This window comes from Podarcis muralis, chromosome 5 (genome assembly GCF_964188315.1).
Source record: "Podarcis muralis chromosome 5, rPodMur119.hap1.1, whole genome shotgun sequence".
NCBI classification, from domain to species: domain Eukaryota; kingdom Metazoa; phylum Chordata; class Lepidosauria; order Squamata; family Lacertidae; genus Podarcis; species Podarcis muralis.
In genome coordinates this window covers 9,319,346-9,463,154 of record NC_135659.1, presented here as the reverse complement: position 1 = coordinate 9,463,154, position 143,809 = coordinate 9,319,346, and the positions used below count along the sequence as shown (strand labels likewise).

General features: G+C 43.9%; 1 protein-coding gene, 1 long non-coding RNA gene and 3 pseudogenes across 5 annotated transcripts; 2 read left to right on the top strand and 3 right to left on the bottom strand.

The window, feature by feature from the left end:
- The first annotated feature begins 68,876 nt into the window (after window positions 1-68,876).
- Window positions 68,877-122,500, top strand: LOC114598594 (sterol O-acyltransferase 1-like). Its single transcript, XM_028732427.2, has 16 exons — window positions 68,877-69,630; window positions 71,304-71,441; window positions 81,739-81,797; window positions 85,294-85,439; window positions 85,515-85,574; window positions 95,018-95,125; window positions 95,716-95,998; window positions 96,575-96,653; window positions 97,211-97,292; window positions 98,503-98,548; window positions 99,671-99,800; window positions 111,250-111,347; window positions 118,759-118,857; window positions 119,437-119,572; window positions 120,570-120,715; window positions 121,658-122,500. Exons 2-16 carry the CDS (start codon window positions 71,321-71,323, stop codon window positions 121,712-121,714), a joined length of 1,650 nt encoding a protein of 549 aa, XP_028588260.2. The 5' UTR covers window positions 68,877-69,630; window positions 71,304-71,320; the 3' UTR covers window positions 121,715-122,500.
- LOC144327707 (NADH-ubiquinone oxidoreductase chain 1-like) lies at window positions 91,021-92,151 on the bottom strand (annotated as a pseudogene).
- LOC144327706 (NADH-ubiquinone oxidoreductase chain 5-like) lies at window positions 92,394-92,893 on the bottom strand (annotated as a pseudogene).
- LOC144327705 (NADH-ubiquinone oxidoreductase chain 4-like) lies at window positions 93,730-94,551 on the bottom strand (annotated as a pseudogene).
- Window positions 122,501-123,542: 1,042 nt separating the features above from the next.
- Window positions 123,543-132,918, top strand: LOC144327751 (uncharacterized). Of its 4 annotated transcripts, none has more exons than XR_013392843.1 (3): window positions 123,543-123,810; window positions 123,982-124,055; window positions 132,816-132,918. It is a non-coding gene; the product is annotated as an uncharacterized LOC144327751 (long non-coding RNA). The 4 variants fall into 4 exon arrangements; XR_013392845.1 differs by having other exon boundaries at window positions 123,982-124,870; XR_013392842.1 differs by lacking the exon at window positions 132,816-132,918 and adding an exon at window positions 124,701-130,946.
- Window positions 132,919-143,809: the final 10,891 nt, after the last annotated feature.

Below are 143,809 nucleotides of genomic sequence, written 5' to 3'. Positions count from 1 at the left end.
TTCCTCTTAAGTTGTCGAGGGCTGATTTCTTTTCCTGTGATAAAAAGCCTTCTGTATCGACCGCCAAAGCTTTCACGGGAACATTTGCAACCGTTTGGCACCATTTTTGAGTGAACTGCCGAAAGTCAGATTTTTTATGAAATTGTGTCCCCGGGCCTTACGGATTTTTTCAAAAAAATCTTTTTCTGCCTCTAAAGTTGTCGAGGGCTAATTTCTTTTCCTGTGATAAAAAGCCATCTGTTTCGACCATCAAAACTTTTAGGGGAGCATTTGCAACCGTTTGGCACCATTTTTGAGTGAATTGCCGAAAGTCAGATTTTTGATGAAATTGTGACCCCGAGGCTTGGGGATTTTTTCAAAAAAATCTTTTTCTGCCTCTTAAGTTGTCGGGGGCTGATTTCTTTTCCTGAGATTAAATGCCTTCTGTTTCGATTGCCAAACCTTTCAGGGGATCATTTGCAACTGTTTGGCCAATTTTTGAGTGAATTGCCGAAAGCCAGATTTTTTATGAAATTGTGACTATCTTTTTCTGCCTCTTAAGTTGTCGGGGGCTGATTTCTTTTCCTGTGATTAAATGCCTTCTGTTTCAATTGCCAAACCTTTCACGGGATCAATTCCAACCGTCTGGCACCATTTTTGAGTGAATTACCGAAAGTAAGCTATTTTATGAAATTGTGACACCGGGGCTTAGGGATTTTTTCCAAAAAATCTTTTTCTTCCTCTTAAGTTGTCGAGGGCTGATTTCTTTTCCTGTGATAAAAAGCCTTCTGTTTCGACCGCCAAACCTTTCAGGGAAGCATTTGCAAAACTTTGGCACCATTTCTGAGTGAATTGCCGAAAGTCAGATTTTTTATGAAATTGTGACCCCGGGGGTTAGGATTTTTTGAAAAAATTCTTTTTCTGCCGGTGAAGTTGTCTAGGGCTGATTTCTTTTCCTGTGATAAAAAGCCTTCTGTTTCGACCGCCAAACCTTTCAGGGGAGCATTTGCAACCGTTTGGACCATTTTTGAGTGAATTGCCGAAAGTCAGATTTTTTATGAAATTGTGACCCCGGGGGTTAGGATTTTTTCAAAAAATTCTTTTTCTACCGTTGAAGTTGTCGAGGGCTGATTTCTTTTCCTGTGATAAAAAGCCTGCTGTTTCGACCGCCAAACCTTTCAGGGGAGCATTTTCAACCGTTTGGCACCATTTTTGAGTGAATTGCCGAAAGTCAGATTTTTTATGAAATTGTGACCCCGGGGCTTAGGATTTTTTCAAAAAAATCTTTTTCTGCCGGTTCAGTTGTCGAGGGCTGATTTCTTTTCCTGTGATTAAAATCCTTCTGTTTTGACTGCGAAACCTTTCACGGGAACATTTGCAACCGTTTGGCACCATTTTTGAGTGAACTGCCGAAAGTCAGATTTTTGATGAAATTGTGTCCCCGGGCCTTACGGATTTTTTCAAAAAAATCTTTTTCTGCCTCTAAAGTTGTCGAGGGCTAATTTCTTTTCCTGTGATAAAAAGCCATCTGTTTCGACCATCAAAACTTTTAGGGGAGCATTTGCAACCGTTTGGCACCATTTTTGAGTGAATTGCCGAAAGTCAGATTTTTGATGAAATTGTGACCCCGAGGCTTAGGGATTTTTTCAAAAAAATCTTTTTCTGCCTCTTAAGTTGTCGGGGGCTGATTTCTTTTCCTGAGATTAAATGCCTTCTGTTTCGATTGCCAAACCTTTCAGGGGATCATTTGCAACTGTTTGGCCAATTTTTGAGTGAATTGCCGAAAGCCAGATTTTTTATGAAATTGTGACTATCTTTTTCTGCCTCTTAAGTTGTCGAGGGCTGATTTCTTTTCCTGTGATAAAAAGCCTTCTGTTTCGACCGCCAAACCTTTCAGGGAAGCATTTGCAAAAGTTTGGCACCATTTTTGAGTGAATTGCCTAAAGTCAGATTTTTTATGAAATTGTGACCCCGGGGGTTAGGATTTTTTCAAAAAATTCTTTTTCTGCCTCTTAAGTTGTCGAGGGCTGATTTCTTTTCCTGTGATAAAAAGCCATCTGTTTCGACCGTCAAACCTTTCAGGGGAGCATTTGCAACCGTTTGGCACCATTTTTGAGTGAATTGCCGAAAGTCAGATTTTTGATGAAATTGTGACCCCGGGGCTTAGGATTTTTTCAAAAAAATCTTTTTCTGCCGGTTCAGTTGTCGAGGGCTGATTTCTTTTCCTGTGATTAAAATCCTTCTGTTTTGACCGCGAAACCTTTCAGGGGATCATTTGCAACCGTTTGGCCCATTTTTGAGTGAATTGCCGAAATCCAGATTTTTTATGAACTTGTGACTATCTTTTTCTTCCTCTTAAGTTGTCGGGGGCTGATTTCTTTTCCTGTAATTAAATGCCTTCTGTTTCAATTGCAAAACCTGTCACGGGATCAATTCCAACCGTCTGGCACCATTTTTGAGTGAATTGCCGAAAGTCAGATATTTTATGAAATTGTGACCCCGGGGCTTAGGGATTTTTTCCAAAAAATCTTTTTCTTCCTCTTAAGTTGTCGAGGGCTGATTTCTTTTCCAGTGATAAAAAGCCTTCTGTTTCGACCGCCAAAGCTTTCACGGGAACATTTGCAACCGTTTGGCACCATTTTTGAGTGAACTGCCGAAAGTCAGATTTTTTATGAAATTGTGTCCCCGGGCCTTACGGAATTTTTCAAAAAAATCTTTTTCTGCCTCTAAAGTTGTCGAGGGCTAATTTCTTTTCCTGTGATAAAAAGCCATCTGTTTCGACCATCAAAACTTTTAGGGGAGCATTTGCAACCGTTTGGCACCATTTTTGAGTGAATTGCCGAAAGTCAGATTTTTGATGAAATTGTGACCCCGAGGCTTAGGGATTTTTTCAAAAAAATCTTTTTCTTCCGGTGAAGTTGTCGGGGGCTGATTTCTTGTCCTGTCATAAAAAGCCATCTGTTTCGACTGCCAAACCTTTCAGGGGAGCATTTGCAACCGTTTTGCACCATTTTTGACCTAATTGCCGAAAGTCAGATTTTTTTATGAAATTGTGACCCCGGGGCTTAGGATTTTTTCAAAAAAATCTTTTTCTGCCAGTTCAGTTGTCGAGGGCTGATTTCTTTTCCTGTGATTAAATGCCTTCTGTTTCAATTGCCAAACCTTTCACGTGATCAATTCCAACCGTCTGGCACCATTTTTGAGTGAATTGCCCAAAGTCAGATATTTTATGAAATTGTGACCCCGGGGCTTAGGATTTTTTTCAAAAAAATCTTTTTCTTCCTCTTAAGTTGTCGAGGGCTGATTTCTTTTCCTGGGATAAAAAGCCTTCTGTTTCGACCGCCAAACCTTTCAGGGAAACATTTGCAAAAGTTTGGCACCATTTTTGAGTGAATTGCCGAAAGTCAGATTTTTTATGAAATTGTGACCCCGGGGCTTAGGATTTTTTCAGAAAAATCTTTTTCTGCCGGTTCAGTTGTCGAGTGCTGATTTGTTGTCCTGTGATAAAAAGCCACCTGTTTTGACCGTGAAACCTTTCAGGGGAGCATGTGCAACCGTTTGGCACCATTTTTGACTGAATTGCCGAAAGTCAGATTTTTGATGAAATTGTGACCCCGAGGCTTAGCATTTTTTCAAAAAAATCTTTTTTCTGCCGGTGAAGTTGTCGGGGGCTGATTTCTTGTCCTGTGATAAAAAGCCATCTGTTTCGACCGCCAAACTTTTCAGGGAAGCATTTGCAACCGTTTGGCACCATTTTTGAGTGAATTGCCGAAAGTCAGATTTTTTATGAAATTGTGACCCCGGGGCTTAGGATTTTTTCAAAAAAATCTTTTTTCTGCCGGTTCAGTTGTCGAGGTCCGATTTCTTTTCCTGTGATTAAAATCCTTCTGTTTCATCCGCCAAACCTCTCAGGGGAGCATTTGCAACCGTTTGGTACCATTTTTGAGTGAATTGCCGAAAGTCAGATTTTTTATGAAATTGTGACCCCGGGCTTACGGATTTTTTCAAAGAAATCTTTTTCTGCCTCTTAAGTTGTCGAGGGCTGATTTCTTTTCCTGTGATAAAAAGCCATCTGTTTCGACCGTCAAACCTTTCAGGGGAGCATTTGCAACCGTTTGGCACCATTTTTGAGTGAATTGCCGAAAGTCAGATTTTTGATGAAATTGTGACCCCGGGGCTTAGGATTTTTTCAAAAAAATCTTTTTCTGCCGGTTCAGTTGTCGAGGGCTGATTTCTTTTCCTGTGATTAAAATCCTTCTGTTTTGACCGCGAAACCTTTCACGGGAGCATTTGCAACCGTTTGGCACCATTTTTGAGTGAATTGCCGAAAGTCAGATTTTTAATGAAATTGTGACCCCGGGGCTTACGGATTTTTTCAAAAAAATCTTTTTCTGCCTCTTAAATTGTAGATGGCTAATTTCTTTTCCTGTGATAAAAAGCCATCTGTTTCGACCGTCAAAACTTTCAGGGGAGCATTTGCAACCATTTGGCACCATTTTTGAGTGAATTGCCGAAAGTCAGATTTTTGATGAAATTGTGACCCCGAGGCTTAGGATTTTTTTTAAAAAAGTCTTTTTTCTGCCGGTGAAGTTGTCGGGGGCTGATTTCTTGTCCTGTGATAAAAAGCCATCTGTTTCGACTGCCAAACCTTTCAGGGGAGCATTTGCAACCGTTTGGCACCATTTTTGAGTGAATTGCCGAAAGTCAGATTTTTTTATGAAATTGTGACCCCGGGGCTTAGGATTTTTTCAAAAAAATCTTTTTCTGCCAGTTCAGTTGTCGAGGGCTGATTTCTTTTCCTGTGATTAAATGCCTTCTGTTTCAATTGCCAAACCTTTCACGGGATTAATTCCAACCGTCTGGCACCATTTCTGAGTGAATTGCCGAAAGTCAGATTTTTGATGAAATTGTGACCCCGGGGCTTAGGATTTTTTCACAAAATTCTTTTTCTGCCGGTTCAGTTGTCGAGGGCTGGTTTCTTTTCCTGTGATTAAAATCCTTCTGTTTCGACCGCCAAACCTTTTAGGGGAGCATTTGCAACCGTTTGGCACCATTTTTGAGTGAATTGCCGAAAGTCAGATTTTTTATGAAATTGTGACCCCGGGGGTTAGGATTTTTTCAAAAAATTCTTTTTTCTGCCGGTTCAGTTGTCGAGGTCCGATTTCTTTTCCTGTGATTAAAATCCTTCTGTTTCGACCGCCAAACCTCTCAGGGGAGCATTTGCAACCGTTTTGTACCATTTTTGAGTGAATTGCCGAAAGTCAGATTTTTGATGAAATTGTGACCCCGGGGGTTAGGATTTTTTCAAAAAAATCTTTTTCTGCCGGTTCAGTTGTCGAGGGCTGATTTCTTTTCCTGTGATTAAAATCCTTCTGTTTTGACCGCGAAACCTTTCACGGGAGCATTTGCAACCGTTTGGCACTATTTTTGAGGGAATTGCCGAAAGTCAGATTTTTTATGAAATTCTGACCCCGGGGCTTACGGATCTTTTCAAAAAAATCTTTTTCTGCCTCTAAAGTTGTCGAGTGCTAATTTCTTTTCCTGTGATAAAAAGCCATCTGTTTCGACCGTCAAACCTTTCAGGGGAGCATTTGCATCTGTTTGGCACCATTTTTGAGTGAATTGCCGAAAGCCAGATTTTTAATGAAATTGTGACTATCTTTTTCTGCCTCTTAAGTTGTCGGGGGCTGATTTCTTTTCCTGTGATTAAATGCCTTATGTTTCAATTGCCAAATCTTTCCAGGGATCAATTCCAACCGTCTGGCTCCATTTTTGAGTGAATTGGCGAAAGTCAGATTTTTGATGAAATTGTGACCCCGGGGCTTAGGATTTTTTTCAAAAAAATCTTTTTCTTCCTCTTAAGTTGTCGAGGGCTGATTTCTTTTCCTGTGATAAAAAGCCTTCTGTTTCGACCGCCAAACCTTTCAGGGAAGCATTTGCAAAAGTTTGGCACCATTTTGGAGTGAATTGCCGAAAGTCAGATTTTTTATGAAATTGTGACCCCGGGGCTTAGGATTTTTTCAAAAAAATCTTTTTCTGCCGGTTCAGTTCTCGAGGGCTGATTTCTTTTCCTGTGATTAAAATCCTTCTGTTTTGACCGCGAAACCTTTCACGGGAGCATTTACAACCGTTGGGCACCATTTTTGAGTGAATTGCCGAAAGTCAGAATTTTTATGAAATTGTGACCCCGGGGCTTAGGGATTTTTTCAAAAAAATCTTTTTCTGCCTCTTAAGTTGTCGAGGGCTGATTTCTTTTCCTGTGATAAAAAGCCATCTGTTTCGACCGTCAAACATTTCAGGGGAGCATTTGCAACCGTTTCGCACCATTTTTGAGTGAATTGCCGAAAGTCAGAATTTTTATGAAATTGTGACCCCGGGGCTTAGGGATTTTTTCAAAAAAATCTTTTTCTGCCGGTTCAGTTGTCGAGGACTGATTTCTTTTCCTGTGATTAAAATCCTTCTGTTTCGACCGCCAAACCTCTCAGGGGAGCATTTGCAACCGTTTGGAACCGTTTTTGAGTGAATTGCCGTTTTTGAGTGAATTAAAATCCTTCTGTTATGACCGCGAAACCTTTCACGGGAGCATTTGCAACCGTTTGGCACCATTTTTGAGTGAAATGCCGAAAGTCAGATTTTTGATGAAATTGTGGCTTAGGATTATTTCAAAAAAATCTTTTTTTGCCTCTTAAGTTTTCGGGGGCTGATTTCTTTTCCTGCGATTAAATGCCTTCTGTTTCAATTGCCAAACCTTTCACGTGATCAATTCCAACCGTCTGGCACCATTTTTGAGTGAATTGCCCAAAGTCAGATATTTTATGAAATTGTGACCCCGGGGCTTAGGATTTTTTTCAAAAAAATCTTTTTCTTCCTCTTAAGTTGTCGGGGGCTGATTTCTTTTCCTGGGATAAAAAGCCTTCTGTTTCGACCGCCAAACCTTTCAGGGAAGCATTTGCAAAAGTTTGGCACCATTTTTGAGTGAATTGCCGAAAGTCAGATTTTTTATGAAATTGTGACCCCGGGGCTTAGGATTTTTTCAGAAAAATCTTTTTCTGCCGGTTCAGTTGTCGAGTGCTGATTTGTTTTCCTGTGATAAAAAGCCACCTGTTTTGACCGTGAAACCTTTCAGGGGAGCATGTGCAACCGTTTGGCACCATTTTTGACTGAATTGCCGAAAGTCAGATTTTTGATGAAATTGTGACCCCGAGGCTTAGCATTTTTTCAAAAAAATCTTTTTTCTGCCTCTTAAGTTGTCCGGGGCTGATTTCTTTTCCTGTGATAAAAAGCCTTCTGTTTCGACCACCAAACCTTTCAGAGAAGCATTTGCAACCGTTTGGCACCATTTTTGAGTCAATTGCCGAAAGTCAGATTTTTTATGAAATTGTGACCCCGGGGCTTCGGATTTTTTCAAAAAAATCTTTTTCTGCCGGTTCAGTTGTCGAGGGCTGATTTCTTGTCCTGTGATAAAAAACCATCTGTTTCGACCTCTAAACCTTTCAGGGGAGCATTTGCAACCGTTTGGCACCATTTTTGAGTGAATTGCCGAAAGTCAGATTTTTTATGAAATTGTGACCCCAGGGTTTAGGATTTTTTCAAAAAAATCTTTTTGTGCCTCTTAAGTTGTCCGGGGCTGATTTCTTTTCCTGTGATAAAAAGCCTTCTGTTTCGACCACCAAACCTTTCAGGGAAGCATTTGCAACCGTTTGGTACCGTTTTTGAGTGAATTGCCGAAAGTCAGATTTTTTATGAAATTGTGACCCCGGGGCTTCGGATTTTTTCAAAAAATCTTTTTCTGCCTCTTAAGTTGTCGAGGGCTGATTAATTTTCCTGTGATAAAAAGCCATCTGTTTCGACCGCCAAACCTTTCAGGGGAGCATTTGGAACCGTTTGGCACCTTTTTTGAGTGAATTGCCGAAAGTCAGATTTTTTATGAAATTGTGACCCTGGGGCTTACGGATTTTTTTAAAAACATCTTTTTCTGCCTCTTAAGTTGTCGAAGGCTGATTAATTTTCCTGTGATAAAAAGCCATCTGTTTCGACCGCCAAACCTTTCAGGGGAGCATTTGGAACCGTTTGGCACCTTTTTTGAGTGAATTGCCGAAAGTCAGATTTTTGATGAAATTGTGACCCCGGGTCTTAGGATGTTTTCAAAAAAATATTTTTCTGCCGGTTCAGTTGTCGAGGGCTGATTTCTTTTCCTGTGATTAAAATCCTTCTGTATCGATTGCCAAACCTCTCAGGGGAGCATTTGCAACCGTTTGGCACCATTTTTGAGTGAATTGCCAAAAGTCAGATTTTTTATGAGATTGTGAGTCCGGGGCTTAGGATTTTTTCAAAAAAAATATTTTTCTGCCGGTTAAGTTGTCGAGGGCTGATTTCTTTTCCTGAGATTAAAATCCTTCTGTTTCGACCGCGAAACCTTTCACGGGAGCATTTGCAACCGTTTGGCACCATTTTTGAGTGAATTGCCGAAAGTCAGATTTTTTATGAAATTGTGACCCCGGGGCGTACGAATTTTTTTAAAAAAATCTTTTTCTGCCTCTTAAGTTGTCGAGGGCTGATTCCTTTTCCTGTGATAAAAAGCCATCTGTTTCGACCGCCAAAACTTTCAGCGGAGCATTTGGAACCGTTTCGCACGATTTTTGAGTGAATTGCCGAAAGTCAGATTTTTGATGAAATTGTGACCCCGGGGCTTAGGATTTTTTCAAAAAAATCTTTTTCTGCCGGTTCAGTTGTCGAGGGCTGATTTCTTTTCCTGTGATTAAAATCCTTCTGTTTCGACCGCCAAACCTCTCAGGGGAGCATTTGCAACCGTTTCGCACCATTTTTTAGTGAATTGCCGAAAGTCAGATTTTTTATGAAATTGTGACTATCTATTTCTGCCTCTTAGATGGGACGCAGGTGGCGCTGTGGGTTAAAGCCTCAGCACCTAGGACTTGCTGATCAAAAGGTTGGCAGTTCGAATCCCTGCGGCGGGGTGCGCTCCTGTCGTTCGGTCCCAGCGCCTGCCAACCTAGCAGTTCGAAAGCACCCCCGGGTGCAAGTAGATAAATAGGGACCGCTTACTAGCGGGAAGGTAAACGGTGTTTCCGTGTGCGGCTCTGGCTCGCCAGAGCAGCTATGTCACGCTGGCCACGTGACCCGGAAGTGTCTCCGGACAGCGCTGGCTCCCGGCCTATAGAGTGAGATGAGCGCACAACCCTAGAGTCTGGCAAGACTGGCCCGTACGGGCAGGGGTACCTTTACCTTTACCTTATTTCTGCCTCTTAAGTTGTCGGGGGCTGATTTCTTTTCCTGTGATTAAAATCCTTCTGTTTCGACCGCGAAACCTTTCACGGGAGCATTTGCTAGCGTTTGGCACCATTTTTGAGTGAATTGCCGAAAGTCAGATTTTTTATGAAATTGTGACCCCGGGGCTTAGGATTTTTTCAAAAAAATCTTTTTCTGCCGGTTCAGTTGTCGAGGGCTGATTTCTTTTCCTGTGATTAAAATCCTTCTGTTAAGACCACCAAACCTCTCAGGGGAGCATTTGCAACCGTTTGGCACCATTTTTGAGTGAATTGCCAAAAGTCAGATTTTTTATGAAATTGTGACCCCGGGGTTTAGGATTTTTTCAAAAAAATCTTTTTGTGCCTCTTAAGTTGTCCGGGGCTGATTTCTTTTCCTGTGATAAAAAGCCTTCTGTTTCGACCACCAAACCTTTCAGGGAAGCATTTGCAACCGTTTGGCACCATTTTTGAGTGAATTGCCGAAAGTCAGATTTTTTATGAAATTGTGACCCCGGGGCTTAGGATTTTTTCAAAAAAATCTTTTTGTGCCTCTTAAGTTGTCCGGGGCTGATTTCTTTTCCTGTGATAAAAAGCCTTCTGTTTCGACCACCAAACCTTTCAGGGAAGCATTTGCAACCGTTTGGTACCGTTTTTGAGTGAATTGCCGAAAGTCAGATTTTTTATGAAATTGTGACCCCGGGGCTTCGGATTTTTTCAAAAAAATCTTTTTCTGCCGGTTAAGTTGTCGAGGTCTGATTTCTTTTCCTGTGATTAAAATCCTTCGTTTTCAACCGCCAAACCTCTCAGGGAAGCATTTGCAACCGTTTGCTACCATTTTTGAGTGAATTGCCGAAAGTCAGAGTTTTTATGAAATTTTGACCCCGGGGCTTACGGATTTTTTTAAAAAAATTCTTTCCTGCCGGTTTAGTTGTCGAGGGCTGATTTCTTTTCCTGTAATAAACAGCCTTCTGTTTCGACCGCCAAACCTTTCAGGGGAGCATTTGCAACCGTTTGGCACCATTTTTGAGTGAATTGCCGAAAGTCAGATTTTTTATGAAATTGTGACCCCGGGGCTTAGGATTTTTTCAAAAAATCTTTTTCTGCCTCTTAAGTTGTCGAGGGCTGATTAATTTTCCTGTGATAAAAAGCCATCTGTTTCGACCGCCAAACCTTTCAGGGGAGCATTTGCAACCGTTTGGCACCTTTTTTGAGTGAATTGCCGAAAGTCAGATTTTTTATGAAATTGTGACCCTGGGGCTTACGGATTTTTTTAAAAACATCTTTTTCTGCATCTTAAGTTGTCGAAGGCTGATTAATTTTCCTGTGATAAAAAGCCATCTGTTTCGACCGCCAAACCTTTCAGGGGAGCATTTGGAACCGTTTGGCACCTTTTTTGAGTGAATTGCCGAAAGTCAGATTTTTGATGAAATTGTGACCCCGGGTCTTAGGATTTTTTCAAAAAAATATTTTTCTGCCGGTTCAGTTGTCGAGGGCTGATTTCTTTTCCTGTGATTAAAATCCTTCTGTTAAGACCACCAAACCTCTCAGGGGAGCATTTGCAACCGTTTGGCACCATTTTTGAGTGAATTGCCAAAAGCCAGATTTTTTATGAAATTGTGACCCCGGGGTTTAGGATTTTTTCAAAAAAATCTTTTTCTGCCTGTTCAGTTGTCGATGGCTGATTTCTTTTCCTGTGATAAAAAGCCTTCTGTTTCGACCGCCAACCCTTTCAGGGAAACATTTGCAAAATTTTGGCACCATTTTTGAGTGAATTGCCGAAAGTCAGATTTTTGATGAAATTGTTTCCCCGAGGCTTAGGATTTTTTCAAAAAATTCTTTTTCTGCCGGTTCAGTTGTCGAGGGCTGATTTCTTTTCCTGTGATTAAAATCCTTCTGTTTCGACCGCCAAACCTCTCAGGGGAGCATTTGCAACCGTTTCGCACCATTTTTGAGTGAATTGCCGAAACTCAGATTTTTGATGAAATTGTGACCCCGGGGCTTAGGATTTTTTCAAAAAAAATCTTTTTCTGCCGGTTAAGTTGTCGAGGGCTGATTTCTTTTCCTGTGATTAAAATCCTTCTGTTTCGACCGCAAAACCTCTCAGGGGAGCATTTGCAACCGTTTGGCACCATTTTTGAGTGAATTGCCGAAAGTCAGATTTTTTTATGAATTTATGACCCCGGGGCTTAGGATTTTTTCAAAAAAATTCTTTTCTGCCGGTTAAGTTGTCGAGGGCTGATTTCTTTTCCTGTAATAAAAAGCCTTCTGTTTCGACCGCCAAACCTTTCAGGGGAGCATTTGCTACCGTTTGGCTCCATTTTTGAGTGAATTGCCGAAAGTCAGATTTTTTATGAAATTGTGACCCCGGGGTTTAGGATTTTTTTTAAAAAAATTTTTCTGCCGGTTAAGTTGTCGAGGGCTGATTTCTTTTCCTGTGATTAAAATACTTCTGTTTTGACTTCGAAACCTTTCACGGGAGCATTTGCAACCGTTTGGCACCATTTTTGAGTGAATTGCCGAAAGTCAGATTTTTTATGAAATTGTGACCCCGGGGCTTACGGATTTTTTCAAAAAAATGTTTTTCGGCCTCTTAAGTTGTCGAGGGCTGATTTCTTGTCCTGTGATAAAAAGCCTTCTGTTTCGACCTCGAAACCTTTGAGGGGAGCATCTGTAAAAGTTTGGCACCATTTTTGAGTGAATTGCCGAAAGTCAGATTTTTTATGAAATTTTGACCCCGGGGCTTAGGATTTTTTCAAAAAAATCTTTTTCTGCCGGTTCAGTTGTCGAGGGCTGATTTCTTTTCCTGTGATTAAAATCCTTCTGTTTCGACCGCCAAACCTCTCAGGGGAGCATTTGCAACTGTTAAGCACCATTTTTGAGTGAATTGCCGAAAGTCAGATTTTTTATGAAATTGTGACACCGGGGCTTACGGATTTTTTTAAAAAAATATTTTCCTGCCTCTTAAGTTGTCGAGGGCTGATTAATTTTCCTGTGATAAAAAGCCATCTGTTTCGACCGCCAAACCTTTCAGGGGAGTATTTGTAACCGTTTGGCACCTTTTTTGAGTGAATTGCCGAAAGTCAGATTTTTGATGAAATTGTGACCCCGGGGCTTAGGATTTTTTCAAAAAAATATTTTTCTGCCGGTTCAGTTGTCGAGGGCTGATTTCTTTTCCTGAGATTAAAATCCTTCTGTTTCGACCGCGAAACCTTTCACGGGAGCATTTGCAACCGTTTGGTACCATTTTTGAGTGAATTGCCGAAAGTCAGATTTTTTATGAAATTGTGACCCCGGGGCTTAGGATTTTTTCAAAAAATCTTTTTCGGCCTCTTAAGTTGTCGAGGGCTGATTTCTTGTCCTGTGATAAAAAGCCTTTTTTGAGTGAATTGCCGAAAGTCAGATTTTTTATGAAATTTTGACCCCGGGGCTTAGGATTTTTTCAAAAAAACCTTTTTCTGCCGGTTAAGTTGTCGAGGGCTGATTTCTTTTCCTGTGATAAAAAGCCTTCTGTTTCGACTACCAAACCTTTCAGGGGAGCATTTGCTACCGTTTGGCACCATTTTTGAGTGAATTGCCGAAAGTCAGATTTTTTATGAAATTGTGACCCCGGTGCTTCGGATTTTTCAAAAAAATCTTTTTCTGCCGGTTAAGTTGTCGAGGGCTGATTTCTTGTCCTGTGATAAAAAGCCTTCTGTTTAGACCTCGAAACCTTTGAGTGGAGCATTTGTAAAAGTTTGGCACCATTTTTGAGTGAATTGCCGAAAGTCAGATTTTTTATGAAATTTTGACCCCGGGGCTTAGGATTTTTTCAAAAAAATCTTTTTCTGCCGGTTCAGTTGTCAAGGGCTGATTTCTTTTCCTGTGATTAAAATCCTTCTGTTTCGACCGCCAAACCTCTCAGGGGAGCATTTGCAACCGTTTCGCACCATTTTTGAGTGAATTGCCGAAAGTCAGATTTTTGATGAAATTGTGACCCCGGGGTTTAGGATTTTTTCAAAAAAATCTTTTTCTGCCGGTTAAGTTGTCGAGGGCTGATTTCTTTTCCTGTGATTAAAATCCTTCTGTTTCAACCGCCAAACCTCTCAGGGGAGCATTTGCAACCGTTTTGCACCATTTTTGAGTGAATTGCCGAAAGCCAGATTTTTAATGAAATTGTGACTATCTATTTCTGCCTCTTAAGTTGTCGGGGGCTGATTTCTTTTCCTGTGATTAAAATCCTTCTGTTTCGACCGCGAAACCTTTCACGGGAGCATTTGCAACCGTATGGCACCATTCTTGAGTGAATTGCCAAAAGTCAGATTTTTGATGAAATTGTGACCCCGGGGCTTAGGATTTTTTCAAAAATATCTTTTTCTGCCGGTTAACTTGTCGAGAGCTAATTTCTTTTCCTGTGATTAAAATCCTTCTGTTTCAAGCGCGAAACCTTTCACGGGAGCATTTGCAACCGTTTGGCACCATTTTTGAGTGAATTGCCGAAAGTCAGATTTATTATGAAATTGTGACCCCGGGGCTTAAGGATTTTTTTAAAAAAATCTTTTTCTGCCTCTTAAGTTGTCGAGGGCTGATTAATTTTCCTGTGATAAAAAGCCATCTGTTTCGACCGCCAAACCTTTCAGGGGAGCATTTGGAACCGTTTGGCACCTTTTTTGAGTGAATTGCCGAAAGTCAGATTTTTGATGAAATTGTGACCCCGGGTCTTAGGATTTTTTCAAAAAAATATTTTTCTGCCCGTTCAGTTGTCGAGGGCTGATTTCTTTTCCTGTGATTAAAATCCTTCTGTTTCGACCGCCAAACCTCTCAGGGGAGCATTTGCAACTGTTTCGCACCATTTTTGAGTGAATTGCCAAAAGCCAGATTTTTTATGAAATTGTGACTATCTATTTCTGCCTCTTAATTTGTCGGGGGCTGATTTCTTTTCCTGTGATTAAAATCCTTCTGTTTCGATTGCCAAACCTCTCAGGGGAGCATTTGCAACCGTTTGGCACCATTTTTGAGTGAATTACCAAAAGTCAGATTTTTTATGAAATTGTGACCCCGGGGCTTAGGATTTTTTCAAAAAAATCTGTTTCTGCCGGTTCAGTTGTCGAGGGCTGATTTCTTTTCCTGAGATTAAAATCCTTCTATTTCGACCGCGAAACCTTTCACGGGAGCATTTGCAAGCGTTTGGCACCATTTTTGAGTGAATTGCCGAAAGTCAGATTTTTTTATGAAATTGTGACCCCGGGGCTTACGCATTTTTTAAAAAAAATCTTTTTCTGCCTCTTAAGTTGTCGAGGGCTGATTTCTTTTCCTGTGATAAAAAGCCATCTGTTTCAACCGCCAAAACTTTCAGCGGAGCATTTGGAACCGTTTCGCACGATTTTTGAGTGAATTGCCGAAAGTCAGATTTTTGATGAAATTGTGACCCCGGGGCTTAGGATTTTTTCAAAAAAATCTTTTTCTGCCAGTTCAGTTGTCGAGGGCTGATTTCTTTTCCTGTGATTAAAATCCTTCTGTTTCGACCGCCAAACCTCTCAGGGGAGCATTTGCAACCGTTTCGCACCATTTTTGAGTGAATTGCCGAAAGCCAGATTTTTAATGAAATTGTGACTATCTATTTCTCCCTCTTAAGTTGTCGGGGGCTGATTTCTTTTCCTGTGATTAAAATCCTTCTGTTTCGATTTCCAAACCTCTCAGGGGAGCATTTGCAACCGTTTGGCACCGTTTTTGAGTGAATTGCCGAAAGTCAGATTTTTTATGAAATTGTGACCCCGGAGCTTAGGATTTTTTCAAAAAAATTCTTTTCTGCCGGTTAAGTTGTCGAGGGCTGATTTCTTTTCCTGTAATAAAAAGCCTTCTGTTTCGACCGCCAAACCTTTCAGGGGAGCATTTGCAACCGTTTGGCACCATTTTTGAGTGAATTGCCGAAAGTCAGATTTTTTATGAAATTGTGACCCCGGGGCTTCGGATTTTTTCAAAAAAATCTTTTTCTGCCGGTTAAGTTGTCCAGGTCTGATTTCTTTTCCTGTGATTAAAATCCTTCGTTTTCAACCGCCAAACCTTTCAGGGGAGCATTTGCAACCGTTTGGCACCATTTTTGAGTGAATTGCCGAAAGTCAGATTTTTTATGAACTTTTGACCCCGGGGCTTACGGATTTTTTAAAAAAAATTCTTTTCTGCCGGTTAAGTTGTCGAGGGCTGATTTCTTTTCTTGTAATAAAAAGCCTTCTGTTTCGACCGCCAAAGCTTTCAGGGGAACATTTGCTACCGTTTGGCTCCATTTTTGAGTGAATTGCCGAAAGTCAGATTTTTTATGAAATTGTGACCCCGGGGTTTAGGATTTTTTCAAAAAAAAAATTTCTGCCGGTTAAGTTGTCGAGGGCTGATTTCTTTTCCTGTGATTAAAATACTTCTGTTTTGACTTCTAAACCTTTCACGGGAGCATTTGCACCCGTTTGGCACCATTTTTGAGTGAATTGCCGAAAGTCAGATTTCTTATGAAATTGTGTCCCCGGGGCTTACGGATTTTTTCAAAAAAATCTTTTTCGGCCTCTTAAGTTGTCGAGGGTTGATTTCTTGTCCTGTGATAAAAAGCCTTCTGTTTCGACCTCGAAACCTTTGAGGGGAGCATTTGTAAAAGTTTGGCACCATTTTTGAATGAATTGCCGAAAGTCAGATTTTTGATGAAATTTTGACCCCGGAGCTTACGGATTTTTTTAAAAAAATTCTTTTCTGCCGGTTAAGTTGTCGAGGGCTGATTCCTTTTCCTGTGATAAAAAGCCATTTGTTTCGACCGCCAAAACTTTCAGCGGAGCATTTGGAACCGTTTCGCACGATTTTTGAGTGAATTGCCGAAAGTCAGATTTTTGATGAAATTCTTTCCCCGAGGCTTAGGATTTTTTCAAAAAAATCTTTTTCTTCCGGTTCAGTTGTCGAGGGCTGATTTCTTTTCCTGTGATTAAAATCCTTCTGTTTCGACCGCCAAACCTCTCAGGGGAGCATTTGCAACCGTTTCGCACCATTTTTGAGTGAATTGCCAAAAGCCAGATTTTTTATGAAATTGTGACTATCTATTTCTGCCTCTTAAGTTGTCGGGGGCTGATTTCTTTTCCTGTGATTAAAATCCTTCTGTTTCGACCGCGAAACCTTTCACGGGAGCATTTGCAAGCGTTTCGCACCATTTTTGAGTGAATTGCCGAAAGTCAGATTTTTTATGAAATTGTGACCCCGGGGGTTAGGATTTTTTCAAAAAAATCTTTTTCTGCCGGTTCAGTTGTCGAGGGCTGATTTCTTTTCCTGTGATTAAAATCCTCCTGTTTCGACCGCCAAACCTCTCAGGGGAGCATTTGCAACCGTTTTGCACCATTTTTGAGTGAATTGCCGAAAGTCAGATTTTTGATGAAATTGTGACCCCGGGGCTTAGGATTTTTTCAAAAAAATCTTTTTCTGCCGGTTAAGTTGTCGAGGGCTGATTTCTTTTCCTGTGATTAAAATCCTTCTGTTTCGACCGCAAAACCTCTCAGGGGAGCATTTGCAACCGTTTGGCACCATTTTTGAGTGAATTGCCGAAAGTCAGATTTTTGATGAAATTGTGACCCCGGGGCTTAGGATTTTTTCAAAAAATCTTTTTGTGCCTATTAAGTTGTCCGGGGCTGATTTCTTTTCCTGTGATAAAAAGCCTTCTGTTTCGACTACCAAACCTTTCAGGGGAGCATTTGCAACCGTTTGGCACCATTTTTGAGTGAATTGCCGAAAGTCAGATTTTTTATGAAATTGTGACCCCGGGGCTTCGGATTTTTTCAAAAAAATCTTTTTCTACCGGTTAAGTTGTCGAGGTCTGATTTCTTTTCCTGTGATTAAAATCCTTCGTTTTTAACCGCCAAACCTCTCAGGGGAGCATTTGCAACCGTTTCGCACCATTTTTGAGTGAATTGCCGAAAGCCAGATTTTTAATGAAATTGTGACTATCTATTTCTGCCTCTTAAGTTATCAGGGGCTGATTTCTTTTCCTGTGATTAAAATCCTTCTGTTTCGACCGCCAAACCTCTCAGGGGAGCATTTGCAACCGTTTCGCACCATTTTTGAGTGAATTGCCGAAAGTCAGATTTTTGATGAAATTGTGACCCCGGGGCTTAGGATTTTTTCAAAAAAATCTTTTTCTGCCGGTTAAGTTGTCGAGGGCTGATTTCTTTTCCTGTGATTAAAATCCTTCTGTTTCGACCGCCAAACCTCTCAGGGGAGCATTTGCAACCGTTTCACACCATTTTTGAGTGAATTGCCGAAAGTCAGATTTTTGATGAAATTGTGAACCCGGGGCTTAGGATTTTTTCAAAAATATCTTTTTCTGCCGGATAACTTGTCGAGGGCTAATTTCTTTTCCTGTGATTAAAATCCATCTGTTTCAAGCGCGAAACCTTTCACGGGAGCATTTGCAACCGTTAAGCACCATTTTTGAGTGAATTGCCGAAAGTCAGATTTTTTATGAAATTGTGACCCCGGGGCTTACGGATTTTTTTAAAAAAATCTTTTTCTGCCTCTTAAGTTGTCGAGGGCTGATTTCTTTTCCTGTGATAAAAAGCCATCTGTTTCGACCGCCAAAACTTTCAGCGGAGCATTTGGAACCGTTTCGCAGGATTCTTGAGTGAATTGCCGAAAGTCAGATTTTTGATGAAATTGTGACCCCGGGGCTTAGGATTTTTTCAAAAAAATCTTTTTCTGCCTGTTCAGTTGTCGAGGGCTGATTTCTTTTCCTGTGATTAAAATCCTTCGTTTTTAACCGCCAAACCTCTCAGGGGATCATTTGCAACCGTTTCGCACCATTTTTGAGTGAATTGCCGAAAGCCAGATTTTTTATGAAATTGTGACAATCTATTTCTGCCTCTTAAGTTGTCGGGGGCTGATTTCTTTTCCTGTGATTAAAATCCTTCTGTTTCGACCGCCAAACCTCTCAGGGGAGCATTTGCAACCGTTTCGCACCATTTTTGAGTGAATTGCCGAAAGTCAGATTTTTGATTAAATTGTGACCCCGGGGCTTAGGATTTTTTCAAAAAAATCTTTTTCTGCCGGTTAAGTTGTCGAGGGCTGATTTCTTTTCCTGTGATTAAAATCCTTCTGTTTCGACCACCAAACCTCTCAGGGGAGCATTTGCAACCGTTTCGCACCATTTTTGAGTGAATTGCCGAAAGTCAGATTTTTGATGAAATTGTGAACCCGGGGCTTAGGATTTTTTCAAAAATATCTTTTTCTGCCGGTTAAGTTGTCGAGGGCTGATTTCTTTTCCTGTGATTAAAATCCTTCTGTTTCGACCACCAAACCTCTCAGGGGAGCATTTGCAACCGTTTCGCACCATTTTTGAGTGAATTGCTGAAAGTCAGATTTTTTATGAAATTGTGACCCCGGGGCTTACGGATTTTTTTAAAAAAATCTTTTTCTGCCTCTTAAGTTGTCGAGGGCTGATTTCTTTTCCTGTGATAAAAAGCCATCTGTTTCGACCGCCAAAACTTTCAGCGGAGCATTTGGAACCGTTTCGCAGGATTCTTGAGTGAATTGCCGAAAGTCGGATTTTTGATGAAATTGTGACCCCGGGGCTTAGGATTTTTTCAAAAAAATCTTTTTCTGCCGGTTAAGTTGTCGAGGTCTGATTTCTTTTCCTGTGATTAAAATCCTTCGTTTTCAACCGCCAAACCTTTCAGGGGAGCATTTGCAACCGTTTGGCACCATTTTTGAGTGAATTGCCGAAAGCCAGATTTTTTAATGAAATTGTGACTATCTATTTCTGCCTCTTAAGTTGTCGGGGGCTGATTTCTTTTCCTGAGATTAAAATCCTTCTGTTTCGACCGCGAAACCTTTCACGGGAGCATTTGCAACCGTTTGGTACCATTTTTGAGTGAATTGCCGAAAGTCAGATTTTTTATGAAATTGTGACTTCGGGGCTTAGGATTTTTTCAAAAAAATATTTTTCGGCCGGTTCAGTTGTCGAGGGCTGATTTCTTTTCCTGTGATTAAAATCCTTCCGTTTCGACCTCCAAACCTCTCAGGGGAGCATTTGCAACCGTTTCGCACCATTTTTGAGTGAGTTACCGAAAGCCAGATTTTTTATGAAATTGTGACTATCTATTTCTGCCTCTTAAGTTGTCAGGGGCTGATTTCTTTTCCTGTGATTAAAATCCTTCTGTTTCGACCGCCAAACCTCTCAGGGGAGCATTTGCAACCGTTTCGCACCATTTTTGAGTGAGTTGCCGAAAGCCAGATTTTTTATGAAATTGTGACTATCTATTTCTGCCTCTTAAGTTGTCGGGGGCTGATTTCTTTTCCTGTGATTAAAATCCTTCTGTTAAGACCACCAAACCTCTCAGGGGAGCATTTGCAACCGTTTGGCACCATTTTTGAGTGAATTGCTGAAAGTCAGATTTTTTATGAAATTGTGACCCCGGGGCTTACGGATTTTTTTTAAAAAATCTTTTTCTGCCTCTTAAGTTGTCGAGGGCTGATTAATTTTCCTGTGATAAAAAGCCATCTGTTTCGACCGCCAAAACTTCCAGGGGAGCATTTGGAACCGTTTGGCACCATTTTTGAGTGAATTGCTGAAAGTCGGATTTTTTATGAAATTGTGACCCCGGGGCTTACGGATTTTTTCAAAAAAATATTTTTCTGCCTCTGAAGTTGTCGAGGGCTGATTTCTTTTCCTGTGATAAAAAGCCATTTGTTTCGACTGCCACACCTTTCAGGGGAGCATTTGGAACCGTTTGGCACCATTTTTGAGTGAATTGCCGAAAGTCAGATTTTTGATGAAATTGTGACCCCGGGTTTTAGGATTTTTTCAAAAAAATATTTTTCTGCCGGTTCAGTTGTCGAGGGCTGATTTCTTTTCCTGTGATTAAAATCCTTCTGTTTCCACCGCCAAACCTCTCAGGGGAGCATTTGCAACGGTTTCGCACCATTTTTGAGTGAATTGCCAAAAGCCAGTTTTTTTATGAAATTGTGACTATCTATTTCTGCCTCTTAAGTTGTCGTGGGCTGATTTCTTTTCCTGTGATTAAAATCCTTCTGTTTCAATTGCCAAACCTCTCAGGGGAGCATTTGCAACCGTTTGGCACCATTTTTGAGTGAATTGCCGAAAGTCAGATTTTTTATGAAATTGTGACCCCGGGGCTTAGGGTTTTTTTCAAAAAAATCTTTTTCTTCTTCTTAAGTTGTCGAGGGCTCATTTCTTTTCCTGTGATAAAAAGGCTTTTGTATCGACCGCCAACCCACTCAGGGGAGCATTTGCAAAAGTTTGGCACCATTTTTGAGTGAATTGCCGAAAGTCAGATTTTTGATGAAATTGTGACCCCGGGGTTTAGGATTTTTTCAAAAAAATCTTTTTCTGCCGGTTCAGTTGTCGAGGGCTGATTTCTTTTCCTGTGATTAAAATCCTTCTGTTAAGACCGCCAAACCTCTCAGGGGAGCATTTCTAACCGTTTGGCACCATTTTTGAGTGAATTGCTGAAAGTCAGATTTTTTATGAAATTGTGACCCCGGGGCTTACGGATTTTTTTAAAAAAATCTTTTTCTGCCGGTTAAGTTGTCGAGGGCTGATTTCTATTCCTGTGATTAAAATCCTTCTGTTTCAACCGCGAAACCTTTCACGGGAGCATTTGGAACCGTTTGGCACCATTTTTGAGTGAATTGCCGAAAGTCAGATTTTTTATGAAATTGTGACCCCGGGGGTTAGGATTTTTTCAAAAATTTCTTTTTCTGCCGGTTCAGTTGTCGAGGGCTGATTTCTTTTCCTGTGAATGAAAAGCCTTCTGTTTCGACCGCCAAACCTTTCAGGCGAGCATTTGCCACCGTTTGGCACCATTTTTGAGTGAATTGCCGAAAGTCAGATTTTTTTATGAAATTGAGACTTCCGGGTTGGCGCCATCGCCGAATGGTGGACTCCCTCCGAGCTCCGGAGGGAGCCTGCTCGGCAGGGGCTGGGTCTTACCGCGCCGGCGACGCGGGGACCCTTAAAACCCACGGCCACGGAGGCCGTGGACATGGAGACTCGGCTGGCACCGCCAGCGCCCTCCTGACTCGTGAAGGAGCCTTTTTAAAGGCTACGGATCGGGTGCCGGGGAGAGGCGCGGTGCTTTGAGTCCTCTGCTAGCCCTGCCGAGCGAAGCCGCATGCCATCCGGTGGAGAGCGCTGACTTCTTCCATTGAGAATTCGGACTTTTAACAGCAACCCGTGAGTAATTTGGAAAACCGGGTTTAAAAGGAGAAAAAAAGGAATTTTTTTCGGATTTGGTACGAGCGGGGGGGGGGGATCCAAAAAGGAAGTCAATCCCCCTCCCTACTATAAACATTCTAAAACAAGGACCGGGCAACCGGTCACGAAAGAACTGTATTTTTGATAAAAACCAAGAATTTCACGATGGGAAACTACAAGAAACTGTGCTGGAGGAGAAGAGTGGAGGGAGAAGGAAAGCGACCCCCCCCCCTGGGAACCGGGGCGATTGGAGAGAGAGCTTGGTGAAAAGAGACGGAGACTTTGACAGCTGTCAAAGTAGCTGTCAAAGCCGGAAAAATTTAAAGAGGACTCTGTTTTGAGGACTTTGCTGGTTAAATTTGTTACAAATTGCTAAGATTCGGATACAAAATGGCGAAAATACTGAACAACAACCAGACTTTTGGACTAGAGGATACAAAGTTAAAACAATCCCCCTAGAGGAGTTTCGGGACATTACAAAGATGGTCGTAAGTGGAAAAATACCTTCGGAATTTTACAGGACTGGTTATCTTCTGGGAAAGCTGCAAAACTGAAATAGTATTATGTCTACAGGGGTGTTTACATTAAAGGAGACAATAGAATACTCTATTGAAGAAAGGAAAGGACTGAACGCAAGTTTTTGTTCCTGAATAACAAAATCCCCTGTAGAGCTACTAAATTTCTGAATTAGAACGCTTTAGCAGCGGAAAAAGATGAAACTGGACTACAACATGGAAAGAACAATGGGGGGAGCCTTAAAGACTAAAGATTGGAGATTTGAAGTTAAATACTATAAAAATAACTTTAAACTTAAAAAAAAAAAGACTGGCAAGGGACTGGGGGGAAAATCTGATTATGGATTTAAGAATTCCAGGCAGACAATATAGATTGGTGGACAGGGGGAAGTCAAACCGGGGAAGGGGGGGGGAGAACTAGAATCCAAAGGCTTGCAACTACTTTTGAATTCTTTTTTCTATATACTTTTTATCTTTTTATATCTTTATATTGTTTTTCTTTATATTTTGCTGGGTGTTTTTATTAAAAAAAAAGGGAATTCGTGGAAGGAAATTGGGGGGGACCTTGGGGACAGATTTTTTGTTTTTTATCAAGGGTAATGATGAGGACTGTATAAGCTTAAATTCGAATATTGGGCTAAACAAATTAAGTTTAAATTAGGAGGGAGAACTTGTTGAGCTAACGATATGAAAGGGGAATATGGCAGGGATGGGGGAGGGGGGGAGTCCCAGAAAGTGGATAATGAAAATAAGGTTTTAAATGCATTCTGTTTTTGTCTTATCTTTACTTTCTGTTTTCTGAAAATTTTCAATAAATATGATTTTAAAAAAAAAGATTTTTTTATGAAATTGTGACCCCGGGGCTTAGGATTTTTTAAAAAAAATATTTTTCGACCGGTTCAGTTGTCGAGGGCTGATTTCTTTTCCTGTGATTAAAATCCTTCTGTTTCGACCGCCAAACCACTCAGGGGAGCATTTGCAACAGTTTGGCACCATTTTTGAGTGAATTGCCGAAACTCAGATTTTTTATGAAATTGTGACCCCGCGGGCTTAGGATTTTTTTAAAAAAATCTTTTTCTGCCGGTTAAGTTGTCGAGGGCTGATTTCTATTCCTGTGATTAAAATCCTTCTGTTTCAACCGCGAAACCTTTCACGGGAGCATTTGGAACCGTTTGGCACCATTTTTGAGTGAATTGCCGAAAGTCAGATTTTTTATGAAATTGTGACCCCGGGGCTTACGGATTTTTTTAATAAAATCTTTTTCTGCCTCTTAAGTTGTCGAGGGCTGATTTCTTTTCCTGTGATTAAAATCCTTCTGTTTCGACCGCAAAACCTTTCACGGGAGCATTTACAACCGTTTGGCACCATTTTTGAGTGAATTGCCGAAAGTCAGATTTTTTATGAAATTGTGACCCCGGGGGTTAGGATTTTTTCAAAAAAATATTTTTCTGCCGGTTCAGTTGTCGAGGGCTGATTTCTTTTCCTGTGATTAAAATCCTTCTGTTAAGACCGCCAAACCTCTCAGGGGAGCATTTCTAACCGTTTGGCACCATTTTTGAGTGAATTGCTGAAAGTCAGATTTTTTATGAAATTGTGACCCCGGGGCTTACGGATTTTTTTAAAAAAATCTTTTTCTGCCGGTTAAGTTGTCGAGGGCTGATTTCTATTCCTGTGATTAAAATCCTTCTGTTTCAACCGCGAAACCTTTCACGGGAGCATTTGGAACCGTTTGGCACCATTTTTGAGTGAATTGCCGAAAGTCAGATTTTTTATGAAATTGTGACTTAGGGGCTTAGGATTTTTTCAAAAAATCTTTTTCTGCCGGTTCAGTTGTCGAGGGCTGATTTCTTGTCCTGTGATAAAAAGCCTTTTTTGAGTGAATTGCCGAAAGTCAGATTTTTTATGAAATTGTGACCCCGGGGCTTAGGATTTTTTCAAAAAAATATTTTTCGGCCGGTTCAGTTGTCGAGGGCTGATTTCTTTTCCTGTGATTAAAATCCTTCCGTTTCGACCTCCAAACCTCTCAGGGGAGCATTTGCAACCGTTTCGCACCATTTTTGAGTGAGTTACCGAAAGCCAGATTTTTTATGAAATTGTGACTATCTATTTCTGCCTCTTAAGTTGTCAGGGGCTGATTTCTTTTCCTGTGATTAAAATCCTTCTGTTTCGACCGCCAAACCTCTCAGGGGAGCATTTGCAACCGTTTCGCACCATTTTTGAGTGAGTTGCCGAAAGCCAGATTTTTTATGAAATTGTGACTATCTATTTCTGCCTCTTAAGTTGTCGGGGGCTGATTTCTTTTCCTGTGATTAAAATCCTTCTGTTAAGACCACCAAACCTCTCAGGGGAGCATTTGCAACCGTTTGGCACCATTTTTGAGTGAATTGCTGAAAGTCAGATTTTTTATGAAATTGTGACCCCGGGGCTTACGGATTTTTTTTAAAAAATCTTTTTCTGCCTCTTAAGTTGTCGAGGGCTGATTAATTTTCCTGTGATAAAAAGCCATCTGTTTCGACCGCCAAAACTTCCAGGGGAGCATTTGGAACCGTTTGGCACCATTTTTGAGTGAATTGCTGAAAGTCAGATTTTTTATGAAATTGTGACCCCGGGGCTTACGGATTTTTTCAAAAAAATATTTTTCTGCCTCTGAAGTTGTCGAGGGCTGATTTCTTTTCCTGTGATAAAAAGCCATTTGTTTCGACTGCCACACCTTTCAGGGGAGCATTTGGAACCGTTTGGCACCATTTTTGAGTGAATTGCCGAAAGTCAGATTTTTGATGAAATTGTGACCCCGGGTTTTAGGATTTTTTCAAAAAAATATTTTTCTGCCGGTTCAGTTGTCGAGGGCTGATTTCTTTTCCTGTGATTAAAATCCTTCTGTTTCCACCGCCAAACCTCTCAGGGGAGCATTTGCAACGGTTTCGCACCATTTTTGAGTGAATTGCCAAAAGCCAGTTTTTTTATGAAATTGTGACTATCTATTTCTGCCTCTTAAGTTGTCGTGGGCTGATTTCTTTTCCTGTGATTAAAATCCTTCTGTTTCAATTGCCAAACCTCTCAGGGGAGCATTTGCAACCGTTTGGCACCATTTTTGAGTGAATTGCCGAAAGTCAGATTTTTTATGAAATTGTGACCCCGGGGCTTAGGGTTTTTTTCAAAAAAATCTTTTTCTTCTTCTTAAGTTGTCGAGGGCTCATTTCTTTTCCTGTGATAAAAAGGCTTTTGTATCGACCGCCAAACCACTCAGGGGAGCATTTGCAAAAGTTTGGCACCATTTTTGAGTGAATTGCCGAAAGTCAGATTTTTGATGAAATTGTGACCCCGGGGCTTAGGATTTTTTCAAAAAAATCTTTTTCTGCCGGTTCAGTTGTCGAGGGCTGATTTCTTTTCCTGTGATTAAAATCCTTCTGTTAAGACCGCCAAACCTCTCAGGGGAGCATTTCTAACCGTTTGGCACCATTTTTGAGTGAATTGCTGAAAGTCAGATTTTTTATGAAATTGTGACCCCGGGGCTTACGGATTTTTTTAAAAAAATCTTTTTCTGCCGGTTAAGTTGTCGAGGGCTGATTTCTATTCCTGTGATTAAAATCCTTCTGTTTCAACCGCGAAACCTTTCACGGGAGCATTTGGAACCGTTTGGCACCATTTTTGAGTGAATTGCCGAAAGTCAGATTTTTTATGAAATTGTGACCCCGGGGCTTACGGATTTTTTTAATAAAATCTTTTTCTGCCTCTTAAGTTGTCGAGGGCTGATTTCTTTTCCTGTGATTAAAATCCTTCTGTTTCGACCGCAAAACCTTTCACGGGAGCATTTGCAACCGTTTGGCACCATTTTTGAGTGAATTGCCGAAAGTCAGATTTTTTATGAAATTGTGACCCCGGGGGTTAGGATTTTTTCAAAAAAATATTTTTCTGCCGGTTCAGTTGTCGAGGGCTGATTTCTTTTCCTGTGATTAAAATCCTTCTGTTTCGACCGCCAAACCTCTCAGGGGAGCATTTGCAACCGTTTCGCACCATTTTTGAGTGAATTGCCGAAAGCCAGATTTTTTATGAAATTGTGACTATCTATTTCTGCCTCTTAAGTTGTCGGGGGCTGATTTCTTTTCCTGTGATTAAAATCCTTCTGTTTCGATTTCCAAACCTCTCAGGGGAGCATTTGCAACCGTTTGGCACCATTTTTGAGTGAATTGCCGAAAGTCAGATTTTTTATGAAATTGCGACCCCGGGGCTCAGGATTTTTTCAAAAAAATCTTTTTCTACCGGTTAAGTTGTCGAGGGCTGATTTCTTTTCCTGAGATTAAAATCCTTCTGTTTCGACCGCGAAACCTTTCACGGGAGCATTTGCAACCGTTTGGCACCATTTTTGAGTGAATTGCCGAAAGTCAGATTTTTTATGAAATTGTGACACCGGGGCTTAGGGTTTTTTTCAAAAAAATCTTTTTCTTCTTCTTCAGAAGACATCTGAAGGCAGCCCTGTTCTGGGAAGCTTTGAATGTTTGACAGACTATTTTCTTTTAATATTTTGTTGGAAGCCGCCCAGAGTGGCTGGGTATAAATAATAAATTATTATTATTATTATTATTATTATTATTATTATTATTATTATTATTATTATTATTATTATATCATGATGATGACTGTGAGGTGTTACAAGTCATTAACTTCAAGGCACACTGCCATGCCTTTGAAGACACAAACCATCCCAGCTTTTCAGAGCTGGCTATCATGGCTTCTTTAATCTTTGTGTATTGCTCCACCATGTGGCTGAATCATATAAAGCACTGACTTTTACATATCTCTTGACCTCTAATCGCAAGAAGATCTCGTTAACTTGGATTATAATCTTTATAAATTGGAGTTGTGGAGCAGGTCCTCGAGAGTGGGGGGGGGGCTCCCACCATTCCTCCTCAGTCCAGCCCCTGACAACCTTCTGGGTTACGGCGTCGAGGGCTCATTTTGTGGGGCGATGTGAAACGTAGTGTTTTCACCCCCCAAACTTGCAGGGGGCATTGTCTGGGTGTTTGGCGCCGCTTTGGAGTGAATTGGACAACGTCTGACTTTTGGAGAAATTGGGATCCCGTGAGTTGGGGCGCCAAAGGCTCATTTTTGGGGTTGCCATGAAATGTGGGGTTTTCACTGCCAAACATTTCAGGTGGTCTTTAGCAGGTGTTTGCCGTTGCTTTGTTGTGAATCCTAAGACATCGGGTTTTCAGCGAAATCGTGGCCACCATATCTATCCTGACAGATGATTTGGCCTGTCACCCTTGTGTGGAAGTAAAGGATGAGATTCCCCTACTACTCCGCCTGGGGTCTCCAATGTGGTGCACCCAGCCTCCACTCACACTATTCCTATGCTGGGGAATTTGGGGGTGGTTTGTGGGGATGTTATGTACTGAGTTGAATAGGATCCAAAATGCTACAGTCTGATTGGTCCTAGAACAATAGGATCCAACATGCAGCAGTCTGATTGGTCCTAGAACAATGCAGCAGTCTGATTGGTCCGCAGGAGCCACCCAATCCAGCTCCAGGTGGAAGTGAATCCACAACCTGATTGGGCTACAGGAGAATCCCAGAATTAGCCAATCACGTGCAGCCCATTGTGTAAATAATGTATATAAAGCAGATATTGTGGGGGAACTTTCATTCCTCGCTACTATGAGCTGAATATAGAGCATGAAATCCACTCTCGACTCCGAGTATATTTCAGGGGAAGAGCTGTTTGGGATATTTCCTGCTTGTGAATTATTATTTGTGTGTGTTTGTGTGTGTAAAACACATGCCTAAAGCTTTAAATCTGGGATGGGCATGGAAGTTCCGAGGTGGGCCACCAGGTGGCACTGCAGGCCATGCTCCAGCTGCTGCTGCTGCTGCTACAGGTGCCAGTAAGTCTCGCATTTTCAACCTCTTCCTCCTCCATTGCACTGGCTAAATGATTCCTTGCTGGACTCCCATCGCTGAGGCCAAATGTACCTTTACCGAGCAAAATATCCTTTCGAATTATACACCCAGCACATGGAACCTGACAAAGGGGCAATACAAGCGGACTCTCTGTGCCCTTACCACAGCAAAAAGACTGATACTGGTGAGCTGGAAAAATAAAAATGCGTCTCCCTTCTATGATTGGATTGAAGACTTCTACAAACTCACCACATCTGAACAACCTGCAGATAAACGCAGACTTGCCATGGACAAATTCAATGATACAGTGGTACCTCGGGTTAACATACACTTCAGGTTACAGACTCTGCTTGTAGCCTTTTTAGCCTCGGGTGAGAAGAGCGACACTCAAGGAATAGTTTCAGAGAAAAGCTTTATTCTGCCATCCGGGGTGGCAGAAGGAGCAAGTGTGATAGATTCACAAAACAAGCATGAGTTCACAGCCATTTGCACAGAGCATATATTCCCCTTCCAGTTCCCTCCCCTTTCTCCTCCTCCTCAAGAGTCCTGCCCCATTGTGATGAAATTCCAGTGCCTGTCTTCGGAGAACTTCCTGACATTAGTGATGAAGATGCCTCCAGTGCTGAAGGACATGAAGAAGAAGTGGTTCTTGAAGATGATGCTCCACATCCATTTTCCCAAAAGGAGTTGAATGATCTAGTTCGCGACCTCAGCTTGTCAAAGGACAAAATTGGTTATGGTCAGCATAAATGGTTTATTTGTGTTGACCTGAAGATGGTGAACTTTTTGGTGGGACAACAGTCTGGCTTCAACAAGTACCCATGTTTTCTGTGCATGTGGGATAGTAGGGACCGTGCTCAGCATTACACGAAGAAGGATTGGCCTGTGCGGGAGGAATTGGTGCCTTGCAAAGAAAGGAACGTCATCAACGACCCTCTGGTGGACAGAGACAGAATACTCTTCCCACCGCTGCACATCAAGCTCGGCTTAATCAAGCAGTTCATCAAAGGCTCTGGACAAGGATGGTGACTGCTTCACTTGTGCCAGGATTGACCATGGAGAAGTTGAAAGCTGGCATCTTTGACGGTCCTCAGATCCGTCAGCTCATCAGAGATCCAGAGGTCAGAAACTCAATGAAGGAAATGGAACTGGAAGCGTGGAAGGCATTTGTTCTGGTAGTGAAGAACTTTCTAAGAAACCTGGGCTGCAACATGAGCGTCAAGATGCACTACCTATTTTCACATATGGACCGGTTTCCTGAGAACCTGGGTTCAATGAGTGACGAGCAGGGGGAGAGATTCCATCAGGACATGAAAGAGATGGAGACCAGGTATCAGGGTCGCTGGGACGCAGTCATGATGGCTGACTACTGTTGGACTCTGAAGAGAGACCTCCCTGCCGCTGAGCATTCCAGGAGTTCCAAGAAACGGAAGTTCAAGCCCTGAAGTTTGAAAAATGGTGAAGCAACATGCAATTTATGTGTACTTACCTTTATCAATGCCCACCATTCAGTTTACAGTAATCGATGTTTCTATCAGGTAATCAATATATGTTGTTGGAAAAACATTATTTTCTCTTAAAAACATATTTAGGATGATATGTGTTGACAAAAATCAGCTGATAATGCCACAAAATGTAATCAATTTTGTCACAAGATCTGATTTTTTACAAATCAAAATAGCACAACAACCTGACCTGATGGAGAGAAACGGATGCCATTTCCTGATTCAGCAGTGCAAAAAGACCCTAAATCAATTGTAGAAATCTAGACAACATTCAAAAGGTAAAAAATTGTTGCCCAGTGTATAATTTGACATCTTTTTATATATATATATATAAATTTTTATTAAAGTTTCCGAAATTTTATAACAACAAAAAACAAAACAATACAGTAAAAATAACATACAAAAAACATATAAAAAACAAATATAATTTCAGCCCTTCTTTTCTTATACCTTACTTCCCCGACTTCCTCTTACCTCCCCTTCCTGTATTCCAATTTCTAAATTATTCTTCAGCAAATCCTTCCCTTATTTTTCACTTAAATTTTAACCTTTCTTTTTCTTTTAAGCTTATCCATTGCCGCTAATAACCACATATTTTCTAATCCAGCGTCATTCTAACATTCATTGATTTTACAATATTTCTTTAGATAGTCCTTAAAATCTTTCCAATCTTCCTCCGCTGTTTCCCTTCCCTGGTTTCGGATTCTGCTCGTCATCTCTGCCAGTCCCATGTAGTCTATCACCTTCATCTGCCATTCTTCCAAGGTGGGTAGATCTTGTGTCTTCCAGTACTTTGCAATAAGTATTCTTGCCGCAGTTGTAGCATACATAAAAAATGTTCTGTCCTTCTTTGACACCCCTTGGCCGACAATACCCAAGAGAAAGGCCTCTGGTTTCTTCAGGAAAGTATATTTAAATACCTTTTTCAATTCATTATAAATCATTTCCCAGAACGCCTTAATCTTTGGGCACCTCCACCAGAGGTGGAAAAATGTACCTTCCTTTTCTCCACATTTCCAGCATTTGTTATCAGGCAAATGATAAATTTTCGCAAGCTTGACTGGGGTCATGTACCACCTATAAATCATTTTCATAATGTTTTCTCTGAGGGCATTACATGCCGTAAATTTCATCCCGGTGGTCCACAACTTTTCCCAGTCAGCAAACATAATGTTATGACCAATATCCTGTGCCCACTTAATCATTGCTGATTTAACCGTTTCATCTTGTGTATTCCATTTCAACAGCAAGTTATACATTTTTGACAAATTTTTAGTACCGGATTCTAACAATTCTGTCTCTAGTTTTGATTTTTCCACCTGGAAGCCAATTTTCCTGTCCATCTTAAAAACCTCCATTATTTGATCGTAATGGAGCCAATCTCTCACTTTATCTTTTAATTTCACAAAACTCTGCAGTTTCCATCTATCCCCTTCTTGTTCCAAAATTTCCCAATATCTCGGCCATTTGGACTCCATATTAAGCTTTTTAACAGCTTTTGCCTCCATTGGGGACAACCACCGTGGAGTTTTGTTTTCCAACAAATCTTTATATCTAGTCCAGACATTATATAGTGCTTTCCTGGCAATATGATTTTTAAAACCTTTATGAGCTTTAACCTTGTCATACCACAAATATGCATGCCACCCAAAGATGTTGTTAAAACCTTCTAGATCCAAGATATCTGTGTTCTCAAGAAGTAGCCAATCTTTCAACCAGCAGAAAGCTGCCGATTCATAATACAGTTTGAGATCTGGCAGGGCAAATCCCCCCCTTTCTTTTGCATCAGTTAAAGTCTTAAATTTAATTCTGGGTTTCTTGCCCTGCCAGACAAATTTTGAAATATCTTTCTGCCACTTCTTGAAACAATCCATCTTGTCCACTATTTGCAATGTTTGACACAAAAACAACATTCTAGGCAATACATTCATCTTTATAACCGCAATTCGACCCAACAAGGAAAGCTTCAAGTTTGACCAAATTTCTAGATCTTTTTTCACTTCTGTCCAAGATTTCTCATAATTGTCTTTAAATAAGTTCACATTTTTAGCTGTCATATTTATCCCCAGATATTTCACTTTCTTAACCACAGTTAATCCTGTCTCATTCTGAAACCTCTCTTTTTCCAAAAGTGTTAAATTTTTCTCCAATACCTTAGTTTTTGACTTATTCAATTTAAACCCTGCCACTTGACCAAATTCTTGAATTAATTCTAATACTCTTTTCGTACTAGACTCAGGCTCTTGTAATGTAAGTACCAAATCATCTGCAAATGCTCTCAATTTGTACTGTTTAGCTCCGACCTGCACTCCTTTAACCAACTGGTCCCTTCTAATCATATTCAGCAAAACCTCCAGGACTGATATAAAAAGTAATGGAGAGATTGGGCATCCCTGTCGTGTCCCTTTTTCTATCTTGAATTCTTCCGTAACCACATTATTTACAATCAACTTTGCTTTTTGTTCAGAATATATTGCACCTATACCATTTTCAAACCCTTGGCCTACCCCCATCCCCCGGAGGTTCTTCATCATGAAACTCCAAGAAATATTGTCAAAGGCTTTCTCGGCGTCCACAAATATCAAAACTGCTTTCGTATTTATGTTCACTTCCAACTTTTCCAAAATGTCAATTATGTTCCTTACATTATCCGACAAATGTCTTCTCGGGAGAAAGCCCGCTTGATCTCTATGAATCTCCTCCATCAAAACTATTTTCAATCTCTTTGCTAAAATGTCAGCAAAAATTTTGTAATCCACATTTAATAGTGAAATGGGGCGGTAGTTCTTAAGTTGAGTCTTTTCAGTCTCTGTCTTCGGAATAAGTGTAATATAAGCCTCTTTCCACGTTTCTGGTGCCCTTTTCCCCTCCAAAATTTCATTACAAACTTCCTTCAAAGGTTGTAATAACCACTCCTTCAAAACTTTATAATATCTGGAAGTCAGTCCATCAGGTCCTGGGGATTTGCCCAATGCCAAATTTTGAATAGCACCTTCTATTTCTTGTTCTGATATTTCCTGGTTCAATATTATTTTACTTTCTTGTGAAATCTTTTTCAGTCCGTTTTTTCCAAGAAATTGCTCTATGTCCATATCTTTCTGCGGCCCTTGTGAATAAAGTTGTCTAAAGTATCTCTGGAAGCAGTTCCTAATCTCCGTAGGGTTATAAATGTTCTTTCCATCCACTTCTAAATTTGTTACCGTATTCAGCTTTTGTCTTTTCTTTATTTGCCAAGCCAACAATTTACCACATTTATCTGCTGATTCAAAAGTCTTTTGTCTCATTTGTTTAATTTTCCATTCTATTTCTTGATTAATCAATTCCATATATTGTGTTTGATATAACTTAATTTCTCTCAAAATCTCATGCGATTTTGGTTTTGATCTTAGTTTCCTTTCCCCATCTTTTATCTTCTCCAAAATTTTATCTTTCTTTTCATTTTGGCTTCTCTTCTTTATTGAATTTTGTTGAATCAAGAATCCTCTCATAACAGCTTTACTTGCATCCCAGATTACTCTTTTTTCTACGTCAGTCTTCATATTAATTTCAAAGTAGTCTTTCAAGGTTTTTTGGGCCTTTTTACAAATTTCCTCATCTCCAAATAAGGGGTCATTCCTCCTCCATCTGAAGGTGCCAGCTGTTGTTTGCTTCATCACCATCTTTACAGCATTGTGGTCGGAGCAAGTTTTTGCATCTTTTGGGGGGCAATTCCAAACCTGTTATTCCAAGAAGAAAGGCCTCTGGTTTCTTTATAAATGTATATTTCAACATTTTTTTCAATTCATTATAAATCTTTTCCCAGAAGTCTTTCACCTTGGGGCAGGACCACCACATATGATAGAAAGTACCTTCGTTTTCTTTACATTTCCAGCAATGGTTATCACAGTTATGATAAATCTTTGCTAATTTAACTGGGGTCGGATACCATCTATACACCATTTTCATTATGTTTTCCTTTAGTACAGTACATGCAGTGAACTTGACCCCTTTCTTCCACAATCTTTCCCAATCCTCAAACATTATGTTATGTCCTACATGTCTTGCCCAATCTATCATCACTGATTTAACTTGTTCATCCGGCTCAGAAATGGAAGCAAGAGGAGCTGCCTACACTACACGAATGGAGAATGAAGATGATGGACTATGCAGAACTTGATAGATTGACGGAAAGGATCCGAGACCGGCAAGACCAAAGATTTATAGAAGATTGGGAAAAATTTAAAGAATATATGCATAAATTAAGTGACAATCAAATAACGCTTGTAAGCTTAAATGAAGCTCTGTAAAAAGAAATGTTAGAATTGGAGTAAAGCAAGGCTTTAGTTTTAAGAATAATTGAAGTAAGACCTTAGAAATGTGTATGAAACTTAAAGTGGAAGGAGTATCAGGCAGGATGAGGGAAGTCCAAAAAGGGAGTGGATATTATAAAAAAAGATGTATGATTTGTATAATTTTGTATTGGAAAAATTGAATAAAAATGATTTATATATATAAAAAAAAGATTTAACTTGTTCATCCTTCGTATGCCACTCTAACAATGGGAAATGTAGTGTTTTCAAAGCCCCCCCCCCCCAATGTTGCAGGGGGCATTCTCTGGGTGTTTGGTGCTGCTTTGGAGTGAATCAGATGACATTGGACAGTTGGAGAAATCGTGACCCTGTGGGTTAGGGCACTGAAGCCTCATTTTGGGGGGGGGGTGCGCCATAAAACGTGGGGTTTTCACTGCCATGGATCACAAAACGGCTGCTGTTTTGTGCAAAGCTGGTAGACTGAGAAACTAGTGTTTTATTTTTATTTTTAAGAAGATAAACTAAAGGTGTGTGCTTACAGGTAAACAGATACCAGTGTGCATGCCCATTATGACCTCAGGCAAGAATCAAGAAAATACAAGTGGTCCCTCTTAACTGACATTCTGAACTGAACAGAACTGAAGAGAGGGGCTGGTTCTGGAGCAAAGCTGTTTAGATTGGGTTTGGGTGGATGCGAAGAGGATGCCTCAAACTTCTTGGGCTTTGCTTCTCAACTTATTCTGCCTTCTGGGACCCCCCAGCCCAAGACCAACCACCTCTTGGATAGGTGAGCATGCAGATATTTTGGGTTGTGTGAGTGTGGGGCAGGATGACCGCGTATGAAAGCTCATTTGAGCACAAGTGCTGGCCCCCCTTTTCTCTCCCATGGAGGCCCTGAACTGGCCAGCTCCTGGTTCAGGGCCTCCAAGGGAGAGAAAAGGGAACCTAAGTTACTCTTTGCCTTCTGAGGACAATGTCTCCCTCCCAGAGCCCCAAGACTTACGGCTGCTGCTCTAACAGCCTCAGGACATCCAAGGGATCATGAGCAAAGCACACAAGCCCTGCCCGCCAGATGTGAAGCACTGTACGGAGAGAATTTGGGTTTTTTAACTGGCTGAACAGAGTTTCAGCCCTTGGGAAATTTCATTTCTTAAACATACACCTTCCCCTTCCTTGTGTCCCTGGGGAGAAAAGCCAATCCTGCTTTCTTCCTTTGGTAATTTAATCAGAGGAAATAACTCTTTCAATGGTCTAATAGATTTGCTGAATCATGAATTCTGTACATGCACAGAGGCTATACCTCTTGAAACCCCAAAGATGGGCAAGATGGGGCATTTCTCTCCACCTGGCTCCACCGGATATTGCTGATGGCCAATGAAAGCCCAAGTAGGGATTCCTAGTGGGGGATGTTGCTGTGGTATAGTGGAGGAGCAGGGCCAGGAGGCTAACTTGGACACCTGAGAACACAAAAAAGCAGCAGCAAAACAACTACATGTTTCCTTTTAAATGGGCCTTCCTGCTGAGTGTAAAGCATAGATCCTCATTTTTAAAGGGAAAAGGGAGAGAAGGCTTCTCCCAAAGTGTTAGAAGGCCACAAATAATGTAACAATAGAACAAAACAAATGTGCCGTTTCATGTGATACAGAATCCTATGTGCAAATCTGTTAGATTGAGAAATTTGTACTAAATAAGGGGGAAAAAAATTAAAGGGGTGTGCTTGCAGGTAAACAGATTGGAGATTTTCTGCAAGATCTTGTGAGATCTCATTGAAGTCTTGCAAGATGTGTAGGAGAGCAAAATATGTATTGAGATTTGGGAGAGATCTTGCATGCTCTTTCAGGGACCAAAGCCAGCACTGCTGCAGCACCAAAGGCAGGTGGCTAAGGGGTGGTGAGTGTCCCACGGGGCGAAATGGGATGTACCCCCCCTCAAGCTCAGGATTCCAGAACTAACAACTGTCAGTTGGGAGGGACGGAAGGCAAGGACCCACAGCCCAGGTGGGGCTCGCTAGCTTGGGGAGGAGGTGTGTGATTCCTCAGCTGGAGTAGATGCAGGACAGTTGAGGCTCACATGCCTCATCACCGCAGAAGCTATAACTGGAAAGCTGTCCTGGCCAGGCCTGTGTCCTTTGGCTCCAGTTGGGAGTGAGACGGATGACGTCTGATTTTTGGCGAAATATTTTTTTAAAAAAAAATTATGATTTTCAAGTTTATACATTTCAATAATTTTGCAGTCATTTTAACATTTCAAAACTTGACTTCCTTCCCCCTCTCTCTGCAGTTCTTTAAATTGATTCTTCATATCTTATACATATCCAAATTACCTCAATTTCTGCATTTATGCATCTGCTTTAAATATATAATCTTATTCAACTGCAGGTTATTCCAATAATCCTGCCAATGTTCTTATCTGTTTACAGTTTGTAACTATTCATTAAACCATTTCCATTCTTTAATAAAAAGTTTGTTCTCTTGCTCCTAGAAACGGTCAGCATGTGACAGAGGCCACATCCTGGGAACGGTTTGACTGGCCACCTAAACCAGGTGAGAGCAGCCAAGGAGTCGCAAATGCTCAGGAACTTCCCCTGTGTGCAAAGACAGGCTCCAGCAGATTGAGCGGACAAGACCAAGCGTGGGCCCAGTGGTCAAGAAGGTGGTTTCTGCAATGCTGTGGAGGGAAGTGAGGGGCAGATGGGGCTCATCCACCTATAAAGATAGCCCATCGAAGAGAAGGAAAGCTCTGATCCTAATTTGCCTTGTGGGATATCTTTGGGAGCTGAAAAGGCTAAGGAGTAAAGCCTACACAAATCTGGAGTGGAGTCCCTCAGGCGGTTGGATGGCGCCATTTACAACCCCTTCTGACAACTCCTGCAGCCCAACTGGTGCCTAACTCTGCTTTCCTTGGAGACACATCTGCAAAGCCAAGAGAGGGAGTCTTGTCATCTGGGAAGCCCAGGACCTCCAGACACACTGCCCAGTCTTGCTCCCTGGAGAGGTCACTTTGGGACTGCTGACACCGTTGCTTGACTTTTGACCTCACCCCCGGAGGTGCACTCCATTGCTTCTCAAGACAGACAAATGCCAACATTAGAAAACTATTTGAAAGAATTTTATTTCATTCACAAAAGACAAACTGGCATGTGATTAGGACAGTGGTTTTCAGACAACAGGTGACACATTTATTGATCCAGTTTGGAAGCCTCTGTCTTGTCTTCGCACATGCGCAGTTCCATCTAGGAGCAACAACAAGGGAAGGAGCCAAACTGTTGACTCCTGCAGCGAGACTCAGGATTTCCACTCATGCTCACAAACGTAGGAAAAAGCACCGCCTAGGATAAAAGGATGATCACAGAATACCATGTTTGTAAAGGAACTTGATTAGAATAATAATGATGATGATGATTTTTTTTTTATTTTTCTATTTGGGTTTGTGGGGAAGGGGGGGACTGGGTCTTGGTGGGGAGGGAGATCTGTGCTGGAGTTGCTGGCCTCACTGCTGTCGCTGCCCGGAAGAGAGAAGAAGAGAAAATATTTTTAATCTTTCCATTTCTTATTATGTTGACAACCCATCTTTCCTTCAAGGATCTCCAGGTGGCTTACGCTATTCTACCTTTCTTTAATTATATTTACTTCCTCATTCCGTTTCTCTTCCAATATCTCTTCCTCCTCCTCCTCGGAGACCAGGGGGTGGATTTTAGGGGCACGACAGCAGGAGGCCAGCAGCTCGCACAGCCTGCCACACTGGCCATTCACTCTTTCAACAGCCTTGGAGGACAACTGAGTAGGCATCTAGAGCGTCAACTGAACAGGCATGTGGATCAGCTAGTCACTGGGCACAGTCTATTCTTTTGGAGGGGGCTTTCCCCAGTTTCCATTTATAAGAAGTTTGAAAGGTTGCCTCTTTATAAAGTATGTTTCCTTGTGACGAGAGACCACACTGGAGACTCAGTGTTTTTGAAATATATCAAGGTAAAGGGACTCCTGACCATTAGGTCCAGTCGTGGCTGACTCTGGGGTTGCAGCGCTCATCTTGCTTTATTGGCGGACCGGTCATGAACAGCTTCCGGGTCATGTGGCCAGCATGACTAAGCTGCTTCTGAACCAGAGCAGCACACGGAAACGCCCTTTACCTTCCCGCCGGAGCATTACCTATTTATCTACTTGCCCTTTGACGTGCTTTCGAACTGCTAGGTTGGCAGGAGCAGGGACCGAGCAACGGGAGTTCACTCCGTCGTGGGGATTCGAACCGCCGACCTTCTGATAGGCAAGTCCTAGGCTCTGTGGTTTAACCCACAGCGCCACCCGCATCCCTATTATTTATTTATTTAGATACTTGGGTTTGGGGCGAAGGGAGAACTGGGTCTTGGAGCGGGGTAGAGCTGTACTGGAGCTGCTGGCCTCACTGCTATCACTGCCTGAAGAGAAATGAAGAGAAAAGATTCTTAATTTTTTCATTAATTATTACATTGATGACCCATCTTTCCTGCAAGGATCTCCAGGTGGCTTGCGTTATTCTCCCTTCCTCCCTTCCTCATCCCATCCCTGAACTCTTCTTGAATGAGGGAGCTGCCTCCCCCCACCCTCAGTGATCCAGATTCTCTCTGGCCTCCCTGTTCCTCCTGAACAAAGATCAACACTCACCATTGGTAGTAGCATCTGTGGTATCCATCCTCTGGTCCCTTGGCCTTACGTAGATTGTTCTCACCTTTACCCTTCTTTCCTTTCCATCCTTCATTACACTCACTGTGTCCTCCTCCTCACAGACCAGGGGATGGATTTTTGTGGCACGACAGCAGGAGACCAGCAGCTCACCCAGCCTTCTCAGACTGCAGAATCTAGGGAAGAAGAGGGAAAATAGTCAGGAAATGGGTTCTAGATGCTTCCTTGATACTCTTTATCTGGCAGATAAACCTACTTTCAGAAACCTCTCATGGCGATTGCAGCAAGCAGCTGAAACCAGAGAGGAGGGCATCTTGTCAAGAGACCCTCCAGAACTGGGAGATCCCTTTCTTGTGGTGATGCCCGCAAGGGAGAAGGCAAGCCATTTCCCTCAAAGGATCTAAGAGGGTCCTGAGGTCAATCTTTAAAAATTAATCTAACCATGATATGGTTCCTTATATATCTGAATCTTGAGGGATAGCAAATGAAGCAAAATGCAGGAAGAATAAGAGATCCTACGTATACACGAGATGAATAAATTTCCATTTTTCAGAAAACACAATTCACACCAACAACCTATTTTCTTTGAACTATCCTCAAATAGTTGCTCTTCCCAAAGTTGTCAGCCAAGTCAGTCAGCCGGAGAACGTGTCACAATGGAGTCCAGAACACCGTCACTTTAGCTACCTGGCTTTACAAGGGACATGGCTCCCTTTAATATTCATTTTTAAAAATATATATTTTAGTGGGTTAAGCAGTTTTGTTTTGTTTATTTTAAAAAGTTCAATACCTCTTCCTTTTCATGTAGCACAGTGATTTAGGCATTCTACTTACGCTTTAGATGAAGAAAGTCAATTCGTTGCGCTAAAAAACATGTTTGCTTCCTCAAAATCTTCCTCCTCTCGTCTGAACTATCCTCAAATAGTTTCTCATCCCAAAGTCCTCATCCCATCCCTGAATTCTTCTTGAATGAGGGAGCTGCCTCCCTGCTCCCCAGCGAGCGGGATTTTCTCTGGCCTCCCTGTTCCTGATGAACAAAGATCAACATTCACCATCTAAATTGGTATCAGTGGCATCCATCCCCTGGTCGCTTGGTCTTACATAAATTATTTTCACCTTCACTAAAGATTCCTTCTGATCTTCATAACCATCACTTCATCCTCCCATTTCTCTTCCAATATCTCTTCTTCCTCCTCCTCCTCCTCACAGACCAGGGGATGGATCTTTGGCACGTGACAGCAGGAGACCAGCAGCTCACGCAGCCAATCTTTATAAACTAATCGAACCATGACATGGTTCCCTACGTTTCTGAATCTTGAGGGATAGTAAAAGAAACAGAATGCAGAAGGAATTAGGAATCCTACTTATACTTTAGATGAAGATAGTCTCTTCGTTACACCAGAAAACGTATTTCCTTTCTCACAAACCACCTCCTCCTTCTCCTAGACCACGCTACGCCATCTTTGCCATCTTTATAGGTTAGTGTTTAATATAAGTTCAATATTAAAAGTGTTGCCTTCTCTTTTACCTTTGTTTTCCAGTAACTTCCACTCTTTTACCACAAACAGCGCTGACATTCCAAGTCTTTTAACTCAGTCTCTTTCGCTGGGCTCACGCCACTTCAAAGTAAAAAAGTTAAGTCCTTGAATTCCACTTCTTTTAATGGGCTACTACTGCTGCTGCAGAGTGAAATTTGAATCTGTCTTCCTTTTCTTACTGGTACTTGTTAGAGAAATCTTTGCTTATGGTTACGTATAATGAGAAAGATTTCCAATATGTTTAAGATAAAATCTCCCGTTCTTTACTCTTTATGTGCTAGCCTTTCGGGTCTGTTTCTGAGCAGTTCAGTTTGTATAAATAAGTCTCACAGACCCTCTTCTCCTCAAGCTCTCCTTGTTAGCTGCCGTTCTTACCGTTTGGGACTTTGAGGCTTGCTGCTGAGGATTGCTCGTGTCCTTGCGTCTAGGTACTCTCTGTCGACTCACCTCCTGTTTAGGACGTGGGCTTCGAAGGGTTCCTTTTTTGACGCTGCCGGACAATGCCAGCCCTGGGCCACGCCCAGAGCCTTTTTGGGGGTCGTGTAGCCTCCGCGTTGCCCCCCCCCAAGTTCCCTCTAACAGCTGCTAGGCACGGAGAACCCGCGAAGCACATCCACAACGGAGGGCGGAAAAACCGGAAGCCCTTACATACCAGGTTTGGGAGGGGGATTTGGTCTGCAATAGGCTTTTTCCGTAGGGACACGGGTGGCCACAGAGCCTAGGGCTTGCTGATCCGAAGGTCGGCAGTTCGAATCCCTGCGACGGGGTGAGCTCCCGCTGCTCGGTCCCAGCACCTGCCAACCTAGAAGTTCGAAAGCACAAAGTGGAAGTAGATAAATACCGTATTTTTCTCTCTATAAGACACAATTTCCCCCCTCCAAAAATTAAGGGGAAATGATCAAATCAGCAGAAATAAGAGATGATTGGATCCCGTTAAGAGCTCGAAGCATGGGTACCCCCAACCAAAATTTAAAATTCGGTTTTGTAATTTGGAACTATTGTGATTTGATTGGTTTGCTAATAAAAAATATTTTAAAAAACAAACAAAAATTAAGGAAAATTTGTGTGCGCCCTATGGAGGGAATGCAGGCTGCGCAGCTAAGCCCAAAGCCAGAACAGGGAGAAGGAGTGCTGCGTAGCGCTCCGTCTCGCTGTTCTATCTTGGGGTTAGCTGCACAAAGCCTCCGCAGGGCAGCGGGGTGAAGGCCCCCTGCTGCCCTGCGAAGGCTTCAAAGGCCATCCCCGAAGCCAGAACACTGAGGCGGAGCGCTGCGCGGCGCTCCGTCTCACTGTTCTAGCTTGGGGGTGGCTGCGCAAAGCCTCCGCAGGACAGCGGGGTGCCTTCACCCCGCTGCTCTGCAGAGGCTTCAAAGGCTGCACTCCGTTGGCTTCAGGCAGCTATCCGCAAGCTTTCGGAGCGCAGCAGGAGTTCCCGCTGTACTTCGAAGGCTTGCGGATAGCCGCCTGAAGTCACCTAGCAGTTTGAAAGTGGAAGTAGATAAATACCGTATTTTTCACTCTATAGGACGCACTTTTCCCCCTCCAAAAATTAAGGGGAAATGATCAAAGCAGCAGAAATAAGAGATGATTGGATCCCTTTCTGAGCTCGAAGCATGGGTACCCCCAACCAAAATTTAAAATTCGGTTTTGTAATTTGGAACTAATGTGATTTGATTGGTTTGCTAATAAAAATTATTTTATTTTAAAAAAAATCAATTAAGGGGAAATGTGTGTGCGTCCTATGGAGTGAATGCAGGCTGCGCAGCTAAGCCCAAAGCCAGAGCAGGGAGAAGGAGCGCTGCGCAGCGCTCCGTCTCACTGTTCTAGCTTGGGGTTAGCTGCGCAAAGCCTCTGCAGGGCAGTGGGGTGAAGGCACCCTGCCGCCCTGCGGAGGCTTCAAAGGCCATCCCCGAAGCCAGAACAGTGAGGCGGAGCACTGCGCGGCGCTCCGTCTCACTGTTCTAGCTTGGGGATGGCTGCACAAAGCCTCCGCAGGGCAGCGGGGTGCCTTCACCCCGCTGCTCTGTGGAGGCTACAAAGGCTGCGCTCTGGGGGCTTCAGGCAGCTATCCGCAAGCCTTCCAAGCGCAGCAGGAGTTCCCGCTGCACTCAGAAGGCTTGCGGATAGCCGCCTGAAGCCTGGAGAGCGAGAGGGGTCGGTGCACACCGATCCCTCTTGCTCTCCAGGCTACGCTTCGCTGGAGAGGCGCTGCACAGTTTTCCCTCTCTGCGCAGCGCCCCTTCAGCGAAGCGGGAGGAGAAATGGAAGGGGCTCCATTTCTCCTGCCGCTTCGCTGAAGGGACACTGAGCAGAGAGGGAGAGAATTCCCCCCCCCCGTTCTCCCCCTCCTATGATCCGGTGCGTCCTATAGAGCGAAAAATACGGTAGGTGCCGTTCTGTCGGGAAGGTAAACAGCCTTTCCGTGCACTGCTCTGCTTTTGCCAGAAGCGGCTTCGTCATCCTGGCCACATGACCCGGAAGCTATACGCCGGCTCCCTCAGCCTATAGAGCGAGATGAGCGCGCAACCCTAGAGTCGTCCGCGACTGGACCTAACGGTCAGGGGTACCTGTACCTTTACCTAGGCTTTTTCCAGATCTGCCTTACTGCCCTATGTTTCTAAATCTTGAGGGAGAGCAAAAGAAGCAGAATGCAGAAAGAATTAGACATCCTACTTACACTCAAGAAGAAGAAATACTTTATTTTGCCGGAAAACATCATTACTTCTCACAAACCACCTCCTTTCTCCTGAACTATCCTCAAATAGTTGCTCTTCCCAAAGTCCTCAGCCAAGTCACTCAGCAGGGGGACGTGTCACAATGGAGGCCCTGACCCTGTTGCTTTAGCTACCTTGCTTAACAATGTGAATTGTTCCCCTTAACATTAACTTTTTCAAATATATCTTCCAGTGGGTTTTTATTTTATTTATTTAGGAAGGATCTAGAGCTGGCTTCATCCAGCACGGTGCATTTCTGGACAGGACAGGAAACACCTTGCAAACACACACTTTTCAACATGGCGGTGTCACCAAGGAAAAACACTCCTGGCCTAGACTATGGCTGCTGTTTCTCAATTAATAGTAAAAAATGACCCTTCTCAACATCCTGTAATAATCTGTCCAGTATTAGGATGGACAGGAGCAGGACTTCCCCCTTAGACCCCCTCATCCCCCTGTTTCTGTTTCTGCCCAGTGTCTTCGGCCAATCAACAGCTTTCCTTAGCTTGCAAGGAAGTGAAATGTTATGAGTTACTTGGTGCCAGACTCCCCTTTGCCATGAGTTTCTGGGTGCCAGGCACTGAACCCCTGGACACTGAACATCGGGGGAATTGATCTAAGCTGTACCCCAAGCACTACATTTGATTGTTGGTTATTAAAAACTGATTGAAAACATTTTATTTCATTCACAAAAGAAATTTTGACATGTGATTATGATAACAATTTATATAATAAAGGTGACACGTTTATTGATCCTTTTTGTAAGTTATTATTTGTATACTTTAATGTATTTTTTATATATATTAATCAGTAAGGGGGTGGGGTGGGAAGCAGTTTTGCATATGAAACTGGTGGATGGCTGTCATTAATCCAGATCAATTTCATAGAATCATAGAAACTTATAGCTGGAAGGGACACCAAGGGTCATCTAGTCCAACCCCCTGTGATGCAGCAATCTCAGCAAAAGCATCCATGGCAGACGGCCACCCAACCTCTGCTTAGTAACCTCCAAGGAAGGAGAGTCCACCACCTCTCGTGGGAATCTGTTCCAATGCCAAACAGCCCTTACTGTCAGAAAGTTTTTATGAATGTTTAGTTGGAATCTCCTTTCTTATAACTTGAATCCATGGGTTCGAGTCCTACCATCTAGAGCAGGAGAAAACAAGCTTGTTCCCTCTTCCATGTGACAGCCCTTAAGATATTGGAAGATGGCTGTCAGATCTCCTCTCAGTTTCCTCTTTTCCAGGCCAAACCTACCCAGCTCCTTCCAGTGTTTCTCTTCAATCTTAGTTTCCAGACCCTTGGTTGTCTTGGTTGCCCTCCTCTGCACACATTCCAGCTTGTCAACATCCTTCTTAAATGATGGTGCCCAGAACTGGACACAGGACTCCAGGTGTGGCCTGACCAAGGTAGGAGAGAGTAGGACTTGGACTTCGTTTCATCAGGACCCTGGACTTCCATAGATGCAATCTAGAACAGCGTTACCATTTTCTGCTGCTGCACATTCCTTGTGGCTGAGGCTCAGGGTAACGCCCCCGGGACCTTTCAGTTCATGGTGTCCATGGAGGCGCAGGTCAATTCTGTGTCCAGGGCAGCTGTTGACCAGCTTCATCTAGTACGCAGGCTGAGACCCTATCTGCCTGCGGATTGCCTCGCCAGAGGGGTGCATGCTCTGGTTATCTCCCGCTTGGACTACTGCAATGCGCTCTACGTGGGGCTACCTTTGAAGGTGACCCAGAAACTACAACTAATCCAGAATGCGGCAGCTAGACTGGTGACTGGGAGTGGCCCCCAAGACCTACATTGGCTCTCAGTATGTTTCCGGGCACAATTCAAAGTGTTGGTGCTGACCTTTAAAGCCCTAAACGGCCTCAAAGGCCCAGTATACCTGAAGGAGCGCCTCCACCCCCATCATTCTGCCTGGACACTGAGGTCCAGCGCTGAGGGCCTTTTGGCGGTTCCCTCCCAACGAGAAGCCAAGTTACAGGGTAGTGGTGCCTGCCCTGTGGAACCCCCTCCCACCAGATGTCAAAGAGAGAAACAGCTACCTGACATTTAGAAGACATCTGAAGGCAGCCCTGTTCTGGGAAGCTTTGAATGTTTGACAGACTATTTTATTTTAATATTTTGTTGGAAGCCGCCCAGAGTGGCTGGGTATAAAAAATAAATTATTATTATTATTATTATTATTATTATTATTATTATTATTATTATTAATTATGACGATGACTGTGAGGTGTTACACGTCATTAACTTCAAGCCACACTGCCATGCCTTTGAAGACACAAACCATCCCAGCTTTTCAGAGCTGGCTATCATGGCTTCTTTAATCTTTGTGTATTGCTCCACCATGTGGCTGAATCATATAAAGCACTGACTTTTACATATCTCTTGACCTCTAATTGCAAGAAGATCTCGTTAACTTGGATTATAATCTTTATAAATTGGAGTTGTGGAGCAGGTCCTCGAGAGGGGGGGGGGCTCCCACCATTCCTCCTCAGTCCAGCCCCTGACAACCATGTGGGTTACGGCGTCGAGGGCTCATTTTGTGGGGCGATGTGAAACGTAGTGTGTTCACCCCCAAACCTTGCAGGGGGCATTGTCTGGGTGTTTGGCGCCACTTTGGAGTGAATTGGACAACGTCTGACTTTAGGAGAAATTGGGATCCCGTGAGTTAGGGCGCCAAAGGCTCATTTTTTGGGGTGCCATGAAATGTGGGGTTTTCACTGCCAAACATTTCAGGGGGTCTTTAGCAAGTGTTTGCCGTTGCTTTGTTGTGAATCCTAAGACTTCGGGTTTTCAGCGAAATCGTGGCCACCATATCTATCCTGACAGATGATTTGGCCTGTCACCCTTGTGTGGAAGTAAAGGATGAGATTCCCCTACTACTCCGCCTGGGGTCTCCAATGTGGTGCACCCAGCCTCCACTCACACTATTCCTATGCTGGGGAATTTGGGGGTGGTTTGTGGGGATGTTATGTACTGAGTTGAATAGGATCCAAAATGCTAGGAAAGCAGTGTTTAATGTCTGGACAAGATATAAAGATTTATTGGAAAATAAGACCCCAAGGTGGTTGTCACCAATGGAAGCTAAGGCTCAGAAAAGACTTAATATGGAGGCCGAATGGCCAAAATATTGGGAGATACTAGAGAATGATGGAGACTCTTGGAGAATGCAGAGTTTTGAGAGGTTAAAAGACAAAGTGCGAGATTGGTTACATTATCGTCACATTAGGGAGGTCTTTAATGAGGACAAAAAAATAGGGTTCCAGGTGGATAAATCGAAATTAGAAACTGAATTGTTAGAACCAAAAGTCAAGGTATTGTCAAGAATGTATAACTTGCTGTTAAAATGGAACACTCAAGATGAAACGGTTAAATCAGCTATGATAAAGTGGGCTCAAGACATTGGTTATAATACTATGTTTGCTGACTGGGAAAGGTTATGGACCACTGGAGTAAGGTTCACGGCATGTAATGCCTTGAAAGAAAATATTATGAAAATGATATATAGGTGGTACATGACCCCAGTCAAGCTTGCAAAAATATACCATTTGCCAGATAATAAGTGTTGGAATTGTAAAGAAACTGAGGGAACTTTTTTTCACCTTTGGTGGACATGCCCCAGGGTTAAGGCTTTCTGGGAAATGATCTATAATGAACTGAAAAAGGTATTTAAATATACCTTCCCTAAGAAACCAGAGGCCTTTCTTTTGGGCATTGTTGGCCAAATGGTGTTAAAGAAGGATAGAACTTTTTTTATGTATGCAACAACAGCAGCAAGAATACTTATCGCAAAGCACTGGAAGACTCAAGATTTACCCACCTTGGAAGAATGGCAAATGCAACTGATAGACTATATGGAATTGGCAGAAATGACTGGCAGAATCCGAGACCTGGGAGAAGAGCTGGTGGAAGAGGACTGGAAGAAATTTAAAGAATATTTGCAAAAGCATTGTAAATTGTATGAATGTTAGAATGATGCGGGAGAGGAAGATAACATGGTATTAGTGGTATAGTTGAAAGGTGTATGTAAAAATGGTTGATAGAACAAATGTGAAGTCAGAACAATATTATGTCAAGTTTTGTTTTTTTTAAAAAAAGGAAATAACGGGAAATAATTGGAGACATAATATAGGAAACGTATATCTTGAAGTAAGATCTAAAAGAAGGTGAGGTATTGCTGAATAAGATTTTGTAAAAAGGAACGCAGAAAAGGGAGATGTGAGGGAGTCAGGAGAGAGGGTTATGAGAACAACATATGAGACATTGGTTCTTTCTTCTTTCTTTTTATTGCTTGTTTAGGTAACTTTTCTTGTTGTTATTGATGGGTTTTTTCACTGTGTTATTCACTGTGTTTTTCTTTTGAGTCTGAATGGGGTTTTTTCTTTCTTTCTTTTCTTTCTTTTTCTTTCTTTCTTTCTTTTTTTTTTTTTTTGTATGGTGAAGTGTGTTTTACTTGTGAAACTTTAATAAATATCTTTTAAAAAATAATAATGCTACAGTCTGATTGGTCCTAGAACAATAGGATCCAACATGCAGCAGTCTGATTGGTCCGCAGGAGCCACCCAATCCAGCTCCAGGTGGAAGTGAATCCACAACCTGATTAGCCTACAGGAGAATCCCAGAATTAGCCAATCACGTGCAGCCCATTGTGTAAATAATGTATATAAAGCAGATATTGTGGGGGAACTTTCATTCCTCACTGCTATGAGCTGAATATAGAGCATGAAATCCACTCTCGACTCCGAGTATATTTCAGGGGAAGAGCTGTTTGGGATATTTCCTGCTTGTGAATTATTATTTGTTTGTGTGTGTGTGTGTGTGTGTGTGTGTAAAACACATGCCTAAAGGTTTAAATCTGGGATGGGCATGGACGTTCCTAGGTGGGCCACCAGGTGGCACTGCAGGCCATGCTCCAGCTGCTGCTGCTGCTGCTACAGGTGCCAGTAAGTCTCGCATTTTCAACCTCTTCCTCCTCCATTGCACTAGCTAAATGATTCCTTGCTGGACTCCCATCGCTGAGGCCAAATGTACCTTTACCGAGCAAAATATCCTTTCGAATTCTACACCCAGCACATGGAACCTGACAAAGGGGCAATACAAGCGGACTCTCTGTGCCCTTACCACAGTAAAAAGACTGATACTGGTGAGCTGGAAAAATAAAAATGCGTCTCCCTTCTATGATTGGATTGAAGACTTCTACAAACTCACCACATATGAACAACCTGCAGATAAACGCAGACTTGCCATGGACAAATTCAATGATACAGTGGTACCTTGGGTTAACATACACTTCAGGTTACAGACTCTGCTTGTAGCCTTTTTAGCCTCGGGTGAGAAGAGCTTTGCGCCCGGGATGGGGAAATGGGAGTCAACAGACACTCAAGGAATAGTTTCAGAGAAAAGCTTTATTCTGCCATCCGGGGTGGCAGAAGGAGCAAGTGTGATAGATTCACAAAACAAGCATGAGTTCACAGCCATTTGCACAGAGCATATATTCCCCTTCCAGTTCCCTCCCCTTTCTCCTCCTCCTCAAGAGTCCTGCCCCATTGTGATGAAATTCCAGTGCCTGTCTTCGGAGAACTTCCTGACATTAGTGACGAAGATACCTCCAGTGCTGAAGGACATGAAGAAGAAGTGGTTCTTGAAGATGATGCTCCACATCCATTTTCCCAAAAGGAGTTGAATGATCTAGTTCGTGACCTCAGCTTGTCAAAGGACTCTGCCGAACTGTTGGCATCCAGATTGAAGGGGAAAAAACTCCTCTCTGACATCAGCTTCTTCCGCAACAGGCATCAAGAGTACCTCCGTTTTTTCTCAGAAGAGAAGGACTTGGTGTACTGTGCAGATATTGCACAGCTTCTGCTCAAGCTTGGAGTGCCACAGTACGAACCCAAAGATTGGAGACTGTTCATTGACAGCAGCAAGCGATCACTGAAATGTGTTCTGCTACACAACGGCAACCAGTTTGCCTCTATACCCCTGGCTCACTCGACTACACTGAAGGAGAACTATGAAGCAGTGAAGTAGGTGCTGGAGAAAATTGGTTATGCTCAGCATAAGTGGTTTATTTGTGTTGACCTGAAGATGGTGAACTTTTTGGTGGGACAACAGTCTGGCTTCAACAAGTACCCATGTTTTCTGTGCATGTGGGATAGTAGGGACCGTGCTCAGCATTACACGAAGAAGGGCTGGCCTGTGCGGGAGGAATTGGTGCCTTGCAAAGAAAGGAACGTCATCAACGACCCTCTGGTGGACAGAGACGCAGTCATGATGGCTGACTACTGTTGGACTCTGAAGAGAGACCTCCCTGCCGCTGAGCATTCCAGGAGTTCCAAGAAACAGAAGTTCAAGCCCTGAAGTTTGAAAAATGGTGAAGCAACGTGCAATTTATGTGTACTTACCTTTATCAATGCCCACCATTCAGTTTACAGTAATCGATGTTTCTATCAGGTAATCAATATATGTTCTTGGAAAAACATTATTTTCTCTTAAAAACATATTTAGGATGATATGTGTTGACAAAAATCAGCTGATAATGCCACAAAATGTAATCGATTTTGTCACAAGATCTGATTTTTTACAAATCAACATAGCACAACAACCTGACCTGATGGAGAGAAACGGATGCCATTTCCTGATTCAGCAGTGCAAAAATACCCTAAATCAATTGTAGAAATTCTAGACAACATTCAAAAGGTAAAAAATTGTTGCCCAGTGTATAATTTAACATCTTTTGGGGGCAATTCCAAACCTGTTATTCCAAGAAGAAAGGCCTCTGGTTTCTTTATAAATGTATATTTCAACATTTTTTTTTCAATTCATTATAAATCTTTTCCCAGAAGTCTTTCACCTTGGGGCAGGTCCACCACATATGATAGAAAGTACCTTCGTTTTCTTTACATTTCCAGCAATGGTTATCACAGTTATGATAAATCTTTGCTAATTTAACAGGGGTCAGATACCATCTATACATCATTTTCATTATGTTTTCCTTTAGTACAGTACATGCAGTGAACTTGACCCCTTTCTTCCACAATCTTTCCCAATCCTCAAACATTAGTTATGTCCTACATGTCTTGCCCAATCTATCATCACTGATTTAACTTGTTCATCTGGCTCAGAAATGGAAGCAAGAGGAGCTGCCTACACTACACGAATGGAGAATGAAGATGATGGACTATGCAGAACTTGATAGATTGACGGAAAGGATCCGAGACCGGCAAGACCAAAGATTTATAGAAGATTGGGAAAAATTTAAAGAATATATGCATAAATTAAGTGACAATCAAATAACGCTTGTAAGCTTAAATGAAGCTCTGTAAAAAGAAATGTTAGAATTGGAGTAAAGCAAGGCTTTAGTTTTAAGAATAATTGAAGTAAGACCTTAGAAATGTGTATGAAACTTAAAGTGGAAGGAGTATCAGGCAGGATGAGGGAAGTCCAAAAAGAGAGAGGATATTATAAAAAAAGATGTATGATTTGTATAATTTTGTATTGGAAAAATTGAATAAAAATGATTTATAAAAAAAAAAAGATTTAACTTGTTCATCCTTCGTATGCCACTCTAACAATGGGAAATGTAGTGTTTTCAAAGCCCCCCCCCCCAATGTTGCAGGGGGCATTCTCTGGGTTTTTGGTGCTGCTTTGGAGTGAATCAGATGACATTGGACCTTTGGAGAAATCGTGACCCTGTGGGTTAGGGCATTGAAGCCTCATTTGGGGGGGGGGCATAAAACGTGGGGTTTTCACTGCCATGGATCACAAAACGGCTGCTGTTTTGTGCAAAGCTGGTAGACTGAGAAACTAGTATTTTATTTTTATTTTTAAGAAGATAAACTAAAGGTGTGTGCTTACAGGTAAACAGATACCAGTGTGCATGCCCATTATGACCTCAGGCAAGAATCAAGAAAATACAAGTGGTCCCTCTTAACTGACATTCTGAACTGAACAGAACTGAAGGGAGGGGCTGGTTCTCGAGCAAAGCTGTTTAGATTGGGTTTGGGTGGATGCGAAGAGGATGCCTCCAACTTCTTGGGCTTTGCTTCTCAACTTATTCTGCCTTCTGGGACCCCCCAGCCCAAGACCAACCACCTCTTGGATAGGTGAGCATGCAGATATTTTGGAATGTGAGTGTGGGGCAGGATGACCGCGTATGAAAGCTCATTTGAGCACAAGTGCTGGCCCCCCTTTTCTCTCCTATGGAGGCCCTGAACTGGCCAGCTCCTGGTTCAGGGCCTCCAAGGGAGAGAAAAGGGAACCTCAGTTACTCTTTGCCTTCTGAGGACAATGTCTCACTCCCAGAGCCCCAAGACTTACGGCTGCTGCTCTAACAGCCTCAGGACATCCAAGGGATCATGAGCAAAGCACACAAGCCCTGCCCGCCAGATGTGAAGCACTGTACGGAGAGAATTTGGGTTTTTTAACTGGCTGAACAGAGTTTCAGCCCTTGGGAAATTTCATTTCTTAAACATACACCTTCCCCTTCCTTGTGTCCCTGGGGAGAAAAGCCAATCCTGCTTTCTTCCTTTGGTAATTTAATCAGAGGAAATAACTCTTTCAGTGGTCTAATAGATTTGCTGAATCATGAATTCTGTACATGCACAGAGGCTATACCTCTTGAAACCCCAAAGATGGGCAAGATGGGGCATTTCTCTCCACCTGGCTCCACCGGATATTGCTGATGGCCAATGAAAGCCCAAGTAGGGATTCCTAGTGGGGGATGTTGCTGTGGTATAGTGGAGGAGCAGGGCCAGGAGGCTAACTTGGACACCTGAGAACACAAAAAAGCAGCAGCAACACAACGACATGTTTCCTTTTAAATGGGCCTTCCTGCTGAGTGTAAAGCATAGATCCTCATTTTTAAAGGGAAAAGGGAGAGAAGGCTTCTCCCAAAGTGTTAGAAGGCCACAAATAAAGTAACAATAGAACAAAACAAATGTGCTGTTTCATGTGATACAGAATCCTATGTGCAAATCTGTTAGATTGAGAAATTTGTACTAAATAAGAAAAAAAAATTAAAGGTGTGTGCTTGCAGGTAAACAGATTGGAGATTTTCTGCAAGATCTTATGAGATCTCATTGAAGTCTTGCAAGATGTGTAGGAGAGCAAAATATGTATTGAGATTTGGGAGAGATCTTGCATGCTCTTTTCAAGTTTATACATTTCAATAATTTTGCAGTCATTTTAACATTTCAAAACTTGACTTCCTTCCCCCTCTTTCTGCAGTTCTTTAAATTGATTCTTCATATCTTATGCATATCCAAATTACCTCAATTTCTTCATTTATGCATCTGCTTTAAATATATAATCTTATTCAACTGCAGGTTATTCCAATAATCCTGCCAATGTTCTTATCTGTTTACAGTTTGTAACTATTCATTAAACCATTTCCATTCTTTAATAAAAAGTTTGTCCTCTTGCTCCTAGAAACGGTCAGCATGTGACAGAGGCCACATCCTGGGAACGGTTTGACTGGCCACCTAAACCAGGTGAGAGCAGCCAAGGAGTCTCAAATGCTCAGGAACTTCCCCTGTGTGCAAAGACGGGCTCCAGCAGATTGAGCGGACAAGACCAAGCGTGGGCCCAGTGGTCAAGAAGGTGGTTTTTGCAATGCTGTGGAGGGAAGTGAGGGGCAGATGGGGCTCATCCACCTATAAAGATAGCCCATCGAAGAGAAGGAAAACTCTGATCCTAATTTGCCTTGTGGGATATCTTTGGGAGCTGAAAAGGCTAAGGAGTAAACCCTACACAAATCTGGAGTGGAGTCCCTCAGGCGGTTGGATGGCGCCATTTACAACCCCTTCTGACAACTCCTGCAGCCCAACTGGTGCCTAACTCTGCTTTCCTTGGAGACACATCTGCAAAGCCAAGAGAGGGAGTCTTGTCATCTGGGAAGCCCAGGACCTCCAGACACACTGCCCAGTCTTGCTCCCTGGAGAGGTCACTTTGGGACTGCTGACACCGTTGCTTGACTTTTGACCTCACCCCCGGAGGCGCACTCCATTGCTTCTCAAGACAGACAAATGACAACATTAAAAAACTATTTGAAAGAATTTTATTTCATTCACAAAAGACAATCTGGCATGTGATTAGGACAGTGGTTTTCAGACAACGGGTGACACGTTTATTGATCCAGTTTGGAAGGCTCTGTCTTGTCTTCGCACATGCGCAGTTCCATCTAGGAGCACCAACAAGGGAAGGAGCCAAACTGTTGACTCCTGCAGCGAGACTCAGGATTTCCACTCATGCTCACAAACGTAGGAAAAAGCACCGCCTAGGATAAAAGGATGATCACAGAATAGCATGTTTGTAAAGGAACTTGATTAGAATAATAATGTTGATGATGATTTTTTTTTTTTTTTCTATTTGGGTTTGTGGGGAAGGGGGGGACTGGGTCTTGGTGGGGAGGGAGATCTGTGCTGGAGTTGCTGGCCTCACTGCTGTCGCTGCCCGGAAGAGAGAAGAAGAGAAAATATTTTTAATCTTTCCATTGATTATTCTGTTGACAACCCATCTTTCCTTCAAGGATCTCCAGGTGGCTTACGCTATTCTACCTTTCTTTAATTATATTTACTTCCTCATTCCGTTTCTCTTCCAATATCTCTTCCTCCTCCTCCTCGGAGACCAGGGGGTGGATTTTAGGGGCACGACAGCAGGAGGCCAGCAGCTCGCACAGCCTGCCACACTGGCCATTCTCTCTTTCAACAGCCTTGGAGAACAACTGAGTAGGCATCTAGAGCGTCAACTGAACAGGCATGTGGATCAGCTAGTCACTGGGCACAGTCTATTCTTTTGGAGGGGGCTTTCCCCAGTTTCCATTTATAAGAAGTTTGAAAGGTTGCCTCTTTATAAAGTCTGTTTCCTTGTGACGAGAGACCACACTGGAGACTCAGTGTTTTTGAAATATATCAAGGTAAAGGGACTCCTGACCATTAGGTCCAGTCGTGGCCGACTCTGGGGTTGCAGCGCTCATCTCGCTTTATTGGCGGACCGGTCATGAACAGCTTCCGGGTCATGTGGCCAGCATGACTAAGCTGCTTCTGAACCAGAGCAGCGCACGGAAACGCCCTTTACCTTCCCGCCGTAGCGGTACCTATTTATCTACTTGCCCTTTGACGTGCTTTCGAACTGCTAGGTTGGCAGGAGCAGGGACCGAGCAACGGGAGTTCACTCCGTCGTGGGGATTCGAACCGCCGACCTTCTGATAGGCAAGTCCTAGGCTCTGTGGTTTAACCCACAGCGCCACCCGCATCCCTATTATTTATTCATTTAGATACTTGGGTTTGGGGCGAAGGGAGAACTGGGTCTTGGAGCGGGGTAGAGCTGTACTGGAGCTGCTGGCCTCACTGCTATCACTGCCTGAAGAGAAATGAAGAGAAAAGATTCTTAATTTTTTCATTAATTATTACATTGATGACCCATCTTTCCTGCAAGGATCTCCAGGTGGCTTGCGTTATTCTCCCTTCCTCCCTTCCTCATCCCATCCCTGAACTCTTCTTGAATGAGGGAGCTGCCTCCCCCCACCCTCAGTGATCCAGATTCTCTCTGGCCTCCCTGTTCCTCCTGAACAAAGATCAACACTCACCATTGGTAGTAGCATCTGTGGTATCCATCCTCTGGTCCCTTGGCCTTACGTAGATCGTTCTCACCTTTACCCTTCTTTCCTTTCCATCCTTCATTACACTCACTGTGTCCTCCTCCTCACAGACCAGGGGATGGATTTTTGTGGCACGACAGCAGGAGACCAGCAGCTCACCCAGCCTTCTCAGACTGCAGAATCTAGGGAAGAAGAGGGAAAATAGTCAGGAAATGGGTTCTGGATGCTTCCTTGATACTCTTTATCTGGCAGATAAACCTACTTTCAGAAACCTCTCATGGCGATTGCAGCAAGCAGCTGAAACCAGAGAGGAGGGCATCTTGTCAAGAGACCCTCCAGAACTGGGAGATCCCTTTCTTGTGGTGATGCCCGCAAGGGAGAAGGCAAGACATTTCCCTCAAAGGATATAAGAGGGTCCTGAGGTCAATCTTTAAAAATTAATCTAACCATGATATGGTTCCTTATATATCTGAATCTTGAGGGATAGCAAATGAAGCAAAATGCAGGAAGAATAAGAGATCCTACGTATACACGAGATGAATAAATTTTCATTTTTCAGAAAACACAATTCACACCAACAACCTATTTTCTTTGAACTATCCTCAAATAGTTGCTCTTCCCAAAGTTGTCAGCCAAGTCAGTCAGCCGGAGAACGTGTCACAATGGAGGACATGACACCGTCACTTTAGCTACCTGGCTTTACAAGGGACATGGCTCCCTTTAATATTCATTTTTAAAAATATATATTTTAGTGGGTTAAGCAGTTTTGTTTTGTTTATTTTAAAAAGTTCGATACCTCTTCCTTTTCATGTAGCACAGTGATTTAGGCATTCTACTTACGCTTTAGATGAAGAAAGTCAATTCGTTGCGCTAAAAAACATGTTTGCTTCCTCAAAATCTTCCTCCTCTCGTCTGAACTATCCTCAAATAGTTTCTCATCCCAAAGTCCTCATCCCATCCCTGAATTCTTCTTGAATGAGGGAGCTGCCTCCCCGCTCCCCAGCGAGCGGGATTTTCTCTGGCCTCCCTGTTCCTGATGAACAAAGATCAACACTCCCCATCTATATATCGGTGGCATCCATCCCCTGGTCGCTTGGTCTTACAGAAATTATTTTCACCTTCACTAAAGATTCCTTCTGATCTTCATAACCATCACTTCATCCTCCCATTTCTCTTCCAATATCTCTTCTTCCTCCTCCTCCTCCTCACAGACCAGGGGATGGATCTTTGGCACGTGACAGCAGGAGACCAGCAGCTCACACAGCCAATCTTTATAAACTAATTTAACCATGACATGGTTCCCTACTTTTCTGAGTCTTGTGGGATAGTAAAAGAAACAGAATGCAGAAGGAATTAGGAATCCTACTTATACTTTAGATGAAGAAAGTCTCTTCATTACACCAGAAAACGTATTTCCTTTCTCACAAACCACCTCCTCCTTCTCCTAGACCACGCTATGCCATCTTTGCCATCTTTATAGGTTAGTGTTTAATATAAGTTCAATATTAAAAGTGTTGCCTTCTCTTTTACCTTTGTTTTCCAGTAACTTCCACTCTTTTACCACAAACAGCGCTGACAATCCAAGTCTTTTAACTCAGTCTCTTTCGCTGGGCTCACACCACTTCAAAGTAAAAAACAAGTTAAGTCCTTGAATTCCGCTTCTTTTAATGGGCTACTACTGCTGCTGCAGAGTGAAATTTGAATCTGTCTTCCTTTTCTTACTGGTACTTGTTAGAGAAATCTTTGCTTATGGTTACGTATAATGAGAAAGATTTCCAATATGTTTAAGATAAAATCTCCCGTTCTTTACTCTTTATGTGCTAGCCTTTCGGGTCTGTTTCTGAGCAGTTCAGTTTGTATAAATAAGTCTCACAGACCCTCTTCTCCTCAAGCTCTCCTTGTTAGCTGCCGTTCTTACCGTTTGGGACTTTCAGGCTTGCTGCTGAGGATTGCTCGTGTCCTTGCGTCTAGGTACTCTCTGTCGACTCACCTCCTGCTTAGGACGTGGGCTTCGAAGGGTTCCTTTTTTGACGCTGCCGGACAATGTCAGCCCTGGGCCACGCCCAGAGCCTTTTTGAGGGTCGTGTAGCCTCCGCGTTGCCCCCCAAAGTTCCCTCTAACAGCTGCTAGGCACGGAGAACCCGCAAAGCACATCCACAACGGAGGGCGGAAAAACCGGAAGCCCTTACATACCAGGTTTGGGAGGGGGATTTGGTCTGCGATAGGCTTTTTCCGTAGGGACACGGGTGGCCACAGAGCCTAGGGCTTGCTGATCAGAAGGTCGGCAGTTCGAATCCCCGCGACGGGGTGAGCTCCCGCTGCTCGGTCCCAGCACCTGCCAACCTAGCAGTTCGAAAGCACAAAGTGGAAGTAGATAAATACCGTATTTTTCGCTCTATAGGAAACAATTTCCCCCCTCCAAAAATTAAGGGGAAATGATCAAAGCAGCAGAAATAAGAGATGATTGGATCCCTTTAAGAGCTCGAAGCATGGGTACCCCCAACCAAAATTTAAAATTCGGTTTTGTAATTTGGAACTAATGTGATTTGATTGGTTTGCTAATAAAAAATATTTTATTTAAAAAAAAATCAATTAAGGGGAAATGTGTGTGCGTCCTATGGAGTGAATGCAGGCTGCGCAGCTAAGCCCAAAGCCAGAGCAGGGAGAAGGAGCGCTGCGCATCGCTCCGTCTCGCTGTTCTAGCTTGGGGTTAGCTGCGCAAAGCCTCCGCAGGGCAGCGGGGTGAAGGCACCCTGCCGCCCTGCGGAGGCTTCAAAGGCCGTCCCCAAAGCCAGAACAGTGAGGCGGAGCGCTGCGCGGCGCTCCGTCTCACTGTTCTAGCTTGGGAACGGCTGCACAAAGCCTCCGCAGGGCAGCACGGTGCCTTCACCCCGCTGCTCTGCAGAGGCTTCAAAGGCTGCACTCCGTTGGCTTCAGGCAGCTATCTGCAAGCTTTCGGAGCGCAGTAGGAGTTCCCGCTGTACTTCGAAGGCTTGCGGATGGCCGCCTGAAGTCACCTAGCAGTTCGAAAGTGGAAGTAGATAAATACCGTATTTTTCACTCTATAGGACACACTTTCCCCCCTCCAAAAATTAAGGGGAAATGATCAAAGCAGCAGAAATAAGAGATGATTGGATCCCTTTCTGAGCTCGAAGCATGGGTACCCCCAACCAAAATTTAAAATTCGGTTTTGTAATTTGGAACTAATGTGATTTGATTGGTTTGCTAATAAAAAATATTTTATTTTAAAAAAATCAATTAAGGGGAAATGTGTGTGCGTCCTATGGAGTGAATGCATGCTGCGCAGCTAAGCCCAAAGCCAGAGCAGGGAGAAGGAGCGCTGCGCAGCGCTCCGGCTCTCTGTTCTAGCTTGGGGTTAGCTGCGCAAAGCCTCCGCAGGGCAGCGGGGTGAAGGCACCCTGCCGCCCTGCGGAGGCTTCAAAGGCCGTCCCCGAAGCCAGAACAGTGAGGCGGAGCACTGCGCGGCACTCCGTCTCACTGTTCTAGCTTGGGGATGGCTGCACAAAGCCTCCGCAGGGCAGCGGGGTGCCTTCACCCCGCTGCTCTGTGGAGGCTTCAAAGGCTGCGCTCTGGGGGCTTCAGGCAGCTATCCGCAAGCCTTCCAAGCGCAGCAGGAGTTCCCGCTGCACTCAGAAGGCTTGCGGATAGCCGCCTGAAGCCTGGAGAGCGAGAGGGGTCGGTGCACACCGATCCCTCTTGCTCTCCAGGCTACGCTTCGCTGGAGAGGCGCTGCACAGTTTTCCCTCTCTGCGCAGCGCCCCTTCAGCGAAGCGGGAGGAGAAATGGAAGGGGCTCCGTTTCTCCTGCCGCTTCGCTGAAGGGACACTGAGCAGAGAGGGAGAGAATTCCCCCCCCCCCCGTTCTCCCCCTCCTATGATCCGGTGCGTCCTATAGAGCGAAAAATACGGTAGGTGCCGTTCTGTCGGGAAGGTAAACAGCCTTTCCGTGCACTGCTCTGCTTTTGCCAGAAGCAGCTTCGTCATCCTGGCCACATGACCCGGAAGCTGTACACCGGCTCCCTCAGCCTATAGAGCGAGATGAGCGCGCAACCCTAGAGTCGTCCGCGACTGGACCTAACGGTCAGGGGTACCTGTACCTTTACCTAGGCTTTTTCCAGATTTGCCTTACTGCCCTATGTTTCTAAATCTTGAGGGAGAGCAAAAGAAGCAGAATGCAGAAAGAATTAGACATCCTACTTACAATCAAGAAGAAGAAATCTTTATTTTGCCGGAAAACATCATTACTTCTCACAAACCACCTCCTTTCTCCTGAACTATCCTCAAATAGTTGCTCTTCCCAAAGTCCTCAGTCAAGTCACTCAGCAGGGGGACGTGTCACAATGGAGGCCCTGACCCTGTTGCTTTAGCTACCTTGCTTAACAATATGAATTGTTCCCCTTAACATTAATTTTTCAAATATATCTTCCCGTGGGTTTTTATTTTATTTATTTAGGAAGGATCTAGAGCTGGCTTCATCCAGCACGGTGCATTTCTGGACAGGACAGGAAACACCTTGCAAACACACACTTTTCAACATGGCGGTGTCACCAAGGAAAAACACTCCTGGCCTAGACTATGGCTGCTGTTTCTCAATTAATAGTAAAAAATGACCCTTCTCAACATCCTGTAATAATCTGTCCAGTATTAGGATGGACAGGAGCAGGACTTCACCCTTAGACCCCCTCATCCCCCTGTTTCTTTCTGTTTCTGCCCAGTGTCTTCTGCCAATCAACAGCTTTCCTTAGCTTGCAAGGAAGTGAAATGTTATGAGTTACTTGGTGCCAGACTCCCCTTTGCCATGAGTTTCTGGGTGCCAGGCACTGAACCCCTGGACACTGAACATCGGGGGAATTGATCTAAGCTGTACCCCAAGCACTACATTTGATTGTTGGTTATTAAAAACTGATTGAAACCATTTTATTTCATTCACAAAAGAAATTTTGACATGTGATTATGATAACAGTTTATATAATAAAGGTGACACGTTTATTGATCCTTTTTGTAAGTTATTATTTGTCTACTTTAATGTATTTTTTATATATATTAATCAGTAAGGGGGTGGGGTGAGAAGCAGTTTTGCATATGAAACTGGTGGATGGCTGTCATTAATCCAGATCAATTTCATAGAATCATAGAAACTTATAGCTGGAAGGGACACCAAGGGTCATCTAGTCCAACCCCCTGGGATGCAGCAATCTCAGCAAAAGCATCCATGGCAGACGGCCATCCAACCTCTGCTTAGTAACCTCCAAGGAAGGAGAGTCCACCACCTCTCATGGGAATCTGTTCCAATGCCAAACAGCCCTTACTGTCAGAAAGTTTTTATGAATGTTTAGTTGGAATCTCCTTTCTTATAACTTGAATCCATGGGTTCGAGTCCTACCATCTAGAGCAGGAGAAAAGAAGCTTGTTCCCTCTTCCATGTGACAGCCCTTAAGATATTGGAAGATGGCTGTCAGATCTCCTCTCAGTTTCCTCTTTTCCAGGCCAAACCTACCCAGCTCCTTCAAGTGTTTCTCTTCAATCTTAGTTTCCAGACCCTTGGTTGTCTTGGTTGCCCTCCTCTGCACACATTCCAGCTTGTCAACATCCTTCTTCAATGATGGTGCCCAGAACTGGACACTGGACTCCAGGTGTGGCCTGACCAAGGTAGGAGAGAGTAGGACTTGGACTTTGTTTCATCAGGACCCTGGACTTCCATAGATGCAATCTAGAACAGCGTTACCATTTTCTGCTGCTGCACATTCCTTGTGGCTGAGGCTCAGGGTAACGCCCCCGGGACCTTTCAGTTCATGGTGTCCATGGAGGCGCAGGTCAGTTCTGTGTCCACGGCAGCTGTTGACCAGCTTCATCTAGTACGCAGGCTGAGACCCTATCTGCCTGCGGATTGCCTCGCCAGAGGGGTGCATGCTCTGGTTATCTCCCGCTTGGACTACTGCAATGCGCTCTACGTGGGGCTACCTTTGAAGGTGACCTGGAAACTACAACTAATCCAGAATGCGGCAGCTAGACTGGTGACTGGGAGTGGCCCCCAAGACCTACATTGGCTCTCAGTATGTTTCCGGGCACAATTCAAAGTGTTGGTGCTGACCTTTAAAGCCCTAAACGGCCTCAAAGGCCCAGTATACTGAAGGAGCGCCTCCACCCCCATCATTCTGCCTGGACACTGAGGTCCAGCGCTGAGGGCCTTTTGGCGGTTCCCTCCCTACGAGAAGCCAAGTTACAGGGTAGTGGTGCCTGCCCTGTGGAACCCCCTCCCACCAGATGTCAAAGAGATAAACAGCTACCTGACATTTAGAAGACATCTGAAGGCAGCCCTGTTCTGGGAAGCTTTGAATGTTTGACAGACTATTTTATTTTAATATTTTGTTGGAAGCCGCCCAGAGTGGCTGGGTATAAATAATAAATTATTATTATTATTATTATTATTATTATTATTATTATTATTATTATTATTATTATATCATGATGATGACTGTGAGGTGTTACAAGTCATTAACTTCAAGGCACACTGCCATGCCTTTGAAGACACAAACAATCCCAGCTTTTCAGAGCTGGCTATCATGGCTTCTTTAATCTTTGTGTATTGCTCCACCATGTGGCTGAATCATATAAAGCACTGACTTTTACATATCTCTTGACCTCTAATTGCAAGAAGATCTCGTTAAATTGGATTATAATCTTTATAAATTGGAGCTGTGGAGCAGGTCCTCGAGAGTGGGGGGGGGCCTCCCACCATTCCTCCTCAGTCCAGCCCCTGACAACCATGTGGGTTACAGCGTCGAGGGCTCATTTTGTGGGGCGATGTGAAACGTAGTGTTTTCACCCCCAAACCTTGCAGGGGGCATTCTCTGGGTGTTTGGCGCCGCTTTGGAGTGAATCGGACAACGTCTGACTTTTGGAGAAATTGGGATCCCGTGAGTTGGGGCGCCAAAGGCTCATTTTTGGGGGTGCCATGAAATGTGGGGTTTTCCCTGCCAAACATTTCAGGGGGTCTTTAGCAGGTGTTTGCCGTTGCTTTGTTGCGAATCCTAAGACATCGGGTTTTCAGCGAAATCATGGCCACCATAGCTATCCTGACAGATGATTTGGCCTGTCACCCTTGTGTGGAAGTAAAGGATGGGATTCCCTTACTACTCCGCCTGGGGTCTCCAATGTGGTGCACCCAGCCTCCACTCACACTATCCCTATGTTGGGAAATTTGGGGGTGGTTTGTGGGGATGTTATGTACTGAGTTGAATAGGATCCAAAATGCAACAGTCTGATTGGTCCTAGAACAATAGGATCCAACATGCAGCAGTCTGATTGGTCCTAGAACAATGCAGCAGTCTGATTGGTCCGCAGGAGCCACCCAATCCAGCTCCAGGTGGAAGTGAATCCACAACCTGATTGGCCTACAGGAGAATCCCAGAATTAGCCAATCACGTGCAGCCCATTGTGTAAATAATGTATATAAAGCAGATATTGTGGGGGAACTTTCATTCCCCGCTACTATGAGCTGAATATAGAGCAAGAAATCCACTCTCGACTCCGAGTATATTTCAGGGGAAGAGCTGTTTGGGATATTTCCTGCTTGTGAATTATGTGTATGTGTGTGTGTTTGTGTGTGTGTGTGTGTGTGTGTGTGTGTTTGTGACACATGCCTAAAGCTTTAAATCTGGGATGGGCATGGAAGTTCCGAGGTCAGCCACCAGGTGGCACTGCAGGCCACGCTCCAGCTGCTGCTGCTGCTGCTACAGGTGCCAGTAAGTCTCGCATTTTCAACCTCTTCCTCCTCCATTGCACTGGCTAAATGATTCATTGCTGGACTCCCATCGCTGAGGCCAAATGTACCTTTACAGAGCAAAATGTCCTTTTGAATTATACACCCAGCACATGGATCCTGACAAAGGGGCAATACAAGCGGACTCTCTGTGCCCTTACCACAGCAAAAAGACGGATACTGGTGAGCTGGAAAAATAAAAATGCGTCTCCCTTCTATGATTGGATTGAAGACTTCTACAAACTCACCACATCTGAACAACCTGCAGACAAACGCAGACTTGCCATGGACAAATTCAATGATACAGTGGTACCTCGGGTTAACATACTTGCACTATGACGTGTTTTTGAACTGCTAGGTTGGCAGGAGCAGGGACCGAGCAACGGGAACTCACCCCGTCGCGGGGATTCGAACCGCTGACCTTCTGAACAGCAAGCCCAAGCAGCACAGTGGTTTAACCCACAGCGCCACCCGCATCCCTACAGCACCACCTGCGTACTAGTTAGTACTAGTACAGTGGTACCTCGGGTTACATACACTTCAGGTTACAGATGCTTCAGGTTACAGACTCTGCTAACCCAGAAATAATACCTCGGGTTAAGACATTGCTTCAGGATGAGAACAGAAATCGTGCTCTGGCGGCACGGCGGCAGTGGGAGGCCCCATTTGCTAAAGTGGTGCTTCAGGTTAAGAACAGTTTCAGGTTAAGAACAGACCTCCAGAACGAATTCAGTTCTTAACCTGAGGTACCACTGTATATGGAATCCATTCTTTCAAATACTGTTCTTCTTTGGTGATCATTTGGAGCCGAGTAATACTGTCTTCCGCGAACCCGGTCTCAACAGTGAGTCCGTAAGTGACTGTGGAGGCCAATTCTGGATCCACACGTCCTTCCACAGTGGGGACATTGGATTCCGGGCGGGAGTTGATCACTGTGAGGCTTGATTTTGAAATGATTTTGAAAAGCTTTGAGAAGCTTTGAGCCTGCTTTGGGGGGGGGGTGACTTCATGCCTAGGTGGGGTCACCTGTCCTCCCCTCCTTCACTGAGGTACTCCAAATAGTGCTGCAGAGCCAGGGGATCTCCCCACACCATCCCTTCACTGCTTTGAGAGTCGTCTCTTTCTAGAAGATCTCTCCCCTCCTGACTCGAACTCAGCTCCTCCACTTCACTCCTGTCTGAATACTCTCCCTAGACACTCAGTCTAGAGACTCCTTTCTCTAGCTGTAGATATTTCCCTCAGGGTGCATGTGAAACACACTTTTCCTAACTCTACCTCACGGTTTCTCTTAAACCACCTCCCTATCGCTATCTAGATCTATCTGGCATGAGCGCAGCCGTGTGTGTGTGTGTGTGTGTGTGTGTGTGTGTGTGTGGCAGAGAGGGACAGCTGCCCCCCTTCAAATAATTCAATTAAATCAATACAAACTGAGGTTCTGCCCCCCCCCCAACATACATTCTGGCTTTGCCCATGCTAGCTGGACATTCCCTCAGAAACGGTTCCTTTGATTTTCCCTCCAAAAGTGCTGCTCCCCCTCCCCCAACTGGATGCCTTGGTAGCCAATCAGAAAGAGGCTACAGCCGTCTGGTGGGATTTCTGAGGCACTGCATCACCAGACAATCTTCTCTGGCTCTGCTGTCTGTCACACCAGGCAAACCTCCTGGCCGGGTGGTGGGGGGGAGGAGGATGGTCTGAAGTCCGGGGGCCACGACTGAGAAAGCCCTGCTCCAGTAGTCACTACCTGCTGCGAGGGAGAGGGCTTTTCAGGAAGGCCTCTGAAGATGACCGTAAGGTTTGAGCAGGCTCGTGTGGGAAAGACCCTGTTCCTTATAGATTAAAGGTAATGGGGCCCCTGACCATTAGGTCCCATCGTGACCGACTCTGGGGTTGCAGCACTCATCTTTCTTTATTGGCCGAGGGAGCCGGCGTATAGCTTCCGGGTCATGTGGCCAGCATGACTAAGCCGCTTCTGGCGAACCAGAGCAGCGCACGGAAACGCCGTTTACCTTCCTGCCGGAGCAGTACCTATTTATCGACTTGCACTTTGACGTGCTTTCGAACTGCTAGGTGGGCAGGAGCATATCGATGTATGTAATTTTTATTTCTTAATTATATTTAGTGGTAGTATGGCTGTATTGTTTTTTGTAACATAAAACCATTCAATAAAAATTATTTTTTTTAAAAAAAAAGGTGGGCAGGAGCTGGGACCAAGCAACGGGAGCTCACCCCGTCATGGGGATTCGAACCGCCGACCTTCTGATTGGCAAGTCCTAGGCTCTGTGGTTTAACCCACAGCGCCACCCGCGTCCCATCTATAATCCTTAAGGATTACTATAAGTAATCCTTATAGATTACTCTGTGTTTTATTATGTTTCAAAAACAGTGTTTCTGGTGGTGTGAACCGCCCTGAGCAACATTTGGTGGAAAGGTGGGCTATGTGGGCAAGAAATAATAGAAATAAGATTGATAAAGCTGCCTTTCTATCAGGGCACTAAGAGAATTTTAAAAAAAGAAACATTAAAAAGATAATGAGAGAAACAGAGCTGAAATATTGCCTGGGGGACAACAGGATCCTGGAGACACGAGTTCAGCGAAACCATTCCAGCTTGAAAGCACTTTGAACAAAGTTCTCCATCCAGCAATGTATTTCGAGCAATTTTGTTGGCAGAGTTTGGTTTCATCAAATCCGCAGCAATGTGTGTGGAGAGGCTAAGCCGCCTTCCCGATGTCAGTGGCTCTGCTGCTGCTTATCTGAATAGGGAAGCGGTGAGGTCGAGGCTGTGCAGCTGCACCAGTGGAACTGCCACCTGCAATTCCGCACTCCTGTGCATCCTCCAACCTCACTGTCACCTGGCCGTCCAGGTAAACCGCAGAATTGCTTTGGAATGCAACAGGCATGTGTTCAGACAGAAGGCTAACTAGATTCTTGTCTTTGACAAGCTAGTCTGTCTGGCAAGGTGTAGATGAGTGTCAGGGAACTGCCATCAGTGCCGGAGGGAGAGAGCAAGCTCCAAAGGGATCCCGAGAGCGTCCCGGGAGTGGGAGAGGCAGCCCATCTTCTGGGGAAGGGAATCAGCGTAGCTCCAGTGGAGAAGGGGGGCAGATGGGGGAATCGGCGAGGCGGTCACATGATTCCTTGCCGGGGACCAGCGGGGAGAGGAAGGGTCCTCCGCTGCCTACGCCCTCCTTGCGCAGAAGGCTTCCGCGCAGGGAGAGTAGGAGGAGACTGGGCGTCAAGGAGCTTCTTTGCTGGAAGAAGTTTAAGAAACGCCCACTGACGGATTCTGCCAGCGATTTAGGCAGCCACCGGTGAGTGGCTGTCCGGACAGGAAAGGTTCACTCAGGCAACCCAGCCAGGTGTTGGCACCGGCTTACGCACGTGCAACCCCTAGAACCGTCACAATGAGCTTATGCAACGAGAGATGTGGTGATGATGTCTGACGTGTTCATCTTCCTCTGCTGAGTTTTAGGATCAGCACTGGGCATAGCAGAATCGTAGAACTGTAGAGTTGGGTCATCTAGTCCAACCCCCTGCAGTGCAGGAATCTCTGCTGAATGTGGGTCTCGAACCCTCAACCCTGAGATTAAGAGTCTCGTGCTCTACAGACAGAGCTGGACAGTGGTTTTGGTATCTTTCAGAAAGACTTTGGGGCAGATTTGTGGAAGGTAAGTCTATGAACAACTTTCAACCATAAGAGGAAATGGAACCTCCATGTTCAGAGGCAATGTACCCCTGAGTGCCGGATGCCTGGGACCTTTATTCTGCTGATACCCTGCTGCTTGTGAACTTATGGAGGAACCTGACTGGCCATCTTTGTGTTGAGCTAATACACCAGTGTGAGTAGATAAATAGGTACCACTCTGGCGGGAAGGTAAATGGCGTTTCCGTGCGTTGCTCTGGTTCACCAGAAGCTGCTTAGTCATGCTGCCCACATGACCTGGAAGCTGTCTGCGGACAAACGCCGGCTCCCTCGGCCTATAGGAGCTGGGGGCACTGTCATACAGTGGTTCCACTCCTTTCTCCTGGGCCGTGTTTAGAAAGTGGTGGTGGGGGGTGAGTGTCCAGACCCTTTGGCCCTCACTTGTGGGGTACTTCAGGGTTCCGTCCTCTCCCCCATGCTTTTTAACATCTATATGAAGCCGCTGGGAGAGATCATCAGGGGATTTGGACTGGGTGTCCATCAATATGCAGATGATACCCAGCTCTACCTCTCTTTCAAATCAGAACCAGTGAAGGCAGTGAAGGTCCTGTGTGAGTGCCTGGAGGTGGTTGGAGGATGGATGGTGGCTAATGGATTGAGGTTGAATCCTGACAAGACAGAAGTACAAGACAGGAGACAGGCTGGTGTGTACAAGTACAAGACAGGAGACAGGCTGGTGTGGAGGATTCCCTGGTCCTGAATGGGGTAACTGTGCCCCTGAAGGACCAGGTGCGCAGCCTGGGAGTTATTTTGGACTCACAGCTGTCCATGGAGGCGCAGGTCAATTCTGTATCCAGGGCAGCTTTCTACCAGCTCCACCTGGTACGCAGGCTGAGACCCTACCTGCCCGCGGACTGTCTTGCCAGAGTGGTGCATGCTCTGGTTATCTCCCGCTTGGACTACTGCAATGCGCTCTACGTGGGGCTACCTTTGAAGGTGACCCGGAAACTACAACTAATCCAGAATGTGGCAGCTAGACTGGTGACTGGTGGCGGCCACCGAGACCACATAGCACTGGTCTTGAAAGACCTACATTGGCTCCCAGTACGTTTCCGAGCACAATTCAAAGTGTTGGTGCTGACCTTTAAAGCCCTAAATGGCCTTGGTTCAGTATACCTGAAGGAGCATCTTCACCCCCATTGTTCTGCCCAGACACTGAGGTCCAGCGCCGAGGGCCTTCTGGCGGTTCCCTCATTGCAAAAAGCAAAGCTTCAGGGAACAGGCAGAGGGCCTTCTCGGTAGTGGCGCCCGCCCTGTGGAACGCCCTCCCATCAGATAAACAACTACCTGACATTCAGAAGACAGGGAATGTTCAGGGAAGTTTTTAATGTGTGACATCTTAGTGTATTTTTGGTCTTTGTGGAAGCCGCCCAGAGTGGCTGGGGAAACCCAGCCAGATGGGTGGGACACAAATAATAAATTATTATTATTATTATTATTATTATTATTATTATTATTATTATTACTACTATAGAGCGAGATGAGTGCCGCAACCCCAGAGTCCTCCGCAACTGGACCTCAGGGGTACCTTTACCTTTACCTAATCCACCCGCACTTATGTTTCAGTCAAATACCGCTACCTAATGGCACCTTGCAGAAACCGATATGTATACTTGGGAGATAATGATACATGTGGCCAATGAGCAACCAGTGCAGATGTTTTAACAGGGGTGTCCTAGGCTGTTGGCTACCTAGGTGCTTCATTCTTTGCTCTTCTGCAGGCTTTGTTACTCTAATGCAACAGCAGTGCAAGGAGATTGGGGCAAGAATGCCCTAGTTCAGATGTTTTCATCTATGGCAACAGGTGGCAAGCCAATATATGAGGGTTCCCCCCCCCCACTAAACCCCCTCTTTGTTTCTGCCAAATGCTTTGGGAAGACAAATTTGTAGTGGTGGTATGAGATCATTTGGCCTGGGGTGGAGGCAAGCTTTGTGAAAGAGCTCCACTGCCCCCTTCTTGAGATATGTAGGGTTGCCATCTACTTGTTCTTTTCTTTTCCTTTTTTTTACTGCTATGATTCCTCTTGCTACCAACCTATCATGCAATTGCAGAGCAATGTGGAAAGCTTCTTATGCTTAATTCCTACATGCCATGTTACAGTTAAAGGAATAGGAACCAAAACCGGGGGGGGGGGGGGCCTTTGTCAACCTGTGGGTCTACCAAAGACTCTGTGCTGACAAGGTACAAAACAAGCCTAGAAAATTGTGTTTTGGTTTAAAGAGACACAATATGTGCAGGCATACACTGTATATGCAAAATGGCTTGTGCTTGGCCTGTCATATGGGCACCAATCTGAACTTATTCTGTGGTTTATTTCTGTAGACTGTGGCATCATTAGAGTTGGCATAAGTTTTAGTATTGTTGTGGCTTTAAAATTCAGCTCTCTTCTACTGAGTATTATGCAAGATTTTCCTCATCCTGATGCCACCCATTTTTGGCTGAAGCAGGCTTCACTCTGCAGCTTTTTTCCTATACGTGGGTTGTATACGCGGGACGCGGGTGGCGCTGTGGGTTAAACCACAGAGCCTAGGACTTGCTGATCAGAAGGTCAGCAGTTCAAATCCCCGCGACGGGGTGAGCTCCCGTTGCTCGGTCCCTGCTCCTGCCAACCTAGCAGTTCGAAAGCACGTCAAAGTGCAAGTAGATAAATAGGTACCACTCCAGCAGGAAGGTTAATGGCGTTCCCGTGCGCTGCTCTGGTTCACCAGAAGCGGCTTAGTCATGCTGGTCACATGACCCGGAAGCTGTACACCGGCTCCCTCGGCCAATAAAGCGAGATGAGCGCCGCAACCCCAGAGTCGGCCACGACTGGACCTAACAGTCAGGGGTCCCTTTACCTTTATACTTCCTGAAGGAAGGCGATGTGGAGTTTCATGGTGTTTACAAAGTTAGCATAACTTGATATGTAATGTATTCCCCAATGAACTCTGTTGACCCTGGTGCTAGTCTTTATCTTAAATGTGACCTGGAAAGCATGCATCACATTCCTGACTTCTTAAGACCTAAAGCACAGGGCTTTTGTGTTACCAGCAAACTTTAATTATCACCTCCTGTAAAAAGAATGGCTTCCATGTATGCAATAGCATATTCCACGGAAGGCAGGATTCAGGAGACATACAAGATAACCAGTTAAGTCATTTCCCACATATGGTGTGTGTGGAGCCTGTATTTACTATTTAAAACACTTTGTCCAGTAGATTCCAGGGTGGTTTACAATATGCATATATCTTAATCGAAAATAGAAATAAAAACAGCTTGCACAAGTTAGTGCCCTTGTCCCCATGTTACAGACTAGCAATGGGTCTGCTGTTTTCTACCATTAAAACTGCCTTCTTTGGCTGCCCCGTGTGACAAGGTGCTTGCCATATCCTGGTTCCAAAATGGGGTTGCCATATTCTAGTTCCACAAAAAATCTCATGAGGTTGGCTGCCATACTATGAACACGTCCCTTGGCACAAGCTGTATTAAACGCCGTAGGACAGTTTCCCGCGTCAGCTTGCCTTGAATCATTACCGTTATCTCCCAACTGTATAGTTTTCTGCAAGGCGCCTTTAGGTGGCACTGTTCGACTGAAACATAAGCACTGCTGGATTAGCTAACTAGCCCAGGTGTGCTGAACCATAGTCCCTCCAGATGTTGCTGAACAACCTCCCATCCTCAAAGCTCCCAACCTCCCATCAAAGCTCCCAACCTCCCATCAGCTCTAGCAAGCATAGCCAATGTCCAAGGATGCTGGGAGTTGTCCTTTGGCAACATCTGGAGGACTAAAGGATCCCCCTGCGTGATTTAGTCCACCATTCTGTTTCCAAAAGGGGCAGCGACGTATCTTGTTCCCATCTCCTCCTCCGGCTTCTCCTCCTCTTTCGCCTACATGCCCTGACGAAGGCAGAGGTGGAGCCAAGCCATATAGCGCTCCCCTCCGCTTGCGGAGCTGCAAAAGACGCAAGGAGGAGAGAGACACGGAGACTCAGGTGGGCGCTCCGGGGACGGTGGTGATGGGACTCGGACTGGGGCGAAGGGCGAGGGGCGGTCAAGGGCTGGAGAGGGAGCGCAGGTACCCCTCCTGAATCTCCCGGTCGCCGTCGAGAGGGAGCGATGGCATGCGGAGAGGGGGAGAAGGTGCGAAGGAAGCCTGCTGGTCCCCTCTTCCTCCTCTCCTTTCCGTGCGTAAAGGCTGAGCCCACCGGGTTCCAAGCTGGGACGTGTGAACCATAGTTTTCTAACTTGGATGAAATGGAAAACTATGGTTATTTGTACGATTTCTGGTTTATTTACAGCTTGGGGAAAGGGCTGTGTTGTTGGGCAAAAGGCTTGTTAATGTCTTTGCTTATTAAGCAAGGATCATCAGAACTGGCGGCCAAAAAGTGCTGTGTATGTGTGATTTATCCCTCTAAACTGAGATGTCACCTTAAACACAAGGGCTGCAAGTGGCGAAATCTTATCCTTATGGAAGATTTTAAAGGAACAAAGATCGGGTCAGATAACATTTCCTGCAACTTTAACTTCCATTAATAATCAACCAAAACAAATCTTTTGAAAGATACACGTTTAAGGCAGATTATATATATATATATATATATATATATATATATATATATATATATATATGAGATATTTATTAGAATTTTCAAGAATTTTATGACATAAAAACAAAAAATACAAAAATACATGCAAAAAACATACAATCACAAGTATAACTTCATTCCCTTATATTCATAAAACTTACTTTCCCGACCTCCTCATACCTCCCCTTTCTGCATTCCAGTCTCTAATCAATTCTCTTCAGCAAATCCTTCCCCTAATTTCTATTTAAATTTTAACCTTTCTTTTCTTATTTGCATAATCATTACAGCTAACAACCACTTAATTTCTAAATCAACATCGTTTTAACATTCAGCAATTTTACAATATTTCTTAAGATAGTCCTTAAATTTCTTCCAATCTTCTTCCGCCGTCTCTTTTCCCTGGTCTCGGATTCTGCCAGTCATCTCTGCCAGTCCCATATAATCTATAACTTTCATCTGCCATTCTTCCACGGTGGGTAGTTCTTCTGTCTTCCAGTACTTTGCGATGAGTATTCTTGCTGCTGTTGTAGCATACATAAAAAATGTTCTATCCTTCTTTGGCACCAATTGGCCGACCATACCCAGGAGAAAGGCCTCTGGTTTCTTCAGAAAGGTATATTTAAATACCTTTTTCATTTCATTATAAATCATTTCCCAGAAAGCCTTAATCCTTGGGCACGTTTAAGGCAGCTTTTTAACCATACATCCTGAGATGTATACAAGTCCCATCATTCCTAGCTAGGAAGACCTGTGGTCAAAGATGATGGGAGTTGTAGTTCAACAACATCTGGGGACCCAACCAAGATTGAGAGAGGCTGGTTCAGAGAGTGAAGGGAACAGTTTGTGGTTTTGAACAAACCCTATCCTCTACTTTCACAACTTTCATCAGTCTGAAGTGGTGTATTTAGAAATGTTTTCTGGCAGCCAGGACGCCTAGGGACTTGTTTTGTAAAAGAAAGATTGAGAGAGCACTGAGGTTCTTAGAATGATTATAATTATACATCATATAATAAAGAACGATAAGTGCATGGTCATAAAAAGCTGAGGTACTTCATAAGAGTAAGTTTTCTCCTCTACAGTGTGTTAGCCTGACACCATGGCGGGTGAAGAAAATATCTCCGTAAGGAATCGCCAATCAACTTATGAGACGGCAGAAGAGAAAGAAGACTTATCAAAGAGGCATGAAGCAGACTGGTCTTTCCCACAATCAAGCAATGGTGAGATTTCTTCATCAGTAACTGCAGAGACCTTATCTGATTTAGCAGATGAAATGATAAGCAGTGACATGATTTTAAATCTGCATGTGAACAAAAGATCTGAAGTAAATATGAATCCAATTGTTTCCAGTGTTCACCATGTTCAGTGGGTTTACTCTGAATCAAACTTTGTTGACTACAACCATGTAGTCATGTATCTTTGGTGGTGTAGTTCAACGTGGTACTCAGCCAGTTCTGAGCATGTTTGCCTTGTGCTAATAACTTGACCTTAGCACTGTATTTGTTCCCTGACTAGTTTTCTTTTAGCTGTGTGCCAAATTTGTGAAGCCAGCGGAGGGGATTCTTCTAGAGAACCAGTATGACCTGACTAGGAAATGTATCTATACCTAAATTATCCGTGTTGTGGTTTTTGTTTCAACAGCTACCAGATATTTGCCTCAAGATGTGAATACTGGCATTCATTGCTAAGCTTGTTTACTCAAATTCAAGCTGGGTGTGAAACTGCCTTCTACTGAGTTGGACCAGCAGTTCATCTCACCCAGTACTGCTTACTCAGACAGGCAGTAGCTCTTCAGACCACGTTATTGTGGTCGGGTGGGATTCCACCAAGTCTTTGTGTGCACAGAATGAGGTCCACTCGCCCAACCAGCCTTTCCCTGCCCTTAGGTTCCCAATCCCTGTGTAGATGCAATTATGAGATTTCTTTATTAGTAACTGCAGAAATTTTATGTGAATAAATATAAGAATTTATCAGTGGATTTATTTTGAATCTGCAAATGAACAAAAGTTCTGAAGTACAGTAAATAGGAATTCTTCCTCAGATCTTAAATAATGGATTGTTTCCAATGTTCACAATGTCCAATGGGTCTACTATGAGTAAAACTTTGTTACAACCCAATACATGTATTTTGGCTTTCCAATCTTTCTGGACCTGTTGGCTCATATGTAAAGTGGATTGATTGTTGTGTTGCTACACACACCCTACGACAAAGCACATCTTGTAAACTATTTTATCATTTGTGATAGGGAAAAATGCTGCTTTCAAGCCAAGTTTTGGTGTGTGGGTTGTGGGTGTGTAATATTGTGGGTGCCTGGGATGGCCTCTGCTGAGTCGTGCACTTAGGGTTGTCATATCGATGACCACTGGATTCTAACCATAGCTGAGAACTCAAATGAGAAATTGAGTTATGATGAATTTGCGTAGCTGGCAAATTGTGTTTTCAAGCTGCTCCTGTTTTCTAGCCTCACAGCACTCAACATTGTAAGCTCAGTCCTGTTTGAAAGCTCAGACCCTGTCTCCAGGGAGCAGGACCTTTGGGAGGCTGAGCGATGGCCCTGATTGTGGTCTGTCAATTTGAAAATAAAACACATTTCAGAGGGGTATAGGATGTTGATTCTCATCCCAGGCTTCCCCAGCTGACTCCTCTGCATCTCCATACTTCATTCTCTGGACTGCTTTTGCTCCTACAAATTTCTGTGCTGCATGTGAAGCCTGCGCAGTGTCCTACTTCTGGTGGGCTATGTGTACAGATGTGCATTGTTGCACTATGACAGCCTTCACTAACCTTGTGCCTTCCAGGTGCTTGGATGGGGGATTGTGGTCCAAAACTTGTCATGGTACCAGGTTGGCAAAGGCTGTAGCATCAGAAGGAAATGTTGCCAGCGATGGGATGCTGAAACCACAGAAGGAAGAAACATGTGCCTACTCCACAATTTAACCAGTGCCCTGCATACATCTCATACAGTTCATTCCCATCTTCAATCACAGATATGATTTCTTACATCTTTTATCATCTCCCCAGCATCATGTCCCACCAACTTTGTGTCAAAGACTGGTCAGAGGAGGATGTTGGAGACTGCCTCCCTAGCTTGACCCTTCTGGGGAGGAGGAAGACAGTATAGATTTACAACAGGGGTTTGAAGGAGGTCACAGCTCAGAGGCAGATGAGGGGGAAAGCTGGGAAATCATGGGGGAGCTGGAACAACACTCAGCTGACAGGTTGTTATTAGAAAGCATCCCAGACCTTCCATCTCCCAGAACCCGGTGAGCCTTAAAAGTAGGAGAGCAAAGAGCTCAAAGACAGTGGGCACATAGCAGCACCTGTAGGAGAGATGATGAGAATGGCGAATGAGGAAGTGGCAGAGACGATGGGTGGGGTGGAGATTCACTTGGGACAATGCCATTATCCAAGAGGCTGGGTTCTATAGCCTCTCTCTGTAAATACTGAATAAAAAGCGGACAGTAAGAAACATTCCCTTGTCTTTATACATTCCTGGGCAAGCAGCTGGAAGTCGCTGGCAGCCGCTTGACACCTTGCTCAGAAAACTGATATCATTCCTCATAGACTTTTCTCTTAAGTCCTCCTTTGTATCATTACTACTTCACTTACAAATTCCTTGACTTGATGTCCTAAACAAAATAGACTTGAAAGACTCCACGTTAGGTCTTGAAGGGCAGTGTAAAGGGAGGCAGGGAATACCCATCAATGCAAATTCCAAAATAATTGTTTATGGAATCCCATTTTGGGACATATTGAGTTTGTCATGCATAATGAATCTTCTTATCTCCGTGTATCTTATATCCAGTTATAAAGATCGTTAGGAGAGGTGCTTCTTGAGGTTCCACAGCCAGGAGCAGCGCATTGTGTAGTAACAGTGGGACACATATAGTCCTTTCCTTTTGGTGCCAACTTAAAATTGTTTCCCCTGGCATTTACATGATGTAAATTCTGGAACTGCCCACATTTTAAAAGGTTTTTCATATCTCCTCTCAGTCTCCTCTTCTCCAGGCTAAACATACTCAGCTCCCTCAACCGTTCCTCATAAAGCTTGGTTTCCAGACCCTAAATCATCTTGGTTTCCCTCCTCTGTACGCCTGGATAAACTCAGGATTAAATTGATAAAAAGCAACCAGTGCATTCCATCAGTATTTCTTGTTGGTTAGGAAGTTTAAAAAACTTTAGCAATGTTATTAACTCAGGTCACATGGCCACTCTTTTCTTTTCTTGAGTTAAAAAAAGCCTTTGTGCCTTTGATGTGAATATACCCGTTTAAGTGTTCACACCAGCAGCAACCACCCTCAAGCTTCCCTCCGTGGGTGGGAAAGCAATTAACCACCTGCCCCCACCCCCATGTTGCTGTTGCAATCTGTTTAATAGTCCCCTGCCTGGTTTTCCTAACATTCCTCCCCACAAGAGTCTGGAGGGTTGTCATGCACTTCTGCCTCCTTCTCTGCCTTCTCCTCAGTTGGTAACGCACGAGACTCTTAATCTCAGGGTTGTGGGTTTGAGCCCCACGCTGAGCAAAAGATTCCTGCCTGCATTGTAGGAGGCTGGACTAGATCAGTGTTTCCCAACCAGTGTTCCGCGGCACACTAGTGTGCTGCGAGACGTTGCCTGGTGTGCCGCGGGAAAAATTAAAAAATTCGAAAGATATCCGGAGAGGCGGCCTTCAGGCGAGTTTTAATTTTAATTTTCCTTCTCCCACTTAATGCCCCACGCTCGCCCGAGAAGCTTGCAGTCCTCGGTAACCACGGCGACCCGAGGGAGGGGAGGGAACAGGGAAGTCGAGGGCGGCGGCGAGCCGCGATGACGTCAGTGGGCCGCGCCGCCTCGCCCTGGCACGGTGTGAGAGCCCCGGCTAGTGGCGCGAGCTTCAGAATAAGTGGGATCCACGTGCGCGAGACTGAGATCGCGGGTAAGGAGCTCAGCCCTGGGCAGGAGGAAGCGGGGCCGCGCGTGCGGGCCACATCCCCACAGAGAGCGAGCCTCCCCCGGCCCACCACTCCGGGCAGGTCCACTCGCATGAGGGGGCGGCGATGGCGACGGCCGGCAGCTTGCCTGCAATGCCATCCCTCGAGCAGGCGAGGAGCCCGGAGGCTACCAGATGCGAGTCCTCTTTCCCACCCTGCTTGGGAGTCCAGAGCACTTGGTCGCATTCAGGATCTAGAGTGGGGAAGCGGGGCTTGTGTCTGGGCTGGACACATTGGGCTGCCTGTGCCGCTCGACCTGCGGGGAGAAATCAGGGTGGGAGTCACGACCGTGAGGCAGGGCTGCCAAGTGTGGCAGAAGAGGACACGGCCGTCGCACCTGTCCTTAGGTAGGAGCTTCTTCCGTGTCGACCTGCTGCCCTAAAGTCTTGGCTTTTTTCTTGGCTTTTTGGCAGTTGGCACAGAAGGAAGGCAAGGGGGAGGGGAAAAAATTGAAACTTACACTTTCGTGCGTCCCTCCCGGCGTGACGCTGCGCGCTGACGTCACGGGGCTGTAATGGTGGTGTGCCTCGAGATTTTTTTCATGAAACAAGTGTGCCTTTGCCCAAAAAAGGTTGGGAAACACTGGACTAGATGACCCTCGTGGTCCCTTCCAACTCTGCAATTCTATGATTCCCCTGTAATTTTAGCACTGTATAGCAACAATAGGCTACATTGCAGGGCGGTGGTAGCCCATGCTTCCTCAGGCACAATACTCCCTCTGCAACATGGATATTGCTTGTGTGATAAATATCTTTCCAGCACTTGCCAGTTACAGCTCTGACTTCACTCATTGGCTAAAATCACCAGTGTGGTGTAGAGGTTAAGAGCAGTAGATTCATAATCTGGGGAACCGGGTTCAATTCCCCGCTCCTCCACATGCAGCTGCTGGGTGACCTTGGGCCAGTCACACTTCTCTGAAGTCTCTCAGCCCCACTCACCTCACAGAGTGTTTGTTGTGGGGGAGGAAGGGAAAGGAGAATGTTAGCCGCTTTGAGACTCCTTAAGGTAGTGATAAAGCGGGATATCAAATCCAAACTCTTCTTCTTCTTCTAAAATGTAGGAGCAGGCTCAAATCTCACAAAACAATTTCTTTGAATGGTGTCTGTGTGCTTTGCTTTAAAGCTTTCATTCCACAAGGCCTAAAGGGCTTGCAGAGTGGGGTGTGTGTGTGTGTGTGTGTGTGTGTGTGCTGATGTCTCTGCATGATACCTTCCAACTGGGTAATTAGCTGTTGGAGAGGGGAAGCCCTTGCTGGCAGTGCCTGCCCAAAGGTTCTTGCCAAGGTACGTGACTTTTTAGATCCTTCTGTCACAGAAGGATGACGTGTAGTTGCTCCCATCTTGTTTGTATGGATTAAAACCACTGCAGAGGGCTCCGAGGGCGAGAGGCATAGCTGGCAGGGATGCAGAACCACTTGTCCTCATATTGTTGGACTCCCAACTCCCAGGATGGCTAGTGGTCAGGGAGCTGGATACCATCTTAACAGAGATGCCTAAGAAAGATAACATCCTCCTCCTGGGTGATTTTAATGCAAGAGTTGGGTGAGATTTTGATCTGTGGCCTGGAAATATTGGGAAAGAAGGAATTGGCAACAGCATCCTGAACGGAATCCTACTTTTCACTCTTAAGACCGTATTCATGGAAGACGCCTCTCAAAAGTAGGTGATGATACAAAAAGATATAAGATGCATCTAGGTACAGTGGTACCTCTGGTTACAAACTTAATTTGTTCCAGAGATCCGTTCTTAACTTGAAACCATTCTTAACCTGAGGTACCACTTTTACTAATGGGCTAAAACCGCTGCCGTACGATTTCTGTTCTCATCCTGGGGCAGAGTTCTTAACCCGAGGTACTACTTCCGGGTTAGCAGAGTCTGTAACCCGAAGTGTTTGTAACCTGAGGTACCACTGTATTCCATGCCTACAGCAAGGAGAAATTGCACTTGCATCATCGTTCCAGGTGAGTGTCCCTGCTGCAGCCCTCTTGAGCTTGGAAATAAAGAAGGATATGTAGAAATGATCTTTCATAGGCGTATGGTGCTTGGAGTGTCTTGTATGCACAGTGGAACATAAACAAGCAGCCTCTTTCCTCCTGCCTCTATGCCCATCAGAAACTGTTGAAGAGGGAGGCATCATGCGCGCACATTTCTGACACTTCTTCCCTGTTACAAGTGTGTTAACAGTGGCTACCCATCCTGTTTGCACATGTCTGCAGAGCTTGTTGCAACAATTAATTAATATTTGTTGCAGTAATTAAGACCTACCTTTGGCAATGTATGTGATGTAGCAATAAATGATGTTCAAAGATGTTTGTCACAGTGCCAATGATACAGTATGTTTTGTGGAGGACTTGGAACTAATTGCTGAGGCCACTGCATTTCTGACTGTTGTGAAAGACAACCTTCAATGCCCAGAGAAGAGTTTGAATTTGATATCCCGCTTTATCACTACCCTAAAGAGTCTCAAAGCGGCTAACACTCTCCTTTCCCTTCCTCCCCCACAACAAACACTCTGTGAGGTGAGTGGGGCTGAGAGACTTCAGAGAAGTGTGACTAGCCCAAGGTCACCCAGCAGCTGCATGTGGAGGAGCGGGGAAGCGAACCCAGTTCACCAGATTACAAGTCCACCACTCTTAACCACTAAAGAGGAAGATGAGGAAAGAACAGCAAAGAAAACTAAAATTGAGATTTACACTCTTATATAAAACGGCACAAAAAACAAGTGCTAAACTTGGTGCTATTTTAACTATCACTCTGTATAAAGAAAAGTATAATTCAAATGCTTTTCACCAACTAAAGTTTTTAATTTTAGGAGGGGAAAAACACCTTTTGCCTTACAGGGTATGTGGGGGTGGTGAACCTCAAAGACATATCATCCTAATTTTCCCCCTAATTTCCCCTCCCCAGGAAAAACCCACCCTCCCACCCCCGCCCGGACTTCCCTCAGCTCCTCTCTCTGGTTTTTCAGCACATGTTATTCTCTGGATATTATAAAATTGTAAAGATCCTTAACTTATCTGTCTATATGTAACGAATAAAAAATTGGTGTTTGTTTGTTCAAAACCTGCCAAGGAGTCCAGTTCATTTTGTTGTTTCTTTAAGTACTTTGTAAAAGGTTCCCATTCTTCTTTAAAGTCACATTTGTCCTTATCATGTAGTTTGTGCGTCAATTTCGCCAGTTCCACACAGTCCATCAATTTCCCTTGCCACAGTTCTTTTGTCAGGATTTCTTCATTCTTCCATCCTTGTGTTATTAAGACTCTTGCCGCCATTGTCGCATACATGAATATGTTCTTCAATTTCCTTGGCAGGTCTTTTTCTACAATCCCTAACAAAAATGCTTCAGGCTTTTTTACAAATGTTAATTGGAACATTTTCTTCAATTCATTGTGTATCATTGCCCAGAATTTTTTAATTTCGCTACAACCCCACCACATATGATAAAAAGTCCCTTGTTTTTTCTTACATTTCCAACATATATTTGAGCCAGTTTTGTACATTCTTGCTATCTGTACTGGTGTTATATACCATCTATACATCATTTTCATATACAGTGGTATCTCAGGTTAAGTACCTAATTCATACCGGAGGACTGTTCTTAACTTGAAACTGTTCTTAACCTGAAGCACCACTTTAGCTAATGGGGCCTCCTGCTGCTGCTGCGCCGCCGGAGCACACTTTCTGTTCTCATCCTGAAGCAAAGTTCTTAACCTGATGTACTATTTCTGGGTTAGCGGAGTCTGTAACCTGAAGCGTATGTAACCTGAAGCGTATGTAACCCGAGGTACCACTGTAGCTTTCTTTCAGTAAAGAACAGTCTGTAAATTTTAAATCAATTTTCCACAATCTTTCCCAATCTTCAAACATTATGTTATGGCCTATATCTTGTGCCCATTTAATCATGACTGATTTCACCTCCTCATCTTTTGTTTCCCATTCTAGCAGAATCCTATATGCGCCTTTCAGCAACTTTACTTTCCCTTCCACAACTTCCTTCTGAAATCTAGATGTCATATAACTGAATCCTTTCTTGTTATCTTCTCTGTATATCTCGTGTAGTTGCCAATAATGTAACCAACTCTGAAAATGATCTCTTAATTTCCATTTTCCTTCTTGATCCTTTAACAAGTCAGCATACGTAAGCCACTTTCCTTTCTTTCCAAGTAGTTTAAGCTGTAAAGCTTCATGTGGTGAAAGCCAACAAGGAGTCTTCTGTTCTAATAAATCTTTATATCTCTCCCATACTCTCATTAGTGATTTCCTAATTATGTGCTTGTAAAAACTTTTATGTACTTTCCCTTTCCCATACCATAGATATGCGTGCCAACCAGATCTATTGTCATGTCCTTCCAGTTCTAATGCTTCTTGCTTTTCCAACTTCATCCAGTCCCTAATCCATACCAAACATGCAGCTTCATAATATAATTTAAAGTCTGGGAGGGCAAAGCCGCCTCTATCTTTTCAGCCTGTAGAATAAGCTTTGCCTATTAGGGGTCCAATGTGGCTTGCAAGGCCATTTCTGGATTCAGGAAAGGCTTTGCATGAAAACTCCCTGCTTTGTTTTAGCAAGGGATTCCAATGCAAACCCCTTCCTGATTTAGGAGATGGTTGGCATTGGAATCTTACTGAAAGGAAGGGCATTCAAACAACTCAGTGCTACCCTTTGAACCTCCAGAATCTGGAAGTTTTTGAAAGAAATGAAACAGTTTTCAAAGTGGTTCTGAAATCACTTTTTGAAAGCAAAGCATCACCTGATATGATCTCAATGATAGGTGGTGAGCGTTAGGTGTAATGAGCAGTAACCAAGCCCATCTTTTCATCTTAAGCGATCTGTATTTAATGAATCTTGTGATGCCATAACCAGGGATTTAACAACCGGTAAGTACAGTATGCTCCAGGGATTGTGTTTTTGATTTTTCAAAAAGGCATGCTATCGGAGGACTCAGTTAGACTGATAGAGAAAAAGCAATTTATATGTGTTGTATGTGCAATGTAACATTTTGCCACCAGATGACAACGTGGAGTCCTGTTTTTCTCTACCTGTTTTAAATTTACAATGCTTTAAACTAAAACGCTTCTTTGATGTGTCTACATCCAGCCAGAGTTTAGTGATCTAGTGTATTTTTATTGTTTACTTGATATTTACTGTTTGATGATTGGGGTCCCACACTTGGAGGAGGAAACAGTTTATTGTGGGGTGCAAGAAACTCAGACCACACCCAAACATGTGAAAGGAAACAGTTATTGCTTCACAGAACACAGAAAGATTCAACACCTCCAATTATAGCATTCCACCTATCATGTCAACTCCTGAGGAATGCACATTGTGATCAACATGCTCTTGCGTGATCAACATGTAGGCAGCTGCACTTTGATACTCCTTATTTTGTCATACATTGCTTAAGCAAGCATTGCCCAAGTTATCATCCTAGTTTCCAGTGATATAGCAAGCTCAATAGTTCACATAGCAAGTTCTTCACTTATCAAGCTGGTGGTTTAAGCAGAACCTCAGGCATTCCTGGCACATTCCTACAGGCTTACTTAGAGCTCAGCAAAACCAAGCTAAAGGGGATTTCATCAATAAAAAGCATTTTTATTTTTCATTGATTAATATGAATGTTCCCTTCCCTAGTTTGGATGGAACTTTGTTCAAGATGTGCCCAAATACAATTGCTGAATGCTTGTTTAATGAGAGGAATTTCAAGAAGAACCATCTAACTGCAATTCTGCAGAAACAAATTTGGTTTTGTTTTCAGAAAACTTATTTCTATGCATTGTACACTCGTGTTGTCGCAGTTGAATGTCTTGTGTGCACCGTCTCTGCCATCTTGCTCTCACTTGGCTAGTGAACTGGTGCCTGGGCTTACCACTTGAGGGTGCAGGGGGCAAGCGGTGCATGGACGGTTGAATCATACAGATGTCCGGCAGGTGGCCAAGCTAGAATCCTTCTCCCTAGCACCTCCTTTTTTTAGTATTTGGGTAAAGGGCCCATTTGGTCCATTAGGTACAATCGTGGCCGACTCTGGGGTTGCGGCGCTCATCTCGCTTTATTGGCCGAGGGAGCCGGCGTACAGCTTCCGGGTCCTGTGGCCAGCATGACTAAGCCGCTTCTGGCAAACCAGAGCAGCGCACGGAAACGCCGTTTACTTTCCCGCCGGAGCGGTACCTATTTATCTACTTGCACTTTGACTGCTTTCAAACTGCTAGGTTGGCAGGAAGTATTTGGGTAGATAAGTTTAAATGATCTGCCCCAATTAACTATGGTTTTAATGCACTCTAGGAAGCGAAGCCTTGGAAATTGGAATAGGTTGTTTTTCCTTTTGGTCAGTAGTGGACAACTAATACAGGTACATCTGGGCAGGGGAATAAGTGAAATGTTGAGGGCTAGTAACATTTGTGGACTTATTTGTAGCACTGATATTAAAATACTTTAAATTTCCAGTTTGCATGCTTTTCCTGTTTTGCCTTTCATACTTGCGGACAACTTATATTTATTTATTGTATTTATCATTGAAAATACAGCAACGGTTTGTTTTTCCCCTCTTAGGTCATGATGACGTTGACCATTCGGTCACTCGAAAGATGCAGCTTTTGGTGGAGGCTGAGGTAAACTTACCTGAATTGTAGTTAATATGAGTTGACAAGGAGGAATCCCTAGACAGCAAAAGAAACCTCCCATCTGTGATGGAATCTATGCATAGTATGGGCCTGTTAGAAATCCTAAATCCTGTAAATTGGGAGTCACTGAAACTGGGGCTGCTGAAAGATTTCCTCAGATGCAGAAATCGTAAACAATGCTCACTTTCCTGTGAGCTCTTTTAAACTATCTAATCATGCTTCCTGAGAATATCAAAACTAGGGCTTCTGACATTTTATTTTATTTGAACCATTACAGTCCTTTGTACTTTTATTATCCCCAACCCTTCAAATGTTCATGCTTTTCTCTGATGCCGTAGAAATCTTCAGCTGCTGTTGTAGGGCACAGGAGGCGGCTGGGCAGCTTTCCTCCTCTAGTCTGTTAGCAAGTGGGATGCTTAAGGAATTCATTCTTTGTGAATTCCAGTATGAATAACCTGATTTGGTTTGATCCCCGGAGGCACACTCCATTGTCTCTTGAGACAGATGGATGCCAACAATAACAACCTGATCTGCACCTCCTGGCCAGATTGAAACTTAAACCGTTCACCCACTTCCACCTTTCTCAAATATTCCAGCTCTTCGCTAAGAAAGCATATCAAAATGCATTTAGAAATATTGAGAGAGAAATGTGTGTTTAATTGCATTAAAAGAAAAGGCAGGACAAAAGAGAATTGTGAGTGCATGAGAAAGCAGATAAGTTCTCAGATATTTGCTGTTGTATGTGAAAAATAAAATTCTTTTATCTTAAGAAGACTGGCTATCCATCTCACAGACTGGCTATCCATCACTAGCCAAAGCACTGCTGCTCATATTTAGTGCAGCTAGAGCCAAAAGAGCTGCATATCCATGTTTTTGTAAACTGGGACTGGAAGGCTGTGGGATTAGGCTGTTCCGGCATGCTACTGCTTTGGACTGTAGGGAGGGTTCACAGGTGGCTCTGAAACTATTGCTGGTACCCTTTTGAGTCTTTGAACTTATCAGGAATTAAATAGTGGGAAGATGGTGGAGAAGCTTCCCTGGGAATCGGCTTATCCACCTACCGGCTTTTCCCTAGTAGTGAGCAGATAGAGGAGAACAGGATACATCTTCCTAGTTTCAGGTGGGGCAGCAGTGAAGCCCAACAGGTCTTGCCAGCATGTCAACTGCCTCAAGGAAAAGGAGCCACAAAGTGCACACAATCCTTTCCTTTTGGGGCTGTGTCTGCAATATGTGAATGGATAACAGCAGGTGACCTCTTTCCCCATGCAAATTCCCAGGGCTACATGGAAAGCAAGAACTCTGTTGTTGCTCAGGTGCTGTTTGCCCTGTGCAGCAGAAACCCTGTAGCTTGCTTTCCCTTCCCTTGGTTCTTTCTCTTTGTTTATTTTTCACTCTCTCTTGGCATCATTCTTCGTTGACTGTGCGGAGCGGCAATGGCAGATCAATCAGCCCTTTAATTTGTAAACAAACAAACAAAACACCCTGTGCTTTGTGAACACCCTGCGCTGAGAAAAGCAAAGCACCCCAGAAACTTCCTATCACACTTGTTTGCTCTTCTTGCTTAATGTTAGCCATCACAGCTTCTGTTTTTTAATAACTCTGGAAGTACAAGAGTATTCCTCTCTGCTGTTGCTGCCCTTGCCCCTGCCACCCAAATAAAATGCCACATCAAAGCAATCTTAGTGCTAAACTTCTAAAAATGCATGGGAAATCCTAAGTGAAATGTGTTTCCCTGTTTAATTTCTTTAGACATTCATCCCGCCAATGGGAATAGTTGTGAGAGACCTTTTTTGGGGTTCTGCTAGCCAGGGCGCCACCTCTGAAGCAACTTCATTAGACTGTTAGCTGTTCATTTTTAAAAGAATCTTTGTGTGTATGGTGGGGAGTTAACCAGAACTGAGCATTTTGTGGGTGATCATGGTGCCGTCTTATATCCTGTTCTTGGACTTGTCAGCTTTCCTTAAATTTAATGGACTAATAGAACGTGTTTTGCATACGGCTGGTATTTGACTAGTATAACAAAAACAAAACAAAAAGCCCCTGCAGAACAAGTCAGTTTTCTGGTCAGATTTCTGTCAGATATGTTGAGTGAGTTTATTTGTAAGCAAGATGGGAGGCAGCTAGGCTAACTATGATTTTCTTTTTCTTTTCTTTTTCAAAGATATTTATTCAAATTTTACAAAAAAGAAAACACAAGTTTACAAAATAGAGAAAATTATAACAGCAATTAACAAACTAAAATTTTAACAACAATTAACAAACTAAAAAAACACACATAGAGAAAAGAATAAAAAGGGTACAAAATACCAAAAAAAAAAAAAGCAGGCAGCTGAAAAAGAAATTTAAAAAGAGAGAAAAAAATCCATTTTTCAATATCTTTGGACTCATTTACTTATTTCCTTGACCTCCTCTCACCTCCCCTTTTTGTATTCCCATTCACAAAGACATTTCAGCAAATCCTTACCCTCTTTCAACCATCTTTACTCTATATCTTAACCTATTATAACTATATATTTCCATCCATTATCAATCCATATTTGCATATTCTTGTTAATCTTAATACCAATACCACTTATTTTCAATCCAACATCATTTTAGCATTCATTAATTTTACAGTATTTCTGCAAATAGTCTTTAAATTTCTTCCAATCTTCTTCCACCAACTCTTCTCCCTGGTCTCGGATTCTGCCAGTCATTTCTGCCAATTTCATATACTCGATCACCTTCGTCTGCCACTCTTCCAGTGTGGGTAAATCTTGTGTCTTCCAATACTTTGCAATCAGTATTCTTGCTGCTGTTGTTGCAAACATAAAGAAAGTTCTATCCTTCTTTGGCACCAATTGGCCGACTATGCCCAAGAGAAAGGCCTCTGGTTTCTTCGGGAATAACTATGGTTTTCTTAGAAAGGCTCTGCAGTTGGCGACTTTGCTTCCACATTCTTGGGGAGCTGCTGATAGGTGGTTTAAACCAGGAATGGGGAACCAGATGTTGCTGGACTAGGAAGTCCTATCAGCGCTGACCATTGTCCCCACTGGCCGTGACTTTGACTGGGGTCCAAGAATATGTCGTCAGTTATCAGGAAATGAGACACGTTCATGATTCGTTGTTAGCATGGTGTTAGGAAGTCAGCCTTGCATTTGAAGGTAAAGAGTAACATGCCATTTTAGCAGGCAAATTCCAGACAATACTTAACAATTACAGGTGGTACCTCAGGTTAAGTACTTAATTCATTCCGGAGGTCTGTTCTTAACCTGAAACTGTTCTTAACCTGAGGCACCACTTTAGCTAATGGGGCCTCCTGCTGCTGCTGCTGCGCCGCTGGAGCCCGATTTCTGTTCTTATCCTGAAGCAAAGTTCTTAACCTGAAGCACTATTTCTGGGTTAGCGGAGTGTGTAACCTGAAGCGTATGTAACCCGAGGTACCACTGTATACTTAAGGTGTTCTCTTTTTTATTCCTTCCTTCCTTCCTCCAAACTTTATCAGCAAATGAAGCCAGCTTTCATGCAGCGGATCGACAGCCACTTTACAGAATTCGTGAATGGCTTGATTGCAAAGTCTGTGCAGCTTGAGACTTCATCCCCTGCCTTCTCAGCCGTGTGCTCAGAGAAAGACGGTGGCTTCAAAAGCAAGTAAGTTGGTTCTTGGCTGAGCCTGAAGCAGAGTTGATATGTTGATTTGTTGCTGAATATTTGTTCTTTTCACAGGGAATCAAGAGCACCTCCAGAACACGGAAAAGTTTTTGTTGCTAGAAAGTCTGTCTTGGAGTGAGTATATTTGTCAGGGGCTCAGGAGCAGAGGCGCAGGGGAGAGAGGAAATGGAGAGCGAAGGGGAGGAATCTGAGGGCAGCGGAGAGCAGAATGACAGTGACCCGAGAGATTCCATGAGCCTCTCCAGTGAATCAGAAGATTCCCAGAAGGGGGCGCCGATGGCCAGGGCAAGGGGGGTCCCAGGGGGGACGCACCAGAAGCAGGGGGCCAGCGGAGACTCCCAGAGCAGTAGCTGGAAATCAGGACCAGCTTCCCCACCGGAGCGTAGTGGGGGGGAAGAGTCCCATAGGTCAGGGCCAGCGTCTCCTCCGGCAAGCAGGGAGGAGGAGTCAAGCCCAGTTGGCGTTCCCGAAGAGGGGAGCAGTGACAGGAGCAGTGTAACGGTCAGAAGGAAGGTGGCAGGCTGGGCGCGCGCGCCAAGTTCAAATGTACAGGCGAGCGGGACAGCAGGAAGCCCGGATTGGGAACCAGGTCCTAAAGCCCGCCGGAGGGAGGGGGAGGACTCGGGAGAGTCAGCGTCAGAAGAGTCTAGAAAGGGGAAAGCCCCGACGGACAGGCGGACCCAGAGGAAAAGGGAGCAGAGAAAGAGGTGGAGCAAGGCTAGGGTCTTAAACTGGTGTCTGGGGGGAGGAGATTCAGACGGAGCTTCGGCGGTCTAGGTTTAAGACTTAGAGCTGCGCGCCGTGGCTGTAAATGAGAAACTGAACTTCAATAAAGACTATTTTATATAACAACGGACTGGAGTTGGTCCTCTGTGAGCTGGGACCTGAGGCAGCCCTGACAATATTAATTAGATTTTAAATTTTACTAGAGCCCTTGCTAAAGTTAAAGTTGCCTTGATCCAGTGGGTGGCTTATCTGCACATCTCGCTTCTCCCTCCCAGTAGATCCCATTCATTTTTATTCTGTGTAGACTGAAAGTAGATATTCCTAACCTTTATAAATGTTCTAGCCAATTGGCTATTGCACATCCCAAATTCTAACATGGATGTGGCTGGATTCTGGATTTACATAGCATGGAGTGGGGATTACAAAAGGCTTAGTTGGTGCAAAATGGGAGAATGCCCAAGTGAAATGTGGTCTACAGCAGCTCTGTGGAGTTTCTGGCCTGTTCCGGCATCCTAATTTGACCCGCAAGGTCACCTTCCTCAAACTGGGTGCACCTGTGGGACATGTAAAGATGCAGTTCCCTACTGAAAGCAGGTTTGCTGACACCACCAATCAGCTGATTGGCAGTGCCAACGAAGTCCTCTGCCTTTGCTTACGTGGTTTGATTTCAAACCACGCAGGCACAGGAAACTGGGTTTGCAGGCACAGTTGACCATTGGTGCCTGCAAAGCCTTGTTCCAGTTTTGATTTCAAACTGCATGGGCAAAGGACTTGCCCTGATGTCATTATTACAGCAATAAGGGTTGCTGAGGCTAGCATGAAAATTAGGAATCAGGGGGTCTGGGTTAAGTTGAGGCATGTCACTAAGGGAAGCAGATTTCCCTCTCTAGCTTAAAAGGCTAGTGCTGTAAGTTAGCTTCTTAGTGATGAGGAGATTATTATTTTAGATCATGCTTCGAAGTATTTGAGGGGTGTTGATTCTACTACAATAGGTATAAAGCTGTGGTTTGATCTGCAAATTTCTGAACATTGGCCATAAAATAGGCCCGGGTGAGATGTAATTAAGGTTGTTTGATTTAATTGACCTGGGACTGCATCTGTTTTAATGCCGAGTGCTAGAATTGCCCATGAGTGCAGGATATCTTCTGCTGAGATTAAAACTCAGATGGGGGATTCTCTTGGGACTACAACTCGATGATCAACTTCTAGTAGGCGGAAATTTCCGGGATGTAGGGACTATGTAGGAGTCAAATAGCAGATTTTCATAGTCTGTATAGTCTTAGCTTCAGTATCACTTGTGGCCAATGGCTTTAATAGTTAAATGAGAGATGTTAATTTCATCTATTAAATAAAGGATCTGGAGGGAGGGGAGTGCAATTAGGATTAAAATTATTGCGGGGAGGATAATTCAGATTATTTCCACTTCTTGGGCATCTATAGTATTAGTGTGAGTTTTGTTGATAATATAAGACTAATAATATATAGTACTAGGGCACTGATTAAAAAAACAATTATTATGCATGGTCATGGAAGTGAAGAAGTTCTTATATAATGGGGGAGGCTGCATTTTCGAAGCCTAGTTGTGCTGGGATGGAGGGCACAAGGAGAAGGGGGCGACAGAGGATGAGATGGTTGGATAGTGTTTTCGAGGTTACCAGCATGAGTTTGACCAAACTGCGGGAAGTAGTGGAGGACAGAGGTGCCTGGCGTGCTCTGGTCCATGGGGTCACGAAGAGTCGGACACGACTAAACGACTAAACAACAACAACAAGTTGTGCTGGGTGTGCCACATAGGCTTGATTGACCTATAATTTAGCGCTGACAGAGCTATGTAATTTATTTACTAGGACCTCATAAGGAGAGAAACTTAAGAGGCTGTGTGACTGGCTTGAAAGTGGTTGGAGGTGTTTCAAGTCCCCCCTCCCTTGAGGTTTGTACATAGGTAGGTAAGATATGGAGGCGGGCAGCCGAGAAGTCGTTCCTTGTTTGTGTTTGTTAATTCGAGGGTAAGAGCTTCTCAGATAATAAATATTATTATAATTACTGCTGTCAGTGAAATTAAGGAGCCAACTGATGAAAGGGTATTGCAGAGGGTGTATGCATCTGGATAGTCGGAGTAACGTTGGGGCATGCCCGCTAATCCGAGGAAATGTTGTGGAAAGAATGTTATGTTGAGTTTGGTAAATATTACACCAAACTGAATTTTTGTTCATGAGGAATGCAGTGTTATGTACTGAAGTTCTCACCCTGGGCCAGCAGGGGGATACTGTAGATAGTTATGCAAATGAAGGATCGAAAGTGACGTTCAGTGATTAGATAGTTTTAGAAAGTTGCTACAGTAAAGTTGTACTGGGGCTCTATATAAGCAGGCTGACTGAGCCCTTCAGTTCAGTTCTGTTGTGGCCTCTGAATAAAGAAGAGCTGTTTGAAGAATCGCTGTGTCGTCTGATATGTTCACCCACAACTTAACACAAAGTATAACCTGTAAAGAGCAGAAATCAGTGGACAAATCCACCTATAATTGCAAATACAGCTCCTGTTGATAAGGACACAGTGGAAATGGGCAACTACATAGTAGGTATCATGAAGAATAATATATAATGAGGAGTTGGCTAAAATAATACCTGTAAGGCCGCCTACCGTAAATAAAAAAAATGAATCCCAGGGCCCAAAGTATAGCGGCATCCCATTTAATTGTTCAGCCTTGAAGGGTTGCGAGTCAACTAAAAACTTTTACTTCAGTAGGAATGGCAGTAATTACTGTGGCTGAGGTAAAATAGGCTCAGGTGTCAATGTCCATACCTACGGTAAATATGTGGTGGGCCCATACAATGAAGCCTAGAAAGCCAATTGATAGTATGGCTCACACTATACCTATGTAGCTGAATGGTTCTTTTTTTCCTGCATAGTAAGTGGCGATATGGGAAATTAAGCCAAAGCCAGGGAGAATGAGGATGTATACTTCGTGATGACCAAAAAATCAAAATAGGTGTTGGTAGATGTTAAGTTGTGGGTGAACATATCAGATGACACAGTGATTCTTCAAACAGCTCTTGTTTATTCATAGGCCAGAACAGAACTGAACTGAAGGGTTCAGCCAGCCTGCTTATATAGAGCTCAACTAGCACACAATAGTAACCATTTTCTATAACTATCCAATCACTGAACGTCACTTTCGATCCCTTATTTGCATATGTGGACCTGAACTATCTACAGTATCCCCCTGCTGGCCCAGGGTGAGAACTTCAGTACATAACAGTAGAGAATTGGGTATCCTCCTCCTGCTGGGTCAAAAAATGATGTGTTTAGGTTTCGATCTGTTAGTAGCATTGTAATTCCTGTGGCCAAGACGGGAAGCTTAGTATAAGTTAAGCGCATGTAAAATATTAGGCTTAGTAAAGTGGTTAAGGCGAGGGCAGTTGCTAGAGGGATTAAGTGGTTGGTAGTTAATTTTTCTAGAATTAATCATTTAGGTAAGAAGCCAGTTAATGGGGGGAGTCCCCCTAATGCTATAAGGGTAATTATTGTGATGGTGGAGAGTGTTGGAGAGATTACTCATATTGTTCCTAAATCTTTGGCGGTTTTTGCAGTTGAAGTGATGAAAATTAGGAACATGGAGGTAGTTATTAATGGATAAATTATTAAGGTTAGAAGAAGAAGTTTCTGGCAGATAGGGGAGATGGCAGCTATTCAGCCTAGGGGTCCGATTGACGAAAATGCTATGATTTTTCATAGTTGGGTTTGATTTAGTCCAGATCATCCTCCAGTTAAGGTAGAGGAAATAGCTAGTAGTAATAAAATTGTTGTTGGGAGTTGATTAGAAGTTATATATAGTAGAGATATTGGTGGCAATTTTTGTAATGTTGCAATAATTAGAGCAGTTGTTATGCCTCGTATGACTTTTGGGTGTCAGAAGTGAACCAGGCCCAATTTTATGGCTAGGGCAATTGTTAGTATGGTGGGGGTTGTTTGCGTGGTGAGTTGAGTAATATCTCAAATTCCAGTGTGTCGCATTAAGAATGCTTGGGGAAAAAATGATGGATGAGGCCATTGCTTGAATGATAAAATATTTTGTTGCGGCTTCAGTGGCTCGTGGATGATGTTGTTTGGCCAGGATTGGGTTAATGACTAGGGTGTTTAATTCTAGTCCAACTCAGGCTAGAAATCAATGGTAACTCCGAGGGCCAAGCTGGAAATTAAAATGGATAAGATGTAGGGGCTCATTAGTAAAGGAAGGGTGAAGGAGGTGATGACAGGTGACCCCACCTAGGCCCGAAGTCACCCCCCCAACCAGGCCTCAAAACTGTCCAAAATTCATTTCTGTCTTCTAAAAAATCCACAGCTAAAGTTTTCCTCTGTTTTCTCACAAGATGCATAGGGGAAATGTTATTCTTTTTATCAGTACAAGAAGGTTTCAAAAGGCTAATGAATAGGCTCTGTTATTGCCAAGAATACCCAAGCCTGAGAACTGACTTTTATCTCATTCAGTTGCAACATCTTGAACACTCTGAAACCCCTTGGCTTCTCACACACACACACCCTTTCCTGGGAAGAGTCCCAAGACAGGGGCTTTCTGTTCATGCTCAGGCGAACTCATGGGGCAGGACTCCTGAAGAGGAGGAGAAAGGGGAGGGAACTGGAAGGGAAATATATACTCTGTGCAAATGGCTGTGAACTCGTGCTTGTTTGTGAACTATCACACTTGCTCCTTCTACCAGTTCATGGATGGTAGAAATAAAGCTTTTTCTCCGAAACTATTCCTTGAGTGTCTGTTTGACTCCCACTCCCTCTCCCGGGCGCAATATTTTTTCCCACCCGAGGGCAAAGCCTCATAAGGCTACAAGGGTTTAACCAACATTTTTGGGATATGGGCCCAAGAGCTTTATTAGCTGACTTTACGAGAAGGTAGTATAGTGGGAGCAGAGGGTCTTGGAGTCTCAGGTGTGGGTTCGAATCCCATTCTTCTAGAGGAGGTGAGGGATTATAAATCCCTGTGATTTACTCTATCAAAGTATTCCCTAATTTCTCGGGCACACATCTTGGTAATAGTTATTAATTTAGTGGCGGGAACCCTGATAGTGAGATTGGAAGTGAGATATACCACAAGTATAGTGCTAGTGTGGCAGGGAGAAATTGTTTTCATAGGAGGTGTATTAATTGATCATAACGAAATCGTGGGTAAGAGGCTCGAGCCCATAAGAATCCAGTGGTAGTTTTTGCTGTTAGGTTAATTGTAAATAATTCTGTTTGTGTGGTTATGGTAGGCCTAAAGAATAAAATATGCGAGAGTGTATTTATCATCAAAATGTTTATGTATTCGGCTAGGAAGAAAAGTGCAAACGGACCTGCTGCATATTCGACATTAAACCCTGAGACAAGTTCAGATTCCCCCTCAGTTAAATCAAATGGTGCGCGATTTGTTTCTGCTAGGGTTGATAAGAATAATATTATTGCGAGGGGTCAAGTGGGTAGGATTAGTCAAATGTGTTCTTGAGTAATGATAAGGGTGTGTAGTGTGAAGGTGCCAGTCAGTCTAATAATTGAAAGTGGAATAATGGCCAGGGTAACTTCATATGAGATTGTTTGTGCAATGGCTCATAGGGCCCCTATTGGGGCGTATTTTGAGTTAGATGCTCATCTGGACCATAAGATTGTGTAGGCAAGAAGAAATAGAAGGCCTAAGTTTATGTCTGCTAGGGAGTGTGGTATTGGTACTGGAGTTCATATTATGAGGGCTAGTAAAAGGGCTAAAGTTGGTGCCAGGATAAATAATATAGGGGATGTATATGTTGGGTGAATGGGCTCTTTAATAAATAGTTTTACTCCATCAGCAATTGGTTGTAAAATGCGAAAGGCCTACTATGTTTGGACCTGTTCAGAGTTGCATAGAGCCTAAAATTTTGCGTTCAAGTAGCATTAGAAATGCTACAGCAATGAGAATGGGAATGATGTATGTAACAGGATTAATTATGTCTTATTTATAATAATAATAATAATAATTTTTATTTATACCCCGCCCTCCCCAGCCAAGGCCGGGCTCAGAGCGGCTTACAAGCAATAATAAAAACAAGTTGAATGATTACAACTTAAAAACACACTTAAACACAACTTAAAAATACAACATTAAAATATTGAAACATTAAAATATTAAAATGCAGCCTCATCGCAGGAGGAGAAGGAAAGGAAAAAAGAAAGACAGGGAGGGAATCAAATTTTTGTATGCCCCTCTATTTTTCGGATGTCTTGTTCATTATTTAAGTTGTGAATAATTGTGCCGGAGCTTAAGAATAGTATAGCCTTGAAGAAGGCATGGGTTGAGATGTGAAGGAAGGCGAGTTGAGGTTGGTTTAGGCCAATAGTTTTTCGTTTGAATGGTTATTTCTTGAATATTTCAAGTTGCTAGGTGTGTTGCAAGTCAGGCGAGGGCTAATATAAGTCCAATATCTCCTACGTGGTTGACGATAATAGCCTAAAGGGCTGCTGTATTAGCATCAGGGCGGGCAAATCATAATTCCCACACTTTCTCAGCCAACGGAAAGTTGAAATATATTATTGGCTGTGACAAGCATTGATATGGCTAGTAAAAATACTAAGAGGTATTTGAAGAATCAGGACATGTGGGGGTCTGGTGATATATATCAGTTAGTGAATTCAAGGATAGATCATGTAACAAATAAACTAATTGGGATAAATGTGAGGGGGTACATGTGTAAGACAAGGTTAATATTAATATCTCTATCGGCAATGTTAGTTCATGTAAAATTGGTTGTTGAGGCTTCTGTGCCATAGTTTATGAAAATAGCTAGGGGGATTAGGCTGACTTTGAATGCCAATTGTACAGTGGTTTTTGCGTAAAGCATGCCTCATCCTATTATGAAAGGAACTGGGTTTATATTTGTGAGAACAGAGTGTGTTAGGATAAATAGGACTGTTAGCATGGTTGAGTGTAGGAGGAGGTCGTGCATTTTTACTTTTACTTGGAGTTGCACCAAGATTTTTGGTAACTAAAACCAATGGATTACTACTTTCCTAAAGAAGTAAGAGGTCTAAGGATTTCATCCTTAGTTATTTGAGTTGGCAGCTCTAATTGTTTATACAGCTCTTGGTAAACAAGAAGGTAGAACCTTCTATCTCAGTCACAGTCTAGTGTTTTTGGTAAACTATATTTACAAGTGAATAATCCTGAAATTTGGGACACGGGTGGTGCTGTGGGTTAAACCACAGAGCCTAGGGCTTGCCGATCAGAAGGTCGGCGGTTCGAATCCCCGTGACGGGGTGAGCTCCCGTTGCTCGGTCCCAGCTCCTGCCAACCTAGCAGTTCGAAAGTACATCAAGTGCAAGCAGATAAATAGGTACCGCTCCGGCGGGAAGGTAAAAGGCATTTCCGTGTGCTGCTCTGGTTTGCCAGAAGCGGCTTAGTCATGCTGGCCACATGACCCAGAAGCTGTACGCCGGCTCCCTCGGCCAATAAAGCGAGATGAGCGACGCAACCCCAGAGTCGGTCATGACTGGACCTAATGGTCAGGGGTCCCTTTACCTTTTTTTATCCTGAAATTAGGGTGGGTTTTAGAATTAGAAGTCCTAGGGGTAGCAAATGTAGGATAAGGATAAGATGTTCTCGAGCATGGGTGGGAGGGAGAAGGCGAAATTGATTTGAAATGGCTCCTCGTTGGGTTATTCAGAATATGTATGGGGAATAAGTGGCAGTAATGAGGGTTTCAACCCCGGTGATGACGATGGTGGAGGATGATCAGTTAAATAGGGCAGTAATAATTCATAACTCACCAAGTAGGTTGGTTGAGGGGGGCATGGCTGTATTGGTTAAGTTAATGAATAATCATCAAGTTGATATTAATGGGAAGGCAAGTTGCAGGCCTTGTACAAGAAGTAAAGTTTGGGTGTGTGCGCACACATAATTAGTGTTTGCTAGAGCAAAGAGGGCTGAGGAAGTTAGGCCATCTGCAATTATTAGGGTTATGGCTCTGGTCAAGCCTCATGGTGTTTGTATAATAATAGCAGAGGTTACTAGGCCCATATGACTTAGGGATGAGTAGGCGATGAGAGCCTTCAGGTCTGCTTGTCGTAGGCAGATTGAGCTAGTTATTACAATACCTCATAGGGCTAAAATTATGATCGGGAATATGAGGGTAGGTGGGTAGGGGTTTAATATGGATGAAATACGAATCAGGCCGTATCCTCCTAATTTTAATAAAATTGTGGCTAATACTATAGAACCAGCGATTGGGGCCTCTACGTGGGCTTTTGGAAGTCAAAGATGTAAACCATATACGGGTAATTTGACTAAAAGGCAGAGCGATCCCAGTGGGGTGCCATCGTGGCTGCGCCCCCACAAACGGTGTGCCATGCCCCCAGGACATGCACCACGCCCCTGTGGGCAGCGCGTCACACCCCTGGGATGCGTGCCACGCCCCCCAGGACACACTCCAGCTACGCCCCCACCTGCTCTCCGCCCCCCGGTGCATGAAGCTCCGCCACTGCCTGCTGGTTGGAAACAGTTCGGGAATCTCTTTCTCTTGTACAGCGGCACTTCTTCCCATACTACCCCCTCTAAAAAGTGGTGAAGGTCTTATATTTGTTGACAGATGAATTTTGCAGAACATATGCAGAGAAATTGCACTGAGAAAGAGTGATTGCATGTTACATTTGAAGGGGAAAACGCAAATGGCCCAGGGAAGCCATGGCCATATCCTCCGAATCTTCTGACCATATTCCTGTTGCTTTCAGCTCTTAAGTTTAATCACTGGAAGTCCTGGAGTTTGTCCCCACCCCCTGAAATGTTCTAATGTACTTCTTATAATTATTTTCCTCAGTGAGCTATTTGAAATGAAAGACATCCGGACCATACATCATGTGTTCATTGCTTTCTTCATCATGATCATTCTCTGCACCCTCATAGTAGACTCCATTGATGAAGGAAGGTAGGAAAATATTGAAGGGATCAGCTGGAGGTTTGTTTGCTTCTGTTTTGTTTTAGTGTTGGACTTGAGTCATTTCATACCTGAACCAATGAAAATGTATCTGCATGCAAATTCTTGGAAGATGTGGAGCCCTCCCAGTACTAACTGAAAGGCTGCAGGCTATGCCACAATAACTACAAGCTTTCCCACATGCGTGTGCTTATCCAAGGGGTCCTGGATCTCTGTAGGGGTTGTATCAGTCTGTATCTCTGTCTGTATCTGTGTTTGCTTTCTTGCTTTAGAGTGTTCTGTGCAGTATAAAACCTTAGGGTGTATACTTAAGTTCAGTATTTGTTTCATAAGATTTATACACTGCTTGATTCTAAAAGGAACCTCAAAGCGGTTTATGAAATGATAAAACAATAAAAGCATTAAAAAAAAATCACAACCATACTCTAAAACATGCAAAACTTAGAATACTAAAACAGATTAAAATTACCTCAACTTTCATTGTAGAATTCCTTAGCTGTTACTGATTTAACCTGATGGAATATATATTTTAACCCAAGTATATGATTTTAACTTTCTGTGTTTTTTAATCTCTTTTGAAGGTTGGTGGTGAAGTTTGATCTCCTGGTCTACGTTTTTGGCAAATCCTCTGTCGTTGCTTCCACTTGGCTTTACATGTTCCTGTCCACCCTGACTGTGCCCTATGGGCTCTTCCTGCTGTGGGCCCAGGGCTACCATGGTTCCTCCCACAAGACAATCCGCTCCGCTTTCTTTGGGGGTCTCCTCATGATCTTCCAGATATTTGGGCTTGGAGTGGGACCAGCTTACATAGCCGTCGCCTACAATTTACCACCAGCCTCTGCTTTCATAGTGATACTTGAGCAGGTGAGTTTCATGTGGAGAGCTAGTTTCTTCTGGATGTAGCTCAAGGTCATTTCACAAAGCTTGAATTAGCAAAATGCTGCTTTATGCCAGGATTTGAGTCCTTAGCTAACCTGTAATTATGTGTACACATTCTACTTTTGCTTCTGACTGACTTGGGGTAATATTAATGGTGACAAGTTTTCATTTTTTCCAAGAGATTGAACCTAAGGGTGTTAGAAATGGTCAGATGCAAAAAGAAACGCACCATAATTCTTAAGGTCTAGTAGGTACTTCTGTTTTCAGATACGCTGATGGTTTAAACCACTAATAACTTGCTGCAAACACCCTCTTTTTGAGCACGATGAAGGAGAGAGCAATGCCAGTACAACTGGAAGCATTCTTGGAGGATACTGATCCTCTCGACCTCTTGCATTCTGGGTGCAGACCTGGCTTGAGACTGAATCTGCTTTGGTCTCACCTTCATCAAAAGAGGGGCAGAGGAGCTTTTGATGCTATTGACCATGGTATCCTTCTGGACCATCTCTCACTTAATTGCAAGATGTCAAATACATTTTATCTGTTACTCCACTCCTTTAGGTGCGCCTGCTGATGAAAGGCTACTCTTTCATTAGGGAGAATACTTCTCGAATACTTTCCTTTACGCCACAGAAGACAAGTGAGTGACTGTTTCCTACAATAATTGTACAGCTGTGGGGATGAAGGCACCCTCCCTTCTTCCTGTTCTGAGGGTTGGGTTCTGTGACATGGAGACAATTCAAAGACCTGTTCTAGTTCAGAAGAATGTGTGTATGGGCCTCCCCATGTTTTGCAAGATTACCAATACCATGCAGCTTGTCAGTCTTCTAATGCTTATTGGAATAGGAGTACACATCTTGCAAAGGATATAAGAGAATCCTGGGTTTAGTGGAACAGGGGAAAGTGCTCTGACAATAGGGGGGTTATTTGGGGTGGGAGGGCGTTAAACCTGGGGTGGACTAGAGGTAAGGGACTTGTCACAGACTTACCTTAATCATTGAGGGGGGGGAAGTAGAATAAGAATGGCATACAAACCATCTCATTGGACTGAGAAATTGTATAAATGTATTACTGCTAAACTCAAGCATTAATGAACAGTTTGAGACCCATAGAAAATAGGATGGAACCCTGTGGATTTATTTTTTAGTGTGTGGCATTATCTGGTACTAAACGACTCTCTCCCTTCTGCTTTTTCAGACACCGTCCAAGTTCCTAAAGTTTCCCAGTACCTGTATTTCCTCTTTGCTCCCACCCTTATTTACAGAGATGCCTATCCCCGGTAATGTCAATGTAGTTGCTCCATTGTGACTTGGCAATTCTTATAGCCATTGTGATGGTGAGGTTGGACTGGATGCATGCTTCATAACGGAGGGCATAACACACAGGTTGGGGACCTCAGGCCCAGGGGGCAGGTGCAGTCCTCTGCAGTGGCATGGCATGGTGGGGTCACAGGCACAGTTGCCCTGAGCGCAAAATTGTTATGGATGCAAAAGTTTAGCACTCGGGGCAGCCTCAATATAACTGCACATTCTGTCGCTGGGGTCCATTGAAAACAGCTTCTCCATGCGAACCAGAGTGATTTCTCCAGACCATAGAACGACTCTTCTTATGTCTCCTGGGCGATGCGGATAGTATTAGGCAGTTGAATGTGTTTCCCTCCCTCCCACCCAACCTCTCCGCACGGCCCCAGGCAACCCACGCTACACCACTGGCCTCTGAGCCTCTCTATCTATTGCACTACCCACTTTTGCCTCTGACCCTACCCACTGCTGGGTCTCAAACTTAACTCATGGTCCTGAATTTCAGTGGGTCTTCTCTGAGTAAAGGTTAGTTGAAGACAACCATTTGTTTCTCTGAATTTTCCCGGAGCAGGCCTAGTAGGATCCAAAATGCATTGGTTCAATGCATATCTCTTTTGAGCACATACATCAGAGCTTTTTGTTTCTGGTTCCAGTAACAAGTGCTGAGTCTGACCATTTTGGCTTTAAGATATTCTACACTTCATGGGTTTTGATGGGGTTTTTTATATATAAGGTTCTAGAGTTCCTTTGTATAAGTTGCTGTGTTATACAGCGTTGTCTTTCTATTTTTCATGGTATTCCACATTCTGCAGTCTGTATCCTATTGCCCTCAACTACTCCTCTCCTTCTTTATGCAAAATAATGAACTGTTAAAAAAAATAATAGTGCAGCTGCACATTTAGTAAAACATGCCATTTGAGCAAAGCCATAACTAGCAAACAGACTTTCTTACTTTAAATATTTGCTGTTCTGGAATAGAAATTGGACTGTGTTTACTGCAGACTACATCAGCTCTGCTATTATTCTTTCTTTTGCACTTATTAGTTGCTTTTATTATGGAAAGTAACTCAAAGTGATTTGCTGTCTAGCAGTTGTTTGTAAAATTCTCACAAATTAGGTTTCAGTTGATGCCAAGCAAGCTCTTGTCTTGATTTAGGTGTAATGACTGTGATTTCCTTTTCTTTTCAGAAATCCTACAATAAGATGGAGCTATGTAGCTACCATGTTTGCACAGGTTAGATATTTCTATTCCTTTGGGGATTTCTGTGTTTCTGCAGATAATTATACAGCCTTGAAAGCTGATAAGAGTTACTGGTTCATAAAAATATGTACTAGTCTACCGGACTGCACAAGCCTGTATTAGTTATTTTTATTTTGGCATTAAAAAAATAGACACAATGCTTTCTGAAGCTTCCATGCCTGTTCACCTGGAATTGCATCCTATTCCCTTAGATTTGGATCACTGAATGAATAATTACCCCTAAACTAATGACAAACACACCTTCCCATTGTAAGATAAATAAAACAGTTTCACGTCTCAGGATACAATAGTACTAAATGACAAGCCTTCCTAAACCGACTTATAACCGATGCCTGTGTGCTAGTCCTCTTATCATCTGTAAACATTTTCCAGAGTTTAGGAAATTATGAACAGTGCAGCAATCAGTATAGTGTATTTTTATTTTGCCGAGTGGAGCAGATCAGCTAATTTCAAGCACGGTCGTATTTCTCAAATGGAGACGTAGTCCTTCCCTGGGCTGGGCTAGCCGTGCAGTGTCACATATCCTAAAAGTTCAAAGGACAATCTTGGATAAAAAGATAGTCTGTTAATCAGTCTCTGCTCATGGGACCTGCTCCTTGCAGGACAATGAAACCGCTACCACGGCAGCTGCTGTCGGTAAAGCAGGTGTTCCACCTGGGCCCCTCCACATATACACATGCCAGCAGCGCACCTACCCAGGCCTCCCAACTGCTGGCATGGTAATTCTGCACATGGTGGAGCCCACGTGGAATGCCGTTTATCTGAAAGACGCACGGACTATCGTAGTAGCACTGAAACCTTTGGTCAGCTGTTGCCTACGGCTGCATACACACCAGACATTCAAAGCACCTGGCTCCTCCCACAAAGAATCTTGGGAACTGCAGTTTATTAAGGGTGCTGGGAATTAGAGCTCGGGGGGGGGGGAGGTTAAAGTGCATGTCTAAGGATTCTTTGGGGAATGTCATGTGCGTTAAATGTATGATCTTTACTCAGCTTAGATCTGTGCATATTGGTAACTGGGATCAGCTTTCTCTCTTACGGATTCCTCCTGTGCTACTTTTATAATCAGGGGCTTTTGTTTTTACTCCTCTCTAGGCCCTTGCGTCACTCTTCTATGTGCACTATTTAAGTGAAATATACACCTATCCTGCATTTCGGAAATATGGCGGAGAGCACTTTAATGTACGAGGGCTGGTCCTTTGCATCTTGCACACCATGCTTCCAAGTGAGTGCTTTTGCGTATCACCCTGGCCCCTTTTAATTCTGGAATATTTCTAAGCAACAAATAAATAATCAGATACAGTGGTGATATAGGCAACAACTGGCAGTGTATGGTCTGTTGGATATGTGATCTTAGCTTTGTGGTTCCCTGACTTGTAGGGTTCATGAAAACCTGTTACTGGGGCAATAGCTTAGGCTGAGCGTGAATCTCACTGTTCTGAGAGAGAACATGGGAAGTTGCCTTACACCGATCAGACCACTGGCCCATCTAGCTCAGGGTCATCCACACTGACCAGGAGTGGATCTCCAGGGTTTCCAGACAAGGAACATTTCCTGGCTCTACCTGGAGATGCTGCAGATTGACCTTTTGCATGCCTTCACTCCCACTGAGCTACTGCTCTTCTCTCTGAACAGCTTTTGCAGTATGTTCCTTAATAACAGCAGTCCTGGTAGACTGGAGAAGGTGCGATCCTGCTTCATCCAACTCTGCTTTTTAGTCTTGTGTTGGGGATGCAAGCAGTTGTTAGTTTCTGGACTCAGTTCAAAGTGCTGGTTTTGACCTATAAATCCTCATGCGGCTCAGGACCCCAACACCAGAAGGGCTTCCTCTCTGCTGGTGAACCAGCCTGGTCACTGCATAAGGAGGAGTGGAGGGTGGAACATGGAAAGGGACCCTTTCAGTGGTGGCTCCCTGCTTGTAGAATGCGGTCCCCAGGGAAGAGTGCCTGGCTCCATCATGGTCTGTTTTAGATGCCAGTCAAAAAACAGACAATGGTTCCTAATGGGAGGGTAATCAGTTATTTACATGGTCATTGTCAAGCGAGGGGCCAAAATCACTCCCCAGGTTCGTCCCATTAAATAAGAAATTCAACCAAGGATTCCAGCAAGACAGTACCCGTTTATTAACTTTACTGCAGTCAAGGACAGTCCCCTAAAATGGTGGGTACTGTACTGATCCTGTACTGTACTGGTTTCAAGACACTTTTATATTCTTTCACATACAGTTTACATCATGCTAAATATATAACGAGTTCTACGTTGTCCATTATGCATTAGCGATGACATGACATCCTCATGCTCTGGTCATGTTACCTCCATGCTCTGGTCAAGACCCCCTTACAAGTCATCACTTAGTACAACAGACTAACCTCAGACTAGAACAGCCAAGTCAAACAATAAACAGATGACACAAAAGTAAATCTTTAACTCAAACAGCAGATTCTTTATCCTTGGTTCTAGTCTATATAGTCTGATATTGGTAAAGGACTTTATATACCTTCTATTTATATATGCAGGTATATAAAGGTTCAAGCTAACTAATACTTTACCAAGTATGACTAAAGCAACAGAATTATCTAAAACATTAACAATTTTTAAAATAATACTTTTATTAAATTTCTGAACATTTTACACATAGCATTCCAATGCATTTTTTAAAAGGGGTCTCTTTTCTGTTCCTGACTTCTCAACCCATTTTCTGTGGTGTTTTCCTTATCCCCCCCCCCTTTGCTGCAGCCTATTGTCACTCATTTATCATAATCATAACACAATAGTCTCTAATTTTTTCTGTTGCTCTTAGCTGAAAACCTAGTTGTGGGTTCTTCATGTTGTAGTGTTTCTTCAAAAAATCCAAAAAGGGCTTCCATTCTTCAAAAAAGTAATCATCATTAAATTCTCTTATTATAGCTGTTAGCTTTGCTAATTCTACATAGGCCCATTACATTATACTGGGCAACAATTTTTTACTTTTTGAATGTTGTCTAGACTGATTTAGGGTATTTTTGCACTGTTGAATCAGGAAATGGCATCCGTTTCTCTCCATCAGGTCAGGTTTACTGTAAACTGAATGGTGGGCATTGATAAAGGTAAATACACGTAAAGTGCATGTTGCTTCACCATTTTTCAAACTTCAGGGCTTGAACTTCCATTTCTTGGAACTCCTGGAATGCTCAGCGGCAGGGAGGTCTCTCTTCAGAGTCCAACAGTAGTCAGCCATCATGACTGCATCCCAGCGACCCTGATACCTGGTCTCCATCTCTTTCATGTCCTGATGGAATCTCTCCCCCTGCTCGTCACTCATTGAACCCAGGTTCTCAGGAAACTGGTCCATATGTGAAAATAGGTAGTGCATCTTGACGCTCATGTTGCAGCCCAGGTTTCTGAAAGCAGTCAGCATGTTGTTGACAAGTTCTGCGTAGTTTCTGGCCTTATTGTTGCCAAGAAAGTTCTTCACTACCAGAACAAATGCCTTCCACGCTTCCAGTTCCACTTTGTTCATTGAGTTTCCGAACTCTGGATCTCTGATGAGCTGACGGATCTGAGGACCGTCAAAGATGCCAGCTTTCAACTTCTCCATGGTCAATCCTGGAAAAGCCTGGCACAAGTAAGTGAAGCAGTCACCATCCTTGTCCAGAGCCTTGGTGAACTGCTTGATTAAGCCGAGCTTGATGTGCAGCGGTGGGAAGAGTATTCTGTCTCTGTCCACCAGAGGGTCGTTGATAATGTTCCTTTCTTTGCAAGGCACCAATTCCTCCCGCACAGGCCAGTCCTTCTTCGTGTAATGCTGAGCACGGTCCCTACTATCCCACATGCACAGAAAACATGGGTACTTGGTGAAGCCAGACTGTTGTCCCAACAAAAAGTTCACCATCTTCAGGTCAACACAAATAAACTACTTATGCTGATCATAACCAATTTTCTCCAGCACATACTTCACTGCTTCATAGTTCTCATTCAGTGTACTCGAGTGAGCCAGGGGTATAGAGGCAAACTGGTTGCCGTTGTGTAGCAGAACACATTTCAGTGATCGCTTGCTGCTGTCAATGAACAGTCTCCAATCTTTGGGTTCGTACTGTGGCACTCCAAGCTTGAGCAGAAGCTGCGCAATATCTGTACAGTACACCAAGTCCTTCTCTTCCGAGAAAAAACGGAGGTACTCTTGATGCCTGTTGCGGAAGAAGCTGATGCGAGCACTGTCAGAGAGGAGGTTTTTTTCCTTCAATCTGGATGCCAACAGTTCGGCAGAGTCCTTTGACAAGCTGAGGTCGCGAACTAGATCATTCAACTCCTTTTGGGAAAATGGATGTGGAGCATCATCTTCAAGAACCACTTCTTCTTCATGTCCTTCAACACTGGAGGCATCTTCGTCACTAATGTCAGGAAGTTCTCCGAAGATAGGCACTGGAATTTCATCACAATGAGCTACAGGACGATGTGCTGATTGAAGATCACGATTAACTTAGTTTTGATCCCCCAACTTTAAGCTTTGCCGCACCAATTTATGGAAGATTTCGAGGTTTTATGACTTCAAACTGATCCCTTTCGACATAATCACCCAGAACTATCGGACCTGAATACTTCTTGTCATTAAAATAATCATTTCCAATCAAAACAATTATTCGACATGGCATTTTACCCCCACCAACTTCTTCTAAAATGCTCCACACAAGCATACATGTGAACAAAAACGTAAAAAAACGACATGTGGCCATAGCTCAAAAACTTGACCTGATTGAGCAAAACCAATGTGATTTTTGGATTCAGCGCATCAGATTCGTCCTATTTTTTTTAAAATGATATTTATTAAAGTTTCAAACAAAATTACAATAATAAAAAAGAGATAAGAAAAAAGAAAATACAAAAAGCAGAAAAATAAAGAACAATTAAAAACAAATCAGTCTTTCCATATCTTGTCTTTCATTTACTTGTTTCCCTGACCTCCTCACACCTCCCTTTTTTGCATTCCAGTTCAATTAGTTAATTCAGCAAATCCTTTCCCTCTTTGTTTTTATCTTAAACCTTTGTCTTGATATATTATAACTTTAGATTCACATCTATTAGCAATCCATTTTTACATACACCTTTGTAACCTTGCTGCTAAAACCACTTAACTTCATTCCAACATCATTCTAACATTCATTAATTTTACAATGTTTCTGTAAATAGCCTGTAAATTTCTTCCAATCTTCCTCCACCGACTCTTCTCCCTGATCTCGGATTCTGCCAGTCATTTCCGCCAGTTCCATATAGTCTATCACCTTCATCTGCAATTCTTCCAAGGTGGGTAGTTCTTGTGTCTTCCAATACTTTGCGATAAGTATTCTTGCTGCTGTCGTGGCATACATAAAGAAAGTTCTATCCTTCTTTGGCACCAATTGGCCCACGATGCCCAGGAGAAAGGCCTCTGGTTTCTTCAAGAAGGTATATTTAAATACCTTTTTCATTTCATTATAGATCATCTCCCAGAAAGCCTTAATCCTTGGGCACGTCCACCAAAGGTGAAAGAATGTACCTTCAGTTTCTTTACATTTCCAACATTTATTATTGGGCAAATGATAGATTTTTGCAAGTTTGACTGGTGTCATGTGCCACCTGTATATCATTTTCATAATATTCTCTCTTAAGGCATTACATGCCGTAAACTTCATACCTGTGGTCCATAACTGTTCCCAGTCAACCATCATAATGTTATGTCCAGCATCTTGTGCCCATTTAATCATTGCAGATTTCACTGTTTCATCTTGAGTATTCCATTTCAACAGCAAGTTATACATTCTTGACAAATTCTTAACTTTAGGATCTAACAGTTCTGTTTCCAATTTTGATTTTTCCACCTGAAAGCCAATTTTCTTGTCCGAATTGTATGCCTCCATTATTTGATAATAATGAAGCCAATCTCACACTTTATTTTTTAGTTTTTCAAAGCTCTGCAATTTCAATTTATCTCCCTCTTGTTCCAAGATTTCCCAATATTTCGGCCATTTGGCCTCCATGTTGAGCTTTTTCTGAGCCTTCGCTTCCATCGGTGACAACCACCTTGGGGTTTTATTTTCAAGTAAATCCTTATATCTTGTCCAGACATTAAACAATGCTTTCCTGACAATATGGTTTTTAAATGCTTTATGCGCTTTGACCTTATCATACCACAGATATGCATGCCACCCAAATACATTATTAAAACCTTCTATGTCCAAAATGTCTGTGTTTTCAAGAAGCAGCCATTCTCTCAGCCAGCAAAATGCGGCTGATTCATAGTAAAGTTTGAGGTCTGGCAGGGCAAATCCACCTCTTTCTTTTGCATCCGTTAGTATTTTAAATTTTATTCTAGGCTTCTTGCCCTGCCAGACAAATCTAGAAATATCTCTCTGCCACTTCTTGAAACAGTCCATTTTATCCAAAATTTGCAGTGTTTGAAACAAAAACAACATTCTTGGCAATACATTCATTTTTATCACAGCGATACGGCCTAGCAGTGAAAGCTTCAAATTTGACCATATTTCTAAATCTTTTTTCACTTCCGTCCAGCATTTTTCATAGTTATCTTTAAATAAATTCACATTTTTGGCTGTCATATTAACCCCCAGGTATTTCACTTTCTTAACCAATGTTAAACCTGTCTCCTTCTGAAACCTCTCTCTCTCAATCTCTGTTAGATTTTTCTCTAAAACCTTGGTTTTTAATTTATTCAACTTAAATCCTGCGACCTGACCAAATTCTTGAATCAGTTCCAATATTCTTTTAGTACTAGATTCTGGCTCCTGTAATGTCAGTACTAAGTCATCTGCAAATGCTCTCAATTTGTACTGTTTAGCTCTGACTTGTATGCCCTTGACCAATTGGCCCCTTCTAATCATATTTAAAAGGACCTCCAGGACCGATATAAAAAGCAATGGGGAAATTGGGCAACCTTGTTGTGTCCCTTTCTCTATCTTAAATTCCTCCGTCACCACATTATTAACAATTGGTTTGGCCTTTTGTTCAGAATATATTGCACTTATACCATTTCCGAAACCTTGACCAACCCCCATCCCCTGTAGGTTCTTCTTCATAAAACTCCAGGAAATATTGTCAAAAGCTTTCTCCGTGTCCACAAATATCAGAACTGCCTTGGTATTAATATTCACTTGTAATTATTATTATCAGACAAGTGTCTACCCAGGAGAAAGCCTGCTTGATCTTTATGAATCTCTTCCACTAGTACTTTTTTTAATCTTTTAGCCAAAATGTCTGCAAAAATTTTATAATCCACATTAAGGAGTGATATGGGGCGGTAGTTCTTGAACTGCGTCTTTTCAGTCTCTGTTTTCGGTATAAGTGTGATGTACGCTTCCTTCCACGACTCTGGTGCCCTTTTCCCTTCCAGTATTTCATTACAGACTTCCTTTAAAGGTTGTATTAACCATTCTTTCAAAGATCTGTAATATCTAGAAGTCAGTCCATCCGGTCCTGGAGATTTACCTAATTGCATACTCTGAATGGCACCTTCTACCTCCTGTTCAGTTATTTTATAATTCAACATTAGTTTATTTTCTTGAGAGATTTTTTGTAATCCATTTATTTTCAAAAATCGATCTATATCAATTTCTTTCTGTGGCCCTTGTGTATATAATTGTTTAAAGTACCTCTGGAAACAATTTCTAATCTCCACTGGGTTCTGTATATTCTTTCCTTCCACTTCTAAATTTGTAATAGTGTTAAGTTTTTGTCTTTTTTTCATTTGCCAGGCCAGCAATTTCCCACATTTATTAGCCGACTCAAATGTCTTTTGTCTCATCTGTTTAATTTTCCATTCTATTTCCTGATTCATCATTTTCATATATTGTACTTGATGTAACTTTATTTCTCTCAAGATCTCTTGCGACTTTGGTTTTGCTCTCAATTTCTTCTCACTTTCCTTTATTTTCTCCAAAATTTTATCTTTCTTCTCATTTTGGGTTCTCTTCTTTATTGCATTCTGTTGTATCAGAAACCCTCTCATAACCGCTTTACTTGTGTCCCAGATTACTCTTTTTTCAACAGTAGTATTCATATTTATCTCGAAATAATCTCTCAAGGTTTTTTGGGCCTTCTTAGTCACTTCTTCATCCCTAAACAAGGTGTCATTCATCCTCCATCTGAAAGAGCCAATTGGTGTTAGTTTCATCTCCATCTTCACAGCATTATGGTCGGAGCAGGTTTTTGGGCAAATTTCCACTTTTCTTGTCGTTGGAGCCAGTACTCTAGTTACCCATATTTGGTCAATTCTTGTCCATGTCATTTTGGCTTCAGAGAAGAAAGTTCCCTCTCTTCCCAAAGGGTTCTTTGTTCTCCAGATGTCAACTAAATCCAAATTGTCAGTCATCTCGAAAAAGGTTTTCGGTAGTCTGCCGTCCTTAGTCTCTGTGCCTTGTCCATATTTGTGGATACCACTCCATTCATATCCCCCATCATAATCACATTGTAATCCAAATAGTCCATCAGGGTCTCATGCAACTTTTTAAAAAAATCTTACTTTTCCTCATTTGGTGCATAAACTCCTACTATCAAGAATTTCTCTCATTGTATTTGAATTTCAATTGCCACAAATCTTCCTTGGTCATCTTTAAATATAAATTTCGGTGATAAGCTCTCCTTTGCATAGATCTCTACTCCTCTTTTTTTAACTTTGTCCGATGAGATAAACTCTTGACCCAATCTTTTGTTAATCAATACTTTTCTATGTGGGACGCGGGTGGCGCTGTGGGTAAAAGCCTCAGCGCCTAGGGCTTGCTGATCGAAAGGTTGGCGGTTCGAATCCCCGCAGCGGGGTGCGCTCCCGTTGTTCAGTCCCAGCGCCTGCCAACCTAGCAGTTCGAAAGCACCCCCGGGTGCAAGTAGATAAATAGGGACCGCTTACTAGCGGGAAGGTAAACGGCGTTTCCGTGTGCTGCGCTGGCTCGCCAGAGCAGCGATGTCACGCTGGCCACGTGACCCGGAAGTGTCTTCGGACAGCGCTGGCCCCCGGCCTCTTGAGTGAGATGGGCGCACAACCCTAGAGTCTGTCAAGACTGGCCCGTATGGGCAGGGGTACCTTTACCTTTACCTTACTTTTCTATGTAGCCTTATCACATGTGTTTCCTGTAAACAAATCAAGTCCAATTGTTCCTTTTTTAATAAATGAAAGACTCTTTTCCTTTTTTGAGGGGAGTTAAGACCATTAGTATTCCAGCTTAATAGTTGTAGAGCCATGATGTAGTTACTCTGCTTTTCCTCCAACTGCACCAAGTGTTTGTTCTTGTTCTGTCGGTGGTGTTATTGTCACTTTCTCTGAGCAGTCCAATCCAAAGGGTAATGTTGCTATGTCTAGTATTCCTCTTTTTAGTAGTCCTTTGTCCAATGCTTTTTGTTTTGGTCCTCTGTCTGTCAGTTCTCTGTCCAATGCTCTTGGCTCTTCTCCAGATTCTTTCTGCAGATCTTCTCCGTGATCTTTCAAAAATCTTTCTTTGTCGTCCACTGATCATATTTTTATCTTTCTTCCTTTGAAGCTAAAAGATAGGCCTTGGGGAAATTCCCACCTAAAAATAATTCTGTTACTTCTCAACAGGGCAACCAAATCTCCGTAGTTGGACCTAAGGTCCAAAAGATGTTTCGGGATGTCTTTAAATATCTCCACTCTTGACTGATGTATTTCCAAGGTCTTCTGAAAGTGCAGACTCAAAATCTTGTCTCTCTCCTCTTTTGTTCAGAGGGTAATCAAACAGTCTCTCACCCTGTTCTTCCCCCCTCTTCCAAGCCTGAAGGCACTCACTATCTTAAATTCTTCCTTCTCCAAATCTAAATCCCAAAAGTCTGCAAATTCCTGCATAAGAAAGTCAGTCAGACTATCCTTCTCTAGTTTAGGCACAGCCCTGATCCTCAAGTTTGTTTGTTTCTCCTTCAATTCGATCATAGATAGCATCAACCTGTGGTCCTCAAGTTGCCTGTGTATAGGTGGTATCTTCTCCTCTACAGCAGCTCCTTTTTCCTTAGCTTCTTCAGCTGTCTGTCGGGTCAAAGTAGATTCCTGTAGCAATTTCTCAATAGTTTCTGTATTAGTATTCACCTTCTGTCCCAAATTATTAATGCTTATAGTGTTTTGATCAATTTTAGTTGATGCTTCAACCACTTGTTTACTTAACTTTTCCAGCGATTCATTTATCTTACCTAATGCAAGTGCTAAAACATCTTCAGTTGCCATACCTTTTGACTCAGATTGTACAGATACAGCCGCTGATGGTGCAGAAGGGCCAGATGCTGATGCCCTTCGCTGCCAAGATTTCCCAGACCTCGTTGTTTTGTCTTGAAGCAACTCTACTTTTTCTTTTCCATCTGCCATAACACTTTAGCTGGAAACCAAGGTCAATCCCACGGCCACAATTTGTTTTGAAGTGGAAAATTCCCCTGGCCCAATTGTTGTAACAATTTCAAAGACTTCCTCTAGGGGGACACAGTAACAGTCAGTACTAGTTACATTACAAAGTAGCACTTTTTTTAAGCCCCCATTTCATAAGGTAAAAGACGATTTCAATTTCAATTACTTTCCAGTTACTTCTAAGATCAGGAGGAGACAGCCAAAAACAATGTATCTCCCTTGCAGAGCTAGCTGTCAAAAAGTACTCTATTCACAAACAGTGCGTTTCACAGTGCGGCAGTCTTATTGTCCGTTTGCAGCCCGTTCCCAGGTTTTGAGCAGTAGATTTTAATTTCCTTCCCTCTCTCTTGCAGGCAAATATAGTTCAAACTTCTCCCCCCTCTTCTCCTGCAACCAAGGGAGGAGTTCACTTATTTTAATGTTGGAATTTTAGTCCTTCCCAGTCAACTTCCAAAGCTTTAGCTTGCAGCTTCTTTGCTTTAGTCTATTTACAAGAAACGGAAGGCGGACTTCCTGTTTATGCCTCCCCGCTTCAGTGCCGAATTAAGCCTTTTTTTGCTTCAATTTTTCAATTTATCCTACTCACGGGTAGTTGCTTTTGTGGTCGAATGTCACAGGAAAAAGTCAGCGCTCTCCGGTAACGGCTGTGCGGCTTCGCTCCGCGGAAGAAGCAGTCGACTCACAGCACCGCGCCACTCGCCCCGCTTCGCTCCGGAGCCCGTGATCGGGTTTCCTTACGAGTTGGGGGGGCGCAAAGGGTGCCATGCTCACAGGCTTCACCCGCCTGTGATTTTTAGAGGGTCCCCGCTTCGCCGTAGCGGAACAGACCCAATTCCCGCAGAGCTAGTCCCTCCAAGTCAGAGGGAGTCCGCCATTACCGATGGCGCCAACCCGGACCAGATTCGTCCTAAATCAACTGAAAAAACGCAGACAACAAATTTGTTGTTGACCAGTGATATCCATTCCTCTTTAGTAAGGACTTATTTATCTTTCCATTTCTGAGCACAAAGAATCCTAGCTGCTGTAGTTACATACATAAACAACTTAACCATCCTTTTTTGGGATTTCTAACCATATAATCCCTAGCAGAAAGGCTCCAGTGTTTGTTTGCTTGTTTGTTTTTGGTAAACTCATTTTTTATCTTTTAAATTCCTCATGGAGTCCCCCCCCCCCCCCGAGAGATGGGAAAGTCTGCTTGCTCAGTTCTTGGCCTGAAAACAGAAGCACAACATTATACGTCTTCTATTTATATACCGTATTTTTTGCTCTATAAGACTCACTTTTTCCATCCTAAAAAGTAAGGAGAAATGTGTGTGCGTCTTATGGAGCGAATGCAGGCTGCGCAGCTATCCCAGAAGCCAGAACAGCAAGAGGGATTGCTGCTTTCACTGCGCAGCAATCCCTCTTGCTGTTCTGGCTTCTGAGATTCAGAATATATTTTTTCTTGTTTTCCTCCTCCAAAAACTAGGTGCGTTTTGTGGTCTGGTGCGTCTTATAGAGCGAAAAATATGGTATATAAAGGTTCAAGCTAACTAATACCTTAGCAAATATGACCAAAGCAACTAAAATACATAGCTTTACATTTACACATTAACAATCTTTAATGATCTTTATTGCTAAGCCCATTTCTTATCCTTGCTAGCTTATTTGCTGCCATTTGCCCCTCACAGAGCTTTTGCAGTACAGTATATGTGGCATATACGCGGGTGGCGCTGTGGGTAAAACCTCAGTGCCTAGGACTTGCTGATCGTAAGATCGGCGGTTCGAATCCCCACGGCCGGGTGAGCTCCCGTCGTTCGGTCCCAGCTCCTGCCAACCTAGCAGTTCGAAAGCACCCCTAAGTGCAAGTAGATAAATAGGTACCGCTTTATAGCGGGAAGGTAAACGGCGTTTCCGTGTGCGGCGCTGGTGCTGGCTCGCCAGATGCAGCTTCGTCACGCTGGCCACGTGACCCAGAAGTGTCTTCAGACGGCGCCAGCTCCCGGCCTCTTAAGCGAGATGAGCACGCAACCCCAGAGTCGGGCAAGACTGGCCCGTACGGGCAGGGGTACCTTTATATGTGGCATAAGATCAACAAACCTTTGCCCAACACTGTATTAGCAAATGGCCAAGAGCAAACATCCTCAGATATTGTCCTAAACAAGGTCAATCAATACTTTCATTGCTTCTATTTCAAGTGTTTGCTATTCTAGAGCCTTTATGGAAACTTGGGGAGGAATACAGAGGGGGGAGGGCAAGCCATTTCCCCCTCCACATGAATGAAATAAATTAGCCTGAAATACATGTTTTCTTCATTGCTCCACAGATTTATTGTCGGCAGTAATCTTATCTTTTTTACTCTTTCACTGCTGGCTGAATGCTTTTGCTGAGATGCTGCGCTTTGCTGACAGAATGTTCTACAAGGTAATTGATGTGCAAGGCTCATGATATCTCTCTCTCTCACTCACACATGCACAAAACACAACACGCAAAGAAGTATTTGCTATCAGTTTTAGAGTGTACCTTGGTTCGTGGAACGCTCCATTTGATAGAAATGGTGTGTGTGTGTGTGTGTGTGTGTGTGTGTGTGTGATTTTGCCATTGATGAGGTTTCTCCTGCCTAGAGAGGCCGATCAGATACCATCAGTTTTCTGGACAACCTGTTAATACATTCCTTTACCTCTGGTGAAAAAGGGAACCTGTGCCTTTTTTTCTGTTGACATTCCTGATTCAAAAGCATTTGTTGCTATGTGTTGTGTTACTGGGCTTTTTGGATAGAATTTTAACCTTGCTGTGACTTTTAAACAAATGTAAATAGTTTTGGGTATGGCGTCATGGAAGAAAAGTATGTCCACTCTATAAATTATTTAGCAGAACTCACCTGCAGCCTTCTTTTAGTGTTGGCATATACTGGCGCCTTTATTTTATTTTTTTATATAAAATTTTTATTGATTTTCACAAAATTATAAACAAAACAAATAAACAAATAAACATGGATCATAATCTTATTAAAATTACACTTATTAACATTGTTAATTGTTTTAAAATTAAACATATTGATTCATCACTTAACTTACATGAAATCCTAAGCCAATTAAATATCTGCAAGCTATTTCTGATGAATTTAATTTTATATATTTAACTAAATAATCATTAAATTTTGTCCATTCTTCCTGATACACCTCCTCTGTCTGGTCACGGACTCTTCCAGTTAGGTCGGCTAAAACTCCTCATCTGCCATTCTTCCATCGTAGGTAATTCTTGCGTTTTCACTTTTTCACTAATAAAATTTGAGTGGCAGTTGTGGCATACAAAAATAATTTATTATTCCAAGAAGAAAGGCCTCTGGTTTCTTTATAAATGTATATTTCAACATTTTTTTCCAATTCATTATAAATCTTTTCCCAGAAGTCTTTCACCTTGGGGCAGGTCCACCACATGTGATAAAAAGTTCCTTCTTTTTCTTTACATTTCCAACATAAATTATCACAATTATGATATATCTTTGCTAATTTAACAGGGGTCAAATACCATCTACACATCATTTTCATTATATTCTCCTTTAACATTATACATGCAGTGAACTTAACCCCTTTCTTCCACAATCTTTCCCAATCCTCAAAGATTATGTTATGTCCTACATCTCTTCCCCAGTCTATCATTACTGATTTAACTTGCTCATCCTTTGTATGCCACTCCAACAGTAACTTTAGGGCACTCCTCGCGCCAGGCGGCAGGCTGCTATCCCCAGCCTAGGGAACTCCTGCAGGGCTGCCTAGGCTGCGGATGTGTTCCCGAAGCGCCGGGTGCTCTGCTTTCAGCGCTCCTGGCGCTCCGGGAAGCAGGCTGCTATCCGCAGCCTAGACAGCCATGAGGGAACTCCCGCAGGGCTGCCTAGGCTGCGGATGTCTTCCTGAAGCCTGGAGAGCTCTCCAAGCTTCAGCAAAAGCCTGCATTCACCCCATAGGACACACCCAGATTTCCCCTTCATTTTTGGAGGGGAAAAGGTGTGTCCTATAGGGCGAAAAATACGGTATTTAAAATTTTAAAAGATGATGCTGTTAAGGTGCTACACTCAATATGCCAGCAAGTTTGGAAAACTCAGCAGTGGCCAGAGGACTGGAGAAGATCAGTCTACATCCCAATCCCAAAGAAGGGCAGTGCCAAATAATGGTCCAACTACCGCACAATTGCACTCATTTCACACGCTAGCAAGGTTATGCTTGAAATTCTACAAGGAAGGCTCAAGCAGTATGTGGACCGAGAACTCCCAGAAGTGCAAGCTGGATTTAGAAGAGGCAGAGGAACCAGAGACCAAATTGCAAACATGCGCTAGATTATGGAGAAAGCTAGAGAGTTCCAGAAAGACATCTACTTCTGCTCCATTGACTATGCAAAAGCCTTTGACTGTGTTGACCACAGCAAACTATGACAAGTTATTAAAGAAATAGGAGTTCCTGATCACCTCATCTGTCTCCTGAGAAATCTCTATGTGGGACAAGAAGCTACAGTTAGAACTGAATATGGAACAACTGATTGGTTCAAAATTAGGAAAGGAGTACGACAGGGCTGTATATTGTCTCCCTGCTTATTTAACTTATATGCAGAATTCATCATGCGAAAGGCTGGGCTGGATGAATCCCTAGCCGGAATTAAGATTGGCGGAAGAAATATCAACAACCTCAGATATGCAGATGACACAACCTTGATGGCAGAAAATGAGGAGGAATTAAAGAACCTTTTAATAAGGGTAAAAGAGGAGAGCGCAAAATATGGTCTGAAGCTCAGCATCAAAAAAACGAAGATCATGGCCACTGGTCCCATCACCTCCTGGCAAATAGAAGGGGAAGAAATGGAGGCAGTGAGAGATTTTACTTTCTTGGGCTCCATGATCACTGCAGATGGTGACAGCAGCATGAAATTAAAAGACACCTGCTTCTTGGGAGAAAAGCAATGACAAACCTAGACAGCATCTTAAAAAGTAGAGACATCACCTTGCCAACAAAGGTCCGTATAGTAAAAGCTATGGTTTTCCCAGTAGTGATGTATGGAAGTGAAACCTGGACCATAAAGAAGGCTGATCGCCGAAGTATTGATGCTTTTGAATTATGGTGCTGGAGGAGACTCTTGAGAGTCCCATGGACTGCAAGAAGATCAAACCTATCCATTCTGAAGGAAATCAGCCCTGAGTGCTCACTGGAAGGACAGATCGTGAAGCTGAGGCTCCAATACTTTGGCCACCTCATGAGAAGAGAAGACTCCCTGGAAAAGACCCTGATGTTGGGAAAGATGGAGGGCACAAGGAGAAGGGGACGACAGAGGATGAGATGGTTGGATAGTGCTATTGAAGCTAGCAGCATGAGTTTGACCGAACTGCGGGAGGCAGTGGAAGACAGGAGTGCCTGGCGTGCTCTGGTCCATGGGGTCATGAAGAGTCGGACACGACTAAACGACTAAACAACAAAGTCCCTTTGACTCTGCCGAGTCTTGACTTCCCTCTCTCCTGGTAGCTGGTCACATTCTTATCGCGTATATTATTCTCGCATCTCTGCTATTTTACATTGAAGGTATTCCAGCATTTTAGACAGATTTTTAACTTTAGATTCCAGCAACTCCGTCTCCAACTTGGATTTTTCAGAAGCAAAACCATTTTTCTTATCTAGTTTATACAATTCATTAATCTGGAGGTAGTGTAGCCAATTTAACTTATCTTTAACTTGATCAAATGGTTTTAGTTTGTATCCTTCATTATCCTCCAGTAATAAATCTGAGTATCTCAACCATTTGATTTCCATGTTTAACTTTTTCTGGGCCTTTGCCTCCATTGGTGAAAGCCATCTGGGCGTCTTCCTTTCTAAAAGATCTTTGTATTTTATCCAAACATTGTACAACGATCTATACATCATTTTCATTATATTTTCCTTTATACTGGCACCTTTAAACGTCCGCAATAAAGTGTTGCTATATTCCTTTTGGCACCTGCTAAAAACATTTTGCCTATCCAGACATGTAGAAATTGAAATGTGTCTTAATATGTTTTAGCTTATCTGCTGATTTTATCTGATGTTTTAAACTTTTATTGGCAATTTTAATGCCTTATGTATAATGCTCAGAGGTTCTATTTGTAGTCAAGCAGTATATATATGCATGTTGTTAAATAAATGAATAATTCCAAGGGATCATACAAATGTGTGTTCTGATCCTCCTGCTGCTTCCACTTGGGACCATTAATGATTAGTTTGAGCAGTTTAGAGGACAGTGATAGAAAAGGCCTCTGAATTTCAACTACCTTCAACTATATTTCTCTTTTCTGAATGTGGTTTGCAGGTTGCCCCCCCCCCATTGAATTAGTGTTCATGTAGAGAAAATGTCACATTTGATTTAGCTCTGATCATTTTGGATCTGAGCCTTGGAGACCTAGTGTAGCTACAAATACTGGGACACCAGTGACTTATTCTCCGGGTGGCTGTTTGGGAAGGAGGAGGTTAGGATTTAATGCCTGCAAATGAGCTCTTGGGGAATTTCAGTTATACATTGCAACAGTACACCAGGTGTTCACAGAGATTGTATTGCCAATTGCTCTGTCACGGCTAAAAATTGGCCGCTGTTTCTTTAATGCTTAAAAAAGCTGGGTCAGCATGAGTCAGCGGCCTGCACCGAGTTGTATATAGAGAGTGAGAAATGTTCGTTTGGTGTTGGGTTGGTTGGTTGGTTAGTGAAAGCTGGTAGTGTTGATGGGTGTACAGTTGGTCAGTCGCTTACTGTCTGTAAGCTGTTTGATTAAAGCAGGGTATAGTGTTAAGTTCACGCAGGATGGTTTTCTGATAAATGGAACTCAGGTATGTGGCCACGCAAAGATGGAAAATGGGTTATATGTAATGCAGGACAAGCCTGTTAAAGCAGCCCAGGTGGTTCAGGATAATTTGCCAGTTCATAAGGGGTGTGTACATGAACTGCACTGGAAACTGGGCCACACAAATTTCCGTGTGCTTTCAGAGATGCAAAAGGTGTGCAAGAACCTAAGAGTAAATAACTGTAACTGTTTCCTAGATTGCAATGTATATAAAATGGCCAAATCTAAGAGGAAGCCTGTGGCTTCTAAAAGTGACAGAGTATCTAAAGAGGTTTTAGAACTTGTCCATTGTGACGTGATAGGTCCTTTTCCACAGAAGACTGAAGGGTTTATAAAAGGAAAACCCTTGCATCTGGGGAACCACGTTTTCAAGCCAGATTAGTAGCCAGAGGGTTCACTCAGATTAAAGGGGAGAGTTATGATGAAGTGTTTTCTCCCACTGTAAAGAGTGAAACTTTTCGTTTAATGCTTTCCATTGCTGCTGTAAGACAACTAGCAGTGCACCATTTTGATGTTGATGCTGCATATCTGCATGCAAATTTAGACCATGAAGTGTTAATGAGACAACCCGCTGGGTTTGAAGAGGGGAATGGTGCAGTCTGGTGTTTGAAAAAGGCTGTCTATGGTCTCAAACAAAGTGGAAGGTGTTGGAACCAGTGTTTAAATGAAGCCCTTGTAAAACTTGGTTTTAAAAGGAGTGTGGCTGATCCATGCCTGTACACCAAGGGGACAGGCAACAAATATCTAATGCTCTTAGTCTTTGTTAATGATTTAATGTAGCAGGGAGTTCCACAGATGAAATCCAGAAGCTCACATGTCAACTGGAAAAGAGGTTTACTTGGGAGTAGAAGTAAGGCAGGAAGCTGATGGAAGCTTTCTATTGAGCCAGAAAGAGAAAATTCTTCATTTGATAGAACAGTTTGGCATGGAAAACTGCAAGCCAGTTCAGACTCCCATGACACCAGATTTCCCAAAGACAGTGTGTGATGATGAATTTGATCAGCCTGAGTTGTATCACTCAAAAATAGGATCACTGTTGTATTTAAGCCAGTGGTCAAGGCCAGACATTACATGTGCTACAAATGTTCTGAGCCAACATGTATCTAAACCCAGTACTGCCGATTGGTGTGCTTTGAAAAGGCTTATCAGACATCTAAAGGGGACACTAAATGTACCGTATTTTTCCCTCTATAACACGCAGATTTTTTTCTCCTAAAAAGGAAGGGGAAATGTCTGTGCGTGTTATTGAGCGAATGTGTGGTCCCTGGAGCCAAATGGCAAAAAAAATCAGGCAAAAATCAAATCGCGCATCTCGGAGAAGGTAAACCTGAAAAGAGGAATCAGCTGCTTTCCTGCATTCTGCCTCAGGGTCTTACTGCCCACCTACCTCTGTTTCCTTGCTGTGTTTGCTCAAACGGAACAAAGAGCAGGGAAAGCCCCTCCCCTCCAGGCAAGCAGAGGGGAAAGCAGAGTGTCGTCTCTGTGCTCCGGTGCTGCTGAAAACATGCAGGAGGGAGGGAGAGAGAGAGAGAGAGAGCTGGCTGGCTTGGGTGGGTAGGTGAGGGAAAACTTTTGCCTTCCTTTCCTCCCTCCCGTTATACCCCTCTCCTGCATTCTTAGCCAGCTGCTTTTCTGCACACCCCTCTCGTGCTCCTTGTCCATTCTGTGTTTTTCCTTCCCTCCCCACTTAAAATGTGGTTAAAAAGCATGGATCCACATGGATCCTCAGGATCTTTGCATTGGTTCACCCCAAATTCACCATCAGATCACATAGCATCTCCATGGCTACAGCCTGCCCCCCCCCCCAAAATCACGCACCCACTGTTGCCTGGGGCTGCAATGGTGCAAAAACGTGGTTACAAAACATGGATCCACATGGATCCTCAGGATCTTTGCATTGGGTCAGCCCAAATTCACCATCAGAGCACATAGCATGTCCATGGCTACAGCCTGCCCCCCAAAAATCACACACCCACTGTTGCCTGGGGCTGCAATGGTGCAAAAACGCGGTTACAAAGCATGGATCCACAGGGATTCTCAGGATTTTTGCATTGGGTCACCCCAAATTCACCATCAGATCACATGTCTGTGGCCACAGCATGAAGCACAAAAATGATACATCCACTGTTTCATTCAGAATGTTTTTTCCCTTGTTTTCCTCCTCTAAAAACGATGTGCGTGTTATGGTCAGGTGCGTGTTATAGAGCGAAAATACGGTATATTGGAAGATATCTAGTACACAAGACGAAAAACTAGAAGTATCTGTTGATGCGGACTGGGGAAGCTGTGTAACTATTAGAAAATCTACAAGTGGAATGGTTATGATGTTTGCCAATTCCATAATTGGATGGAGGTCAAAGAAACAAGGATTTGTTGCGACCTCATCCTGTGAGGCAGAATATGGGAGCCTGTCACTAGCATGCAATGAAATCATGTGGTTTATACAGATACTAAAAGATCTAGATTGTAAAGTAGATTTGCCTATCCAAGTGTATGAAGATAGCCAATCGTGCATTGCATTAGCGGGCTCAGAAATAATGAAATCCACATCAAAACATATTGCTATCCATCATGGAAATGTTAGAGATTGTGTACAGAATGTGTTAATCAAACTGAAGTATTGTCAATCACAACATAATATTGCTGATTTATTTACCAAGCCTTTGCCAGCAACATGTCATAATGAATTGATGACAAAACTGGGTTTATGTATATAATGTATGTATGTATTGTTTCTGTTGGGGTTTTTTGCATTTAAGAAACAGAAGGATACTTTTCTCGTGGACTCTTTTATGCCGACAAGGGTCCGAGGACCAGGCTGAGGCAACAAAGGGAGGTCAGAACCTTGTTTTGCTTTTTACAAACACTGACATGCTCTAAAACACTTGAGTAGCAGGAATGCACTTGGCACTTTGATCCTGCAGTTTTAAACACTGACTTTAAGGTCTCTGCTCTTTTTACTTCCCTGATCCTCTCTTGCAGGACTGGTGGAATTCTAAATCTTATGCAAGGTATTTCCGAACCAGCAATGTGGTGGTGCATGACTGGCTGTATTACTATGCATACAGAGATGTCCTTTGGGTAAGCAACCATCTTTTAATGCACCCCCTTGCTTCAGCTCTCAAAGAAAGCCATTTTTTAAATGGAATGGCAGAGATCTTTACATTTCCCCCACAAAATGATTTTATTAAAGTTTGAATGTAAAGGTGAATCACACAACATGTAAAATACCTAGTCACTTTACCCATACAGAGATCTGACAGAAGGTGGAAAGAGAGAAGCTTGTACTTATGCAGTCTGATTTGTATCCAGTATTTGGGAAGCCACTTTTTTTTTTACCAGTCTACCACCAATTTCACCCCTCTATGCCATATCCCACACTGTTCCAGCTCTCGCGTTAAGTGTTTGTGGGGCTCCATTGAGTAGGAGGGATCAGCAAAAATGAGCTGCCCTGCCTTGTGCAAGCAAGAAGTCCTTTTGATAGAGCAAGGCCACCACTGGAGACAACCCTCCCTGTGCAATAAATGTGAATGGGCAATTTAAGGGTGGGTATCACAAGCTGTTCACTGTTGTTTTTGAAAATTGGATATCCTCTGATACATTCACCTATCAGAGAGTCACCCTTCCCCTTGTTTGTCTGTGTCTCTCTCTCACCACCAGTTATTTGGGAAGAAATTCAAAGCAGTCGCTATGCTGTCGGTCTTCACTCTTTCCGCTATTGTGCACGAATACGTCTTGGCTGTCTGCTTTGGTTACTTCTATCCAGTATTGTTCTTCTTCTACATGGGTTTTGGAAGTAAGTACCAAATATAACAGGGGACGCGGGTGGCGCTGTGGTCTAAACCACACAGCCTAGGGCTTGCTGATCAGAAGGTCGGCAGTTCGAATCCCCGCGACGGGGTGAGCTCCCATTGCTCGGTCCCTGCTCCTGCCAACCTAGCCGTTTGAAAGCACATCAAAGTGCAAGTAGATAACTAGGTAAGGTAAACGGCGTTTCCATGTGCTGCTCTGGTTCGCCAGAAGTGGCTTAGCCACGCTGGCCACATGACCCGGAAGCTGTACGCCGGCTCCCTCGGCCTATAGAGCAGGATGAGCGCGCAACCCCAGAGTCGTCCGTGACTGGACCTAACGGTCAGGGGTCCCTTTAGTTTACCTTACCAAATATACCTCCCGGCAGCAGCAGTTTCTGTAAATTCTGAGGATTAGCTTTTAGTTGCCACCTGTACTTCATGTTCTAAGATGCAAGGGGCTTGTGTTGCAGCCTGCCTTACCATTTGCTCCCTCTAAACCTAGAAGCCTCTCCTGACCCCAGTTGAATCTCCATTTTCTGAGACTGATCATGGCCAGAGTAGGAGGGAGGACTTCCTTGGCTTGGCTGAGGAAGAAGTTCTGATAATGCTCCAAACTCTAATATGCGGCTTTCTCAAAGACTTCTGAGATGATCCTTGCTTTGGAGGTCTTCAGCTTGCAACCTGAAAAGAGGTGCCCCTTCCCCCTGCTTGACACTGGCAGTATCAACCATCTGTCATGGTGGACAAGTATTTCTCCTATCATATAGCCAACTTTGTTTCATAAGAGTAGGTGGCCCACTGATTTTTCTGTGTGATTTAAAGGGAAAGCCCTGTCTCTTTTCCACTGTAACTCCAAAAAACCGTTGAGAGCCATTTATTTCTATGGAAAGAGGTACAACGTGTCATACTGATACGGACACTTTGCTAACTGGGGATCAAGGAAAGAATGCTGCTGGTGTCCTTAACAGGAATTTTGAGTGCATTTTAATTTTCTTCCGTCAGCGCTTTTCAACTTCATTCTCAGCGACCGTCGGAAAGGCCCCATTTGGAATGTGATCCTGTGGCTTACGCTTGGGCTTGGTATAACTATGATACATTACCTCTACAGCCTGGAATGGAATGCCCATAAGCACTGCCCTTTGAAAAATGTGAGTATCCCACTTGTCAATGGAAATAAGAGGAACAGAGCTGAGCTGCTATCCTGGACTATTCGTTCAAGCCCTAAGATGTGAACGTAAAATTCGAAAACCAGATTTTTAGAAGGTTGCATTCTGCCCAGAATAGCTACCGTAGAGGTTTCTTTCTAACAAGAATAACAAGCAGCAGGGTCAGAAAAAAAAACCTTTGAAACTTCCTCCATGTCTTTTTATATGAATACTGTAAATTTCTGAGCTAGTTTCTGCCCTTTTGGAGAGGTGAGAGCCAAAGGTTCTCAGAGGATGGGAGGGGGCAGTAAAGAAGGGAGGGAGAGGAAGGTAATGGAAAAGAGTGAAAGGCCTTAGTGGAGCACAGTGGTTTCTTTATTCTACTTGCTGTGTTCTCTGATTCAGCTGCCACCTTTGGATCTCCTGGGTTCAAACAGAGAGAATTCACTACATCTTTGCCGCATTTAATATGCGGTGCCCACTACCTTTCCTTCTTCAATATGTAGTGCCAGATCAGTCCACATGCATATGCATAACCCTCTGGGGCTGGTTCTTGGACTGTCGAGGCCTCATGGTATCTGGAGCCAAATAGGATTGTAGTTTCAGGATTACAGACAGCAGTTCTGCTTGACCTGAAAGACCTGCCATTCAGAGAGTTAAAACGTCTGGGTGAAGCTGACCCAAAGAAGAGCTAATTTGGGGGTCTTACAGGGAAAGGCAAGCCTTTCCCCACCCCCACCCCACTTCTAATTGCCTAGATTGGCTGTTGCAAGTTGGGTGGCCGCCCAGGCTTGAGAGACAGCAAAGGAAAACACTTTGGTTTCATCACTGGCATTTGTTCACATGGCTACTGGATAGGAAGAAGAGGCTTAACAGACAACTCTACAGAAGTGAAAGTGCCCAGCATTTCCTGCCTAACATTACTGTTCCTCTTGTGTTTTATAGCCCACTTTCCTTGACTATGTGAAACCGCCTTCCTGGACTTGCCATCTTAAGGTCTGACACCCTTTGGGATATCCCTCCGCGTCAAGGCCAGAAGATGCTTGTCTTTTAAACAATGACAACAAGTTGGGCTAGCGTGTTGAAATGACTGCAGACTTTTTAAAGGGAAACTGTCTTTAGCTATGGCAAAAGTGGGTGCTGTCTGCTACTAAGGGCTGTATCATTCCCATTTTAACCGGAACCAGTGTCTTCAGGGGTTCCTGCTCTCTAGCTAAGGACCCAAGTGGACCTGAGGCTGTTTATGCAATTACCGGTAATTTGAGAATTTTATCAAGTACGGTAAATCCTGTTGTCTTTGGGAAATACGTGTACTTTTTTCTAAGGGGGACGTGTGGGAAGATTAGTATACTAATTGTAATCAACCTCATGGTTTGGGACTGAATCTGTGAATGTAAACTGGATGGACACAACATGGTTGGAAATCTCCTGCAAATGATCTACACAACTGCTTGTAAGGAGGCATCCTGTTAACCTGGAAGGTGCTGGATTGCAAGGCTGTAGTTTTCCTCTTTCTCAGAGTGAGCAATGGAAAAATTTCTTGCACAGATGGTGAGAAGAGGACAAACTGTACCTGACACCGGAATGGTCTTCCCAAGCCTCACTTGCATCTTTTGTAATATGGAGGACATTGTGGGTCAGGGAAGGCTGTTGATGGTGGGATATAGAATTGTTAACCGATTCCAAAATGTATCGAACTGTCTGTTGTGACCTATTCTGTTACTTGCAAGGGATTATGTGATCTATACTGTACTACAGAAATTGAAATATATTTTGCTATCCATGAAACTTGTCTGCCTGCATTCATTCCAGCCTCAATGTACTGCATGTAGACAATAAACTGGTTGAAAGTGTGGTACAGTGGTACCTTGGGTTACATACGCTTCAGGTTACAGGCGCTTCAGGTTACAGATAGGGTTTTATCCCTATCACGCTTGGAGGGCAGGAGGGTCCCACAAGCAACCCAGGTCATGCTCTCTGCCTTGTCAAATGTGGGGAGGGGGCAAGACTGGGCCTTTTTCCTACTGGAACTCCCCAGAACTCCGTTCTGGCACCTCTCCAAGGCATAGTTGTCAACTTTTCCCTTTTCTTGCGAGGAATCCTATTCGGAATAAGGGAATTTCCCTTAAAAAACGGGAAACGTTGGCAGCTATGCTCCAAGGGGCACCATGGCCAATTCTAAGGGAACGAAGAAGGTGATCTTGGCCAGTTCCGGCACCTCTTTTTCCAGAAAAATATCCCTGGGCAAGACTCGCATAATTACAACTGACAGACATCAAGACTGGCATCTGTTCGATCTTAGTAAAAGCAACCACAACTGCTCAGTAGGCAGGTCTCAGGAAATATTTTCCACTGCATGCTGCAGTTATGGCATCACCCCCTCATAAAATTAGGGGACCGCAGGCGAGTGTGGGGTGGTGACATTGAGGAGGGTAAGGCGTGGGGCTGCAGCCCCTCCGATCCCAGAAAGGGCCGCTCCGCCTTCCTTAAGTGGCCCCTCGGCTGTCAGCTGCATTCACAGCCACGGGCTCTACTGACCGCCAAGGGGACACAAAGCACTTTCTAAATGGGGTTTTACTATTCGTGCCATAGCTGTCCACTTCCCCCTTTTTTCAAGGGAAATCCCCTTATTCCCAATAGGATTCCTCGCAAGAAAAGGGAAAAGCTGGCAGCTGTGCTTCGACTCAGTCAATATAAAAGGGACCCATCACTCTGCACGCGTCTCCTTTGCTGGAAGGGGAGGCGGACACGTCACTGCCCCCCCCCCTTCCTTCTCTCTCTTTGGGCGCAAGCGCGGCGGACCGGCCTTTCCTGGCGCGCATGCTCCGTTGCTTCTTATGGCAAGGACCCTTCCCGGCTCCCATCGCCGTTGTCAAGGCGTCTAACTCGGTGCCTTAAAAAACAAAAACAAAACATCCTTTCTAAAATGGGGCGCGTGGGAGAGAAGCGGGCGGATAGCGGGGGTGAAAGCAGGGAGCGCCTGGCGCAAGTTCTGGGCGGAAGCGGCCTTTGCTCTGTCAGGCGCTGCGAAGGACGCCTGTCGGAGGCGCGCGCGGTTCCCATGGCAACAGACGCCGACGGGAAGCGCGCGGAGAGAGGTAAAGGGAGGTCGCCGCTTCTCCTCCGCTTCTCCCCCCGAGGTGCTCCGGGCGGGGGGGGGGGCGAGGCCGAGGTCCCGGCGGGGCTTCTAGTCCTCATGGAAGGGGGCGAGGGAAGGGAGAAGGGGAGCTGCCCCAGAGGCCATTCACACGTGCCCCGTTTCCCCTCAGGACAGCGGGGTCGCCATGCAGCAGCGGGCGGACTGACCCTCCGGCAGCCCCGAGGCCACGAACCTTCTGCGGAGGTGAGAGCGGAGAATGGGGATCAGGACCGGATCCAGAGCACCTCTGAAGGCATCAGCCGAAGTGGTCTGCCAGACTCCCGACTCTGCTCAGCCCTGGCCAGGGATGAGGGGAGAGGCAGCCAAAAAACTCCTTCCCCATCCTTGGCAGAAGGAAAGGTGCTGTCTCGGGAAACGGGGCTCCGTGGGTCCTACTCGGTTGTATTCTAAAAGCAAAACACAGAGCACTAAAATAGAAACAAAACAGTCCGACCAAATGTCCTCACACTATTCCCTATTCTTCATTGCTCCCTCCTCTTGCCCTTTTCCCAAATCTACTGTCCATTTCAAAACAGATACATGTATCTTAAGACAGTATTCATGCCTCTCTCTACTCAGTTTTACAGGGAAAAGGTGGTCTGAAACGGAGTAAATCTTGATGGCAAGTGACTCTCTACTGCAGGAGTCCCACTTCTTCCTTGTAAATGGGTTAACAGCCACAGGTGGAGCAGCTTGCAGCGCAAGCAGAAATGTAGGAACACAGTGTGTGCCTCTTGCAATTTATATCCTTTTCCCCAGGCTATCTTACCTTCTTAAACCGAATCTGAAATCTAATCACATCCATCGCGGTCATACAGTCTATCCATGTGGGTTATATATCCCTTCCAGATATATGCAGCAGCCAACAATCTGAGTCAGTGAGCAAGCCAGCCAAAATCAACATTTTGTCATGTCTGCAAACAAAGGACTCGCTCCAGTGCCGCCATCTACTTCAAAGCAAGAAAACAAAAAACTGAGAGTTGCTTCTTCCTTAGTATCTGTCAGCAAGGATAGTAACGGTAAATCTTGCAGCAAGTTGTTCAGTAACGTATAGCTGCAGCCAGGGTTGAGTTTTGTTGACTGCCTCTGTCTGCCGTGTTTGGATTCCTGAAAGTACTGTGATATATTTGTAAGAGTAGGACCGTTTCTGTTTGGTTCAGTTCAAGCACATTTTGGGCCTAACAAGATATGCGGTTGTTGCCATCCGAGTGCATGGGGAGAACAGGTCCTTCAGGAGTGTATTGGAGACAAGGAAGTAGGACATGTGGGGATCAGGTTAAGAAGAAGTGGTTGGACCTGAATCCCTTGTGTCTGCTGTTTGTTACTGCCTATAGCAGGAATATCAATTCTTCCACCTCTTCTATAAGTATCTTTTAATATGCCTCTTTACATATGGTTGCTTATCATTTAAAGAAGTGGCTTTCCAGGAATTAAGATAACTGGAGGAGAAAATGTCTAACTAAGGCTATCTTCCCTTGGTTTTGCATGTAGTCCTAAACCTTTGGTGAGTCCATCATCACTATAAAATCCTGTCCATGCCATGGATTAAGTGAGGAAACTAGCCCTGCTGCAGACTTAAAAATCAAATTATAATACTTTAGCGTTGGTAGAGGAGGAGTTAAGCAACCCTGAACTTTTAGGGGGGGGGCATAATTCTTGAAATGCCAAGTTAGTGTTGAAGCCAGGAACGGTCAGCGCTACTCATGTTTAACACTTTAAAAAATAAAAATAAAAACCAATTCTTCATTAGTGGCAGGGTGCTCATTTGTTAAAGAATTAAAGAACACTTGGAATGAAACACATGGTCACAAAATGTTGCGGGCATCGGGGAGGCCAATCTGTTGCTTGCTGTTAGTGTGGGTAAAAGTGCTATGTAATAAGTGACCTTTAGAGTCTGGTAACCATGTTCCATACATCACTATTTCTTTATAACAAAAATTATATACCATGCTGTTATCTAAAAATATTGAAGCAGTTTACAGAAATAAAACAAAACTGCAGTTGGATGCAATGCTTGAGGTGGAGTCACAAAGCAATGAGTGCTGAGGAAATACAGAGTTTCTAGAATAAAATTGCTTCCTTGAGAAAAACCACACAAATTTTGCAGATTAAAAACTGATATAATTTGGGGAAGGGCTGTAGCTAGCTAGAGCATCTGCCCTGCATGCAGAAGAACCTAGGCTCACTCCCTCCATCTCCCTGGCAATGCCACCTGCCTGAAATCCTGGAGAGCTGCTGCCAGTCCGGGAAAACAGTATCAGCTAGATGGGCCACTGTACCTGACTTAGTATTAAGGCACCTTCCTATGTCCCTATGATAGGCTTGAAAAACTCTCAGTCTCCACTGGTCCCATATCAAATTATTTTCCTCTAAATCTTGAGTGATTTTTCTCTCCCCCTGTTTCATTTGATAGTCTGGGATTTTATAAGGGTCTGCCTTACTCGCACCTTAGCATTTCTCGGTAGGAATGAGCAAAAAGGCAAAAAATGTTGAGAAGAGTGATGTACTTTCAGGGTGTGTTTCCGTGTGATGGTTTAACTAAAACCATGATTGCGTGTGAACTAGGAGCCAGTGGTTACTAGCTAAACAAGCCAACCTTGTGTGAATTAATATCTGTCCTATGGATTTGTTGTTATTGTTCTGTCTCTGCATGTAGATCCATCGTTTCACAAAGACTTGGGTGGGTTGTAAGTTACAGGCACACACAGAGAAGATTGGTCAACAAGGAGAGAGGAGTAATGTAAAGAGTGAAACTTTTCGTTTAATGCTTTCCATTGCTGCTGTAAGACAACTAGCAGTGCACCATTTTGATGTTGATGCTGCATATCTGCATGCAAATTTAGACCATGAAGTGTTAATGAGACAACCCGCTGGGTTTGAAGAGGGGAATGGTGCAGTCTGGTGTTTGAAAAAGGCTGTCTATGGTCTCAAACAAAGTGGAAGGTGTTGGAACCAGTGTTTAAATGAAGCCCTTGTAAAACTTGGTTTTAAAAGGAGTGTGGCTGATCCATGCCTGTACACCAAGGGGACAGGCAACAAATATCTAATGCTCTTAGTCTTTGTTAATGATTTGCTTGTAGCAGGGAGTTCCACAGATGAAATCCAGAAGCTCACACGTCAACTGGAAAAGAGGTTTACTTGGGAGTAGAAGTAAGGCAGGAAGCTGATGGAAGCTTTCTACTGAGCCAGAAAGAGAAAATTCTTCATTTGATAGAACAGTTTGGCATGGAAAACTGCAAGCCAGTTCAGACTCCCATGACACCAGATTTCCCAAAGACAGTGTGTGATGATGAATTTGATCAGCCTGAGTTGTATCACTCAAAAATAGGATCACTGTTGTATTTAAGCCAGTGGTCAAGGCCAGACATTGCATGTGCTACTAATGTTCTGAGCCAACATGTATCTAAACCCAGTACTGCCGATTGGAGACGCTCCTTCAGGTATACAGGACCAAGGCTGTTTAAGGCTTTAAAGGTCAGCACCAACACTTTGAATTGTGCTCGGAAACGTACTGGGAGCCAATGTAGGTCTTTCAAGACCGGTGTTTTGTGGTCCCGGCAGCCGCTCCCAGTCACCAGTCTAGCTGCCGCATTCTGGAAAACTGATTGTCCCTCTGTCTGTCTGTCTGTCTGTCTCTCTCACACACTCACACAGTCATACACACACACACGCATGCATCATGGAAGCAGTAGTGGGAAGTTTCCCACTTTCCTTTGTTCAGGCTTACTCCACACTACAGAGGTTTGACATCAGCCCCAGTGCCAGAACTGTGCTCACCTTTGTGCACACACACTCGCTTCGTCTAATGTGGGTTAAACCACAGAGCCTAGGGCTTGCCGATCAGAAGGTCAGCAGTTTGAATCCCCACGACGGGGTGAGCTCCCGTTGCTCGGTCCCTGCTCCTGCCAACCTAGCAGTTCGAAAGCACATCAAAGTGCAAGTAGATAAATAGGTACCGCTCTGGCGGGAAGGTAAACGGCGTTTCCATGCACTGCTCTGGTTCGCCAGGAGCGGCTTAGTCATGCTGGGCACATGACCCGGAAGCTGTATGCCAGCTCCCTCGGCCAATAAAGCGAGATGAGCGCCGCAACCCCAGTCGGTCACGACTGGACCTAATGGTCAGGGGTCCCTTTACCTTAAATCTGCACATGACTTTTGCAAAGTGTGCAAGAAGCCATAGAGAAGGAGGGAGGCTTGTAATAAAGAGGTTGGAGAGGGTCTCCATGCCCAGGTTTTTTGTCCCACCCTCCTCAAACAAAAGGAATCGTTCTATGGCAACTGTTGCTGTGGCTACTTCATTCTCTGGTGCAGTACCACATGTGCCCAAGAGAGGGCTATATTCCACCAGTAAAAACAACCCACCACTAGTGTGTTGAATTGTTCAACTTTCGAATTCGATAAATAAGGGGTGTTATAAAATTGTCACATGATTTGGAAATTCAAAAGTTATTTTGGTGAAATCACTAATTTTGTTTGGTCTGGTAAGTAATATGTGTGTAAATTACACAGAATTCATTAAAATGATTGCCAACTACTCGCAGTTATATTATATTTTAATCTTATTATTGTTGTTCCTTAGAATTACCTGACATTTCCAAAAACATAAAATTTAAGTTATTTGGTTTTCTGAAAGCAATCAAAAGCCCAATTTTGAAATGTTAAATTGATTGTAAAACTAATGAAATGTATAAACTTCAAAAGTATAAATAAAAACTTTAAAAAAAAACAAAACACCTTGATTTCCTTTTCCCTCTTTCTGCGGTTCCTTAAAATTATTTTTAATATTTTCTGCATATCCAAATTAACTTAATTTGCTCATTTATTCATCTACTTTAAATATATACTCTTATCAAACTGCATGTTATTACAGCAATCCTGCCAATGTTCTTATCTGTTTACAGTTTATTTATAAATATTCAATGAACCCTTTCCATTCTTTTATTAAAAGTTTATCTTGATTTCTTATTTTTCCAGTAAGTTCCACCATTTCTGCATATTCCCTAAGTTTTTGTATCCGTTCTTCTTTTGCTGAGACTTCTTCTTCTTTCCATTTTTGGACAAGTAACATTCTGTCGCTGTAGTCGCACACTTGAATAAATTTCTATACAATTTGGCTAGTTCTGTCCCTATCGTCTTGCGTTGCTCTTTTACATGAATTAGTCTGCCATGTGCCTAGAAAGCATGGCTCTGGGTGGTTTTCCCCCTTACACTGCTCCTTTTCCCAGGGGAAAAAACCCGTGTGTTAGCTTTAAAATTGGAACAAATGGGAAAACTGGTAACTGTTTGCACGTCAAATGTGAAAACCAGGTCCAAATTAAATATGGCTCTTGGTCCACAAGGAGCAGCAGAGGGCGCCAGAGAGCTGCTCATGTACCTCAAAGATAAAAAGATTGTATAGTATAGATCAGTGATGGCCAGACTTAGCCCTCCAGCTGTTTTGGGACTACAGTTCCCATCATCCCTGACCACTGGTCCTGTTAGCTAGGGATGATGGGAGTTGTAGTCCCAAAACAGCTGGAGGGCCAAGTTTGGCCATCACTGATCTATACTAAACAAGCCTTCTCCGAGCGGATGCCCACCAGATGTTTTAGACTGCAGCACCCTTGTGCCCCTGCTGATGGGGGCTGCCATCATGAAAAGAACCAACCCTGAGCCAGGGGGGATCCTGTTAGGTTTCTATTTGTGCCACTGTGCAGTGCTTGGAGTCACAAGACTCTGTTTACATTCCAGAGATTCCAGACTGTTGGAAGTCTCACGGGAGACGGATGTTGATATTACTGGTTTCCTGTTCCTTTGTTCCGGTTGCCTCTCTGCTTTCACAGAGAGAGGGTTATATTCTTTTCTGTCTGCGTAGTTAGAAATAAAACTCTTAGCAATGTAGCTCATATTTCTCGTCCTTCTGTTGCTGCTTGTACACTCGGTGTAATGGGAAAGTGCCTGGAAAGCCTCATCAAAAGCTTAGGCCGTTAATCAACATTGGAGGAGATTCCGGAGTGTAGGAATATTTGCCTCTACACATTTGCTTCTACACATTTGCTTCTGCACATGAGTACAAACATCTAAGCTGAAGCATTCTTTTCTCACTCATCCCAGAATGTTCTGTTCACACTGACCTGTTCTTAATGCATGGTGGACCACATCTATGGAATACAATAGTTATGCCCTGTTAGGTTTTGCTATATCAATCATTAGTTAAGGAGGTTTTCATGCCTGTCCAATTCTGTGTTCCCTGTGTTCCCTTTCCCAGCCTTTCTTCTATTAGTGATTAATGCCTATATGTAACCTTTACTTTGTACTTGTGTTAACCAATCAGCAATAAGCGCACCTGTGGCAATGCATGTAATATTCAATAAAAGAGAGTCCTCGAGATTTGCTCGAGAGGTGCCTCCCACATGACGCTTGCTACTCGTCTGTCGTTATTCCAACCCAACACCGGAGGACTCGAGAAACCGGAGAAGCAGTTCGGTCATACGGAATTCCGACAAATCCTGGGTGAGCAGAGCTGGGCAGGCTGGTGGGAGATGTAGCGCAAAACATCTTGTAGGCACCAGGTTGCAGAAGACCACTTTAAATTCTAGACGGGGGAGCAGAGTGCCTCACATGTTCCTCAACTTCCTTCAGATTTCAGTGTTGCTGAGAAAATACTGCAGCTCCCAGGAGCTGTCCATAACTGATGGAAAAGGTGAAGGATCCCTGGACAGTTAAGTCCAATGAAAGGCGACTATGGGGTTGCGACGCTCATCTCGCTTTCAGGCTGAGGGAACCAGCGTTTGTTCGCAGACAGCTTTCCGGGTCATGTGGCCAGCAGGACTAAATGCTGGTGCGATGGAACACCATGATGGAAAGCAGAGCACATGGAAATGCTGTTTACCTTCCTGCCCGAGTGGTACCTATTTATCTACTTGCACTGGTGCACTTTCAAACTGCTAGGTTGGCAGGAGCTGAGACAGAACAACGGGAGCTCAACCTGTTGCGGGGAATCAAACCACCAACCTTCTGATTGGCAAGCCCAAGAGGCTCAGTGGTTTAGACCACAGCGCCACCTGCGTCCTCCCTTGACTCCTCCCTTGAGTTTGGAGTGAACTTTGTGTCTCAGAGAGCATTGCATTTTTCTGCTGAGAACTTTCTCACCAAGGAAGGGGAAGAGGAATGCAAATCACAACCTCCTCCAGCGCCCCTTCCTTTTCTCCCAAGCTGTTGCCAATGAGCCGAGAATATCACCTGCCACTCATGGTTTAAAGAGGTGTGAGGGCCATCCCCCCTTCTCTGCTCATGTTTCCCTCCTGCTCTTTGTCAAAAACGAAGACAGGACAAAAGTAGCTCTCCAGTTCGTTCCTTCTCTTCCACTTTTCTTGGCTCCATTGCCTGCAATCCTAGCTGACAAACCGAAAACCGTAAGCATTCCCAGAAGGGTGACTCTTCCTGTCTGACCTTAAAGTGTCTATTCCTGAACAAAGGAACTTCAAAAGGAGACTCTGCTAAATTACAGCTTTCAGATCCATCACCTGTGGCCTGAACAGAGAGGGTGCTGCTGTGCTAATCCTACGGCAGGTGTTAATTAGTTGATCAGTGCCATTATGTCGGTGTTATCATTAACACTGCTTTGCAAATGGTTGATGTAAGCTTTTAAGCTGTAATGCAATTATCACCATTTTTATTTGTCTTTTTTTGCATTTCATTTTTCTCTGACCTCACTTTGTACATCTCTCTCTCTGAACCCATGTGTTGGTATACGTGCCAACTTAGCATAATACAGTGGTACCTTGGTACTCAAATGGCTTGGTTCCAGAACAAATTGGCTCCCGAATGCCACAAACCCAGATGTGTTCAGGTTTGCAAAAAAATTTCAGAAGCTGAACATCTGACGTGGCTTTTGCTTGAGTGCAGGAAGCCCCTGCAGCCAATCGGAAGCCACGCCTTGGTTTTTGAATGGTTTCGGAAGTCAAACAGATTACTGGAATGGATGAAGTTTGAGAAGCAAGCTACCACTGTACTTCATGCAAGGTAAAAGGTAAAGGACCCCTGGATGGTTAAGTCCAGTCAAAGAAGACTCTGGGGTTGTGGCGCTCATCTTGCTTTCAGGCCGAGGGAGCTGGCATTTGTCTGCAGACAGCTTTCCGGGTCATGTGGCCAATAGGAGTAAACCGTTTCTGGTGCAATGGAACACTGTGACGGAAAACAGAGTGCATGGAAATGGCATTTACCTTCCCACCGCAGCAGTACCTATTTATCTACTTCCACTGGTGTGCTTTCGAACTGCTAGGTTGGCAGGAGCTGGGAGAGAGCAACAGGAGCTCACCCCATTGTGTTGATTCGAACAGCCAACCTTCTGATCAGCAAGCCCAAGAGGCTCATTGTTTTAGACCACAGAGCCACCCGCATCCCATAACCTTTAACTTCATGTATCTGATGATGGGGGCAATACAATGATGATGATGATGATGACATTTATTAAAACAGTCCAGTGAAAGCTCAGTAGCTTTTAAAGAAGGAAGAGGAGGAAAGAAGACTCTCCCCTAAGTAGGTGCTATAGGAGCTGTTGGAAGAGGGAGTAACAACAGTAGTTAAGCATCTTTTTTTTAAAAAAAAAAAAAAGCCCCCATCCTCCAGGATTTGCTCCCATTTTGCTCTTTCTACAGACTGGTTGGCCAGACTAGGAACTGCTTCCATGAAATTTTTTTGACAAACTTGTCTATTTCATTTTCCTTTCACCCCATCTTTGGTTCATTGCATTTCCACCTCAGTTTGATCCCCACCCACCCAAGTCATCAGTCCTAGCATCGTAAGGTCCCGGGGCAGATGAAAGTTGTAGGTCAAAACACCTGAAGTGCACCAGGTTGGCAAATGGTTCGATGCAACCAGGTTAAAAGGAGTAAAGTCTACCAATAGCCCTCCTCCTCTCCTCCAGCTCCCAACCAGCTTTGGTCCTAACATGCTGCTTATTCACTCTTGTGTCCTATCCAGATCTGGTCCCTTTGCAGTCTTCTTTAAAGGTAAAGGTTGTTGTGAACCATCTGCTTTTTGCTGGCTGAGAGAATGGTTGCTTCTTGAAAGCACTGAAGTGGCAGATGAAGTTGATGGACTATATGGAATTGGCGGAAATGACTGGCAAGATCCGAGACCAGGGAGAAGAGTCGGGGGAAGAAGACTGGAAAAAGTTTAAAGACTATTTACAGAAATATGGTAAAATTAATGAATGTTAGACGAATGTTGGAATGAAGTTATATGGCTTTAGTAGAAATGTTATAAGGAATTAAGTATAAATAGATTAATAGAAAATTAAAGGGAAAAATAAGGTAAGAATGTGTTAAGATAATTATAGGATAGAAAACAGAGGAAGATGGAAAGGAATTGCTGAAATAATAAATAGAAGTGGAATGCAAAAAGGGAGGTGTGAGGAGGTCGATGGAAATAAGCGAATGAAAGACGGGATGTTGAAAATGTTTGAGGTGATTTTAAATTGTTTTTGTTTGTTTTTGTTTTGCTTTGTATGTGGTATTTTTGTATTGTATTTGTATTGTTCTCCTTTTTTCTTTTTTCTTCTTTCCTTTTTTGTGTAATGTTGTGTTGAAATTGTTTGAAAAGTAATAAATATCATTAAAAAAAAATAAAAATTATTATTTATACCCCGCCCATCTAGCTGAGTTTCCCCAGCCACTCTGGGCGGCTCCCAATCGAGTGTTAAAAACAATACACAACAGACTTGTGCATTGCCAGACCCCCGTTGGGGGATTCTGGGTGCTTCAGATCTGCCATGCCTGAGTGTGGTGACCAATCCCATTCTACAATAGAGTGGTACCTCTGGATGAGAACGGAATCTGTTCCGGAACCCCGTTCGCATCCTGAACAGAACATAAGACGTGTCTGCGTGTGTGCAGGTCGCGTTTCGCCGCTTCCGTGCATGCGAGTGATGTCATTTTGACTGCGCATGCGCAAGTGGTGAAATCCAGAAGTAACGCGCTCCGTTACTTCCGGGTCGCCGTGGAGCGCAACCCAAAAATGCTTAACTTGAAGCACACTTATCCCGAGGTATGACTGTACACTTTCCCGTAAATACAGACACAGAATTAAGAGCCAGTGGAGGGTTGGATTCCTTCTCTCTCTCTCTCTCTCTCTCTCACACACACACACAGAGAGAGAATGATATCTAATTTAGCTCTACCACTGCCGAAGGCTGTGGGAGTTTATACAGTGATTCTGTAACTGTGCCATTCCATAAATGTCTGCTAATCATAGTTGTCTTGGACTATTTCCAGGTCAGGCAGAGGGAGTTAATCTGGCAGCAAACCAGGTCAGTTGCAGCCAGAAGAAACGTCCTGGTCAGGGCAGTGTCAGACAGCAACTCAGGGTGCCATGATTTGGCCAGGATTTTATTTTATACTTAAATGGAGCAGACTTTGAGATGGAAAAGATTCCACTACAATTTAGCTCGTTCTGTTACACCACCCCGTGAGGCAAGATACCTTTCCACACCTAAAGCATCTATAACAATGAAACAAAGACCAAACTACCACTCCCCCCATAGTAAGAATTTGATTGTAAGTTCCTTGGAGCAGAGACCTGCCTATTTCGTCTACCAAAATCAATTCTGTTTCAGCACACTGGTTACACTGGGATCCAGTATAATGATCCAGAAGCCAAAGGGATGCATCAGGGAACAATGAGAACAAGCAGAAAAGATCTATACCTTCTACAAAGACTTATTCTTCCATGGGAGAATCGAAAAGCACAGAATTTGGTAGAACTGGATGCAGAATTCAACTTCCTGTTCAGGTTTTCTTTTCTTTTTAAATTACACTTATACTGTAGTCCTTATGGTTTCCTGCAGGACAGAAATTCTCAGACCAAACTTTCATGAAACAAGACATACAGAAGATTGTCAAATGTAACACAAAACCGCGGTTTGGCATGACAGCAATGAGCCTCATGCTCATACAATCCCTCCTCTCCTCTCGCTCGCAAACCAAGGCCGGAAACTTCTCTGAACCCTGGGCAAGCTATGACCTGCACAAACCCAGATTCCAAACCATGTCCAAAATATGTCCCACAGAGACAGAGAGATTCAAAACAATCAGCAAAGTACATGGCTGATCAGATAGGCAGGTGGGGGAGATCATGTGCCCAGAAGGAGAGTAATGCAAATTGTAGTTCCAAACTGATCCACATTCATACCTTGGCAGGAAGCCCTTGCTATGCCATGTGCCTCCATTCAATTCATTTCCTGGGTCCCTGTGCTGACCTTGTTGTTGTTGTTTAGTCGTTTAGTCGTGTCAGACTCTCCGTGACCCCCTGGACCAGAGCACGCCAGGCACTCCTGTCTTCCACTGCCTCCTGCAGTTTGGTCAAACTCATGCTGGTAGCTTCGAGAACACTGTCCAACCATCTCGTCCTCTGTCGCCCCCTTCTCCTTGTGCGACATCAGGGTCTTTTCCAGGGAGTCTTCTCTCCTCATGAGGTGGCCAAAGTACTGGAGCCTCAAGCTTCAGGATCTGTCCTTCCAGTGAGCACTCAGGGCTGATTTCCTTCAGAATGGAGAGGTTTGATCTTCTTGCAGTCCATGGGATTCTCAAGAGTCTCCTTCAGCACTGTAATACAAAAGCATCAATTCTTCGGCAATCAGCCTTCTTTATGGTCCAGCTCTCACTTCCATACATTACGACTGGGGAAACCATAGCTTTAACTATACGGACCTTTGTCGGCAAGGTGATGTCTCTGCTGTGCTGACCTTAGCATTTCATTAATACGGCAAAAAATGATCCACATTTTTGGTCCCCACGCCGCAGTCTTCCCTGCTTCCTTCATAACTTGCAGTGGCCTTTTATTTATTCATTAAAAATGTTTATACGCCACCTCTCATTTAAAGCAGTATCATTTCTTTCTTTACTTACCTGCTTACCGGTATTTCATGAAATGTATAGACCACTTGGCTGCAAAACAAGAGCAAAAGCTCAACGCGGTTCATAACAATTCCAAGGTGGTGTGCAATCGAACGGTTCAAGACATAGCAAGAATTCAAGATACTGTTGCGCACATCCCGATCTCTGAGCAGCGAGAGACTCCCTGTGCTTGCCTAAAGTTCCTTTTACTGGGAATGAAAGTCAACAGAGACAGTGGTGTGTTTAGGACATAAAGTTTTATTTACACACATATACAATCTGAGCATAAGATAGGAGGGCTCCCAGCATTAACACTTCGACAGATTTTGTTTCCCCATTATGTTTCTTGAGGGTAGGGGGGTCCCCAAAGCCACAGCCTTGGTTTCAGGGAAGTTTTTAATGTGTGACATTTTAATACATTTTTAATCTTTGTTGGAAGCTGCCCAGAGTAGCTGGGGAAACCTAGCCAGATGGGCGGGGTACAAATAATAATAAATTATTATTATTATTTCAACACAGAATGAAGCAAGTCTCTGTGACTTTTCAGCTCCTGGCATCAGCTACCCTCAACCCACAGACCAGCTCTGCTATTGTTTTCCTAACTACAAGAAGATGTTTCTTCCAGTCAGGGCAAGTAGGAGGAGGCCCACCCATTTGTCTCTATGGCAACGTCGCCCACTCTTTAAGTCATGCAAACAGAGGCCCCCATTTTGTAGATACAAAACTAGAGGCTTGGTTGGCACCAACCCCTCAATCCCATAACGATATACTAACACTTCAAGGGAGCAAAACCGATCATAATTATAGTAACCAGGAATTGGTCAACTGGTATCAGAGGCCAAGAAAAGCTTGAGGAACCAGATGTTTCTAACAACTGCTGGAAGTCACCTCAGCACGTGCCAGAGAGAGACATGTGGAAGAGAGGTCCCTACTCTCCAGTAGCAGAGTTAAGTACAATGACAACTGCTCCAAACACATTAAAACTAGGCTAGATTTGCATCTGCCTTCACCTACCTTTAAACAAATGTTGCCCACAAAAATACTTGGGCTAGAATAAATCTTAGCTTTGTAAATAAAGGAACGTTTTACTCACAGTTTCCAGAAGTTGTGTCAAACAAGTCTCCATCCGCCGGCAGTAAAGCAAAGGGGTAAAAAGGTTCTAAATGCGAGGGGCCATTGTGGAGAAGGTCCTCCTCCAAGTTGCCATGAGAGGGACCTCTGCAGGCTGCAGCTTAAGTAACAGGGCCTCCATCAAAGATCTCAGTTAATGTGCAGGTATTCCTGGGAGAAGGTGTGCTTTCAGACCTGGTCCTAGCGCATGACGTGATACCATTCCTCGCCCCCACCAGGCAATGACGTGGAACTGAGGGCAGGGAAACCACAATGACATCAAGTCACGCTGCTGTAAGTGCTAATGTGCAATTTTAGAGGGGAGTTGGGATTCCCTAGGTTGAGGCTGCCCCTCTCCAGCACAATGTGCTGGGTCTGGGGGTAACCAGAGTAACGCGGTCCAGATCCGGCCCTGAATCCAAGGGTTCCGCGATGAGTCCATCCGACAGGGCCAAGGCAGGACACGAGGCAGAAAACCAGGCAAGGTCAGAAACAGGATCTCAGGCAGGTTCTGGCAAACAGCAATGTTGCTCCCACAAGGTGGGGCAGGGTCCGACAGCCTTTTATCTCTGTCGGGGTAACGGCCGGTCCTGATCCCCCGGGTGACTCACCTCCCTGTCTCGCCCAAAGACGAGCACTCCTCCTGCGAGTACTCAGGTCTCTCCTTCTCTCAGACCTTAGTCTCTGCAGCTCGGTAGATGTCGGTGGGTTACTAGACCCAGAGGCCGCCTCAGCCTCTCCTGACCAAACTGGTAGTGGAGCGGCTGTAAGTGATTGCCCAGCTGAAGGCAACGAGGTCATCCCCGTATCTGGAGCCAGGGCAGGCTCAGGCCCCTGACTCGGCCCAGCTGGTGTTTGTTGCAGGGGAACCTGTGCAGACTGGGACTCTTCAGGATCAGGCCCCAGACTTGGTTCAGATGATGTCTGAGGCAAAGGATCCAGTGCAGACTAAGTCTCCTCTTGTTCTGAGTCCGAGCCCAAGTCCCAGGCCATCACACACAAGCCCAGGGGTAAAGAGCCTCAACAGCCTGTCTGCTTCCCCTTGTTGGCAACTGGTTTCACCCTTGCGAGCAGCCCTGGGGATTTCTTCACCTTAAGACCAATCAAGCTTTATAGCAGCAGACCAGGATGGTGAAGAGAAAGGCTCCAGGCATTTATGTATTAGGAAAACATTTGTTTCCTCCATGGGGACCCTAACGGTGCACATTTTCCCCACTTCCATTTTATCCTCACAGTAACCCTGGGACGTGGGTGGTGCTGTGGGTTAAGCCACAGAGCCTAGGACTTGCCGATCAGTAGGTCGTGGTTCGAATCCCCGCAACAGGGTGAGCTCCCATTGCTCGGTCCCTGCTCCTGCCCACCCAGCAGTTCGAAAGCACGTCAAAGTGCAAGTAGATAAATAGGTACCGCTCTGGCGGGAAGGTAAACGGCGTTTCCGTGCACTGCTCTGGTTTGCCAGAAGCGGCTTAATCATGCTGGCCACACGACCTGGAAGCTGTACACTGGCTCCCTCAGACAGTAAGCGAGATGAGCGCCACAACTGCAGAGTCAGCCACGACTGGACCTAATGGTCAGTGGTCCCTTTACCTTTACCGTTAACCCTGTAAAATAGGTTAGAGCTAGGCTGAGATGCAATGGACTGGTGCAATTTGAGGCAGCTTCCTATATTCCTGGCTGCAGCACTGGAATCCAGAGGAGGGCAACCAAAATGGTCAAAGGCCTGGAAACGATGCCTTATGAGGAACGGCTAAGGGAGCTGGGCATGTTTAGCCTGGAGAAGAGGAGGTTAAGGGGTGATATGATAGCCATGTTCAAATATATAAAAGGATGTCATATAGAGGAGGGAGAAAGGTTGTTTTCTGCTGCTCCAGAGAAGCGGACACGGAGCAATGGATCCAAACTACAAGAAAGAAGATTCCACCTAAACATTAGGAAGAACTTCCTGACAGTAAGAGCTGTTCGACAGTGGAATTTGCTGCCAAGGAGTGTGGTGGAGTCTCCTTCTTTGGAGGTCTTTAAGCAGAGGCTTGACAACCATATGTCAGGAGTGCTCTGATGGTGTTTCCTGCTTGGCAGGGGGTTGGACTCGATGGCCCTTGTGGTCTCTTCCAACTCTATGATTCTATGATTCTAAGATGCCACCTATTTTAGGGGGGGTACCAACATGGAAATCTGTCCAAAGCTTTTGGGATTGGTGGGGCAGCCTTTGTCTGCATAAGATGGTGGGGCCTTTGTGTTTTCCCATGCCCAAGGGACGCAGAGGGTTCTAAAACTAAGAGTAGGGTGTTCAGTTGGGTTCACCACCCTCGCAAGTCTTCCTCCTGCATTTACAAGGTGCAAGGGAGGGAATCTACAGAAGTGAGTAAATCAATGCTATTGCCTCTCCATCAGGGAAAGTGCAGTAAAAGGACTGGCACCGGGGAATAAAAAACGAGTCTCTTGTTTCTAAGACCACGAAGCCCCAGCTGGAGGCATTAACCTCAAGATTTTACTGCCTCCCATTTACTAGCTAGAGAATGGCGAGGAGCAATTAGGCAGCCCAGTGTCCCCATACCTTTTAGCGGGTGACCTTTTCACCTCATTACCTATTGGTGCTATTTTTTTTTACAGCATTCCCTCCTGGGGACGATCAGGTTCCGTCTTTCTACATTCCCCCCCCCCAAAGACGCGTCTGGGGGTGGCACGTCCAGCAACGTCTCGGCCGCCTCTCCTGCACTAATCCAGCATTAATCTCCCTTTTCGCCATCCTCGCTCAGCAAACCAAGGCCAGGTGTCAATCAATCTTGGAGAATCCATCTGAAAGGTTTAAAAAAAACAAAAACCAGAAAGAGAGGAACGAAAGATGCTTTAGATGAGATCACATTATATAGAAAGGTGTGCTGTGGAAAGGGTTTGAGAACTTTTCTTGTTTTCTTATCTTGATCCTTCGGAATTTTGAACAGTAGTGTTATGTACTGAGTTCACCAAGGCCAACTATCCAGACTGGTCCTACGTGGGCCAGAAAAAAAGCCAGGGAAGTCCCCAAATAGGAGTTCCAGCACAGAAGGAGAAAGGGAAAAGGAAAGAGGGGGAGGGGATCAAGTTGATTCCAAGCCAAAGGCCAGGCGGAACAACTCTGTCTTACAGGCCCTGCAGAAAGAAATCAGATCCTGCAGGGCCCTGTTCTCATGAGGCAGAGCGTTCCACCACGTCGGAGCCAGTGTGGAGAAGGCCCTGGCTCTGGTTGAGGCTAATCTGACTTCCTTAGGGCCCGGGACCACTAGGGTGTTGCTATTTATGGACCTTAAGGTCCTCCATGGGGTATACCAGGAGAGGTGGTCCCGTAGGTAGGTTCACCATAGGTTCATCCCATAAATGAACCATCTGAAGGTAACTGATGGGTCTGAAACCCTCAGAGAGTTATGGACTTGCCCAGCATACAAAGACAGACTCTGGTGGATTGAACGAATGAGACCAATAGAAGGTTCAACAGTCAAGAAGGTGTTTTCTGCACATGCTGTAGAGCAGCCTTTCTCAACCTGTGGGTCCCCAGATGTTGTTGGACTACAACTCCCATCACCCCTAGCTAGCAAGGCCAGAGCTCAGGGACGATGGGATTTGTAGTCCAACAACATCTGGGCACCCACAGGTTAAGAACCGCTGCTCTAGAGGGAAGTGAGGGGCAGCTGGGGCTCATCTACCTGGGAAGGCAGCCCATCTAGGAGAAAGAAAACTCTGATCCAAAACCTCCACTGCCTTGCGAGATATCTTGGGGAGAAGAAAAGGCGAAGGAGTAAACGCTACACAAATCCAGAGTGGAGTCCCTAAGATGGTTGGGTGGTGCCCTTCCTGGCAACTCCTGCAACCAAACCTATTGCTCTGCTTTCCTTTGGACTACATCAGAGAGGCAGAGAGGGGGGTCTTGTCACCTGGGCAATCAAGAACGTACCAGACACACTGCCCAGCCTTGCACCCCGGGGAGGTCACTTGGGTCCTGCCAATGCAGTAGTTCACCCCCGGAGGCGCACTCCATTGTCTCTCGAGACAGACAGATGCCAGCAATTGCAGGGACTGTTAAACCAGGCAGGGAACACACGAAGGAAATGCAGAAATGAAGTCACTATGAGCGTCATTAACTGCAAAGCGCAGCGTTTTGGATTTCGGGGTTTGCAATGAATAAAGCTGCAGCCGTACAATGGTGTGTAGAGTGAAAAGGAGGAATCTGTAGGGCTGAATCTCTCTCTCTCTCTCTTTTTCCTGGAGGTGTAGCTTTGCTGCCCTAAGGTGATGTTGTCTTGGGAACAGGAAGGGGCAAATAGGAGGGAATGAGGGGGAGACTGTCTCCTGGAAATACGATCTGAAGAGCAAAGCCCTTGGGATCGGCATCAGGGGTTGCTGCTGCTGTGGCAATATAATTTCACTCAGGGGAACCATTAAGACAGTTATATGCTTAGAGGAGTGAGGCGATCCTGCCCCCAGCCTCCACCTCCTCAATTTGGCAACATAAAATGGTCAAAAGGAGTTTCTGTACGAAAGAGGCAAAGCCCAAGCAGAGCACACAATATATTTTTCAACGCCCTACGTTAATTTAACGCCATTTGCCATGGGCATGGGAACTGTGTGGCCAACTCTTGGGGTCTTTCTAACTGCAGTCCTTTTTCTGGCTCCATTTCAGGAAATGGAGGGAAGGCGATGTTGTTAGAGGTGTGGTAAGGACAATGCTGCTTTAAAACACATGTTTTTACAATGCCCTACGCTTATTAAGTTTTGGGAGAAAGCAATGCATTATATAAAAACGACAGTGCAGAAAAAGTTTGAAAAATTTCAAAGGAAAATATTCTTTTGAACTACATTTCTACCAGATGGAATCAGACAACTGGACAATGTAAATGGATTGTGTGTGCCCTTATTATAAAGACTGATACTTATGCACTGGAAAGATAAGGGTACAGCTCTCTTTTAATCAATGAATTGAAGAAATGACCACACTTGCAACTTATGGATTGCTTATAGATAATGTAGACTTTGCATGGACAAGTATAATGATATCCGGAATGTATTTAAACAAAATACAATAGATTAAAAATAAACGTACAGTAGTACCTTGTTTTGTGACTGGGATCCGTTTCGGAGCCCCGGTTGCTGGCCAAAAAGGATGCTGGATAAAGTGTTGCGTCTGCGCACGTTCACGGAGCGGTTTGCGCTTCTGCGCAAGCGCGAAGCACAATTTATCGGTTCTGCGCATGCGCGAGCGGCAAACCTGGAAGTAACCCATTCCGGTACTTCTGGGTTTGCTGTGGACGTTCGACAGAATGGGTCCTTGACGAGGCAGACGCTAGACGAGGTACCACTGTATACGTATTTGGATGATGATAATAATAAGAACTACATATTTGATAAGTATACAGTCATACCTCGGGTTACAGCCGCTTCAGGTTTCATTTTTTCAGATTGTGGACCGCCAAAACCCGGAAGTACCGAAACGGGTTACTTCCGGGTTTCGCAGTCACACATGTGCAGAAGCACCAAATCACGCTTTGCACATGCGCAGACACAGGTTGCGAACGCTGTGGGTTGTGAACGTGCATCCCGGACAGATCACGTTCGCAACCCGAGCGTCCACTGTATATGGAATTGTAAATGTTAACTCTTATAATGATATAGTATATCTTTTCTTTTCTTTTCTCCACCCCCCTTTTAATTTTTATTTTATGTTGTTCAATTAAACTGTTCTTAAAATAAATATTAAAAATGGAGGGAACGGGTTGCCTGTTCTGGTACTGGGAAACAAGGGAGGAAGGGAACATATTGCACAGGAGGGGAGGCACCCGTGACTCTTCAGCAGCCTGAGCTCTCTGACTCTGGGCCTCCCTTCTCCTGCTTCTGCTTCCCCTTCTGATTCTGGACTTCTCTCTGCCACAGTCTCTCCCAGCTCACTAAGCCCTGTTGCCTCTTCAGCTTCCAGAACCCAGGGGCGGAGAAAGGGAGGTGCAGGGGTGCGGCCCCTGGGTGTCACCACTGAGGGGGTGACAAAATGCCAGGCAGCACTCACCACGGGGCCTGCAGCACGCCCGAGCAACATGTCTCTCCTGGGAGTGACACGGTGGCTTGGGCGCACGCAGGCTCGGCACTGCCCAAACGGTCCACCCACCACCTCCCCCCCAGCTGTAGGGCGGCTGAGTGGGAGGAGGCAGGCAGACTCTGGAGGCCCCTTGGCTCATCCCACCCTACCCCTATGGGTGGCCCACCCCACCCCTGGGCGTGCCGCCCCAGGTGCCCAAGCGCCTTCCTCTGCTGCTGCCAGAACCTCTTCTCCCACTTCGCACTCATTATTGTCCCACCACCAATCCCTGGGCTCTGAGCCTTCTTCTCTTGGTGGTTTGCCAGCTGGTTCCTCCCACCATTCCTCTAAATCAGTCTTTCTCAACCTGTGGGTCCCCAGATGTTGTTGAACTACAACTCCCATCACACCTAGCTAGCAAGGCCAGAGCTCAGGGATGATGGGACTTGTAGTCCAACAACATCTGGGGACCCACAGGTTGAGAACTGCTGTATCCATCAACCGGCCCATGACATTGGGTGGAAGAGGGTTATGCCTCTTAGTCTTTTGGTTTATTGGACTCATAGACTCATTGAATTGTAGTATTGGAAGGAAATCTCAACAGGCAGTTTCCCATCCAGTTTGAAACCTTACTGGACCCTGCTTAGGTTTGCAAATATGCTAGCAGTTTCATAGGACTCTGCTATCTTTGAAGAAGAAGAACTGGATTTGATATCCCACTTTATCACTACCCGAAGGAGTCTCAAAGCGGCTAACATTCTCCTTTCCCTTCCTCCCCCACAACAAACACTCTGTGAGGTGAGTGAGGCTGAGAGTCATCAGAGAAGTGTGACTAGCCCAAGGTCACCCAGCAGCTGCATGTGGAGGAGCAGGGAATTGAACCCGGTTCACCAGATTACAAGTCCACTGCTCTTAACCACTACACTACACTG

Excerpts from the sequence above, each read along its gene's own strand:
- LOC114598594 (XM_028732427.2), top strand. The coding sequence starts at position 71,321 with ATGGCGGGTGAAGAAAATATCTCCGTAAGGAATCGCCAATCAACTTAT. Across the intron at positions 85,575-95,017 it reads GCTAGAAAGTCTGTCTTGGA|TGAGCTATTTGAAATGAAAG; the intron begins GTGAGTATATTT and ends TATTTTCCTCAG. Across the intron at positions 95,999-96,574 it reads TCATAGTGATACTTGAGCAG|GTGCGCCTGCTGATGAAAGG; the intron begins GTGAGTTTCATG and ends CCACTCCTTTAG.